This window comes from Sphaeramia orbicularis, chromosome 8, assembly GCF_902148855.1.
Source record: "Sphaeramia orbicularis chromosome 8, fSphaOr1.1, whole genome shotgun sequence".
Lineage (NCBI taxonomy): Eukaryota > Metazoa > Chordata > Actinopteri > Kurtiformes > Apogonidae > Sphaeramia > Sphaeramia orbicularis.
In genome coordinates this window covers 44,034,667-44,178,845 of record NC_043964.1, presented here as the reverse complement: position 1 = coordinate 44,178,845, position 144,179 = coordinate 44,034,667, and the positions used below count along the sequence as shown (strand labels likewise).

Sequence of the window (144,179 nt, the reverse complement as noted above, 5' to 3'; positions counted from 1 at the left end):
GATTTTATACCAGTTTGTAGTTATTATTATGTTGTAGAGTGAAATGAGAGGGAAAACGCCTGTTTAGAAAAATATCCATATGACTGTGGACATGGCATTAGTCATTTTAATATCATTATTCCTCATATGCACATATTTTACCAAAAAAACCTCGTTCCTGATAGTATTTTGCATAGTGACTGCTGGAGCTCAGAGCCATCTAAGAGTGTGATTTGTTTGAAAATTAGCCAAACAACCCTATTCCACAATGCTACTGTCAGGTGCCAGACCTATGTCCTGTGTTAGCACAATGATAATTAAATGTGTTTCTATGTAAGACCCCTTCTACATTGGCTTCACTCTCACTCTAAAACACATAAACACACATGTAAGATCTGGAGCCAATTTTTCTCTCATGCTACATCTCCTCTGTTGCGCTAAATGTCTTCTTGTGCTACAGGCTCCCTGGCTTTTTAACTTAAACTACTTCTAAATAGGGCAACATCATTAAGAGCACATTCTGCATTCATTACCATGATTGCATGTTCTCCTGCTCCACAAGCTAATGAAAAGGAATGGAAATGAAACAAAGAAGGGAAGAGCTTAACAAGGCTGAACAGAGCTGTGGGATACTGCCAAACATGCTGACCTCTGGCGCTAACATCAGTGACCCACACTTTTGACTGACTAACCGCTTTTCTATCACTTCTTTCTCCTGCAGAACATGACCCCCTGCCTGCGAATGAGGATGCACAGAGCTCCAGTCGGCTACCTGACTCACAGCTCCCACAGGCTACTTCAGGTCCAGTGAGCACGATGGACATGCGGCCCTGCCAAGGAGATCTGAGAGTCCTTGCGTAAGACACGGACACACTGTGCGTGAGATCATGAAGCTACCCAACAGGCTTTTTTTTTTTTTAAATAAGAGGGCAAGAGGTTGTGACAAGTTCCAGATAAGGCTGATGCACAGAGAGGGCATGACTCTTATTATTATTACCTCCGCCAGGAGGTATTATGATCAGTTTGCTTTTTGTGTTTGCATGTTTGTTTGTTTGTTTGTTAGCAAGATGACTCAAAAAGTTATGGACGGATTTTCATGAAATTTTCAGGAAATGTTGATACTGGCACAAGGAACAAATTATTAAATTTTGGTGGTGATCGGGGGGGATCTGTCTTGGCGGAGGTTTGCGCTCTCCCAGTGCTTTTCTTGTTGTCTTTTGTTGACTCTGGAATGATTGAAGGAGTTGGCTTTGCTGAGAATAGCTCGTCACCTTTGTGTGGATTTTATAGGTAAGATTCACAACTATGAGATATTTAGCAGAATAAAAAAAAATGAAATATGGCTGATCGATTCATCCAGTCAAACATGCTGATTTTCCCCTGCAGCGTGCTTGTACTTCACTGTTATGTACACTCCTTCATCAATACATTGCCGTAGGCATGGGTTTAGGTGCAGTCTTTTTGCCTCCAAATATCTCCTCACATGAGCAGAGATCTTTTCTTATTTTGCTTTGGCAGAATTTTATAAACAGTGTGTCTATCACTCTGATAGATTTCTGATATTAAGCCTGACTCTGTCCATGAAATCAGTCCAGCAATTTATCAAACAAGCATTGAAAATGTGTTTACGGATTTTGCATGGAATTGAAAATTAAATAAAAACCAGCCATACTGTTGGCTGATGCTGGACTTAGACATGCTTTGAGCTAAAAGCTAAAGTGAGTGTGCTAGCGTGCTCCAGAATGCAAATGTCAGCCTCATAATGACAGTGGCCAGAGGAAAAGTCAAGGGGTCACCAAGGCAAGTAGGCTATCCAATAAAATTTCAGATGTTTCAGTTTGGATGATTGAAGATTTTGAACTTTTCTCTCCCTAGAGACAAACTGTTAGCTAGTGCAGCTAAAAATACATCTTAATAAATATGCTCATAACCCAAGTAAAAATGCAATCTTTGTATGTACTTACAAAATACTTCCCATCAGGGAAATAAGCCTTGGAACTGCAAGGGAAATTTAGATTCAGTTTGCAAGTACTGATGTGTATCATTATCCTATGTATGGGGTTTTTCCCAGTTTTGATGATGTTGAGAATATGTTTTAAAACATATTAAATGCGGGTTTAGTTCCTGATTACTCAGCTGTAAATGTCACAGGTGTCTGGGTACACAAACTGCATTTTAATCTGATATTACTGTATCAGTTTAACCTTAAATTAATTCATAGTAATCTAAGATTTTGTCAAATTTGAAAGTTGGATGATCAGAGCCACTTGGTTTGGTTTTGATGCTATGGTACATAGTAATATTTATTGAGTACAGTATTAGTGTTTTGAAGAATGTATAATCACAATATAACCAGTCACTTTGCGACACCTACAAGTAGTAATTAGTATAGGCTGTTTCAGTTTTATACCTTCTTTTCAATACAATAAGAACAGTAAACTATGGTTGTATGCATCTCATATGATGACTTTACAGTTAGTAATGCTTGCTGATGAACTTACAAGCACACTTTTTAACTTAAAACCACTTTACTAACCATAAATTTGATACAATTCATATTGAATACAGTGATGTACAGGTCACTACTTTTTTTTTTTTTTTTAAATTCTTTATTGAAATTTTCAAAGGAATACAGGCACAGACATATGTCCCTATACTTAACACAGTTGATTAGCCACCCATATGATGCCAACTGTTGCTTAAAACTAGAAAATTTTCCTTCAACCACAATACTTTTAAGCCCCTCTCTATTTCCCATCTGGAAATGATGCCATGACTGCACTTGTTCAATTGTACATGATAGAAAACTTGTGTTATGCTGCCAGTTTATTACAGACTTGAATAGGTCAACATTTCAATACTTTTCCATCTAAACAAAAACTAAACTGTATCTTCATCACTCCAAAAAGTTGGGTGCTTTCATTGCTGCAATTGTTTGCAATTCTGTGATGAAAACTGGCTGAAGCCGTGCCTGTATAGGTGGTTTGAAACTGATGAATATGTGCAACGGCATCTCATTTTTGTTCAGAGCTCTCCAACTAGAATGAACAAAACCTGGACATTGGGATATGTCTACAAACACAAATTCAAAAACATAATGCTAGCAGGATACTCATATTCCACTTAAAGCACAAATCAATGTTATATTTATGCTGTCATGCCATTTAAGATGCAGTGATGCAGGACAGGCTTGAACTCAGCCAAGCATCCCAGATGGGAAAATCTGTGAACTTTAGCATTCAGATGAGTGGTACATAAAGCTTTCAGTGACATTGGCAGACTTAGTGTTACTAGATAGACTACTGTTTGGGAGTAATCAAGGGGAGCACCATCAGGTCATCATGTGATGTTGACGAGGATGATGATGATGATGATGATGATGATGATGGATCACTCTATTAATAGACTCAGCAGTAAAGTGACCACAGTCACAAAGCAGAACAGCAACTCCATGGATGAGAGGCCCCATTATGTCCAAATGAAGAAGTCAGCCGCACTGTCAAGAGGGCACTTCACAAACAAACCTCATCTGACTGAGCCTGTCTTTCTCGTTCCCTTTGCCCACCCGCTCCCTCTGCTCTATAACCCCAACTCTTTTCTGCTGAGTGGGTGTTTGATGAGTTGTGAAGGTCAGAGGAAAGACTCTGAAGTGAGAAGGGCAGCAGAGCTCCTCAGCTTGGGGCTTTGACCCCTGATCGGCCTTGGCTGCCCAAACTGCTCTGACTCACAGTGATGGAGCCATCTCAGCAACCAAAGGACCCTGCATACGTTATGGAGTTAGCAGACGACAAGTGGGCTGCAGCCTGGCTCTAACAAAAGGAGAGTTGTGCAGAGGTGGTGAGGCACAATGGGATGGTTTGAGAAGAAGAGGTGAGGAGAGTCCAATCCCCAGCATAAGCACCTCATTGTGAAAGACTTCTCTATTACAAAACAGAATCTATATGGTGAAGAATTAAGGGGATTTTCCTCAGTGTAGGATTTGGTGTGTGTTGTGTGAATGAAGAGCAAAATGCAGTGCTCCATATCATTTTTCTAATACAAAAAAATACTCCTTCCCACACACAAGTAATAAACTCATTTGGTTATTGAATATGATGTATACTAACAGATGTAGACATGGATATCCAGTACAAAATGTATTTTTGCACTGTAACATTTAAAGGTTCAGTATGTCAAATTCACATACACTTGTGACCTTACATGAAGTTTGTTGTAAAGTCTTTGGGTGGATTGTGGCCAAAATGCACAAATTTTAACTGCATTTTTCAGAGGATTGGTACAAGACAACTAATGAATAAATGAATTATTATGAAATTATGTGTATAACCATCCACTAGAGTTTCATTATAAGTTGATTCATCACCATAGTTTGACTTTGCCAGTGCTAAATACAAAAACTTCACATTATTTAGACAATTCAGCTGTCCTTTAGCTGAAAGAAAATAATATACAAATAAAAACATCATGTCAAAACATTTGTCAAGTCTCCAGTCTATGTGCCATGGACTTAAGTGTTGTATAGTCTGATGGCAGTGGGGATGAGGGATCTGTAATGTTCATTCTTGTGGCAAAGTGAGGTGAGTTGTTGTCATTGGTTAGAATGTGGTGAAGAGGATGATCTCAATAATCCATGATGTCTTCAGTATTATTCACCCTCAGTACCCAGTGACTCCAGATTCCTTCCGATTACTGAGCCAGGGGCTCGTTTCTGGGTTAACTAGTGGATGCAGCCGTTTGCGCACCCTTGAATGCAAATAGTGAGTGAACGATGGGTCAGTGAACGCAGAGGCTTAATGAACACAAAGTCCGTTTCTGTGCTCGTTGCGTTCACTAAGCCATCGTTCGCTCACTATTTGCGTACAAGGGTGCGCTAATGGGTGGGTTCACTATTTAACGAACGATTCTGCCTCTGCTCTCGTTGTTTCCGTTTCAAGGCTAGAAAACTGTGACAGTCAATATTCATCAGCCATCCAAGTGAAAGCATCAGCAATATCCAACATCAGTAATGACACTTGTGTGGAACTATTTGTCAATATTCTTCCCTATTTATTTCTCAGTTCGTTAACCATTGACAACATTTGGACCTAACGATATCACCCAATTTTATTTGCCATAGATTTGCATTGTCAACTGTCACTAAAGTGTGTATGTGTGTGGGGGGCTTATTTCAGGAAAATTTTCAGATTCAGCTTTAGCCCAGATTTTGTAATGCCCCCATGTCTTGGGAATACAAAAATGTGAAAAAAAATTCAAATCGAGCCCAACCCCCTCCCCCCTGAAAATTACTTTTTCAACCCTGAAAACATGGGGTTTTGGCAGCTTTCAAACCTTCTTCACTTTTGATAAAGTACAATGTAGCAATATGCTCATGCTGGGCCCTTAAAAGTTTTTTAGTGAGACATGTCGTGTCTTAAGAGTGCTTTGCACCAAAAAAGGTGTAGTGTCAAGGTCAAATTATAGGTCAAAGGTCACCCAAATGGTCAAAAATGCATATTTCATGGAATTAAGCTGTTAATGTGGGTTCTTCAAAATGCTGGGCTCAGGCTCTCTCCTCATAACACATCTATTGACCATAAACAACTTCCATTCAATAAGACACATTAAACAGAACTATTTACTCAATGTATTATCCATACAGACATGTCAAAAATAACAAACGGTAGTTTCTCATGATTTTGGAATTTACATGTATACATCCCTTTGCAGGTGATGCAGTGGATAGCACTTGTGCCTCGCAGCAAGAAGGTCCTGGGTATGATTCCAACACCAGTTGATGGGGGTGTGTTACATGGATGCATTTTACGTTGTGCTGGGCTTATCGATCTAACGAGCTAGTGCAGAAAAATGAGCCCCAGCTTTTTCCACTGTTTCACCCAGCTGCCTTGCATCTTTGTGTTTGATGGAGCACACTCACCACCACCAACTGGTAAAAAAAAATGCAGCATCTTACTGCAGATGTTAAAAGGCCTAAACCACCTTAGAAGAGGTAGTCAAGTGTGTTCCTTTCAGTAGAGTGTATTTGTCTTCAGGAACCAATCCATCTTGGGGTCCAATGCACACATAGCTTATTTAAGGTAAAAAAACAAACAAACAAAAAAAAACCCACCACCACCAACAACAATGTAATTTTCAATCAAATTATGTTGGATATGTAATCTTCCATTTTGAGATCAAGGCAGGGCGAGAAGGAAAAATAAACTAATTGCTGCACTTGACTTGTAGCTTGCACAGTAACAAGAATCTGTGGGCTCTGTCATGAGGCTGGAGTACAGACAGCCTCACCGAGTGCCTTTTTTATGCGGTTTTATGTTTGATCTGCTAGACTGATCATTTTATACATTATCAAGATTATGGAAAGTCAGATCATGTAATCAAAGTTTTTGAAACCATTTTATTGGTGATATACGAGTACAGAGAGACAGCAACACACTCTAATTGCATGGGATGCCAGCACAGTTTGTGAGGAATTACAGGGGTTTGACAAAATAATGGAAACACCTTAAAAAATCAACAAAATATAATTTAATATGGTGTAGGTCCGCCTTTTGCGGCAATTACAACCTCAGTTCTCTGAGGTATTGATTCATACAACTTGTGAATTGTTTCCAAAGGAATTTTAAGCCATTCTTCAGTTAGAATACCCTCCAACTCTTTTAGAGACGATGGCGGTGGAAATCGACGTCTTACTTGAATCTCTAAAACTGACCATAAATGCTCAATAATGTTGAGGTCTGGGGACTGTGCCGGCCATATGAGATGCTCAACTTCATTAGAATGTTCCTCATGCCATTCTTTAACAATTCTAGCTGTATGGATTGGGGCATTATCATCTTGAGGTGAAGGTGTTTCCATTATTTTCTCCAACCCCTGTACATAGTCCATGGTGAGGCTCAGTTTGCTGCTGCACTGCACGTCTCTTCCCTATATTTGAATGGGAAATGCGGAAATCCTGCAATTTTGAATTGAAAAATAATCAAAATTATTGGAATCACATGGAAAATAAGTTTATAGTACAGATCAGTGGACAGATATCAAGATTTATTTCATTTTATCTTTTTTTTTTTCTTTCATGATGATAGCATGATATATCATTGGCTATTACAAGAAATAATGGTGAATGAACATTTAAGTAATTTTTCTATTGTTGTTTTGTGTATAGTGATATATTTTTGTTTATATGTTGTCTGTAATTTTTGTTGATTTTTTGTTGTTGTTGCTATGAAGTTCAATCTAATGCTCCTGGTCATTTCTTTTTGTAATATTTCCTCGTCTTCTTCTTTCACACAATATGGCAGTTGAATTATTCATGAATATCCTTTCTGTGTCTGTAAGTACATATAGTACACCAGTTCACACTCCTCCACTGATAGTAATGAGGTCATAAAAGGTCATGCTAATGACAAGAAATGCTTTAGCAGTGAAGACAATGTGAAACATGAGAGAAAAAAATTCCACTGAAAAATGTTTTTGTCATCTCCTCCCTTCATGCAGATGTTCACACTGTGGTCAAGTTTTAGTCTGATGAATACTCCACCCTAAGTGATGTACATGTGTGATTGCACACTCACACAGAAACACACATAGTTTTGCTTAATCTTACAGTAAACAGCTTCCTTTCACCCTCAGGCCTTGCCTTTCCCAAACTCACCCAGGAACAAGAGCAGGTAACACTCAGTTGGTTTTGGCTCTCATCCATGTGATCCTGACTGTTTAAAACTGAGTCTGTTGCCAAGAAACTCGTCCTGCCCTAGACCTCTTTGAAAGTTTGCCCACAGAAATATGCATTTAAAAAAAAAAACCAAAACATCAACACAATAAATAAAGAAACAGCTCCTGATAAACTTCTGCAGAAAAAAAGCAGAACTCTGAGGAAGGACTTGCTGTACTTGAGTATACAAAACAACTCTAAATGTAAACAGACTAAACAGAGATGTGACTAACCAAAATGTGACTAAGACTGTCGGACACTTTTTTTGTTTTAGAAAAAGCTGAAACCCTGATAACCGAGGTGTTCAAACTAATCACCACGTCATTATTTAGGGTGGAATTCACCCAAAACTGAAAGCACTATGGGTTATAATAGTTAGATGATTAACAGAGATTGTTCAGGACAAAAACAATGTCAGAGATTAATCTAAAACACACTTTACATCTGTCTCAACGTTCACACTTTTGTCTCTCCCACTGCTGACTGTTTTTGACTAACATTTGGCATAATGGCAAGGTGCCACCTCACGAGTGTTCCCGTAAACACTCACCACTCTGGACCCTATGCTGTTGTGTTTGCCAAAAAGTAACTGGGACTGTGGTCAACCTCTACCGCAACGCTGAATAAAAGCTAAACCCAAGCAGAGCAGCAGCAGAACAGCAGCAGCAGAAACGGGCAGCTGCACAGAGAATAGAATTTATAAGGGAGGTGGCAAAGTGGAAGCATAACACTGCCAGGAACTGTTGTTTCCCTTTGTTTATCCATAGTCCCATGGATACTGACAAAAAGGCATAGAATTAAAATAGTCGCTTCGAATACCAGAGAATTACCTCGGATGAGGTAATTATGATCAGGCATGGAGACCCTCAAAAAGTAATTTTAGATGTTTGCCAACTTTCCAAGTCATGTCAAGATAATGGTAAACAATATATTGTCTCTCTTGTGACAATTTTAAGAGATGTTGAGTAACCACTGACCTAACAGGAGAATTACCTTTAGGCCTAAACATTGCCGGGTTTGTATGAACATATGCTATGATGATGTAAATACGTAAACAACATTTAATTCAGATTCTTTAATTAAATAAATACCACATTTCTTATTTTTTCTCTTTATATTTTTATTTTCATTTGTTTGTGGTTTTTCTACTTGTCTTTTTCTCTGCAATTGCTTGTTGTATGTTACTGCTGTTAACTGTGAAATCTCCCCACAGTGGGATAGATAAAGTCTTATCTTATCTTATCTTATCTTATCTTATCTTATCTTATCTTATCTTATCTTATCTTATCTTATCTTATCTGCCTTTACAAAATTAACTTGTAACACAGTAGAGAGGGAAAAACATCCATTATGCAAAGAATTTCATAGATGCTTGATTGTATACATGAAGTTTGTCCTGAAGATACTTCAACATAGAAATCAGTTGACAAGTAGTTACGTCTTTCCTTAAGAAATGCAACTAGTTAATGCCAACAAGCTAAAAACAGACTTCAAAACAAACTTAATGTAACTACTGTAACGGCCTTCTCACTGGACTCTCTAAACGAGCTGTAAGACAGCTGTAGTACATCCAGAACGCTGCTGCTTGAGTCCTGACTAGAACCAGGAAGTACAACCATATCAGTCCTGTGCTCAGATCTCTACACTGGCTTCCTATCGCTCAGAGAATAGACTTTAAAACAGCTCTGCTCGTTTATAAGTCTCTCCATGGTCTAGCACCAAAGTACATCTGTGACATGTTGATCCCATATGAACCATCTCGGACCCTGAGAACCTCAGGAACTGGTCTTTTGCTGGTGCCCAGAGTCAAGTCTAAACACGGTGAAGCTGCGTTTCAGTTCTATGCAGCTAAACTCTGGAACAGTCTTCCTGATGATGTGAGACTCTACTGTGACAATGTTTAAGTCCAGGCTGAAAACAGCTCTGTTCAACTGTGCATATAACAACTGAAAGGGTTCTATCTGCACTCTTCTCTTTGACTTTGTTTTAATTGATTATTATTTATGTTTTATTGATTATGTTTTAATTATAATTGTGTTTTTCATCTGTCTCTTTTCCATTTTTGTAAAGCACTGTGAATTGCCCTGTGTATGAATTGTGCTATACAAATAAATCTGCCTTGCCTTGCCTTGCCTAATGTAACCGTGTAAGCATGTGTGAATCAATAGGTATCAATCTGTAAAGTTTGTCTTGAGTCCTGTTTTAGATGTAGGCAATGGAGACAGTACCCTACATCTTATTGAGGGAGTTAGCAAACAGATGATTCCCAGTAAAAAACAGACTCCAATATCAACTTCTGGCATGTTGCATGAGACCAGACTTTGGAAAAAAATATCCACAGAGGTCAATGGCAAGAAATAACAATTTTTTTTTATCTTGTTTGAATTATGCCACCATTTAAAAATATGATGACTGTCAATTTCAAACATAAATTTATATGTATATAAGTTGCAGGTTGTGGTAAATAAGTAAAGTTACATCTAGTTTTATGTGAAATGGCTCAGTAGCCTGAATCTCTCATCACATGTGATGCACATTATCAACACTACCTGCAATGTCACCACATTTCACCTCGTTTTTTGAGAAGAATGTGAAAAGAAGCAAAAATCACTATAACTCTTGTCATTTTGAAGCTGCAGAGACATTTTCAGTGACTCTGAACAGACTGCGGAGCGAGACATGTTACAGTGACATAACTTTCACAACTTTCAGGTGTGTAGTTGTTCTACAACCAGCTACAACTTTCTTGACCTGTAAAGTTATCTTTTAAAGTTAAGTACATCATATGTTGAAATGATGACATAAGTCAAACAGAATTTTAAAAAAATTACTTTCCCTCACCATTGACTGTAATACAATAAAAAAAAAATGAAATCAGGTCCCACAGGACACCACCAGAAGGGCCGGACTTCAGCTCTCTGTATACATTATAACAGCCATAATACAATGACTTCTGTATAAAGACTTGGGTGTCCAATCAAAATCACTGGACTCATTCCTGAATTCTGCAACACCCCAATGGAATTAGGTAATCATGATCAGACGTGGAGACCCTGAAAAAAATGAAGGTTTAAGACTTCAGCCAACTTTCCAAATCATGTCAAGACGATAGTAAACAATATATTGTCTCTGATGTGACAGTTTTAAGAGATGTTGAGTAACTTCTGTCCTGATGGGAGTATCAGCTTCAGGCCTAAACATAACAGGGTCCGTGTGAGCATATGTGCCTTTTACAACATGTACTTGTTGTTACAGGGTAGTGTTGACTGTTCTGTGCCAGAGGGAAAAAAAACTGCCTCCCCTCCCCATTCCGCCAGCAGTGCAGGTTGGAGAGACATTTTTTGGATCAGATTGGCAACTGTTAAATAATCAAAAGTGGGGCGGCTCATTTGGGAACATTTAACTGCAGCCCTGTAATGCAGTTTCTTGTAGTTGTTCTAGTCGAGCCTGTCCCCTGTTTACATCAGAAGAAGATGACAGCATCTAAATGTAGCATTGTCTCATTATAATGTGCTCTGTCTATTTTGCACTTGTCTAAGCTGTACATCTGCAAACAAGAGATTTAGTTACTGATGTGTTACTTGATATATACTCATAAATTAATTTCCCAGATGCAGCCAGAGAATTTAGTGCCTACTAAAGCAAAGTATCCTACCTGACTTGTTTTGACTCTGCAGAGACACAGGATCCACTGGTGGAGGCATTTGTCTGTTTGTGTGGGCGTTGAAAGAATTACAAACAGAAGACAAAGGTGCCCTTCTCAACAACTAAAACAGGTGCGCTATTGAGGAATCATGTTTCCTTTCTCCATGTGCTGTGTGTACTCTTAGGTAGAAACCACCTACTTGTAGGGCACAGACAGATTAAACAGACATTTGTGAGAAAATGTCGAAATATAATTACTGAAAATGAAACGACTGACTGGGTTATGTTGGACAGAGCTTCCTCTCTTTCTCATTCATGATCAAAGCAGGGCAAAGTTCAAACAGTGTGTCCAACATCAGCAGTTCCTCGCAAACCTGTCAGGATACCGCAGGTCTAAGTGACTGATCACAGACACAGTTTTTAGCTTCACCAGTGTGTGTCAGCCAAGTGTTATGAGGACATGTTTCCAAAACCTTTTTTTCCCCTGGGAAAACATTTTTTTGTAATGATGAACTATCAGAACCCAAGTCGCAAATCAGACTTAGGCTACCCTTAATTAATAAGAGCAGCAAATTTGTAAGAATCAAATTCTGTGAAAGGCAAACCATTTTGAAGAGATATGTCTGATAAATTAGAATTGTTGTTTCATGCTTGTAATTGAAAACATACAGCTATAAAAACTTGAATAATCACCCATGCCCTACACACTAATGAGGGTGTTGTTACAATGGATATTCTTCCCTATGTTTGGGCCTTTTATTCACATGTAGAGGATGTTTTAGGTGGCAAAATCACAGATGTTAAAAAAAAAAAAACTTACCCAAGTGGAGGTTTTTGTGTATCCATGTGGACTAAGAAAACAAAGAAATTAGAGGATACCATCACATGACAGTGTGCTCATATCTATTGTTGCTTTGTGTATGGAATATACACCTGAAACATCAAATATAGGTCACATCAGTGTATGACATACAGCGGATCAGTATCAGCATGGGTATGGGAAACTAATCCAGACAAGACACATACTGGTACTAAAACATCCACCTCAACAGTCCAAACTAAGACACCTCTGAAATACATGTCATTAGAGGTGATGGCCATAATAAAAAGCTTGAGTTTTCACGTGAAATTCAGTATTGATGTTGAATTAACAGCTGGTAGTCAAAGGCATCGCATGAAAGGCGTGATATGAATCAAGGAAGAACACAGACTGACTTATAAAACCCATTACAGATTTGGTTGAACCACTTTACAACACAGCCCTGAAGTTTCTGAACTAAAACAGTGTAAGGGTTAGATGTCAAGTCCAGCCTCAGTACAACATTCAGAGCATCAAAAACATGTCTCTCTCTCCCTGTATATATATGTATATATATATATATATATATGTGTGTGTGTGTGTGTGTGTGTGTGTGTGTGTGTGTGTGTGTGTGTGTGTGTGTGTATACATATATGTATGTATGTTACCAATCTTTGGGTTATGATCCAATTACATAAATGCTGAATTTAATCATTTTAATGTTAATGTCAATAATAGAGAATAGAGAATGTATAAGAGTTTACTTGAAATATGTATTATATCTGCTTCCACCTGCCACTGGTCTGTTTTACAGTGAGTGTCCTGATCACTGAACACAGATGGATGTAACTGAGACATATAGCCTGACCTCTCCTTCCTGCTGAGACAGAAAGTCCCGGACTAACACAGGGGCACATGGAGAACGTTTACACAGGAGCAGGAATGCTGCTGGAATGAGGCCCGATGGGGCGTGGTTTCCCGGTTCTCCCAGAGAGGAACTGAAACGTCATGGTACCCATATAAGGCATTAGGACTTCCTCCACAGGATGGATAACAATAAACAACACAGAAGACCGGCGTTTTGGATACAAGTCACACATCTATGTAATAAACCAGACATCGGTTGACAGATGGAATTAAGTATATTTAATGTAGCCGGTAAGAATGGTTACATTAAATAAGCTCCGAGACATGAGTGGATATTACAGAATAAGAACACATGTATGAATTAACAGCAGAGGTGAAGTAGCACAGTGATCTCACCTCTTCCCTTATCTAACATCCACATAATCAGCCCATAAATGCCCAAAACCCGCATAAATGAAGTGGGCTCTTCTATTTCTGGCACCGGTCTCCGCTGCGATCCCTCCTCGGTGCTGCGCTCTCTTGCCTACAGGCTTGTTTACAGTCGCCTCTTCCCGGCATTAGCGTCACTTGACGTAGCGCCGACAAGGGGGCGTGGAGCGGCAGCGGCTCGGCCAATCAGGAGGCTCGGCTCTCCTTGGCAGGGAGCGTGTGCGGAGCCTGTATAAAAGCGATGACAGCGACCCGCCAGAACACACCTTCAACAAGCACGAAGAGTAACACACTAGCCGGAAGGGGATTCTGAGTTGTAACTTTTTCCTTCACAGAACTGAGAAAGAATACAGTGATCTGACACTGGAGCAGAGTTGTTTTACGTGCTGAAAACAGAAACAGTTGGACCTTGGACTTTCACTCTCGATTTTTTGGAGTGATCTTGAAACGGTTTTGATCTTGGGACAGTGTTGAGAGCGACGACGGGAGCCTGAATACATGCTCTCTGCTGACACTAACATTTGTTGACTATCCTGAGACTGTGTTTCTAAAAGCAGCTGGTAAGCTCACTTTTTCTACGACTTTATGTCTACAAAGATGGAACAGCCTTTTATCATGACGACTCTTTTCTGTCGGCTTACGGCCACTCAGATGCAGCCATGCACGACTACAAACTGCTAAAGCAGAATATGAATTTGAACTTGACAGAGCCTTATCGCAACCTGAAATCCCAGCTGAGAGCCGAGACAGATCCGTACCAAGGGGGGCAGCAAGACGTGGGGTCCCTGAAGCTCGCATCCCCTGAACTTGAGAGGCTCATCATCCAAAACAGTAACGGTGTGATCACCACTCCCACCCCGGGCCAGTACTTCTACAACCGGGGCATTACCGACGAGCAGGAGGGCTTCGCCGAGGGGTTTGTGAAAGCTCTGGATGAGCTGCACAAGATGAACCAAATGCCTCCTCCAAACGTGTCCATTGGAGCCGGCGGAGTTACGACGTGTACGGCGGCGGCGGCGGCCTCTAGCGTCTTCGGTTCCGCCTTGCAGCCCGAGCCTCCAATCTACACAACACTGAACGCCTACTGCCCGAATACGAACCTCTCTTCCGCATCCAGCTACCCCACAGCCACCATCAGCTACCTGCCGCCGCACCAGCAGAGCCACGCGCAGACCTCGACGCACGGTGCGCACCCGTTCCAGCACACTCTCCCCAGCTCCGGGCTCCATCCGCAGCGGCTGGTCGCTCTGAAAGAGGAGCCCCAGACCGTCCCTGACCTCCTCAGCAGCGACGGCTCGCCTCCGATGTCCCCCATCGATTTGGAGACACAGGAGAGGATCAAGGCAGAGCGCAAGAGGCTGAGGAACCGACTCGCGGCCACCAAATGCCGGAGGCGCAAGCTGGAGCGCATCGCGCGGCTGGAAGAGAAGGTGAAAGTTTTGAAGAGCGACAACGCGGGGCTCTCCAACACGGCGTCGGTGCTGCGGGATCAGGTGGCCCAGCTCAAACAGAAGGTCCTGACACATGTAAGCAGCGGCTGTCAGCTGATGCTCACGAGCAAGATGGAGTCATTTTAGATATGAGAGACTAATAATAAGAGACTGAAAAGTAATAACACTGGAGTCATGTTCTGCATGCAGCACTGGAATACCGGCTGATGTGTTGCCAGCACTGACTGCAACACAGGTCCGAGGGCTATGTGTAGACAATTTAGGGTGAAAAGACTAACTGAAATGGTACTTCCGGATGCTGGACACCGCTTAAAGGACCATTCAACCTTAAATAAAACAAATAAACAAGGGCAGCATCCAGACTGAGCAATGGGCACAGACAGACCCATACGTTTACTAATGGTATAAAATGGGAATTGTATTTCTATTCTTTTGCAAATGATGTTGTCTTGCAATGCTGCATTTAGTCATTGTGTAAATTATTTTGTTTGTCCGGTTGATCCAGACAAACTGATGATGTCCAATGTTTACAGTGTCTTTTTTTTTATTTGTGATGTGTATTTAAGTAAAGTGTCTTAAAAATGAAACCTTACATGATGATCTTGGGTCTTCTTTTAATCCACATATTCACATATCACCTAAGATACAAAACAGAAGTAAACACACAGCATGAATGAACAGTGAGGGCTCAGAGGGAGGTTGTTTTTAATATATAGTTAGAACAAGCCACAGTGAAAACCCTTCGCATAAGCACATTCTGGTTTTCCGTGTTTTTACGCACGTAGCGTAGCTGCGTACACAGGCCTTTCCTATTTACGCACGGGCTTGTCCATATATGGGCATGTTGGTGAATACTTCGTCACAGAGGAGGATTGCTGGGAACCCCCGCCCAGGTATACAAACTGGTTTCATTGCAATCCCTTCTTCTCTCGCTCACTTTATTGTGTCGATAAGAACAACAATCATGAGGGTGGTGGAATTTCCTTTTGTTATTGTGCAACTTCGAATAAACTTGTTACACATGAGTGGAGTAAAGTGTAAGCTTGCTATCGAGAAGTTGGATAATAACTGAAGTACTTATAAAAAAGAGGAAGATGAAAGAGACATAATGAGGCTTTTACGATCCATTATGTTGAACGTGAAATACAGATTATAATAAGAAGGTCGTATAAGTGAATCACAGTTTATGTTGTGTGCGTTTGGAGCAACCTGTCAATGCCACTCAGCCGTCAAAACCGTCACGACATATTTGAGGTGTCAGTATAATTTAAGGATCGCACACGAGGGGAAGTGACAGTGGCTTTTAGGAATGCCGGGGGCGTCTAAAGATGCCACGCCGCTTGGCAGAGAAGTTCAGTAGGCGAGAGTGGGCGTCCGGCGGAGCGCACGGGAGCGTCTGTTGCGCGGCGGAGTCCTGCCAAATGCAACATTCTGGTGGGATGCATCAGAGAACAAAAATGTGCGGCACCAGTGGCCCAAAAGATGCATAAAGAGGGGAAAAGTCCCGCACTAAGTAGATGTGAATGAGTCATTACGGATCTGCTCTATCAGTCAGGGGTCAGCAAACGTTTAGATGGGCCCCAGATCCATAAAACAAGGCCAATGGGTATTCTAATGAGTGTAGAAGTGACAGCAACACCGCAGCTAAGTCAGCTATTGATACTCTGATTTAACTTTATACTGATACTCCAATACATATTATACTTTCTATCCTTGCATTTGTCTGACAGCCTTAAATACTTTTAAGGTGAAGATTTTACCCAGTGTTTTTGATAAGAAACTTTATACAACACACCATTAATGACTAAAACAATGGTTTCCAACACATTTACAATAAGCAGCCCTCATTTCAGATGTCTGAGTTGGTGACAGCTCAACAAAACAATGATTCTTCCCCCTACACATTATATGAAATTCTCAATTCATACTTAATTATTTAATCAGTAAAAGTGGAGGAAAATCCAAAAACTGAAAACAGGACTTCATATTTTCCATCTTCTTCATTTACCGTCAAGGACCCAAAGAGCCACTGGCAACCAAAACTATCTACTAATATAAAATATTTAATAACTGTTGAACCACTAATCCTATCAATACATGTAAATAATTGAGGTAACATACAGTTTGTTGTCTTTTCATGGTCTTCAGATATGACCCATTTGCAAGTTCAGAGACTCAGTAGTGAACATGGAAACACCATCATCTTCTACAACATTGTTTCACCAGTAAAACCCATAGAGTTTGATAAAGGACAGCGGATGGATTGGACTGGTATTTTTTCTTGAAAAAGGTTGCTTTTCCTTCAGTTTTCCCTGTTTTGATATAATAACCTTTTATTCTACTCTGAAGTTTTATGAACATCTACATGATCATTAAATTAAATTTAGGAAAATACATGATTTACACTAAAAATGCAAAATACAGAGGGTAATATTTTCACAAATGGTAATAAATCACTTAAGAAAGGTTAAATAGAGAGAAAAAGTCTTTGGGAACTGCTCCAAAAGTAGCACTGGCTCTTTATGGGTTAACCATATGATGAGGCCTCACATTTATCTGGTGTTCCTGTGTATAAAATTGGATCTAAAGTAGTACAGAACAGGACTGTGCTGACAACAATGATGGTAACGAGGCAAAAGAAACCACTACTTCACTATTTTACTACTTCAGTACTGATTAGGAGATTATATGGCACAATCTCAAGGTCACAAAGTTCAAGATGAATAAAAGGCAGCAGTGGTTTGACCGTTGGCCTAGAGAGAAGGTGTGTATGAACTGGTCTCAGGAAAACCAGTGGGGGATTTCAGTCCGGTAAAAACACTCTGTGTGACGTACAAGTAGACAAGAGGGCTAAAAAAAATAGCTCTTTCTGTCAGCATACACATGAAAACCACTTCAAAAGAGTCGAGGAGTGAAGGCTGTGGTTTTGTGCGCACTCTCACCTCAACCTGTTTTGGAGAGGAAAGGCTTAACCTCCTTTCATGTGCCATGTATCGAAATAGCCCCATTTCCATCAATAACAACTCCCCTATTATTTGTTTTTTGCCGTGGACGTGGAAACAGAACCAGGCACTCCCACACAAGTTTTTCATTTGTGTGACTTTTTATCAAGAAACCTAAATTTTAGGGGATGTACACAGTTCTTGAGCTCAGTGCCTGTTTGTGTTAAGCAGCATTAAATAATACAGCCTGCATATTCATGACAATCAACTGGATATGTACGTGTAAAGACATCTCATCATTCTGAACCTGTCCTTGAGCACAACTGATTTTTTTTGTCTAATTTGTGTAAAATATTCATGAATGTGTGTCAAGTTCAAAACATCACTTGGTTGCACTCGCAAGCAATAACACAGATATTTTCTGTACTGGTAACTGGAATTGGGCTCCTACTCAAAAGAATACTTAAATATCTCAGCAGTCTCCATTTACGCACACAACGGGCCTACATATTATAATGGGCACACATACACACACACACACACACACACACACACACACACACACACACACACACACACACACACACACACACACACAACACACACACACTCAAAAAAAAAAAAAAAAAGCCAATTGAAGCCATACTGGCTCTCCACACGCCTCAGCCCACAACCCACACTGAGTGTCTGTGGGAACATCTGTGATGTGAACAGTGACGTATGAAGAGTTCTGGGTGGGTTTGATTTTTCCTCTCTGAGCCCCCTTCCCCTCCCACAGACACACAACACACTGGCTCTCCAACTCATTCTCTCTCGCTCTGCTTTCTGTTATCTTCTCAAGAAACATGAATATTCCTCCCACCTTACAGCAGCCATCTGAGGTTCTACAGAAGTTGGATCACAAATTGTGACATTAGTTTATTATAAAACTGTTGTGAAAAGGGACTGGTTTGTTTTTGATGAGACCATAGTTTGAGGAAAGTTTGCAGGAGTCTCAAAAACCCATGTGGCTCATGTGAAGGTGAGACTATCCTATCCACAGTATATTGAAGAATGTATCCTGGCTTTTTAAAGACCCATGCAAGTCTTTTTACCAAACAAAATCCAAAGTTCTGGAATATTCCAAGGTTTTTTTAGTGTAACATTGATTAAGTTTGACCAAGAATTACAATTCATTCTTTATTCTTTCATCTTTTCAATCCACCAGCTATTCCCATCATAACATGTTTAAGGCCCAGTGAGTAATTTTTGTTGACATCCTATGGAAAAGCACCTAAATGCCCTCACCTCACCCTAACCTACGGTGACTATACATTACTAAATACATGGAAGTCCTCCATTAGAACCAGTTTTTGTTTTATCACATGAGATGATAGTGATGCACCTTAACCCTGGTTGTCAGCTGTCATAAAATGGAAAAAAAAGAAGTAGAAGTCTGTTCTGAGCTACTGTAAACACATAGTACTGCATTGTCCTGACACTATCCATGCCAGGATGTTATCCTATGTGCAAAAGTACTACTTTCTCCCACTAGTATTTTGAAAAAATATGTTCTTGATGTATAAATGTCTTTCATACTTGCTAAGAAGGTTATTAAATTAAAATAAAACTGTAGTGCCAGACTTAAATGTTGTCTCAAAAGCCTTGAGAATGAATGATTCTTCATCATTTATTTTCTGACTGAAGTGCCAAACTGGAGGCTGGTCTATAGGAGACACAGTACCACCGCCCCACTTACTTACATGTAAAAGAAGAGCTGCCTAAACATATAAATGTCAGCAAGTGTTTCTGAAATTGTGCCTCAATACTTGTCCTATGTCCTGTGTAGTTTATGTCAACATTTACTGAAGTTAATTTTTAACTATATTCATTTGATTTTTAAGTGAACATGTTTACGTTCTGGTACTATTAATGTTTATGTTGCCACAAAAACTTAGATAACTGGTGATCTAAAGTTCTGCTCTTATTGGAGGACTAAAGATTCATTCCAGGGCACCATTTTTGGCATCATATAGTCAGAATAGAATTGTTTTTGTTTCCCTATTCTCATGAGTTTGGATCATTTTCACTGGGTTTCTAGTTGGTCTTGAGTGAAATATGACAGTTTCAGACTTCAGTATGATCATAAAGCAGACAGTAAACCTTCTCCAGGCCAGACCTCCATTTAGTCTCCTCCTCCTCTGGATTTTACTCAGGGACCAGAGTTTAATGGATGAGGCCAAACAGTACTTGGTGATGTGGCTTCATAGATCATACTGGACCATTCAATGGCGGTTAACTGTTGGTCACAGGTGTGCATTTTTCATATGGGGTACAAGAGTTCAAGTCCTGCAAGTAATAAGGCTTTATTTCTCCAAGAACACTAAAATGTAGGCAGACCATAGCCAAATATTATTGTCAAAGGCTTATGATAAACATTGTGATCTGACTGAAACATTAAAACTGTGACTCTGCACAGAAGTCTGTTTGTGTTGGGTTCACAGTCGCTTGCTGCTCTCAGTCTTGTTTAGCACTAGCAAAAGGCAAATAAATCTAGTATTTTGTGACTTGTAAAACCAGAGGTAACATTTACATTCATTGTATACCACAAGTAGAAAGTAAACTTAGTATTTTCACACAATAGATAACAATGGCCCTGTCTGAACTCATTGAAAAACAATGATTTTGAAGTTTTTATACACTAATGAAACTATAATTATGAATTTTACATTCAGTTTCTTTGATGAGATAAACCTTAAATCCCGATACATCTTGTACACAAGTGATTTAACCCATGAAGACCCAGTGCTACTTTTTTAGCACTTCCCAAAATATTTTTTCTCTATTATTTACATTTCTTAAGTGATTTACTACCATTTATTGTAATATTATGCAGCTATCTGTATTTTGCATTTTAAGTAAAAATCACCTATTTCCCTACATTTAATTTACTGATCATGTACATATACTGTATATAATATCTCAGATTAATGTTTAGGGTTATTATATCAGAAACAGGGAAAACTGAAGAAAAAGTTACTTTTTCAGTAAAATATATCATTAACTGAACATAAACAAAGTGTCTCCATCCAGTATCATTTATCAAATGCCATGGGTTTTACTGGTGAACCAATGTTGTAGAAGATGATGATGTTTCCACATCCACTATGGAGCCTCTGAACATTCAAATGGGTCATATCTGATGGCCACCAAAAGGCGACAAACTCCATTTTACACCAATTATTTACATGTATTGATAGGATTAGTGGATCAACAGGTATTAAGCAGTTCAGATCAGTAGATTCTTTTGGTCGGTGATGTATGTTTGGGTCTTTATGTGTTAACTTTTACAGTGGCTTGTTTCTGGAAAAAAAAACAAAAAAAAAACCATAACAGAGTCATGGTCTCCATTTTGACTGAATTAAAAGGATATGCAGACTAGCATTTAGAAAGTATTAGTAGAGACATGATCACTTTCCAGTGTGTGCTGCTGAATTTATACTGCAGTAGGGCCTAGACAGCAGGTTTTATGCTGAAGAAGACAAGGTAATTTAAAGGGTGTTGTTTAGGTACACGCTGCCATCTAGTGGTGAAACCAAGTGTAAATATTTAATTTAAAGTTACAGTGAAAACGCTTTATTTGTATTTTTCGGTTGCATGAAAGCAGACATGATCAAAGCAGCTTAAGAGCATGGCACAAGTTTTATTTATTTATTTATTTATTAACAATAAACTTTACTCTAAACAACTGAAAATTGTGGTAAGTTGGAGGAAAAATGTGAAATTAAAAAAATAGCAAAAAAAAAAAAAAAAAAGAAAAGAAAGAAAGAAAGAAAATAATAATAATAATTAAGATTCTTTTTAAGAGCCAATGAAAACATCTGATATATTGTGCTAAAATTTTTTGTACTAAAAGAGGGTCTGAGCATAAAATTATACTAATTGCTGTTACACATACTTCATATACAATATTTATTGGCTGCACTTTACATTTGTTATAGTGTAATTTGTGAGCTGAGTTGTCTCTTAAATATACCAGATCCATTAGATAAACCTTATCACATAATGCTCTTTACCATGTTTTAGCATGTTATGTGTTCACGTCGTTCATGCCAGCGAAGTGAGTATAGTTGTTCAACAAGACTCACAGTAAATCAGAAGCAGGGTCTAGTATACTGTTATAGAAGTAACGGCACTGAATCAATGGGCCGGAGTCAAACAGGAACATTTTCATATTTGTATCAGAAAAAACTTCTCTTATCTTTCAATACGACAGGCTCATGAGTTGCTAACCGATGTAAACATGATGAAGGCCTCCTGTGCAAACAGAATGCTGGAAAAACAAACAAACAAACAAACAAACAAACAAACAAAAAACCCCAGAAACATGATGTAAATGTTATGTGGAATTTAAGAATAAATTTGCTAGTATGTGTGATTTTTGCATGAGGTTGATCTCTCTGCTGGATAAAAGTGATTGTTTCTAACATCCTTGTCTGTAAATAAGGACTAAAATGCATTTTTGTTTATTTATTTATTTATTTTTTACAGTATTGTATTTTGGTATTTACTGCCAAATCTGTGACCAGTATTAAGTTGTAAAATTACAACATCTGGTAAAGAAATGCACATATATTTCTTGTAATACAATATAATTATAAAAAAATCACTTCATCCACATGTAAAAACGCTGACAAAGTGGTCAGTAGGGATTTCTAAATTTATAATTATAAACTTGCTTTTCTGTACAGCTTTGGTATGTTCGGTATGTGGTATCTATTCAGTTCCACTGTGTGGTACTTGTTGCTGTAGTGCTGTACTTAGTGAACTGTCCCATTGCTCAGTTATTTGAATATGTTTTCTTTGATATGAGGTTTAATCCATACAAAAGAAATTGTCAGAAGCACAGAAATACATTATGTTCTGGTGTTTGAAGGTCAGATTGTAGCCCTGCTGATACAAATTCAATAGACAGCCTTACATCATTTGTGTTGCAGTGTGATCCAGATGGGGGCCTGGTGAAAAGCCTTGAGTGATTCTGAAAATAATTTAAATGATAACCTCTTTTCATCTTTTCATGCTACTGTCTGATCACTGAACACCCTAGTCATCAGTGTAAATGTATGTGAGTGCCACTGACTGCCCTGCTCTATCATTTGCAGTGATGATGACTTTCACAGAGGACACAGTATTAGCTAACATCATCAAGAAGTAGCACCAGTCCACTACAGAAATAGCACCCATTAGCTTCCTCATTGTCACTGTCTTTTTAAGAGAAAAAAATGTCACAATGTGTGTGTGTGTGGCCTTAACAACATGACAACCAGTTTGTGTTCAGTTGCCTTTTCACCTGCAGAGGGCACACAATGCCCTGCTGAGAAACTCACTCCACATGATTTACATGTCAAACCCGCATTATTAGTCATTTTTAATCAAATTCCTGCCGTATTGGGATGATAACCTGTTTACTGTAGGTTAATTTAAACAGTATTTCATGAATCCTCATAACACCAGCTCCTGGGATTTACAGGGATGATGTATGTATTGGATTCAGATTATGCAATCTCACTGTCAGTTCAATTACTGCAGAGGTGAATCATTGGTAGCACCTAATATCCTCCCCAGCCCGTGAGGAATTCATTTAAAATGTAACCAGTGTAATAAAGTTAAACTCTGACAGTGTTAAAATGAATTGTCTGAACACTTGTTGTGATAGAAGAGCATATGAATGTAGTGGCGAGGAAAGGGTGAGACTGATTGACAACCGTAAACATACATGTCACCATGTATCAGTAAATTACAGCCTGACAGCGGTGAGAAAACATGGTGTATATGCTGTCTTCTGCCACCACCAGAGGTAGAGGCCATGTTTTTGAGATGCTGTTAACACTGTGGTCAAATGTTTCTCAGCATGCCAACATACAATGCATGGCTTAAGGATATTTAATGTACAGTGTTCATGAGACTAATTTAATTAGTTTTAAGCAGGAAAAGAATTAAATTGATTTGACCTTTTGCATAAAATTATTTAGAATCTTAAAACAAGCAAGTTTAAAATGTCAGTGTATGTTTATCATTTATCTTCTTTTTTATTTATTTATTTTTTTAAAATTCTGTTGCAGCCATCAGTGCTATACAAAGCATAGAAACCAAAGAAAAGCATGTGTTGTGTCTATTTCCATGGTTGCTTTGAGTTGTCTGATGTCTGGTGCTAAGAAACTCTGTAAGTAGCTCTGCTCAGTAGGGGTTTGGTATTTCAAGAAAACTGTACAGCAGCACTCCAAAACAAGGATGCGCCTTTCAAAATCTGCCTCTTCTTGATAAGAAAAAAAAAAAAGCTTTGTAAAAGTTTGCATGAATTTCCAAACTTTCCCACGTATAACGTTAAATAATATACCTTTCTCCTACATCTGCTGGACCAGAATACTAGAATGAACATGAGGATGAGTCTTATGTAAAGTTAACTTTATGTCCTTGTAAGGAAATTCAACCTTAGCATTTCTCTTATCCTAGTACAAGGAGCAGGGTTGAGCCATTGAAGGCACCTGGGACCACTGTCTGACCTGACCAACTTCCTCAGTTTAAGGCTTTAATAGGAAAATCAACCTAGCATATATGTTTTTATACTACATAATTTTTCATTGTTTTATGGGTCAGTCCTTATTATTCCTCTTTTCTCTAGAAAGGCTAAGGGTTGGGCCATATTTTTAACAAACAATTAGATTTTAATTAATCTAATTTTAAAAATGACCTTAAATATACAATTTTACTATTTGCACTGTTTTGTTCTTGTCCTTACTGCATGTTGTCCAACTTCCACAAGAATTATGTTACCATAAAACAATAAAAACCTAGATTTAATTAAACTGGACTATAGACTAGGTTAAACTGCATCTAATCAGGTGAAACTATAGTCTTTGTTGTTCTGTTTCTTTACCGTGTCCTTGAACTCATCACCCTCCACCCTCTTATTCTGTAAAATCTCCAAGTCCAACAAAGACAACAACTCAACTGAGACAGAGACATGCATCTTTTTTTTTTTTTTTTAACAGAATTCAACTCCAAACTGAACTAAACTTCAACTGCCGCTGCCATCAGGTTTCCGAATCATCATCTTTTTTGTCATGCTGTTAAAGGTTCAACCCTTTTATGAGACTTTATTCAAAATGTTTGACAAGAAAAACATTTTTTAAATGAATGTGACATTTAAGTTCTGCTTTTTTTTGTAAATAAAAGGTTAAATCTCTAAATATCAATTACTCCAACATCTACGGCTCACTTTGCTCAAGTTCTACAAGAATTTAATGGAATATTAGTAACAGGGTGGAACATAAGATTTTTTTGCAATCTTTTGTGTATAAGTCTACATAAATAGTATTTTAAATAGTTGTTTGTGAATTTGTAATTATAAAACTTGTCCTAATATTCTAATACACTGATCGATAATAACAAGACAAAACATAATTTCTACATGTAATTATGTGGCACAACTTACAGGTAAAGGAAAAAAAAGGACCTGAAGAACTCTGACTTCATGATGACGTTTAAAAATGTTTCTTTATTGAGAACATAAAGACAAGCACAGAAATACCCTTTTCAACAAGCTTACCACAAATCAGACATTTCCTTTTTTATTTTTTATTTTTTATTTTTTAATTTATTTATTTATTTTACAAAACACTTAAATCTAACAGTGCCTCAATCTAGAAACACAATTATAAAAGAAACATCCACAGACAAGTACATTGGTGACAAAACTGCCAGAACAACCTTATCTGGTGGAATTTCACTCCCTGGTGAGCAGATTTTTTTGTCTCTGAATATTAAAACCTTCCTGCAGATACAAATCATATCTCTGCCTCATATTATCATACCAGATCACCTTACGCTCAGGCCAGCAGTCTCTGTAAGAAAGCCTAAGTTACATTCATTATTATTAGCATTTCTCCACTATTGTACAAACCTCATGACGAGTAGACTGCACGGTACGGCATCACAACAGTAAGTTCTGCATTTAACAGTCTGACTAATGCACAGAATAAAGTAGTTGACTGAAAACAGTATCAAGGTAGTGTAGTATGTAATGTTTACAATATGTGCTTGTTGTCATGAATTGCCCTATGGCTTGATTCATGCAGAAGTCCTGTTGCTGTAGGATGTTACATTTCTTCTACACAGACTTCTTTACACACTTTATGTCCTAATGTAATATATCCTTACATCCATACATGGAGTTTTTTTTAATGAAAAGCCATAAAAAGCAAGTAGCATATCCTGTGTGTAACTACTATCATCATCGTATTGTAATCAGAGCCCTTTCACAATTAAAGGAGAATTTCGTTCTTTTCAGTTGGTGCACCCTAAAAAATAATTGTTTTTAATTGCTGGTTCACAGTTTGGGAGACTGTGCACGCCACTCCACTGCAGAGTCAAAGGCATATAAACAAACAATGCATCTGACTACATGAGGGACACGATCAAGAGCTTTTTGGCTTCGTAAAGGTTTTTAACTCATCTGCTCCAGTCCAGTCAGTTATAGTAATGCATTTGTGTCAAAATCTGTTGAATAGGAATGTTGTTCATATTTCATGTAATGGCTCAACCATGGCTGAACACCAGGCCTTTTGGTACAATAATCACAGACACTGTATGCCAACTCAGAATAAATAAATAAAGCCCCCCTTTCATCTATAACATCATATCAATATGACAAGTGGAAAGAAAAACACCTAAAACACTTTAATTCTCAGTGTATGATCAAATGTACTCAGGTAGGACTTATTTTTAGTTATTGTTGCAAACCCTCCCCTTTCCACAGGCATTTCATTGCTGCAAAGTAAACACCAGAACAAATGTGCCTGTATGTATTTGTTTTTTGTTTATGTGCCTTGACCTCTGACCTTCATTCTCTGAACTGTGAACTGGCTTATAAGGAGGCAAGTCTCATCTTTTCCAGTAGCCCCATGAAACCGTAGTTTTGGCAGTCAGATCCAATGAATATGAGTCACTCAATGCATAATTAGAATATTTATGCAGCCAAAAGTCACTTTATCACAAGCTGCTGGAGGTCTGCTCTGCAGGTCTCAGCAGTATGTTGTAGTGATTTTCATCTTTTAATACTTTTCCACTTGTTCTGACGGTGTTGACCTTTTCAGGGTTGGTACTATGTGAGACTAAAGATACAGTCCATTGAGTCTTTTCACATTAAAGTAAATAAATATTTTACTATCTTTACCACAAAGTGTATCTTGACTGGTAACATTCTCTTTGAAATTGACAAACATTATATGCATATTATATCATAATTAAAATTAGATTTAAAAAATTATTGGTGTCTTGCCATTGACTGCTGTAGTTTTTTCTGAAGTAGGGTCCCATGGTAACAGCCTCCCAGCCTACTAGGTCATTATTTGAAGTACAATTGGCTTGCCACATACCTTACATGGAATATGTGAAATCATAGTGATATTATGTGAAATGTGATGCTGAGAGCTTAGTTTCATAAGATAAGGTTAGTAACAGGAGCAAACTTTTAACTCCAATAAAAGAGAGATATTAAGATGTAGAATTACCTCTAAATATATTCATCTATCACTGTTTACAGGCCACTACCACTTCCCTCGACGTCGTCCACGATGACCGAGCGCTTACGCAGCACAGAGTTCCCCTTCCTGCCACTCCTGGCCTGCAGGGGCAGCTTGGTCTGGCAGGGGGCCCGGTACTGGGGCAGGCCAGTCTTGGTGGTGTCCAGCTCCTCAGGGTCATCCTGCTGGGCCCTGAGGGCGGCGATCACGTCCTTGTCAGAGGGGCTGAGGGTCAGACAGCCGCAGGGGTGAGCGCCGTCGCCCTCGGCCCCAGCCTCTCCCACTTCAGCGACCTCCTCCGGCTCATCCTCCACCGTCATGAAGGCGTCGCCCCAGAGGCTCTCACAAAGATCACGGCCATGTTGGTACATCTGTGGCAACACAAACAACACAGCAACACAAAATTCAACTTCAAGAATCAGAAGTGAAAGTGCTTTGTTTGGAAGCAGAAGTTATATTACATGTATTCATTCATCTACAGTAATGTATTATTTGTCTGACCTCAACTCTGCTCCTCCTCCTCCTCTCTGCTTTTTCTCCTCTATTCACACCCCTGAAAATGTTACTGACTTGACTTCTTCCCTGAAGTCTTTTTGCTTTATGTCTTCAAATGTTTTCCCTGGATAATCTCTGGACCTGCTGCTGTGGTCCTGGTTCTATCCTGCCTTCATCAGCATTATTCATATATCCATATAGTTGTGATGGTGTTTATTATACAGTTACACAGATGGTAGAAGTTTCTATTATTGGTAGTAATAGCTGCAGTAGTAGTATATCCACTTTTAGTACTTGGGTAGTAGTATTAATAGTTATGGGTATTTGTACTAGTTATTGGTAGTTATACTGGCAACAGCAGTTATAGTTTTTAGTCCAATGACCCAAAAGGTTCAATGGACTACTGGTGCAAGTTGTCATCCGCCAAAGCCCTCCGACACAGTTTAAAAAAATCCTGGAGCAAACCCTGACAGAGATAGGTAAAGTACAGTACATCCTGTTACTTATGGAGAACTCCTGCCACCCCAATCTTACAAACTATTCCCCCCCCCACCCCCTCCGTGCTCTTCGTGTGTACTTCACAATTTCACTCTGCAGGCACGCCTGGGTATTAATCAGAGGCGATTTCTCATAGACTGCAAGGGAAGCTCGGCTTCCCCTAAAACTGATAAAATTAAATGGTTAAATATGTACGGTTATGTTGACAATTCATTGACTACAAATGTGTCAGAACACGTTCATCTCAAAGACAAGTTTGTTAAGAATCAGCTTTATCACAAATCAACGGACTCGATGTTGTTCACTTCTCATACATTCCCGTTGCGCTGTTTTCTCATACGATCTATGGACACTGCATTTGCCCGTAGACGCGAGGTGTCCATGCACTTCAATGGGACTTCATGGAACAGTTTTTTTCATTGCCTCAAAACTGGACGGTAATTGGATAAATGCCACAATGTTGTCCCGCCCCCGGACGCCCGGCGTCTCTGGGGGTGAATGGAGCTGTGGGCGGAGCTTGGTCGGGCTGGACGCCAGGCTTCCACGTGCTGACTAGAGGATCAGTCAAAAGGCTGAATCCCATTTGATTGACAGCTATTTTGAGATGTACTCCTTCACTTGACAGAATTCAGTTCAATACCGTCGCACATTCTGCTGTGAAATCGAGAGAGAAACCACTACGAAATTACTTGTTCATTTCTTGCACTGTAAATAAAACACACTCATTGTACTTCCTTGTTCCAATTTAACATAATTTCAACGTTTTCTTGTTTACTTGGTATGATAAGGTCACTGACCATTTTCTTAAAAAGGAATGGAGGGCCGAATTTATGTTTAAATAACTTGACTTTTTTTATGCAAGCCGACAATGAGCTTCCCCTCTCTGAAAGACGAGCAGCTGCCACTGGTATTAATACTGTATATTAATTGCCGTTTACATTTTAAAGAATGACTAACCAAACTATTTTTATGTCACTATTTATAAAATACAGACTAACATCTTTTCCCAATAGCCAACTCTCCCCGGCATAAAAACTATCACATCTAGAACCTGTGGTTCCCCACAGGTGACATACTAATTCATGAATACGATATTTTGAATATCATATTCCATGTTTTCCTCCAATGACATCCTCCACAATCATATACAGGGCATCTTTAAATGACAAACTGAAGTGAAGTATTTTCCTTGAGAAAGTTTTCAAGACTACCATAGCTACTGTAAATTAATGTTGTTTTTCATCAACTCATTAATTTAATGATAAGCATTGAGGTTCCACAGCAGAGTAAGTAGAGACTGAAGCTGATCTTGTGTGTATCATTGAACTGAACATGCACACCTCTAACAGTATTATGAAGGTATAAACATTCATTTTTGTGACATGAACCAAAATGAATCAAAGGCACCTTGACTTAGACATTTGAGATGTTCTGCTTTTTTTCAGTATTTGGAAAAATTAGCTTTAAGTTTACTGTTCCTCTGAAGAGCTCACTGATGCATATTAAAATAGCAACATAAATTGTCAGGAAATCTGGGGAGCACAAACTGCAATATTTGCAAAAAGTAGGACAAAATCAAGCCAAATTTGGACAGCACTTGTGCATATATACAGTATATATGGTATATTATTTTTGCATCACTGGTTCAGAGACCCCCAAACAAACATTTATTCAGTGCTACAGCTGTTTTTTGACAAACGCACAATATCTCCATTGCTATATTTGCAGCATCTGTAAAGAACAGGCTTTTCTTTCTTGTAAACATAATAATTGATTTTGCGCTCTTAGAGCAGCACCAGCCTTGAAAACAAACACCCAGTGCCAGGTGTTCCTGGGGTCCGCAGACACCTGGCAGCTGCTCTCTCAATTGGCTTTTGTCAGCCTGGTTCCATCGCCCACCTCTCCTCACCTGCAGCAGCCTCGAGAGCAAATTGTAAGGCACGACCTTGAAACTCCCTCGCTGGAGCCTCAATTCTGCACTGTCTTTATGGCAGAGAGACAATTCTGTCAAGCCTCAGAGATGGACGGCCCCAAACTTATCAGAAAGGTCACACTTCCCAGCACCTGTGTTTTGTGCTGCTATCTGACAAGAAATTCATTACAGCGTCGAGTGTGTGTAAAGTTTTACTCTGAAGTAAAACTCCAATTACTGCTGACATTAGTCTTGTGCTTTCTGGAGCATGAAAAATTGTACCCCTCTCTAATAAGACATGTATGCGGATTAAAAGGATACTGCATAACTGGCGGTATGAAAAACAAATCACAATTCAACATTTAAGCTGTTTAAAACCTTGCTGGGCTGCTGTAAATGGCCTAGGCCTGTATACTCTTGGTTTTAGGAGCTAATTAGTGAAGTTTCAGTGACACATATGCTGTGCTTTTGGTGTGTTTAAGTCCCTATTTCATCTCTAGCGACAGACTCAGAACCAGTTGTGAAGAAGATCTGCCAAGTCATCGTCTCTGTCTCGTATAGCTCATTTTGTCCCCTACCTTGTGTTCATACCACTTCCACTGTATCCCTCCATTGTACTATGTTTTTTTCCCCATCTTACTTATAGCTGCTCTCACTGTTTATATATCTCGCTCATTCCTCGTCTCTCTGTTCTCAACCCAACGTCTGCTTCCTTTCATCCTCCTGTCTGTTGGGGGATTAGGACTGTCTCACACAGGGTGCTCACACAAGAAAGAACCTCTAATACATTTACCATGTAAGAAGGACAAAGAGGATGATGGCCATTTTTCTCCAGTATATACACTCTCCATCTGACATGCAGTTCTTATCGCAGTGACCCTGTAATACACTGATGCACACGCTCATGCACACGTCCCTGTCCTTCCCCAGGCAGACAGGGTTGGCTGCCAAAGCTAATTCAGTACAAGCCCAAGTAGCTTTAGACGACATGGTGTGATCGAATAAGTGAGATACGGAAATTTCCCGGGGCTCTATCCTGTCCTCCCAACCCTTATCTTATTCAATTTTGCCCTTTATTGCACGCAGTCTACAACATTACACCTTGGAGAGAGAAAAGAGAAGGCTTAAATCTGCAAATTGGGATGCAGTGAAAAAAGGTTATGATAGATTGTCAAGAACAGAATCAGACAAAGGTTAATTTAGTTATTTTTTTGTTTTTGTTTTTTTTATCCCCTTAAGACCTGAATAATGACTCAAAATACTTAAAATCTGTGGGTTTTATGAACTGAACATTTACATAAAATCATAAATACTCAACACTGCTTTCAGTCCTGAAGGTAAAAACATGCAAACGTATTCAGCTTTGACGGTAAAAACATAATGTCACATCTGGTCTTAGAAGTAAAAACACATAAACAGATCATATTTCAAAGGTATAAACATGCAAATGTAGTTAGTGTAAAACACATAAAAATATAAAAACATACAAATTTCACATTCAATCTTTAAGGTAAAAACACACACAAATGCATAAGGTTTTGATTATTTAAAAAAAAAACTCACACAAATGTGGCATCTGGTATTAAAAGTAAGAGCATGTAAACCTCAAAAAAAAAAAAAAAAAAAAAAAACCGGCAAAAACACATAATGCATTTGGTCCTGCAGTTAAAACACAAATATTTTACCTGGTATTGAAAGCAAAAACATAGCTACATCTGGTCTTTATTGCACAGAAATGAAGCACTATTTTAGACTGAATGAATAATGTTTGAATCTACAAAGTTAAAATAAAAAAGGTAAAACATTTTACTGTACATTTTACTGATATCTGTAAAATAAAATTAACACTCTTTAGAAGCTATTAAATTGCATTAATCTTCACTAATTCCACACATGATCTGTAAAATTACATCATTCCTCCTATGATAACTTGACCCTTCCTCACACCATTAAATCACTCCATCTGACCCACACATGCTGCATCCAGCTGGCCAAGTCCTGCACAGATATGGCCACTCTTTGTAGATGTAACCTCATTCCCACCAAATCAGGAGCGGCAAAAAAAAAAAAAAGTGGCTAATGCTGAGATAAATCAGACCTTGGCTGGCAAATAATGTAACCAGTGAATACAAAGACAGAGTGAGAGAAACAGAGAATGCCAGAGGGATTTTTGCATGCAGTGGATGCGAGGAGTGTCTGTGCACAGATGTATAAGCTTGTTTCTATGCAAATTGACATCGACTGAAGTTAACATTTACAAATGCTTTCTGCGTATACATATATGATGGAGTATTTGTGTTTCATATATTCATGATATTTCTGCCTGAAGCAGAACAAAGCCAAGATACACTCTGAATGTATCGACACTTGCTGAAGAGATGATGGGCAGTAATTATTTGGAAACACAAAATCACTGTGATGTTTTGTCTGGCAAAAAGGATAGAGACTTGATTTCTTTCTCGATTTTTTTTATTTAAGTGGAAAGTGGTAAACAAAGATGAAAATAAAACAGTGAACAGTTCCATACCAGAACTTTTTCTTTTTCTTGTAACTAAATCCCCTTCAAATAAAAATGGCAGCAGTAAAGTCAGTTTTTACCTTCTCTATTTGCATGAAACTCTGTGAAAACCATAGAGCATAATTAATAATAACTGAGTCAAATATGCCCTTTGTATGTTCCTCCACTCATGCTGCATGCATAACACAGAAATGTCCATCCCTATACATTTTGTTTACTTTTTTCACAGAACTTGAACCAAATGGAAAAGGAATGAAGTATGCTGACAGTAGTATATTTCACTGTCATTCATGGTTGTGTTAAAGTGCAGTTCACATTCCTCCACTGCTGTTTAACTATTGCCAGTATATGGTTAGTATTACTTATTATATATTGTTATTATTACTTATTACATGTTATTCTGTAATTGTGTGTGTATGTATGTATGTGTGTGCATACTCTAGTATAAATGTATAATGTCGTTAGCCTCAAAGCATAATTCCCTAACTCATATACAAATGGGCAAAAGTATAGGGACACACTGAATTCAGGTGTTTCTTTTCTAGCAGGGGTCTGGGCTACAAAACAATAATGACAAATATCATAATGTAGTTTTATATCATAATAAATATCATATTGATTGCTAATATTGATGTTTACATCTCAAATCAGCATAAACAGGACATCTTACAGCTGTAGCCATGATGTGTCTTTGGTTCTTCTCACTCCTTTTTGAATATGTATTATATGTCTTATGTTTAAGTGTTTTGTTTATTTATTTTCATCTGTTTGACATTCATGTTCAAAATAAATATATCAATCAATCAATCAATCAATCAATCAATCTAGTTATAAACATCAATATTTCTTTAAAGTTTAAAGGGAGATTTTTCTTCCTTCGTGAGATGTGAAGAAAGTATAGTTAGTTGTGTTAGAAAATTATTATTTACAGCCAGAGCATGAAAGATATCTTCAAAATTTAGAGGTAGAACATTTAAAATCATAGTCATGGATAAAAAAAATCAGTGTTGAGAGAAATTAAGTAAAACTATTGTACTATTTTATATAAGCTATGTTGTTTTATCTAGTGAAAAAAGATGGAACTTAGCCTTGGCTATAATCTTGCATATTGGCACATATTGTGTTTATTAATATGTACTGTCCATTATACTTCTCTTTTTTCTTTTGTTCAGATGAGGTATAGCTTTTTTTAGATGTTACCTGCTTAACAGTTTTGACTGTGACTCCAGTCTTCCTCAGGATGCTTCTGAGGAAGACTGGAGTCAGTCGAAACTGTTAAGCAGGTAACATCTAAAAAAAGCTATACCTCATCTGAACAAAAGAAAAAAGAGAAGTATAATTACATAAACAGAAGACAAAATGAACGTCTTTAGCCTTAATATGTACTGTCCCCTTGAAAAAAACAAAAACAAAAAAAAACTTCAACTTCGATTTAAAGCAAACAAAAATGCAGAGGAGTACTTCAGGACACCAAGCTGTCTTCATCCATGAGCACATTTGTTTCACTTTTTTCCTGCTAATGTCTGAGCTACTGTGAAAATCTACAACTATCAATCACAAAATCTCCAAAACTCACCCAACCCCACCCCACAAACCTAAAGAAAACTGCATGACCTGCATGATAGTGAACATATGTTTATAGTCAGGGAATGGTGGTAAATGAAGTCAGATAAATCACTGTAGAAATTACTGGCCTTGACTTCAGACTAGATTTTAAGAAGAGTCTTAAATCTTACTATTATTCTAAATACAGCTAAATTCATCATGAGTTTTATGAACCAAACATTTTGTGTTTTTGTCAGATTTTTGCCTCAAATTTGCTGACCTGATGGCTATATAAGTCACATTTATGGGACTTTTTTTTTTTTTTTTTTTTTTTACTTTTCACTACTTTATCAGTTTCTTCAGTCTTATATAGTTGTATTAAATGTAGAAAAACCTGGTGTGAGTAGACCTGTCACAACTGTTATATATTGTGGTTTAACTGCAATGATAGATAGATAGATAGATAGATAGATAGATAGATAGATAGATAGATAGATAGATAGATAGATAGATAGATAGATAGATAGATAGATAGATAGATAGATAGATAGATAGATAGATAGATAGATAGATAGATAATCACAATCACAACATTCATTCACCTATTAGATAAAATATACATAAATACTTTTTTAAATCATGTCATTATTTTTAACAGGCACTCTTAATGCCATGTTATATCTCATTCTTTCTCAGTTACATGTCTGTTATGGAGAGTGAGCACCAGAGATTAAATTTGATGCCATGGTCAGAAATTTCAGTAATGGTTTGTTTGTATATATAATATAAGTTACATATAATTCATGTCTTATTTTCCATATTTGTTTTTTTATTCACAAGAGTAAAAAAGAAATGTGATTCATGTCATATATTGCTAAATTTTCTCTAATAAATGCCTCTTATGAGACTATTATTAGATTTATACAACATTGGTGGCTTAAAATTAATGCAGTAGGACAATGACATTGCTAATTGCAAGTATTTGTATTGCCGTTAACTGTTGACTCAACTTTAAGTATTTTGACAATCCTAGATGACAGTTCTCTTGTGGTTCATGACACTACCTCCATCAAAAGAGCACAACGGCTCATTGACTGTTCTGATGATAATGTTGTGAATCTCCTCTGATGGCCTTCACAGTCAACAACATCTCAACCCAGCTGAATGGCTTTGCTAGGTTTTGGACCAACATGACGGACAACACTCTCCACCATCATCATCAAAACACCAAATGAAGGAATATCTTTCAGTCCAATAGTGTTCATCTCTCCAGTTGAGCTCAGACAGTTGTAGAATCAATACCAAGACACACTGAACAACACTTTGTTTCTGTTGGTTAAAAGCTGTCAGACACTGGAAACTGAGATATTTGTTTACCACTGACAAACACAGGATTTAAAAGATTTCAAGGATTTTTGTAACTCATACTGGATCTGTTTCAACATCTCTCTGCCTTGAGGTGGACTGAAGCGCTGTGGGTTCAGTCTGTGAGGTGGCCCACTGTGAAATCATTAAAGCAAACATGAAAGAAAAGAACACACAGCTTTAAGATTGTGACCACGAAACACAGTAGGGGAAGCTGCCTTACTCTGAAGGGTGATTTGTTCAATTTGCTGAACGCAGGGACACATTTCTTTGTATTCATAAAATGCTCTGTTTTTGAGAGCTACATAATTTTATTGGAGTCTGTTTTGTGCTATTAGTAGTGTCCTATATGAAAATGGGCCAATGCGTGCATGTGCACACACACACACGGACACACGATACACAAACACATACACTGAAACATCCAGATATTATTCTGTTTGTGTATTGTCTCTCTCACTTTATATCTGTCATTTCCGGTAATCATCTCATACCCACCAGGGAGCTGTAATAAGGAAAGTGTTTGGGAAAGAGAGAAAATCGATAGATAGATAGATAGATAGATAGATAGATAGATAGATAGATAGATAGATAGATAGATAGATAGATAGATAGATAGATAGATAGATAGATAGATAGATAGATAGATAGATAGATAGATAGATAGATAGATAGATAGATAGATAGATAGATGAGTGTGTTTGTTTGCTCTTGGCCCCAGCTGCTCACCAGCCCCTCGGTCACTCAGTCTCTTTTTAAATCACCCAGCTGGCCTCTGTCCACTGAAGCGGGACTGAACCTTTTCATGCTTCAGCCCACAGCCACAGTGTCGCCCTGCGCCATTAACCCTTTGCTCACTGCATTCTCTCTCTATCTCAAGGCTGATGCCATTGTATTAGACCTTCTACCTGTCACATCCTGCTCAAACAACTCGCTCTGAAGTAGTTATCTGAGGGATGCTTCCTATATGATCAACAATAAACAATTCAATACAGACAAGCAGCACAGGGTCAGAAGGAAGTCACAGATGCTATTGGGTCACAGCTTACCTGCTGATACTGAATGCAGGTCCCAGTGCAGTTCTGTCCCCTGGGGTCTCTGGCCCAGTTACGAGCACATGTCAAGTCCATCCTGCAGGCATCAAACCTGGAAGAATAAATGCAAATATGACAGATAAAATATTCAAACTTGCAAAACATTGTGTTTTAATCCAGCATTTTTAATATTATATTCTAAAATTCAGCAACAAACACTGCAAGGCATGTCTGAGAGAGATGAAGCTGCCCTGGCTGGATGCATACATACTTTACTAGAGAGATCCTGCCTGTGTTATTATCATTAGACATTGTGCTGTGGTATCTGGAGCTCAGTGTGCTTCTATTGCTGTTGTACTGGCTGGCAATTTTTCTTGACAGCCTTATGGGTGAAGAGGGACAAATACAGACTTTGATTAAGGTTTGCTTGGTAATGTTTCTGGCAGCCTCACCAATCACGGCAGAAGCTGTGGCAGAGCGGCACAGCCTGGATGTATGAGCGGCGGTGGGGATGGGGCCAGCGTGCGGCATCGGGGGAGCAGCGGTAAAAACAGGATACGCGCTTCAGGAAACCTTCACACCTGAGGAGACAGAAGGGAGCATTTGGACATCACATGAGTTACAGTGTCATAGCTGTACTCTACAGACTCATATCAAATGTTCAAGCATTATATTTGATTTGAATCACATAGTCAGACACATTGTACACTGGGGGAAAAAGTACAGTCAATTGAAGCTGTGGTGATTTAACTTTGGCCAAATGGGGGTGACAATAAACTGTAAGAACAACTACAGTAACAAATTGTTTGTTGTTTCAGATTAGCTTTTTCTTCTAATCATTTTGTTTCAACTCTTCTGCACTATCAAACAACTTTTACTTATAAATGGAAGCTAATTTCATGTTTTGTGGTAACATCAGTACATCAGTGACATGTGGTGAGGATCATGGCTAGTGAGGCACATGAACCCAAGAATATCTTGTTCACCGTTTGATTCGCAACAGTTAACAGTTTGTGTTTCATATCTCATATCAGCATTCTTTATACATAGATACGTGACTCATATCTTTTTTTTTTTTAGGTCAAACTATAATGTTGGATATGTACTCTTCCATTTTGAGATTAAGGCGGGGCGAGAAGGAAAAATAAACGAATTGCTGCACTTGACTTGGCAGTAGCAAGAAGAACCTGTGGGCTCACGAGCGCCCTCTGCCATAAGGCTGGAGTACAAACTGCCTCATAAGTGCCTTTTTTGGTGCGGTTTTATTTTTGATCTGCTAGACTGAACAAGTTACACACGTACATTTTATACACTATCCAGATTACGAAAAGTCAGGGCATATAATCAAAGCGTTTTAAACCATTTTATTGGCAATATACAGAGAAACACCTACACTCTCTGATTGCATGGGATGCTAGCACAGTTTGTAAGAGAATACGGGATCCAAGGTGAGGCTCAGCTCACTGCTGCCATCTCTTCCCTGTATTTGAATGGGAAATGTGGAAATTCCGTAAGTTTGAATTGAAAAATAATGAAAATGATTGGAATCACACGGAAAATAAGTATCTAATACAGTTCAACAGACAAATATCAATTTTTTATTTTTATTTACATTAGCATTATCTAAATTACATTTTCTGGTGTATTTTAACCGGTGTTAACTAAATGCTACATTTACTTTATCATTGTGCTGTTTGGTGTTAGCTTACAACAGTGCATTTCAGCTGCTGATATTACTGTTTTTCAGCCTTATCAAATAATGAGCTGAGAGACACTGTTGAACTTAGTAAGGCTGGGGAATTTCAGTGTGTTGAGTGTGAGACTTACGCTTGGCTCAGGGGCCCACACTTGTCCCAGGGCTCATTCTTGTTGATAACTGAGGGAATATGGGAGATATCCTGGATGTGTTCCTCTGTGCAGCAGCTATCTGTCAGCATCCACGACAGGAAAACAATTCAATCAGCAGTCTGGGGTTCATTTTTAACATCTCTCATCAGGACGCCATTAAACAGAATGTTTTGTACTGGATAAATAAACACTCACTGTCTGCGTACAGCCCACACTCCCTCAGGTGTGGCTCGGGGCTGGGCACGTCCTTGTGCTTGCCGTCTTGAAGACACACCCCCTCGGAGTGGGCTACACCAATCAGCGCCGCCACCAAATATAAGCCGACCAATAGAAGAAAGCGAGAGGTGACGCCCATCTTTACAACCGGACTGGTCTGGAGAGTTCAGGACATTGGACAGCGTCAGACAAGCACAACATGTGAACAGGTAACTGCAAAAATAACACAACCGCCTACACACAAAACTCGAATCACTTGTGTTAAGATCACGGTCAAACTCAATAAGCCTGACATAAAATGTTATTTAACATATGGAACATATTGTATTATATTGTTGTGTTATATGTAGGACTCAAACAAGACTCAACATGACAACAAAGCTGAAAGAATCAAGGAGTTTAAGGATCTTTGAATTTAAGCATTAAAAAAATAATAGTAACCTACTGTTAAAGACTGAAAATTGGTTTCGTTTTATTGGATTTGATCTAGTTCTTTCTGCAGTGTCGAATGAAACTTCTTGACACGTCTTTTTTTTTTTTTTTTTTTTTTTTTTTTTTTTTTTTTTTTTTTTTTTACGTCAGTTCTTAGGCTTAGACAGGGGTGATCAGTGTCTGAATGTCCATGTGTGGATGTGAGACAGGAGTAGTTCAGGTACTGTACATATGTAAACCAGAGAATCACAGAACTTCTATGCAGAATCATGATTATCAAGTTTTTTGGACTGGTTTTACCATGTAAATATGGGAAACTAAAGCTAATGCTTATTGAGTTCTGTTGTCTGTGTGACTTATGATTTATTGTATCCAAGAGATCTGACTATCATATCCAATACGATGGTCAGATATAACACCATTAGAAGATATGATTAGATCATTAAAATTATGGCCAAGAGGTGAATATACATTAAAACATCTCCACAAAACAAACAGTTTAACAGCTTGTTGATACAAAGCCTGTTAAATCATCGTGATGCATCCTAAAGCTGTAATCAGCGTTGTTAGATTGTGAGCTTCAATCATAGTCAAGTAAGTGCGTGAGGGCGCTGAGATCCGTGTGCACTCTGCGTGTGGTGACCCAGTAGACAGGGTGAGCCTAATTAGGTGAGACTGAGGCACCATGCTGAGATGGATGACATGCGTAGTTGTTTAATCTGCGCCTGGCCGATGCGTAGCCTACATAATGCGAATTAAATAAATCTGTCCCCTGACACTGTCGCACAAAGATGTAGCCGATAGAACTTTGGCACTGTGTACAGTATACATTCTTACTGTTTGGTTCCCATCAAAGCAGTGGTTCAATAGTCTGATACACTCCAAGGACACAGTGAAGTAGACTATTAAACCTGAAAACTAACCTTGATGGAAAAAAAAATATTGTGTTTGATACTTCATGCCTGCATAAAAATTAAAAACGAACCGCAGAATCAACCAGTACACACTGGAAAATAAATGAAAAGATGAAGTTTAAAGAAAAAAAAAAAGTCACATGAAAATCCAAATGTGGCCCTAGTTACTGAGTTTACACGGACCTCAATGCACTTAATATGTTCCCTTTTTAATCTGACACGATCTTCTTTATGCAATGATTTTGCAGTTTTGCTGTTATAATATTAGATTTAGTTTAATATTACAACGACCTGTCGAATCTGGTTTTGCTTGATCTCGCTGATACAATTGATTACAGATTATCGTCTGTTTCGTATTGTTGTTTATTTGCTTATTGTTTAGTTTTGTTTTGTTTTTTACCTGTCGGTGGGGTATAAAGATGCTCCGTCCGGATTAGTTTCCTATTGTTTTTTTTTTTTTTTTTTTTTTTTTTTTTTTTTTTTTAAATTTACCAAAGAGTGGTGTTTTTCTTCGCTGGTGCTGAGTGTTTCCTCTCAGTGTCTGTGTTGTGCTGCTGTGGCTCCAGCGCGGTGCTCTGTGATCCGGTCTCCTCTTCCTCCTCTTCCTCTGTTCTCTCTGTGGTCTCTGTGCGCTGTGATCTCCGCTGCCCGGGGCCGCTGCTCGCCACTTTGTCACCGGTTTAAATGAAGGGCATTTCAGTCCTTTCCAGCAGGCAGCTCACCCCCTCCCCCTGCCCCATGCTGGGAAGCCCTGTCTCTCTCTGCCTCTCTCTCTCTCTGTCTGTCTCTCTCTTTCTCGCTCTCTGTCTTCCCCCTCCCTCCCCTGTGCACGCACGCACACATACGCAAAGAAAAGGACGGGCTCCCTCCTTGTTAATCTCCAAATAAGATGTTTACCAAATCCCTCCTTGTTGACAGCCTTACTTCAATCTCAGTTTGTCCAAGTAGCTGTGGTAAACGCAAACACTAAAATCTAAAATTAAATTCCCCGCAATTGATTTAAAAGCACATGCCACCCTACGAGGGATGTGTTGTCCTTGATTTTGAGAGGATCATTCACAGGTGGTGCTGAGTCACACCGCCCCCCACCCACACACACACACCACACACACACACACACACACACACACACACACACACCCACCCACAACACACACACACACACACACACACACACACACACACACACACTGTCCTCCCCTTTTCACCACACTCACACTGAGGTCAGGGCTTTTTCCAGATGACAGGGTTAGAAGAGGGTATAGCTGAGATTTAATACTGCATGATATGCTGAGGACAGGGAACACAAATCTCTGTGGATCAAAACACCACGAAGTCAACAGGAAGCTGCAAAGCTCGCAACCCCCGTTATATCATTATAAAGAGAGCATTATTTAAAACTGGTGACTTTCTGTCACTATGCAGAAACCAGAGTTATAGTTTTTACTGTTTAATGAGTTTTCTCCCCCCCCCCCCCCCACATTCTTTTTTTTTTATTAACTTCAGTGAATTTTCAGTTTTGCAAGTACTTACATATTTTCTGTTTCTGTTTGAGAAATTAACCATTATTTATAATTTTAGTGTTATTGATTGAGCTATTATGAAGAAACTCTTTATTTCCAGAGGCTGAATTAGCTTGGATAAAGGTTTATTAAAGTTCTATACATTATTTGAACAAAATAAAGTAGGTCTGGGCAAGACATTTAACATATTCAATTAGTCAAGTTTAAGGACTAAAATCTTGAAAGATGCCTGAATAAAAAATAAAAAAAATAAAAATAAAAAAAAATCATAAAATTAAATATTGTTCAAAATTAAATCAGATGCAACTTGTTTTTCAGTCATATTCATGAATATTTGAATATATTTCTCCAGTCATGGGCTGTTAGTGGTAGTGTTTCTTTCTTTCTTTCTTTCTTTCTTTCTTTTTTTTTTTTTTTAAATTTCACATCAAGGAGGCTTTTGCTTTTGTTTCTGTTCATATTGTATAGATATTATAATTCATTTTACTAAAGAAAACTATTTTGAAATTACACTTTAGTGCACAAAAATCAGTTAAAACCATGAATAATCCACAGGACTGAGAAAATAGAGATTATTTTTTTTGACCATTGAAAGATTAACACTCCATGGAAAATAAAAACAGTTGCATTTACCCGTAACTCTAGTTAATTTAAGTTTCTTGCATTGTTTATGTATTATGGTTGTTTTACCACAATGAAAACTCACATTTCATTTTTCCTTCATTGCTGTTTGAGTTATTTTCAGCTCAGTTTTCATTATCTATAATAACCCAGGTAGGTGTATTTGTATGTACACATTTGGGTCAACGGTATGCAGACACACCAAAAAACATTTAATCCCAAAGAGTGACCAGAGAGTTTCCTAGTATTTGAAACATTCATGTTTGTTCAATGACAGCCCCAGAGCACCTGATTTGGATAGGGATGTTTGGAACAGGCAGTGTGTTTTTTTCCACCCTGTGTGTATTATTGCTCCTGGCTTTTAATCTCACCTCCCCTTGGACCTGGTGTGCCAGCCTAATCCCTGACCGGGTGCATCTCTCTCCCTCTCCCTCTCCCTCTCCCCCTCCCTCTCCCTCTCCCTCTCCCTCTCCCTCTCCCTCTCCCTCTTCCCTCTCCCTTCCCTCTCCCTCTCCCTCTCCCTCTCCCTCTCCCTCTCCCTCTCCCTCTCCTCTTCCAAGGCTTTTGGCCATAGCAGAGCAGATGGAGAGTGTCTTGTGGCCTAGATACGTCCGCCTAAAACCAAGACTGTGAAATCGGTGACATCCCTTCGACATGATTGGTTTTGGCAACAAAAACCGTGCATGGACGATCAGAGAGCAGACAGATTGGCCATCAAATAAACACACAGATTGAGTGCAGATGAAACCGTCCTGGTGGAGAAGTGCTCACTCAGACACATAGTGTATTTGAGCTGGGTAAAAAAAGAAAAGGAAAAAGGAAATGAGGGCTCAGCTACAGGCTCTGTTGGCCACCAGAACATTTCATAATCGTGGAGGGTCATCACCGCTGAGCACTTTATTTCTGGGGGTGAGAGCAGAGGAGTGGGAGGCAGACAAACCAGCCTCCATCTGGTAATTAGAGGAGAAATAACGATATCCTTTGTACAAGAGCTATTCAGGGAACAGAGGGAGAGGGGACAAAACAGGCCATCAGTGCTCTCTGTGTACCCTTGTTGTCGTTCTCATTTAACAGGGTTGGGTCAGTGCCAGTGCTTCAGCCTTACAGGCCGGCCTTCAGCTGGCAAACAGTGCTGCACATCCTCGTCTGTCCACTCACTCAACAGACAGACATTCATTTCCGCCATTTAGAGTTTCCTTTGATTTGTTCCACTGACCTATTTCACGGCAGGCCCTTTAACCCAAGATGCATCTACTGGATGTCTGAAAATAAAGGTGAGAAGAGGAGAATTTGTCTGGAGAGAGTTAGAGCTGAAATGATGAGCAGGAGGTTGAACATTTTCTCTATGGGAGAGTCAGCTGAGGAACATAAAAAAGGACATTTAGTCCAATATGCTCTTTAAGTACACATTGGATGGATTTTATTGAAATATTGTAATTCTCTGCTTCAATATACTAATATTCCTGGGACCCCTTTGAGAATTAAGTGGCTTGAAAAATGACTGAATTATACTAATCCTCAATTACATCTCAGAGGCAAATGTGGTACATTTTATGGATCTAATAACATAATTTTATAGAACTGATACCGATACTGATTATTACTTATCATCATGACCAATATTAGGAACATTTGAAGTCAAAAATCGAAACTTGGCTTAACATCAACTTGATATCAACTTTCAGAATAAGAACAACCCAAACATTTCAGAAAATGATAATAATGGATTAGATTTCTATAGCACTTTTCAAGGCATCCAAAGCACTTTACATTATTGATTCATTATTTATTCGCCCTCACATTCACACTCTGGTGGTGGTAAACTACATTTGTAGCCACAGCTGCCCTGGGGCAGGTTGACGGAAGTGTGGCTGGTGGGTCAAGTGTCTTGCCCAGGACACAACGGCACATGACTGGGATAGAACGGGATTTGAGCCACCAACCCTTTGGTTACTGGACAACCCACTCTACTTTCTGAGTAATGGTCTCCCCTTGCACATCAAAATCATCAATATACTGTCAAATCAAATAAAGAAAAATACAAATGTTAACAATATGTATTTTCAGTTTTCACACTGAACTGAAGAGATAATAAAAACAAGAGCCATCAAATAAAAATCAGATATACACACCATCTTTGCCTCATAATCATTCATGCGGTTCTCTCAGCTAATTGCACCCTACAATCAGTGACAATGTTCGTATATTGACCTATAGTAATTATAATTAGCAACCTTGACCTTTGACCTTGGGCCACCTAAATGTATTCAGTTCATCTTTGAGTGCTAGCACATATTTGTGCCAGATTTGAAGAAATTTTGTCTACCAGTTATCCACAGTATGTAACATTTCCAGATGAAAAACCTAAAGATGGTTGGGCCTGTGTTATACATATTTTCTTAACTTTTGTACATACACTGTATCAAACATTTTAGTGAAGTTCAAATATAGACAAATCTATAATTTATTCACTGTTATTGCCTGTTTTGTTTGGCCACCCGTCGATGGTGTTATATCTCCTATATTAAGATGATATTTGAATAGAACTGCTACCTGAAAATACACAGAATAAACAAGTTCACTCATGCTCTTAACATATTCAGGGTTTTTATTGTGAAAGGGTACAACATAATTCATGGATCTGCCATTATTCTGATTCAGAGATGCCTGCTGTCAGAAAATGTACACTGCACTTCATGTAATGAAAACTATCTAAATTTTTTGTGATAATTTAACATAAAATAAATAAATCTAACAGTAGATGAAAATACATAAGCCCAATCCACCATTTTATGTTTGCATATGATCTTGCATTTCATCTGCTCTGCTTAATCCACAAAGAAGAAGACCGGCTTGTTGCATTGTTTATGAGCAAAATGTTGTACAGCTTGTTCTGTCTCAAATTTGTGGAATTTGCCACTGTTTGGGAAGTTTTAATCATGCTGCAACAAAAAATAAATAAAAGAAACAAAATTATGTCTTTAACTTCACTTTGGAACACAAATCCGGCTTTAAACCTGGAGAAAATAACCATTTGACATTTATTGTCATGATAATAATAGAGCATTTTTTATCTTGGTAAGAGTTTTCTCACCCAGCCAAACATGTAATACAGAGGTTATCTGAGATCATCAAATATATGTGAACGTGCAGGAAAACCCTCCAATTCACTCACTGCTGTTTGGTCATTTGGAAAATAACATCTTATCTCAGCCTGCCCTGCTTTGAGTTATAATTTGTAACATTTAAGGGTAAAGAAAGCAACTACTTTAGAAGCTACTGTCAAAGAAAGGGCAAATTCAGTGACCTTTCCATTGGCATAAATGTCACTGGTCAAATATTTTGGAGTTACTAATTGAGGTTTTTGCTAAGAGGAAATATTCCAAATGTCACTTGGAGTCGGAGGGATTCATGTGGATAAATATAACAAAATGAGAGAAACACCTTCATGTTAAGATGTTTTTTAAATTTAAAAAAATCATTCATTACATTAAAGCCAAAGTTACTTGCTGTATGTCTACATAGACTGGACTTGTCTTCATCTTTAAACCCATATTTTGCTGCGTGTAAAAACCTGTCACCGTGACCTTTTTCTCTAAGCGCTTTTGCTCAGTCATTGCAGGTGTTATCTGACAATAAATCAATTCAAATCAGAATGCACCCGGGCATATTTCACATCACTTTTTCTGTCCTGCATTGGATTTATTTGGGAGACATTTTCTTTCTGAGTTGATAAAAAATGTAGTTAGTATACATAACACGAGTGTGAAATCAGTATGTACAGTGTGACAATAAAATATCTCCTATCTGCCATTACACAGATTTTAATTAAAAGGCAATTTCATGACAAAGACAAAATATTGAAAAAAAAAAAAAAAAATCAAACCAAGCAATTTAATATATTGAAGAGGATGTGATTTTCAAAGTCTCTTTCCATATTTGGCATATTCAGTCTAATCACCAGTGAGGATGTGGTTTGTCCAAAACACAGTGAAGTGGTCCTCGTTCTCCTCCCTGTGGTCACATGGCGGTACTGCAGGCAAAGTGCTCATGTCCATTTACCGCTGTCTCAAGCCAAATCAACCTGTCTGCTTGAGAAAATGTTTTTTTGCGATCGCTTCTTTTGCAGTAAAGTCTTTATTTTCATTTCAGTCCTTTTTCCGTTGATAACCTCTGCAGAGATGAGTTGAGATGAGTCCAGATTTTCAGTGAGACCATTGTTGTTGCTAGTTGCCATTTGGTCTTTGTCTTCGTTCCTGGATGTTTTTCCCCAAGTTCATGGTTAGGGTAGTGACGGCGTAGGTGGATAGGATCATGATGGTGCTCCCCACAAAGTGCGACGAGGCTCCACGCTTCGTCACAAACCTCCAGCCACGCCTTTGCATCTGAGCCTCAGCTGCTCTCACCGTCTGGGCAATGGGCTCCATATCTTCAATTTCAGCAACCTCAGACAGCACCTTTATCTCCCAAAAGCAAAATCTCAGTGGTCCTGCCTGTATCTCAGAGTGGATTGTGTCCTTCTTCTTCTTTGATTGTCAGAACACCTGGTTGCCTCTTCTAAACATGCTCTTTATGTACCTGGCCTTCTGTGCGTCTGTCCAATCCTTGACTCAGCTGGATGCCAAAATACGTCAACAACACCTGCGGGAGACTAACAGAAAGAACAAGGTCCCCTGCCAACCCTGTAGAGCAGTGCTCAGAACAGAAAGAACAAATGTCAGTCAGATGGACAGTCTTTCCATTTCAGCACCAAGGTCAGCACCTAAACAGCAACAGTTACATTTACAGTAGAATGCTGATGTCAGGCATGATGAATTACTAAGGCGGCGAACAGGGAATGATTTACATTCTAATCAAATCTTTTCTTCAAAAGCAACATTTTCCTGCCTTCCTGGGGTATTATGGCTGCTTAGGTTTTGTGCAATTTTCACCAGTTCTCTTATGTTTGTGAAAACCATGGGTGCCTGATAGATGGGCAAGAAAACTGATTTTTTTCTGGGAAAAAAAAATCTATTATTTTGGACTGTTTTTGCTATATATGTCAACAAGAATTTCAAAATGCTTGAGAAGATGAAAATACACACCAGCAAAAAAAATTTAACTGTTAAAGGAATCCACTGGTAAGCAACAATTATTTTGGTTTAGGTGCTGCCTAAAATGGCACAGGTGGAGCACCTAAGACTTATAATAGTAGGCAGTGTTAAAAAACCAAAACACTTGAGATAATATTTTCAGTGCATGTTCACTCACAGGCAACCCAAAATCAAGAGATGTTTCACAGATTTAATTAGGAAATTGGGAAAAAAGAAAAAACCCAGAGAGAAAAATTTGCCACAGGAGCTGGAACTTAAATAAATCTGTTGGAATTGGTTTTGCATTTCCAGCGTATGTAGCTAAAAAGCAAGAAGAATGACACTGACATGACATTGCCAAGGTTGAAACTTCCCTCAATTTTATTTTTAACCAAAGAAAACTGAAGAAAACATGACTTTTCAGCAAAATATACCAACTGAATTGAACATAAAAATAGATGTTTACAATCACTGTCATTCATCAAACTACATGGATTTTACTGGTGAATCAGTTTTGCAGAAGATCAAGGTGTTTCCATATTCACTACAGAGCCTCTGAACTTCCACATGGATCATATGTGATGACAAGGAAATCTGAGCATTTTAACTGAATTATTTACATGTATTGAAAGGATTAGTGGTAGAAGTTATTAAGTAGAATGCCCTTTTTTATCATTATACTGAATGTACAATGAAATTGGAGAGCTTCTTCTTTTTCAGTGCAAACAGGTAATTATATATAAAATTTAAGGAGCAAAATATGTACAAAATAAAGTCCTACAAGACAATGCAGTTAGCTCTATATACAAATATGAAAATAAAAGGAAAAAAAATTGAGAACAGAAAAAATGTAAAAGTGTATTGCACAGGATGGTTGAAATATGTACAGAATAATTATAGTACACAGGGTGATTAATACTCAGAGATGAATGTATACTACATGTGAGAATGATTGTATTACAGGGGATGAATGGATGTTGAGGTAGTATGTATGAGGTAGCACCAGCAGCAGCAGTGACGGTGATAGATCCATGGCACATTGTTCATTATAATGATGACTGTGGTCGTTACTTGTGAGAGTTCAGGGTGGTGATGGCTCTCGGATAAATATGATTAATTAAAGTTAACATTTTAGATCAGTAGATGTTTTTGGTTGCAAGTGGCTGTTTAGGTCTGACAGGGTTAAAAGACCAGATAACATATCTATATACCCATGATAAAAGCAGTGGCCCACTGTGAAGTACAACAAAGGCCCAACCATAACTGCTTACTGCTTTAATTGTTATGTGCAATGCATATGTTGTTGTCCTCTTCTATCATATCCACATTATTGCTTTCTGGTGAGGGCCTGGTGTTTGTCTTATGTGCATTATTTCCCCAGCTCATATAAGAAAGAAATCACTATATCGCTACTAGAGAAGTAAAGATCACCACAGGACAAAGGTCCAGAACATTCTGACATTAAGGAGGGAATAAATAGATAAAGCACATATGACGGCTGATTCTTAGCGCCTAAGCTGTGTGGGTGCACCTTCCAGAAGATTTATTACTTAACCAGGCACCCAGACAGATTCATGTTTGTATTACAAGCTTCAGCTGGGCGGCTCATCGGCAGCAGACAGATGGCAAAAGAATGTCCTGACATACAGCTGTGTCTTCCCCATAAGTCTGCATCTGAAACGACACCTCGGTGGCAGCCGATCAATAGGCAACACAAACCACGCTGTCTCTGCTGCTGTCAGTTCCTTCACACTGGTTCCTTCAGTCATTTATTTATGAAACCTGGACTCAGAGACAAATACTTGTAACTAAGTTGAGTTTTCTGGTACCTGTATGTTGCTTCAGTATTTATTTTTATTCATCCTTTTACTCTCTACATTTCAACACAAATGTCTGAATCTGTTATCTGTTACTTTAGCACTTAGTGGAATTATCAGTTATTTTCATTTTGTATCATTGCAGACCTCAATGGATAGGACAACAACACAAAAGATGTGTGCATAACACACACAAGAAAAGACATGAATATAACAAAAAATGATGGAATAGATGAAATAAGACAATAATATCATAAAAAATCAAATGAGATGAAAAGGACTGAATGAGACAAAAACAACATAAAAAAGATATAAAAGACGCAATAAAAACACCTGTGAAGTAGAGCTTATTGATTTTGTGTTTTAGTGTTGTCTGAGGTCTTGTTCAACAAGATTAAAGTGGCGTAAGAGACAAAAACAACACAAAAAAGGCACAGTTAGACAAACTGAGACACTATGATAAAAACAAGATGTAACAAGACAAGTATGTTGTAAGAGATGAAACAAGGAAAACAGCATAAAGGATAAAATGACAACCCAGACATAAAACATAATGCAAGATGTGGTAACAAAAATGGCATATAAGATATAATGAGATAAAAACACTGTAATAAATGGCATGAGACAATAACAACAATAAAGACATAATCGACAAAAAGAGACACAGCCAAAAACAAAAAGACACAGAAAAAGTGTAAAAGGCAATACCAAAACAAAAATCACTTTTCCACCTTTAATGCAATAAAAAAACAAAACAAACAAACAAAAAAACCCAATAAAACTTCAAACTTCGACTTTTACCTGAACATATTCTGTATCTACAGGAATTATAACTGATTCATGAACTGCTGTTTTGAAGAAGAAGAAGAAGAAGAAGAAGAAGAAGAAGAAGAAGAAGAAGAAGAAGAAGAACTACAAAATGTTACTGTACTAACTCAACATTATCAAGCACTGTGAAACAAAGACATCTTACAGTCTTGCAACCTACAGTCAAGCTGTTTGTCAGAAAAAATGCATTTTAATAAATAAACCAAAACTCCAAAAGTCCAACTCTGCAGGCGAGCGAGCTGTCTTACAGACCTCAAAGCTTTGCCTTCCCCGAAGATTTAACAACTAATAACAAAGAAACTTTACTCTAATAACAAAGAAATAATTTAAAGATGAACCACATAACTCATTAAAGTGTCTATTTAAAATAGATGAAACTGGGATGAGACATGGAAAATAAATTATTAACCTTGTATGCACAGAAAAAGTAATGTAAATAGAAGACACTCATATAATTCCTGTTTTACTCTTAAATGTTTTGCCTGTGCACTTTGCACTTTGTTTTTTGTATATTCATTATCTTATCTTATCTTATCTTATCTTATCTTATCTTATCTTATCTTATCTTATCTTATCTTATCTTATCTTATCTTCATATTGGAGATGAAGTCATTACCCCTTGGCCAGGACTTATCTGTACTTTCACTGGAATAAACAAAATGTGTTCTGTTGTCACCTTTGTCTGTACCAAGTGTTTGTTGTTGGTAGTATTTTAATACTCAAACTTCAGCGTTTTTTTGACCACACTTAAGAGGCTGGTCACCGTTGCATCAGTTTGTGCTCTTAGCCGCAGCTGTGTGCCACTTTTTCAATGCTGTTTACTCTTGCAAGACTCTGCGTCATCATAATAGGCTTAGCTGTGTGTGTAGGTAGGTCTTTTTTTATCTGTCTGAGGGACTTAAACCACTGTTTGGATCTTGCCAATGCTGCTTTGAAGCACAACTCTATTCCCGTTCCAGTCAAACACTAAAACACACAAATGTGAAAGAAAAGCCTTGACTTTAATCAACCCGTCGACTTGCTCACTAAAAGCACTTCGCTTTGATAACATCGGCCTTTGTTCCTCCCCATCTCTTTGCTGACTCTTCTGGTCTCCCTCTTGCATTAGCTAAGTAATGATGAATAATACAACAAAGTTCCTGTCATTTCTTCTGTCTCCTGTCTTTTGTGCCTGGTTTATCTTTCTCTTCCTGTGCAGATCAGCTGATACTGAAAGCAGACAGTGAAAGTGCCTGGTGTTGATGTTGTTTACCTCACCCTAAACTGCGAAGACACACTTCAAAATGGGAGACTGTTAAACTTATAGTCATTTGCAACAGACTAAGACATAATTCAAATAAGATTCAAGTGTATTTTTGTACAGATATTTGCATAGAGCTTGCGTTTTTCATTGATTTCTTCATTTGGGTGTTTTGGACTGAGTGAATGAACCAATCCTCTTACGGTGTCCCTCAGGAGCAGCAGTGTGTGATGCGGTACTGTGGAGGGTTTAGTGGCATCCTACTGGGCAGAGGCCTTCGGGCTGCCAGCAGGACAGACGCCTCCTGAATCAGGCTCAGAGACACGTTGGCCATGAGGATTACTCACTCTGCCCACCGCCACCGTCTAGCCTTTTAATTGGTGATGTCAGTCCCAGTGTAAATTAAGGCACAAAGACAGGAAGGAAGGATGGAAATAGTGATGTGGAAAAGAGAAAACAAGATTATCCACCTGCTGCTCCTCACTTGTATTAAGAAAACAAAATGCAGTCAGAAGAAAAATGTTCTCTTTCCTTCTCATCTCCTTCATTTAGATCATCCTTTCCTAAAACCTCTTTCATGGGAGATTTTGTCAGGGTTGCCAAATAAATTAGCATTTCATACATTTTTAAAACCTTTCAGAAGTAGAAGAGGATAGAAATTGAGAGCCAACTCCTCCATCTGAATCCACATAGTATTAAATGTAGTATTTCGTGTGTATATTTTCAATTACAAATAGATAAACAGGAGTTAGCAAATGTATATATTTTAAAATAGATGGATTACCAGTTCAAGATAACATTTCAATATTACTTTGTTCATTCAGATCCACATTAACTTTTGCAGCTTTTTTGTTTTTTAAGTACATAACATGGTGGCAATACAAAATACATATGAATAATGACTATAAGGTGCTTGAAAAAAAACAATAATTATACCAACATAAATACAAAAGGCAGTAGACAGATTCTGACTGATTCCACCATAATCAAACAGATAAATATCATAAGAAATATTATGCTCATAGTCAGTCTTTGAGAATTTTTGACAAATGTGAATTATTTTGTTATGTTATATTATCTGCCTCATATTGCTCTGTTTATGTGAGGCAGGAATGGTGGTATAATGTTAAATAGTGTTTTATTTATGCAGAAAAAAGTCTGGAAAACGAAAAAAAAAAAAACCTTGTCTGACTATGAATTGAGACTATCCCTACTTTGACTTTGCACTAGTAATGTTTGTGATGGCTTACTAGGTTATTTAAAAATAAATAAACAAAACAAAAAAAAAATTAAATGGTGCTGCCACTGGTAACTGTAATATGCTGCATGCATACTGTATGTGTGAAAATACACCAAGGCAGTCTTCAACATTCATGTTAAATGTACTTTCAAATATTGCAGAGGGATTAGTCTTATTTTTTTCAACTGAAAGCAAACAAGATCCCTGCAATTTCCTGCTTAGTGAGTATATGATTGGCACGTTTGACAAAAACATAATGGCAATGTTAAAACACAACATGTAGTATTTTGCAATGTGTTGCAATCTGCCGTTTTTAACCACTAGAGGTCAGAGTGGTGATTTGTTGTGCAGTGACAGGGCAGCATCACATTACTGATCGCAAAACCACGTTTGACAGTTTTAATTAATGCCAAAATATGATTTTTGTTTAGTTTTTAGAAAACAAACAAACAAACAAGCAAACAAGCAAACAAACAAACAAACCAGGACAAACACAGCAAACAGACTCAGGGTTAAAATCCCACCCACGAAGTGCAGATAAAAGTAATTTGATTGAATCCACTGTTAATGAGCCACCTGCTCTTTGTTTGAGCTCATTTGCAAAGATGAAACTTCCTTGTAAGACATGAGGCATCCTTTGTCTCCTACGAACAGTATCTGTTACATGTAATAGAGATCCTCTAGATGTCTCTCTTAACTCAGGCATTGTGTGTGTGTGTGTGTGTGTGTGTGTGTGTGTGTGTGTGTGTGTGTGTGTGTGTGTAGGTGTGTGTGTGTGTGTGTGTGTGTGTGTCCACATGCTTCTACTACACACATGATAGAACATGGCTTGCAGACAGTGTTAAGAAAATACAGGGGTGTGTTTGTGTCATGTGTTTGTCATGGATGTGATGAGTCAGTTGTGATGTAAAGTAGCTGGAGTTTGAGCTTTAAATAGCTGCAGTAAATGCAAAGAGGTCTGGAAAGGCAAATCGATGACGGTGAACTCATTTCATGACTCATTATGTTTGAGGATCCTATCGGCCTTTATATTGCATGTTAGCCTGCTCAGTATTACATCTTTAATGTTAGTAATAGGGCATTTTATTGTTACATTAATGCAAGAAAAAATCCTTTGGGATAAAATTAACGATGGTTTGTTTTAATCACATGTGGATAGAGAGGGAACTTAAAGACCTCCTTCTGTCACATAATTAGATATAAACAAACTTTGCATTGAATAATAATCACTCTGGTCCCTGTGAGGGTATTGGAATCAAGTCTGTCTGTCTGTGTCTGCATACCTGTAACTCAAAAATATCATTTCAACATGAAAATAATTGAGGTTTGTGCTGTACCACTGGTCTCCCAGAATCTTAACCAGTGGACAGCATTTTTGTGATTTTCACTGAAACATGCAAAATTACACATATGCTAGATGACAATATTCATCGAGATGATCAATTTTTTGCTGATCTGTAAGACAATCTTTACTGACCACATTGTTGAACGTGATAACTACAGTCATTTTTCATTCAGTCCCCTTCCATATCAGACCTGGTTATTCCCGGATCTATTTCCACTCCTTGTTAGCTCTGTGCCAGTGATCATTCTGGAACAGGGATAAAAAAATTTCTGGTTTGTTATTCTAGTTCTTGGGTGGATGTAGGATGCTGCCTCAGTGCATTTGCAAAATAGTGTCAGGAGACAGAGATGTTGTTTTGGTTTAACATCTAACATTTCCTAAGTGATGATTCGCTATTTACTACTTTATCCTCTGAATTCCTGTGTTTCCAGTACTTAGTTTACAGACCAGAACAGAGAAAATTGAAATAAAAGTGTCCTGTTCAACAACATATATCATCAACTGACGATAAGTGTCTACTGTCTACTGCCATTTGTCAAACTACATGGGTTTCATTGATGAATCAATGTTTCTACGTTCACTACAGAGCCTTTAAATGTCCAGATGGGTCATATCTGATTCCAGTGAAAATCTGAGAAACTACACTACCGGTCAAAAGTTTTAGAACATCCTAATTTTTCCAGAATTTCATTGAAAATGATGGAGTTTAATGTCTCAGTGTACTCTGAAATTAAAGCATAGAACAAATAAACAATTGAAGTTAAAAAAGAAATCATGGAATCAATTTAGAAACCAAAACGTATTCTAAACTTTTGACTCATCAAAGTAGCCACCTTTGGCAGATTTAACAGTTGAACACACTCGTGGCATTCTTTCTACAATGGAAATCAAATATTCTTCAGAGAGTTCTTCCCAACTCTGTTGCAGAAGTTCCCATAAATGTGTAGCACTTGCAGGTTGCTTTGCTTTCAGTCTTCTGTCCAGTTCATCCCAAACCAACTCGATGGGGTTTAAGTCTGTAGACTGTGCTGGCCACTCCATGTTTTCAAGTGTACCATCTTGTTCTTTTTTCTTAAGGTAGTCCTCACATAGCTTGGACTTATGTTTTGGGTCATTATCTTGCTGTAGGATGAACCCCTGACCAACTAGGCGCATCCCAGAGAGTACTGCACAGCGCTGCAGAGTGCTGTAGTAGCCATTTTGGTTCAGGGTGCCTTTCACTCTGTACAAGTCACCGACCCTGGATCCAGCAAAACAGCCCCAGACCATCACACTTCCTCCTCCATGTTTGACAGTTGATGTCACACACTGAGGAACCATCCTTTCACCTACTCGATGGCGTACATAAGTCCTGCGGGATAAACCAAAGATTTCAAATTTTGATTCATCAGTCCACCTTCTTCCAGTCTTCAGTAGTCCACTGGCGGTGTTTCATGGCCCAGGCAAGCCTCTTTTTCTTATTCTGAAGTCTCAGCAATGGCTTTCTTGCTGCAACTCAACCCATCAAACCTGCCACTGGAAGTATTCACAGTTGAAACTGAGACTTGCTTACTACGACCACTATTGAGCTGTGCTTGAAGCTGTTGTCCTATCACACAAGCTGTTGACTCTCAGAAACTTGTCTTCTGATTCTGTTGTGGCTTTGGGTCTGCCAGACCTCTTCCTGTCAGCATTTCCCCAGTTTCTGAGTGCCTTTTGATGGTGAAGTAAACTGGACTTACTGACACCTTGACTTTCTTGGTAACTTCTCTGTAGGAAAGACTTACATTTTTAAGTGTTATGATGGTCTGTCTCTCTTCTATCGTTAATTGCCTCTTCTTCTTTTCCATTTTTATAGTAACACACTACTTTCTGCAGTACAATACTGTTCATATAATGCTCACAATGGTATGGTACCAAAGTGTGTTCCAACACTACTTTTATGCAGACAGAGGGGGTTGGAAGGAACTAAGAAATGTTGGGACACCTGTAGGAATTGGTAGCACCAACTTTCAAGGCTCCATTGCTGCAGAACTGCTTTAAGTTGTTAACCCATTTCTTGTTTGCTGAAAAAGGCCTTTTTGTATAATTCTGAAATGTACATTATTTTTCAGTTTTGTTTAACCCTATCTTTCTTTTTTTTTTTTAACCTCTGGCAGTTCACCGCTTACCTTTGAACCATTTCAAGCTGTTCATTGGACTTGAATTGCTTGAATTTCAATACAAAACTGGAAAAATTGGGGTGTTCTAAAACTTTTGACTGGTAGTGTACATTTTACCTTAAGTATATAAATGTATTGATTGTATTATGGTTCAAAAGTTATTAAACATTTTAGATTAGTAAATGGTCATCAGTGGCAGTCTTTGGGGGTAAAAAAATAACTAAACCCCTACAGAACAAATCAACACTTAAAAAAATTTCCATTCTCTCAGGATATTTGTCATTTTCATGCCATTTTCAGCTTGGAGGTTGTAGTTGAGCAGCACTTTCAAAACATAATGCACAGGAAGCTGAAGGAAGGAGAATGATAAAATCCTGCTCCTGCTGCCACTGTGTGATGGAAATATTCACCATTGTTCCAGTAGAGAACGTCCAGAGCACCAGGCTAAGACCTCAGTTTGATAATAGACCTGAGAACATTGATACTGAACTCACTGGGCAATAAATGTAATTGGGCGAAGAATGTGATTTTTATGTTTCTTTTAGTGTATCTACCCCATAGTGGATGATTTGATCTAAGAGGTGGGGGTGCTGAAAGATAGGGGTGCTCTTATCTTTTCCACAGAAAAACCCACTGAACTTGTTCAACCGGACAATGACATAACATAACATAATCGAGTTGATAGATAATTGTCATGCAGTGATGCAGAGCTGCCTTCTGAGAAAATGACACAAAAAAATCTGTTGGACACTATTTGTTTCTTTCTTCCCAAATGTCCACTTGTAATGTTTGTGAACTGGTGGCCACAGGTTTCCATATATCTACACATACACGCACGCACACACGTAGTTACATGCTAGTTTTAAGAATTCTAGACAAGCAAATTTTGCTTACTCCATTGTCAGATTTTTTGGGTCAAAACTATGATCACGCTTAGCATGATCCTTTCTAAGTGTAATCACAGCCTCCCCAAAATCTTCATTAAATCATTAACATATGATTTGTGCCTAAATACACAAGCTACGTATCAGCACACATCTTAGATTCTCCATACTTTGGCTGTTTGTGACACAAGCACACGGAGAACCCAAACGCAGCACCCCAGGATCAAGTCTTTTAACAGATTTATTAACAAACGAACAAGATTCAGACAAAGGGCAGACGGTGGGATGGTCAGGGCAGGCGAGGGTCGAGAACCGGGGAATCCAGACAGATCCAGTGGGGACAGACAGAGCCGTGGTCAGTGGTCGGAAGGAGGTTCGGTGTCCGGTTTTGAGACAAACAGGCTTGGTCATACGAAGGCGGGTCGGTTCCGAGGGCTGAGGACAGGTAGGCGTAGTCGGACGAGCGGGGTTCAGGGATTCCGGACAGGCGGGTCAGGTCGAGGTAAACAGGTTCAGGAACGGAGATTCAGACAGGTAACGCTGGATAGTAACACTAGGTTGACAATCTGGCGACAGACACATGCAGAGGCAGAGGTTAAATAGGCCCAGGCCTAATGACGGCAGCTGGAAACAACAGGTGAACGGAGTTGAGTTCTGGTCAATGTGTATACGGTATTTTGCAAGTAAAGTATGAAAAAAAGGAGAAAAATTAAAAAGAAAAAAAAAGTAATTAGGGGAAAGGTCAGAGAGATGAGGAGACGTGAGAGAGAGAGAGAGAGAGAGAGAGAGAGAGAGAGAGAGAGAGAGAGAGAGAGAGAGAGATGTGACAGTTTGGGTGTTTTTATGGAAATCGTGAGCAAGTCAATATAAAGGCAAGACATTATGTTGAGGATTATTCAAGTTCCTTTAGTCCAGGGGTGATCAGATCCAGATAGAGAACATTTCCTCGTGTACAGGTCCACATCATAATTTTTAAGTTGAATTATAATAATAATATAATAATTTACTTATACATTAAATCATTCATATACATTGAAGTAGCATTGTCATTGTATCAACACATACACTGTGTGAAGTCAATGACTCAACTCAAGTGAAGACAGTTATTTAATTCAATGCCATTTCAGCAATATTTACTTTTAGTACAACTCTGGACTCTGGAGGCTTAAAAATATTTTCCTTATTTCTAGTCAGGCTGTTTTTGTAGTGTATCAATGGTTTGTTAACTACAGCAAAGTACAGCCTACGATATATGAGAATAAGTTGTAATTATCCATCTTCAGTCTGTCTGGTGTGTAATAAATGCTGAAAGTAATAAAAATACAGTAGGTCTGTGGTTTGTATGTGATGAACTGAGGATCGCCAGCTGTGTGCTTGTTTATTCAGTGATACTGTGGCTGGATGAGAGGGGAAGCCATGATCCGGAAAACATCATTTCCCCATCTGCACTTCAGTGCCCCTGCTCACAGTCCCTGCATATGTGTGTGTGTGTGTGTGTGTGTGTGTGTGTGTATGTGTATGTGCCATGTGTGCTGTTTCCTCTTTAAGACCACAGGACTGGAATAGTCTGTCATCACCTGACAACTGATACAGGTCCCACAACGTATCATCGTTGTAAAGTAAAATGCCGGATATATCTTAAACGTCACCCTTTTCAGAAGCCATGGCATTTGCTTTCAAGTTGGCAATGATGAACTTTTTTTGTTAATCCGTAGGGGTTTAAAAGAGTTTCATCATCATTTAATCCCTCAAAGACCCCAAAACATTTGGAAATAGTAAGACTCAAGTCTGATCTTGTGCCTTGATACAAGTGTAAGTTTGTGTTGTTTCATGTGTGGGTGTTGTGTAATGAGAAATGGATGTCCATGTGTGACTGAGCATGAAAACTTCTATTTAAGGAACATTCTGTTATTGAAAATAAGCAAGAGGAAGTGTACATCTGTTCCTCTGTAACTTTTCAACAATGCTACAATGCAAAAAAAAAAAAAAAAGCATGTGTGTTGCAAAATCATCTGGTCAAGTATGTTTTTCATTTATACTATACAACACTATATCAGGAAGTGTTGCACTGAAGTGAAAATGTGAAGATAATTGACAACTACATGTGTTTCTACATATTCACACAGCAGCTTTTTTCATTTAGAAGGATTTTTATGTTTTCATTGCATAAATGAGCATTACCACTCAGTAGGTGTAGCTGTAGTAACATTATGTACATACCCTTTATCCTTGTCCTTCAGTCTTGTACTAATAACAAAATAGCATCATCAGCTCATATTCCAAGCAAAGATGAGCAGCTGTTAGTCTACAAACTTGGATTACAAAATCATTATGTAAGAGGATACAAAAGCAGGTTGGTTTATGTGTTTAAGCGGCTGCTCAGTACAGCACTTCTACAGTCTACAGCGGTTATAATGACGACATTATGAAACCCAATGAAGTGTGTCACCTCTAGTCAGACTTCCACCTGTGCTTGGCATTTTCTGCTCAGTTCAACCATTGCTGGAGAGGGAAATCAATAGCCTCTCCTTCCTGTTATGTGTGCAACGACTTGCACTGCGGCACGAGATATACATTCAAGATTTAGACCAAACTGCGGGAGGAGAAAGAAAAAAAAAAAGAAAAAGCAATACTGTATGCTCTGAAAAGGAGTTAACAGAGCTGTGAGAGGTTGTTTTTTGTTGTTGTGGCAGGGTCTACACAGCATACAGACTATGGAATAAAGTACTGCCATCAGCACTGAGACAATCTGGCTCTGACTGCCAGCCAGACAACCCTGACAGCTCCATTTAATCTAACAAATAACAGCCTGCTTACTGGAGCTTTTTCTCAGCAGATTTGTGCATTTCTGAACGCGTTCTGCCACAGTGGTAAAAGATTTTTAGATGTACCCTTTGGACATATCAACCTTTTATCTAGGCTTTTCCCCTTACATTTGCAGCTAGTTTACCCATTGAACCAAATGGTTTTATTCCTTTGCAGTCAGATTTTTATTTACCTTAAAACATTTTTGTGATCACAGACCAGCAGCCTTCCCTGCCACTTCCCTCCGGATGGGTCAGCGTGGGCGACTTTGGAAACTGTGTTGCTGATCTCTTGCAGCTTCTGGCAGTGATGAGGTCATGGCTGTGTGGGCAGCTTGGACCATATGTTACATAAAAAAATACTGTGTGAAAGTCCTAATCCCCAACAGGCATTTGCAATGATTTTACCAAAGCACCACATGCTTGTCAATCATGAAAATAACATCATGAGAAACATTGTTGTGGCCAACCTGTTTGCCAATCAGGCAAAAAATCAGGCAGTCTCTTTTAGTAATGATTTACTGTTGACTTGCCTTTCCCAAACTTAGAGTCAGGGCCCAAACTGGGTCACAGAGCTGTTTTTTATTGGGTCACCAACTGCTTCCCTCAGTTTATGTCACTTTGCCTGTCAAGCACTTGGTATATCCTTCTACGTTGTTTTCAGAGTTTTTATATTCCTGAGGAAACAAGTGGAAATTTCACTGATGACAGTTATGAAATAACTGAGTGAGGTACACAGCTATGATTGCAATACAGTGTTAATTTGAACAAAAACCCTAATGTGAAATGCTAACTAACATTAGCTCATACAGTTGTTGCCAAAATGGTTATGATATATCATAATATCTTTATGTTCGGTGGTATGTATGTGTGTATGTGTGTATGTATGTATGTATGTATGTATGTATGTATGTATGTATGTATGTATGTATCATTAAATCTGACTATTTACCACAGAAAAGAAATAACAGTATGACCTGTATGTACTGATTCAAGATACTGAAAGAATCTCTAATATGTTGGGGTGTTTCTAGACTTTCTATTTATGTCCCTGTGATATTTCAGAGCTATTGTTACAAAAATATGATATTATAATTTCCTTTAGAATATTTGATATTATAGCTGATGCAAACCTGCCTAGTATTACACAAGGCATCTAAAACTGACTCTATACTGACACACTTTAAACACACTGAGCATTAAAACAATCCCGTATATATTTGTTATCAATAAAATCAATCATGTAATAATCGTAGAACAATATAAGAATTTAAAAGAGCCATTATGCAGAATAAGTACATAATAATAGTAAAATACTTCTGTACTTTTACTTAAATCAAAGTAAAAAAAAAAATTAAAAATTAAAATAAAAAATTCTCTAACAGCAAAAGTTCAGAATCTAAAAATTGGCTCAAGTAAAAGATGAGTATTCTTGTCTTTTGGATTTTTCATTTTACCTGTTTGGTAATTCAGCCTTAGTAAAACAATGAGCAGATAAAGAGGAAGTGTGCATGTTGATATGGAGACAGGGAGCATCAGCAAAGGCTCTATCTATATCAATTTCCCATTATGTTTATTTTAGGATCATTGATCAGATGGCATTGAATATCATACCAGACATTTACAAATGTGTAAACTAACTCCTTAAAAAGGCTAAGTAGCTGACTTTGTCCGCTGAGCAAATGAATCAATCTCACGATATTTTTGTGCTTTTTCCTAATTATTTTGACTCAGAACAAATGGGAATATTTTAAAAACTGTATGTACATTTTTCAAAACGTTTCTCGTCGTAACTCAATGAAATAATTGGATTCATTCTTCAAAACAAAGTTGCTGTCTCATACAAAGCATCACAATTTGCATAATGCCAGGGTTTTTTTTTTTAAACATTATGCAGATTGTGATCTTAAAATGTTTAGATGTTGTCGAGTGGGCCTTGGAAATGTCTTGTCCTATATTTCATTGACACTCAATGTTTACTGTAAAATACATTTTCCTGTTGCTAATAGAACACTATTGTGTATTGAACTGATTCTGATTTTGACTTCAGCAGCAGAAGGTTTACATTACACATTGGATTCACATTATCATTGAAACCTGCAACTGGACTTTTATTGAAAAGTCTCCCACTACAGCAACAGAAAACCTACATAATGATTTACAATACAAAGATACACACAAAATCAACTAGAAGCACTCGGAGAGCGCAGACCTCCGCCAAGGCAGGTCAGTGCCCCCGGATTTGGATGAAAATTTCAGGAAAAGTTGATACTGGCAGAAGGAACAAATGATTAAATTTTGGTGGTGCCGGGGGTGGGGGGGCACTGATCTGCCTTGGCGGAGGTCTGTGCTGTCTTTTCTAGAAAAGCACTCGTAGAGCGCAGACCTCCGCCAAGGCAGATCAGTGCCCCCCCCAAGCACCACCAAAGTTTAATCATTTGTTCCTTGTGCCAGTATCAACATTTCCTGAAATTTTCATCCAAATCCGTCCATAACTTTTGAGTTATCTTGCACACAAACAGACAGACAAACAGACAGACAAACTAACTAACGTGGACAAAACATAACCTCCTTTGGCAGAGGTAAAAAAAATTCCCCATTCATTGCGCAAGTTTCACCATGACACTTTTGGAAAAAAATTTGTTTTACTGCACCTTACAATCTTGACAACTGAATGGACCATTATGCATATAATGACTTACACAGTGAGAAAGATCATTATACTGCACATAAATAACTGATGTAGTTATTTTAACTGATGACATCTTATATTTTTGAAAAAAATGTGTACCACCATTTGGATGAGAGGGAGAAGCAAGGGGTGAAATTCACCAAGCTAACACTAACTTGGAGGTCACATTGACTAATACTGTGATTAGGAATACTGTAAGGCATTGCCAGTGCAGTTGTGTGTGTGTGTGTGTGTGTGTGTGTGTGTATATTTTTGCTAGAGGCTGTCCTGGACTAAGCGGTCAGAAAATGAATGAAAAACTGATTTGGACCTAGAGGAGAGAGCTGTAGAAGGATGGTATGTACTTCCAAATAATGGAACAGGGTGGTGATGATGGTAATGGTGATTTTTCCTCATTTTGACTCCTGCAGCTTCAAATATTATTATATAGTCCTCTGGTGATATTGTTAGTATCAGTTATTAAACCAAAGTCAGGAAAAATGTTTTATCAATTAAACAGGGGCTCTAAATGGCTGATTCGGCTGAGCTCAATGTCAGTCAAAACTGTGGCATGTTTAACAGATAAAGGAAACAATCAAATGTCACAAAACATCCACATATTTAACTATGCATTACTTTAACCTGTAAAACCCTGAGACATTTGTTTCTAGTTGGAATAATTTTAATGTAACACAAAACTATGGATTAGCCGGTAGCAGAAGCTACATACATTATATATGTGTTTGTGCAAAGCTATACAAACTATATAGGTATACAAAAATGAATCCCTTGTACACTTGACATGAGCTCAGAAAATAGTTATTTTATGTACCAGACTGTAAACATGTTTATTTCTGTTGTCAAGTTGGCCATTTTAGCTTGTTGTTTCTCATCTAATTTGTGCACATTTTTGTCTGTTTACCATACAAAGTTCTAAAGCTTATAACTGAAGAACCACAAGGCTAAAATTAATCAGTGACACATCATTTCAAAGATAACAACCTCTAGTTTCAGAAATTTGCTTCTTTAGTGTATGGCGAAAATTCAGCCTGAACCACATACACCATCCCATTAGCTTTGATCGCTATCCAGGGAATTCTGGCACTATTTATGTTTCAATACTGTAAAAACAAACTTAGTGACTCAATAGCAGTGAATCTAAGCTTTGTAACTGCCTGTATTGACAAAAGTTTTATTTTAGAAACTGTAATGTATTTGATACAAAAGCTCCAGTGGCCACTCAAGGAACTGCAGCTTTTGACACTGACCTTGGCCTCAATTTCAGCCCTGAAGGTTGGAATCATTTTCACTCATCAGCATTATTTATTTATTTATTGAACATCTAACTCTTGAATTCAGAAGACCACATTCAGCTTTATTTGTATTTATTAAAATAGTCATTTGCACCATGTTAAAAACAGAATCCACTGTGTTGTGAACAGTAGTTTGGAGGCCTGTGCGTGAGTCATTTATTATTATTATTATTATTATTATTATTACAGGATTATGTCAAAGCAACTGAGAAAAACAGAAAATGTTTGTTCACTGTAAAATATGTGGCGCTGTCCGTGGTGCTGATTTTTTTTCCTCTTATCGCCCATAATCATGTAAACTGAGAAGCTTTTATCATGCAATCCACGTCCTGGATCTAAAAGCAATAACCGTATTAGGGCTGAAAAAACCTAATCCTGAAACAGGAGCAGGCCTGTGTTATTTGAACAGAGTGTATTTTGTGGACACGGCTGGTTGTTCGTTTCATTCATCCGTGGAGAGCTACTCTGTTGTGTGTGGATGAGGGGGAGGGAGGAGGAGGGGCGAGAGGAAGAGGGAATCCCAGGAAGGGGTTACAAATATCGCGTTGTTGCTGTCGCCCCGTCCAGTCTCCAGTTTCATAGGAAGTGACGGCGGAGGAGCAACGAGGTGATGAATGAATGAAAGGGAGAGGATTTGAAAGTTTAGTGTTTTTTTGGGGGGGAAGAGGCGGGAGGAGAGAGGTGTTCCGGTGCACACTTCGTTGTGATGTTTACAGGACCGGACAGGCTCCTCCGCGACAAATCCATGGCCATGTCAGTTCGACCGAGGAGCTCAAGGATGAAGCGCGTCTCGGAGCTGCGCTGTGGTGTATGAAATCACCCGGTTCTGTGTGAATGTGTGTGTGTGCTTTTGCCTTTGCCCGAGCTGATCTTCTGAACACGTTGTCCTTTTCCTGACCAAATGTACAGAGGAGATCACGTTTCCCCGTGGGGGTTGTTGTGAAGAACTTGGCTTCATCCAGCTGATCCTACGTGGACGTTGTGTTTTTGGGGCCTCCAGTGCATCGGTTGGAGCCTCAGAGCGCACAGACCCCTGGTACAATGTCATGGATGGAAGAACCGCAGAGACACTCAGCAGCATGACTGACACACTGGCACGACCCCAGTGGCTCTGAGACAACTAGTGTGTTTTTTTACGCTGTCTTTGTCATTGACACGGGATGGGTCGTCTCGACTTGATTTGTGCATTTCCGTGGGTTTCTTCGACGTGACACCGGACTCCGTCTGTGCGTGCGCTCCGTGTGCGCCAGGACGTTGCTGCTGCTGCTGCTGTGCGGTTCGGGTGTGAACCGGAGCTGGACTGGTGAGGAAGCCGCCGCAGCAGCCCCAAAACACACTTAAGCGAAGGGGCGACAGATTGTTTTAGTGAGGAGGAAATCCCCGCGAGGACCCCCGACGCTCTTCGTTACGCCATGGATGACTCGGGGATAATACGGCGCCGGAGGCTGCAGGTGAGCTGGTTCAGCCACTGTGTCATTATGTTTTCTATTAAAACCCCTCAGTTCGAGACCATAGTCAAACATTACAACAGGCCAGTTTAGTCATTTTGATGTAGAATGTTTGGAGTCAATATGGGACATCTTATTGTGGTACAAAGTGGAAGCTGTAGTGCAGTATCATTGTGACTATACAGACTAGAGCTGCAGCTATTATATTTGTAATCGATTATCTATTGGATTATTTTCTTTGATTCGATTCATTGAACGATTATTGGAATGGGCAGAAAAAATAGTAAAAATGTGACAAAAAAGCATGTATGAAAATGACAAACAAGATGTCCTTTTGTTGAAACAACCACAAAAGGATAAAAGTAAAAGGATATACAGACATCTATAAAGAAACAAAGCAACAATAACAACAGTATAACAGTATAGACCGAACTATCTAGAAATAACAATATCTATCTATCTATCTAGCTATCTATCTAATCTATCTATCTATCTATCTATCTATCTATCTATCTATCTATCTATCTATCTATCTATCTATCTATCTATCTAGCTATAACAAACAGTCAGAATACATAGCAAACAATATGTGCACTGCAGTCTTCAACTAATTCATATACAACTTACTAAACAACTTAAGATGGAACTACATACAACTTTGCATTGATCCTGGCATCATGTGTGTCACATTAAGTGTCTGTGTGAAACACAACAGTGGAAACCAATGTTTAGCGGCAGCAAAATGAAGGAAACAAAGCATCGATTCAGGAAAATTGTAGTAAAATTTTTTTAAAATCTAGTCTAGCCAGTTAATCAATCATTTAAGCTCTATACTTACAGGCCAGCCAAAGCAACCCAGGTCCAAGGATGACAATTCAGCCAACACTACTATTGTGCAAGTAGCAGGTAAAGGCCTGTAATAACGATATTTTGAGGCAGGAAAAATAATAGGCATTAATCAGCTGATAACACCAGATTGAAAAAAAAGAAAAAAAAAAAAAGCATTGGACAGGCATTTGCATGTCTCAAACATAACCTATCACCTATACTAACCATCTACATTAGTTCATTTGTAACTTTTTCTGTCTTCTATTTGTTTTTCCTCTTTTGTCTTTTGTTGCCAATAGCCTTGCATTACCTCCTTGCTCAAAAACCATCCAATACATGTTTCCACACTAAACAGAACCATGGCTCAGTTATTTCCAACCCAAGATCATCACTTTTGAAGGAGTCGTTTATTGTGCAACATGGTTCAAGAGAGGTTTGACACCTGTAAATGTGGAATGGATTGAATTGGATTAAGCTGAAAAACTCAACCATTCAGACTTGGTGAGGTAAAGCTATTATTATGTACTGAACTATTATAATCAGTTTAGAAGCCTAACATTAGCCATCAGGCACTAGTAGTAATAATAGTTTGTCAAATGTCCTGTTGTGCATAATATCTCTAACAGCAAGATTACTGCAGTACAATATTCAATCTGTTCTCCAAATGTGGTGCTTTCACTGACAGAACCACCCACGAAAGGGATTCTTGTTGTGTATGTTCCCTAATGTGGTGGTGAGTGTTGTGCAACAAAGTGACCTCATCCCATAAAACAGTATTTAGATGTTATACAGTCAGGTTCCATTATCATTCCTATAAAGCTCCTTTTAGGGTCATTAGTCTTCACTAGGAACTTCATACAGACTATACATCCACTCTTTTGTGATTTCTTTGCTGGACAGTAATGAATCGTCTCTCATGCACACTGATATGACGTGTTTAAAGAGTACTGTGTTCATCCATTATAAAGCAGCCTGCTTAACCACAGGTCATACCACCCCCCACCCTGCTCCATCTTTGTGTGATTCAGTCAAGTGAACTGAGCAGAGATGAGCAGCCTGCAGGCCGGCGGAGCGCAGCCTCCTGTGGGGTTGTGCGTGCATGTGTGTGGAGCCTACTGTGCGTGGTATTTAATTTCCTCATTCCTGTTTTTTTTTTTTTCCAGTGGGTCATAATTGCTCAAAAGACTTGTTTTTTTTCCGGCCACGTGTGATGGAAATTGACACCCATTACTCTGAAAAAAAAAGAAAGGAAAGGAGCGGGAATAGGGGGATCATAGGAGGATTAGTGGTGAGGTGTGGTGATGGTTTCATGTCTCATCATCCCTGCTGCTCAGCTCAACCGCTGCTGTGATGTATGACAGGAGCTGCAAGGGAATTAATCATCACAGAGTCAGACTCACAAAGACACAGACACTTTATTGGTGTAACCGAACGATTTATTTAGTCTGTATCTGTGTGTGTGTGTGTGTTACAGAGTGTGTAGACTTGTATTTGAAGAGAAATATTCTATGGACATTTACATTTGTTATCATCTTATGTGTATGTGTGTGTGTGTGTGTGTGTGTGTGTGTGTGTGCGTGTGTGTGTGCGTGCGTGCATGTGTATAAAATTGTGTGTTGACATGTGATTGGCTCTTCTTGTCCCATTCAATGGCCTCATGAGTCCCGTGGGTCTCATCAACCCAACTGCCACTCTCTCTGTCTTTCCACACACACAATCATTTGCTCGGCACCATATGGTGACACACCCCTCTTTCCTGCAGTTGGAGGGGTCAGGGGTCACACCCATGATGCATTGCTTCAGCATGACTAAGATAAAATGAGCATTTTGTGCCTGCTGCTCTCTGTGACTCTGTATTTTGCTCAATGGTACGTTTATGTAACAGCATACACATCAACTACTTAAACAATAATTGGACAAAGTGTTGTGTCATCTGTGTGTGCTAGTACATTTGGAGATGTGAAGGATTGCTTTGACCTGCAAGGGTTGGGTCACGTGACTACAAGCAGCCACAGAAGATGGCAGGCTAGTTTTCAGTAGCCCAGCTGACAAGGTTTTCATATATAGAGGAGTGTTTCAATGGTCAGTAACTTTATTTTTACAACAGAAAATAAATTGTTAGTTTTTGTTGACATAATGTTTTTGAAATACACAATACAATGCATCTCCCAATATTTCTGCGATGGATGGTGATTAATATTAGCTTTGAGATCAAATAGAGGCGAGCATACCCCATCTTCTCATTATAATTAAATTACATTTAAAATATCCAAATATACAGATGGTGGAGTGAAACAATTTCATATTATGGTGAAGTAACTAACTCCCTCCAGAGTATTATCCTTTCACTAAAAAGGGCTCTTTTAAGCTGTCTATATAATAATGTTTTGTGACATGTAACATGTTAAATGTAGAAGTTATTTAAGACGTGAAGGATTGCTTTGACCTGCAAGTGCTTGGTCACAGGCTAGTTTTTTTTTTTAGCTTAGCCTACCCGACTATGTTTTAAGTACAGAGCAGAATTTTTTAATGAACATTAACTCTATTTTCAATCTAATAAGTTCTGTTTTTTGGACTTACCTTATTGAATTGCGCAATAAGGGTTTTATTTGTGCAATAGGTTTTATTTATTCCTCTGTAAAGTGCTGTTTGTTTTGTTTTTGTACAGTTGTTCCATGTCTTTAATGTATTCCTTGTATTTTATTCTTCTATTTTGATTTTGATTTATTCTTCTGTACAGCACTTTGGTCCTCTGTGGTTGTTTTAAAGTGCTTTACAAATAAAGTTGGATTGGATTGGAATAAAATAGACTAAAACTAGTAATAATAAATAAAACCAATGTAGAGTTTTTCAAACTCAACATTAATATCTAATTTTTATGGATTAGAATTAAATGAATAACTTCCAAAAGTACAATGCTGAATAATGTATTTCAGTCCAAATTGTGTCCATTCAACTGTGGCTAAGTATCTCGCTAACCCCCCCCCCCCCCCCCCCCCCCCCCCCAAAATGTTACAGTCATTGTTATGTGTACTGTACTGTTTGTAATGTGTTTACGATACATGACACATTACATATTGAGAACACATCAAATTGAGGCAGATGTATGAACTATACTATTTCACAGCGATCAGAGAGAGTACATGTAGAACTAGTTTACATGCGCTAGTGCTAACTGGACTGAAGATTGAAGCACTCCTCTGCTTCCCTTCATAAGTCAATGTTATTACAGTCAGGCTACTCATATACTCAAAATGAAGTATATATTTACATAAAAATGAATCCCACCAGACTGTCTGGTTTATGGGACAGCCTCATCCCTACCCCTCAACCCCTCCACCTTCCCCAGCTGTCAGACCCATGTCAGTTAGTCAGTCACTGCTGCAGATGATGACTGGTCCAGGCTCCGTCTCCTGGCAGCATGACACCACTTGATTGATCCTCCTGTTGTTACTCTCCAGGGTCCTCCTCAACACCACCATTCTTCTTTTCAGTGTGTTCACAAAACGACTAGCCTGGCAGTCTCCTCATCCCGACAGAGCGGCAGTGTGCTTTATGCGCGTACAGCTCAGCAGCTATTGCCATTTTACTATCACAAGGGCATTTTTATACAAAGATGACATGAAGGACACAGCAGCATGGGAGCTTTAATAGTGAAAAAGTTTGTCATATGTTAAGAAAAGGAGTTCCAGGAGACAGAGCTCATCTCAGTTGGCTTTAGTGTCAGCATAAAAATGTTGAATGGCCCTATAGCAGCATCCCACAGAAGTTATTGTAATTGTCTAAATTAAATTGTGCCTATTAGTTCAGGTCCAATGCAGTGGGTTTTAGATCTGTGTATGAAATTAAAACATAACATGCTCTGCCTCTGTGCACATATTTGCCTAAGGTTTATTTGATTTTGCAAATGATGCATTGGGAATGACAGTGATTCAAAACATGAGGCAACATGGGGAAACAGTTCCCTGGAGTGTGTGTCACATATATTACACATTAATTGTATGAATGTAACCATAGGTAAGGTTGTCAGAGTGAACATGCATTGACAGAAATAGGCCATCTGCAGGTTAGATATTAAAGAACCTAGCATTAATTCATAACTAAGCAATCTCAAGGCAAAATGACCTTACATAAACATTAGATATTACAAGTAACCCTTCAGGAAGTAAATCTGAATAATCATAGATGTTTGTACAGCCTTGCTCTTATTCTCTGTCTGTTTTTTGCCTTCTTTTACACAAACACATACTCTTATACACTCCTGTCACTGTGATAACCTGAGACTAAAGAGGATCAGACAATCATTTATAAGCTAAAATCTCAGCCCCCCCCAAGAGGATGTGGCTAAACCTGGATAAAAAAAAAGAGAGAGCAGCCAAACCTGTCACAGAACGGCAACAAATATAGTATGGGGAATTGTGTTGCTTTCTAACCTTTGATTTGTGGGCATGTCATGTATGTGACAGAGCCTCCCATCTGCTGTCAGTCAAGCCTTTGCCACCACCAGACTTCATTAGTGGGACCCGCAGAGCATTCAGCTCAGAAACCGCAGCTACACACCCGCCTGAGACCATTTATTTTTTTTATTTTTACATGCTGTGACGTTGGAAATGTAATCATGCAATGAGTAATAAGTGACTCTTGGATTCTGACTCTCTAATTATACCCACCGGAAAACCAAGTAAAGATATCAGAATATGGTGCATTCACAGGTACAGCATATATACAGATAGATAGAGAGACAGAGAGAGTCACAATATTAGATTTTGAGCACATTAAAACTAGCAAAGTCTAAATTGAAATTGGGAAATTAGTTGTCTCCTGGTGCCCTTTTCACAAATTAAAGTGGAGGAACAGCTGGGGAGGAGAGGATTATAATGGAAATTCAGGCTGAAATGATGTGGCAGTGATTAATAGGAAACATAATATATAAGTGAGGGTGACCGAGGATTGCTTTAATGGAATTTCCATTGGGTTAATAAAGGTTGCATCACTTGAGGATTTAATAATGAGCTGGGGATATCATCAGTAGTGTGGATTCACTGCTGATCTGTCTTTGCTGGTTCGGTATTTTCAAGCTATGTTTATTCTGTGGAACTATAAACCAAGAGAAACTGACACATGAGGAAATGTTTATGGTGCCTGTTTAATTCTTTCAGGCTAAAATAGTGATCCACGCTTTGTTTATGTGCCCACAGTTTCTTTTATTGTCTTGACATGCCTGAACATTAAAGAGCTCTGCAGAGGCACATCAAGTAGACAGCGAGCAGGTGTTCACAGAGGTGGATTTATAGGCAAAACAGGGAGACTCTGCTATGAGATTTTTTCCAAATGTCTTCCAAATGTGTATTTCGGCAGGTTGTAACATTTTTATTTCTGGTACTTTGGGGTGTCTGTTGCTTTATAGTTAAGAATTAAAGAATCTTGAACTACTTGGTATATCTTTATGATGGTACATTTTACTGACATCAAAATTATTTGCCATAGCTCAGTACAAGGTCTTCATGAAAAGTCTCAAACTTGACGCATGCAAGTGCTGCATGACTTCTACTCATTTAACTAATGTAATCTCGATTCTGACCGTTTCTATGTCTCCTTCCACTCTGATTTCCTGCCTTATCTCAACTGTCAATTAAAATCAAACTTTAAAGCAGAACTTTAAAGATTTAGGGCTGGAGATCCTAAAGCTTTGCATGTATAAAAATGTGTGCAAACTCATTGCACACCCAAAAAAATGTACCAACTGATTTACTAACAGTGCGAACTATGGGTTGCGTCTTTCAAAGGTGCAAAATAGCGCGTCTGCATCCAGTTAGTACGTTTGTCACAATGATTATGTAACATGGGGTGTTTACACGCAAGTGTGTGTGAGCTGGGAGAAGAAAATGTAAATATATTAATATAGCACACGCAAAGTGATTTATCAAACCTGAAAGCAATTTTGCTCATAGAAACTGCATCTATATTTAACAAGTCTCAGAGGGAGGTGCAAACGGTTTGTATGCGTAATTGCTCACACATGGCTGTGGTTGAAACGATGAAACAAGATGCAGAGAACGCATTTTTCACCCTTGTGTGAACATTTTTGCATTGATAGAAAAAAAAATAAAACATTTGCCCCCCACACACACACTTTACACACACTGTATGGATTGTGATTAAAAATATGCACCAAAATGGGGCTACAGTGTGACAGTCATTCAATCCAACAACCCCTTGGCCCCCCACCTCTAAAATGAAAAATACATGAATGAATGAGTCATGCAATACCTTCTATGACAAAACTCCTCCAACGTTACATTTCCTTGCATCTGGATCATTCAGCGCACTGCTACCATTAGTGCTGGTGTATCCCAAAGCAGTTTTTCCAGAGTGTTGTCTCAGGTAGCACATGTAAAATCCTCATTTAAATAAGGCAGTCTCCAAGACTTTGGACCTGTTGACATTTGCACAAGCAGTCTTAGTAAATCACCCGCAAACTGCGGTTCAACCCCACACACAAAATTCTAGATTGCGCACACAAATTAGTACACGCAAATTGGGACCTTAGTAGATCCAGCCCTTAGTTTATAAAATTTGGAGGGATAAGGAGAATCTATTTGCAGAAATTGAATAAAATAATGACTATTAGTTTTTGTTGCCTTAAAATGTGTTTTTTATACACTGGTTCCCATATTCAGATATATTCTTCTTTTATTCTTATTCATACACATCAGTAATCACCTTTTATCAAGTGCAATATTTAAACACTGAATTCCAGTGGCACTTTATTCATCAACAATAAATCACATTGTTACAATCATTTCACCAGAAAAGGTACCAATATTTTATTACAACTTAATGGGCAACAGTTTCTCTACTAAGGGAACAGCCTGCCTCCATGGACTCCATCATGTTATTGTAGTAGCTCCAACCGCCCTTCCTCTTCTTCTTTCGCTGAATAGATGATGACTACCAGGATTAAGGTGATCCACTCTCACCAGCTTCAATACTATCCGTATATGTGTGGACCAGAGTTAATATCCTGTAAACCAAAAAAACCCAAAACAGACAAAGAAACACTGGATCTAATGAGACTTCTGGTTTTTTTTAGCATCTGCAGTAGGGTAGGGAAGGGTATCATTAAACATTTAAGGATGGTACTAGTCTTTCTGCTGGTTCGACAACCAGTATCAGTAGGTCAGGCTAGTCGTTACGGTTCACATTGAGAAAAGAACTGACTGGTTTATTTTGTCATACTATATGTAGCGTACAATAGAGACAAATGGGACATTATATTAGACTTTTTTTTTTTTTATTTCAGCCAGGGGTTAGGGTTAGGGTAAGAGACAAAGTTTAAAAGTGCAAAGGAGGTAAGTGATGTTTCCAATGAAGAAAAGTGAACAAACAGACATTTTCTGCCTTTTTATCCTCTTTTCTTCTGAGCTTTGCTCCATGTTGTTTGTGTTGACCCTGGCATCATGTGTGTCACAATAAGCATTCATGTGAATCAAAACAGTGGAACCAGTGAAATTAAGAAAACAAAGTTTTGATTCAGGAAAAGTGTAACTGAATAATTTTTTAAACTGATTTGAGTCGATTAATCAGTTAATTGTTTCAGCTGTAGTTTTCTTAACACCTCATCAAAACTAGCGCTGTGAGCTCTGTACTCTCAAGGACATATTTTTTTCTGGTTGATGTTATATAACCATTTCTTTTTTAAAAATCATGTATTCTCTTCTGGCTGTAACAGATGCTCTGTAATCATCGTCCTCTTGGCTTTGTACAGTTAACCCTTCTCATCACTTAATGCCTCTTGCTCTTGTAAGTCATCTCCCCCTCTACTCAGACAGCTCAGGGTCAATTAGCCCGATCAGTGAAGGACAAAGTGAAGGGATCAATGGGTTGAATATTCAGTTGTCCTTGTAATGCCGGATTTGTTTCTGTTAACAGGGAATCCCCTGGGACATGTAGGCATCATCCAATACACACGGTAGTTTAAGATCATTGTATTTTTTAATGTGGCGTCATTTCCAGTCTGGTTGGTTTTTCCTTAAGAGGTAGACTTAACCTTATGGAAGATGTGGATGGTGACTGACAATCTAGAAAACCTCTGTGCTGTGTTGGGGCTTTGTCCTTGTAATCCACAGCTCTCAGGCAGCCACAGCATGATTCATACTTGCTGCTTCAGAGGAGATCAGTAGCAGCGCGCACACACATATAGGCTCACTCACAAACACACCGATGCAGAATCCTTATGTGAAGGTTAACCTAATAACTGAATTGACTGTGGTTACCAGGCGGTCAATGCGATGCTAACAGCATCTTAACAATGTTACCCAGCGTGTGACAGGAGAGGGTGTGAAGCGGTTAATTGTATCGGGTACTATACACTACGCAACAACACACACATCAGACACTGTTTGTCCTTAGTGTGAACAGAACAGACATAAATGGAGCTGAACACCCTGAATACTCTAGGATAACGCTCCAGGCCTCTCCATCTCCCCCCCTGCTCCACCCTTGTTTACCCCCCTCTTCCTCTCTCTCTCCCCTCTATATCTCAGTGTGCAGGGTTTTATAAAGAGCCGGTTTATGCTGGCATGAGATATCTGGCTCTGCTTATGCTGTTTTCATTGGGTGCAGTGGGTGTCTGCTGCTGTTTCAGCCCAATGTTCCCTGTCCATCTGGACTCTGGAGATGGGAGGAGAAAGAGACAGACACAGGCCGGATTCACACAGTGGGAGAAATTAATAGACCAGCTGCTTTACAAACAAACATATTCAAATCAATAATTTACTTAGATGTGAATAACACAATGCACCAATGTGGTACTGGGTTCTAAGTGGTAAATCTGTATTTTAATGAGTGTGTATTTATCACTGTGGCAAAACACTCGCCATGTAGTAATACTGTATATTGCTGCATATTAATATGGGGGTGGGGGTTATTCAATCTAAAGCTTATGCAGCCATGAATCTTTAATGTCACATTTAATCCTAATCCTAGTATCAGAATTTGTACTTTTAAAAATATATTTTTGATGCTTATGGTAGTTTTCATTATGCAGAACTACACTACCCAAACACCATTAAAAGCTGTACCAACAAGAAATACAAATCTTCATTTAAGAGACACTAAAAGCCATGCATCTAGTGATTTAATCCATTTCCCCCCACTTTTTAAAGAAATCTTTCAGCTATGTGCATATTTTCAATTTTTTCCTTTTCTATTGCCCTACTACAGGTATTTTTGCATGATGGACATTTTTCTCTTTATTAAGGCCTCATATCCACTCATGAACAGCACACACTAGGTCACTACAATGGAAAATGAAAATTTTGGAAAACTGATTTGAGTTTATCTGTGTGAAAAACAAAGTGATTAATGGTATCACACCCCAATTTGTAGATAATGAATAATGTAATAAACCACACCTAAAACTAGAGTTGGGTGATATGGGTAAAGAATTAAATGTCTTTTTTTCTTTCTCTTTTCCAATGTTTTAGATTATTTATGATTTTAAATCGATTGCTTTCTGGCTACATGAACTGAAGACAAAGCTCAGCTCAGAAATGCTCTGCACTATATGCCTTAAAAGAGAAACACATTCACAGTTAATACATTACCAGAATTTTTGTTGAACAAGAAAGGTCTGCAGAGTAATAATGGAGATTTTGCGATGTGGATATTTTTTCATAATTTTCGGAAAATAAAACAATGAATTAATTGAAATATTGCTCAGCTCTACCTGAAACACCAAATATACTGTAAGTCATGTAATAATAACCATTTCTTGCATCATCGTCATCATCAGCATCATAATAATAATAATAATGATGATGATGATGATGATGATGATGATGATAATAATAATAATAATAATAATAATAATAATAATAATAATAATAAACATACACACAATAGGCTATATAGGATTATAACTAGTGCTGGGCAGCAATTAAATTTTTTAATCGTGATTAATCGTGTGGATTTCTGTGATTAATCATGATTAATCGCATAGTTATTGGGGGGGGGGGGGGGGATTTGCCGGCATCAACAGCGTGTATTTCCTTTCAGTGATATTTCAGACTTGAAGTACCCTAGTGATAAAAATAATTCCACATTGCAGTGCTTCTGAACAACTTTGTCCTTCTCAACCCCACCATCTGAAGAAATTTAAAATGAAAATGTCCATGGAAAAGACCGGTACTTTTCTCCATGTTTATGTCCACACCAGTTTATTTCCACTTGTGAGTGACTGACAGGAGTCTTAAGCCCACTAATAAGTACTAATACTAATAAGCCCAATAATATGTGATGTTCAGTTGTTAAAAGCAACCAAAGGGGGCCCTCTAGTGGTCAGAACAATTTGTACTAACGTATGTTTTGTCCTTGCGGTGTTCCCATAGTCAGTTCGGACATAAGAAGAAACTAACAGACATGTTTCGTTCACTCTGTTTGGCCCGAGAAACGTTTGCCTGTGAGTGTTTTATGTTCAGATGTTGTAAGAATGAATAGTATTGAATATCTCGGATGTGAACCTTAGTTGCTGGATAAAAAGACGTTGTAAATCTTACATTAATCTGTAATTGCTAATCGTTAGCGTGTCTATGGATTTTCCCATTCAAGTTAGTATCGAGCTACCAATCTTTTTCCCCATTCATTTAAATGTATAATGTCATGTAAATGCATGTGAAATTATTTAGCAAACAACAGATTGATTGATACATACAGGCGTTGCTTCTGCAGGAGTTGAACAAAGTTTGATTTAGCATTACTCAGAAAGTTCGCTCTTTTCTCCTCTCAGCCACACCGGCACCGGCGCTTGGTGCGTGTGGAGCGCCAAAATAAAAGCATGAGTTCAAAGTAAGAGTCCGTATGTATAAATGAACTAAGACTTGGTTGAAAAGCAGAACGGCATTAACGGGAGATTAAAAAAAAAAAAAAAAATTGTCGGCGTTATTTAATGAATGCGTTAACGTGGTAATAACGCGTTAACTTGCCCAGCCCTAATTATAACCAAACAAGAGAATAGAAAGTAAATGTAATAAATTAGATAAAAGCAGGAGTTATGGTACTGAGTATACATATAGGTGTACAAGTCAGTGAATTACCTGCTGCATCAACACATTTGGAGAAAGAAAACAGATGTGTAGTGATGTTGTGGTGACATGTTTTCAAGTAAAATAACTCAGTGACAGACACAAGCCTCCGCCTCTGCTACATCCAATTTTATCCACAGTCCACTGTGTCCTCAGTTTGAAGTAACAAAAACAATGGTTTTTCTGAGTGTTTGAAGAGGGTTATTGTCATTTTTGTGTTGCAGTGTGGAGAGAGATATCTAGTAAAATAAAGGTCATGTGGACAAATTTATTTAGGTAAACTGAGTATCTTTGGCTTGTGGATCAAACAAGATATTGTATTTGAGGATGTCAGCGTGGGTTTTTCCATATTTTCTGACATTCTTTAAATCAACAAATTAATCTACAAATGAAGTAATCCTTAGCTGAAGCCCTAAAGGCAAGTACATAAAATATTAACAGAAAGCAAAACAAATGGCACTGTGGGAGAGTGCAAGTGATGAAAAGTGGGTAAAGAGGTGGTTTACTGCAGAATAAAATCAACAACATAGCATTGTATTTCATTGTCATATGATATATTCACATACTGCTGTATGCTGACATATATGTATATATATATATATATATATATATGTATATATATATATATATATATATATATATATATGTATATATATATATATATGTATGTATGTATATATATATATATATATATATATATATATATATATATATATATATATATATCTTCAATTTTTTTCTCTTCCTGATCTCTTTTTTTCTTCTTTCTTTGTGTTTTCCTCCAGAAGGATTTGCCACTGCCTCGCAAGAACAGCAGGTGAGTGTTACCTTCGTTCATCCCCCTCCCCTTGCCTCTTGTCCCCCTGCCATTTCTCTCCTCTTTGGGGAGGGACTGCATGCTTCCTCCTTGTAGAAAAACAATCACAACACCAACAATAAGCCTACTGCTGCTGTCAATAAGGTCTGTCCCCTCCTGAGCTTGCAGTAGACCGGCAGGCTTCCTCAGATGGTTCTCGTGGCGTGGAGTGTTAGTCCTTGTATGAATAAGGAGGAGGATGCTGGTTGTCTGTTGGAGTCTGATTAAGGCCAGCCGGGAGTGCTGGATGCTGTCCATGGTGCTGAAAGCCATTCTGCCTTTTCCCGTCGCTCAGCCTTTCACTGCCCCCCACCCCCCACTTCTTTCCCCACTGTTTAGCTTGCAATCGCTTTGTGTTCCCCTCTTGTTTTCCATCCATGTGCCTCTATTACCTATCCCTTGGCTTCTATCTCCCTCTTCCACATGTGTCTGGATGTCTTAGTCACATGGCTTATCCCACCTGAGGGTACCAGAAGAATGGGAATGGATTCAACTCAACAAATGTATGAGCTCACTCAATTACCCTGGACAAAAATAAAATAAGTACAGAATACAGGGTTCAATTTGTGGATATATGTTAAAAATAACAGTGAATAAAATCATAAAGTACATGAAGAATTTCCAAACAAAAGGACTTAGTTTTCATTGGGTTTCTGATTAAAAGTGGAAAAAATATAGATACAATATGATATGTGAATTAAATTTCTTAATTAAGACAGAAGAGTATCCTCTGAAAAGTTATAAAAGACAAAACCAGATTAAAACAATGTAAAGAGGCAACAAGACAGACATGATGTGAAAGATGTAGGCAATAACATATACAATGTAAACAGATTCAAATTACGTGAACGGATAATGCCAAATACTGTCACCAAATACTTTGCAGAATACAATTTTACATAAAAACTTATAAAACAAAATTTACTGTAATTTATTTTACAATGAATAAAAAGAAAATAACAACAAAGCTTTTGCATCACATAAACTTCAATAGACGTGAGGAGAAAGAGTAGTAATACTAGTCCACTTTATTGCTGATATTTACCTCCGCCAAGCAGGTTATGTTTTTGCCGGTGTTGGTTTGTCTGTCTGTCCGTGTGCAAGATAACTCAAAAAGTTATGGACGGACTTGGATGAAAATTTCAGGAAATGTTGATACTGGCATAAGGAACAAATGATTAAATATTGGTGGTGATCGGGGGGGGGGGGCACTGATCTGCCTTGGCGGAGGTCTGCACTCTCAGTGCTTTTGTAGTTATATATATTTTCTGGTAAATCCAAAATTTCTAAATTTCCTTTTCTTACTGACATTTCCTATCTGTGCACTGACAACAGAACAGAAAAACAAAAAAAAACTAGAAAAGCACTCGGAGAGCGTAGACCTCCGCCAAGGCAGATCAGCCCCCCCCCTCCCAATCACCACCAAAATTTAATCATTTGTTCCTTGTGCCAGTATCAACGTTTCCTGAAATTTTCATCCAAATCTGTCCATAACTTTTTGAGTTATCTTGCACACAGACAGACAGACAAACCAACAGACAAACCAACACCAGCAAAAACATAACCTCCATGGCAGAGATAACAAAATAGATACATAGCAAAAGTAGGACTATTGTTAATATTTTAAAAACCATCCTGAAATTTCACAAGTCATGTTTTCAGATGAGCTCATGTCTTATTCAGTGGAACCAGGCCACACATCCTCCCCTGTTCTTCACAGTTTTCTTCACCTGAACCTCAGACTCCACTATAAAAACTCAGCCCTTTTGTTTTCAGATAATCCTTCAAACTAATCTGAGCATAAAATATATACAGGATTATACTATACATAGTAGAGTAGATCACAAATACAACTGAGGGAGGGCAACAAGATCATGAAGGAATCAAAATATGTATGGTTACTCAACTTTATCTTTTTCTTTTCTATAACACTTTCACATTAAAATATCTTAAAACCACTTGATCAATGTTTATATATATATATATATATATATATATATATATATATATATATATATATATATATATATATATATATATATATATGTATATATATATACACAGTACAGGCCAAAAGTTTGGACACACCTTCTCATTCTTTGCATTTTCTTTATTTTCATGACTATTTACATTGTAGATTCTCACTGAAGGCATCAAAACTACGAATGAACACATGTGGAATTATGTACTTAACAAAAAAGTGTGAAATAACTGAAAACATCTCTTATATTCTAGTTTCTTCAAAGTAGCCACCCTTAGCTCTGATGACTGTTTTGCACACTCTTGGCATTCTCTTGATGAGCTTCAAGAGGTAGTCACCTGAAATGGTTTCCTAACAGTCTTGAAGAAGTTCCCAGAGATGCTTAGCACTTGTTGGCCCTTTTGCCTTCACTCTGCGGTCCAGCTCACCCCAAACCATCTCGATTGGGTTCAGGTCCGGTGACTGTGGAGGCCAGGTCATCTGGCGCAGCACTCCATCACTCTCCTTCTTGGTCAAATATCCCTCACACAGCCTGGAGGTGTGTTTGGGGTCATTGTCCTGTTGAAACATAAATGATGGTCCAACTAAACGCAAACGGGATGGAATGGCATGTCACTTCAGGATGCTGTGGTAGCCATGCTGATTCAGGTTGCCTTCAATCTTGAATAAATCCCCAACAGCGTCACCAGCAAAGCACCCCCACACCATCACACCTCCCCCTCCATGCTTCACGGTGGGAACCAGGCATGTAGCATCCATCCGTTCACCTTTTCTGCGTCGCACAAAGACACGGCGGTTGGATCCAAAGATCTCAAATTTGGACTCATCAGACCAAAGCACAGATTTCCACTGGTCTAATGTCCATTCCTTGGGTTTCTTGGCCCAAATAAATCTCTTCTGTTTGTTGCCTCTCCTGAGCAGTGGTTTCCTAGCAGCTATTTGACCATGAAGGCCTGATTCATGCAGTCTCCTCTTAACAGTTGTTGTAGAGATGTGTCTGCTGCTAGAGCTCTGTGTGGTATTCATCTGGTCTCTAATCTGAGCTGCTGTTAATTTGCGATTTCTGAGGCTGGTGACTCAGATGAACTTATCTTCAGCATCAGAGGTGACTCTTGGTCTTCCTTTCCTGGGGCGGTCCTCATGTGAGCCAGTTTCGTTGGAGCGCTTGATGGTTTTTGCGACTGCGCTTGGGGACACATTCAAAGTTTTTGAAATTTTCTAGACTGACTGACCTTCATTTCTTAAAGTAATGATGGCCACTCGTTGTCTTTACTTAGCTGATTGGTTCTCACCATAATATGCATTCTAACAGTTGTCCAATAGGGCTGTCAACTGTGCATCAACCTGACTTCTGCACAACACAACTGATGGTCCCAACCCCATCAATAAGGCAAGAAATTCCACTAAGTAACCCTGACAAGGCACAGCTATGAAGTGAAAACCATTTCAGGTGACTACCTCCTGATGCTCATCAAGAGAATGCCAAGGGTGTGCAAGGCAGTCATCAGAGCTAAGGGTGGCTACTTTGAAGAAACTAGAATATAAGAGATGTTTTCAGTTATTTCACACTTTTTTGTTAAGTACATAATTCCACATGTGTTCATTCATAGTTTTGATGCCTTCAGTGAGAATGTACAATGTAAATAGTCATGAAAATAAAGAAAATGCGAAGAATGAGAAGGTGTGTCCAAACTTTTGGCCTGTACTGTATATATATATATATATATATATATATATATATATATATATATATATATATATATATATATATATATTATATATATATGTATATGTATGTGTGTGTGTGCGCGCACACACACACACACACACTTCCTATATATTTATTCTTATAATGCAATATCTCAACAAAGCCCTGAGGGCATGTCATCAATGCCACAAACTCAAACTTGGACTCAAAGTTGAACTGATTAGATTGGTCAAAGTCAATGTGACCAGAGGAACACAAAAGAGCACAACAAGATAGCAACTATAGTGGACGCAGATTTACCAGTCGCTAATTCTGCTGGAACCTTTTTTGATACACCAGTTACCACCAACTAGAAATAAACTAACAATTATTTTCTCTACTGATTGTATTTTTGAGAAACCACAAAATGTGTAATGAGAAGAATCTGAGTAATCAGAAAATGTGTTTGCCAAAGCCCAGAGTGACGTCCTGTAATGTATTGTTTGGTTGCAAAACAAAGGGATTCAGTTTACTGTCACAGACAACCAAAGAAAAGAGAAAATATTCACATTAAAAGCATCAGGAGCCCAAAGGGAAAAAAACAGACTCTGCAGCTCTCTTCTCCTGATCCAGAACAAAAGACTAAATGTAAATATGACTATAATATAGATGAAACGGATGCCCTTTCATACTATGAAAAAATGGAAGCCAGTTTTCCAAGCTCCAACGTCAAGACACAATAAAGAACAACAGAGTCAGATCCAGTTCATGATCAGTTAGTAAAGGTGTCAATTACATATTCTACCTCCCTACCTGTCTGAAAAATCTGCAACATGGGGTAGATTTTCAAACTGAAAACAAAGACATGGAGTAGAAGCAGAAGTCTCATATGCCTTCAGACCACTAGAATTATGATTTTTAAAGTGTTGTTTTTTTTTGTTTTGTTTTGTTTTTTTTGCCCAGTCACGCAAAGATGAGAATGAAAGAATGAGATAGAATGCAATAATTTAGACTTTTTTTTTTCTTTAAACACAACTCAAGTTGATTATGACTTTATCAAAATAGTGGCCTCAGTAGTAATTTACTTGTGAATAATTGATTGATTAGCCAGCTCTACCAACTATCTATGCACATGGTACTGTAGTAGCTGTGTTACCAGATAAGTTAACTCATCTAAGTTAACTGTCAGCCTTGACAAGAAGTGATGTTAGTGAATGAATACACATCACTGAATGTAATTGGAGGGAAACTGTCCCTGTCATCAGCCATAGCTCTAAATACAACTCCAATGATCCCATGCTACTTCATGACATCATCAAAGTACACATTTTGTTCTAGTTTTGACTGAGAAAACCCTATTTTACTATTAAACCTGATGGTTTTCTCATTTCTCTTCTCCACTACATTCCAGACCTGTGTGTGTGTACATTTGTGTATTTAAGTGGGCAGTCACAGCCCACTGCCTCTGTCCCCACCCTCATCTGTCGCCCGTATTCCCATCGCCCTGCCCTATCCATCTTCTCCCACACTAGCCCCCTTCGGCCCCGAGTCATCATGGGTAATCAAACATGAAATGAAGCTGCACACCAACTCTGTTTGTGTCCTGCTATCCATCTCACTTTTGTCCTTCTCTTCCCACCAACTGCTTCCCATTTTACCCATCATGCCCTTGTCTCCTGAGACGTGTCCATCTCCCTCACATCACATCCCATCCCATCCTGTCTCACGTCTATGGGACGCCATTGGCCTCAGCATCCATTATAGATGAATCTAGTGGATTTGGCTTCACGTTCAATCTGCTTTCTGCATCCATTCATGGGTAAACACCATACACCCATTCAGACTTGACAGCAAACACAGGCACCACACTCTTATGGATCTATGTTTTCATTCAACATCTGCTTCTCAGTTACGTAACAGCCCATGTGACCTTGTCCCTGAGTCATGTCTTCACTCTCTGCCGGTATAAATTTTACCCCTCTTTACTGTCTCTTTCATCCATTCATGGGATCGTAGCCTCCAGTAAAGGCTCTTAACTCTACATCAGGTTCTTTCATCGCTCAGACAGTGAGAGCACAGAAAAGAGAAGGAAAAAACTCACAAAATTACTCTGTGTTCTGCTGCACCTTAGCCTTGAGAAAATGACCCACAATCCCCTGCCGCCCTTTGTTGCTCTCTAAAAGACAGACTCACCCTCCCTCTTCCCTTCATCTCTCTCTCTCTCTCTCTCTCTCTCTCTCTCTCTCTCTCTCTCTCTCTTTTCCTTTCGTTCTCGGGCTTGCTTGCCCAGACAACACATACACCAGCTCACTTGTAAAGGTTGTGGCAGCTACGCGTGCATTGCGATGACATTTCCCAATACCTGCTGCTCTCTGCCTTCTTTTTACCATCAAAGCTCAGCCACTGCTGCCTCTCCTATTGCTCTGAGCGCCACCCTGGTACTCACCATGTTCCGACGGACTAAAAGGTACAGATTAGAGTAGGATTTGGTCTGTAATGTGGGTTCTATAGTGGGGCTGGCTTTCATTTCTACATGTAATCCTGTGTTTTCATTGAGTTTCTCTGTTGCTCAGCCTTGACTCTGTGCAGTATTGGTTACATCGAGGCTCACGCTGACGGTGTGAATAGTGTCTTAGGTCACTGTTTGTGCGTGTGTCTGAACTGGTTTTAGATTTCTACTGTGTTCTGCTGGGGTTTTTTGCTGGAAGTCTTGGCAACTGTCACTAACGGTCTGGTAGCTTGTGTTTAAAGCGGCTCATGAGTGCAGACAATAGATGAAACAAGTGAAGTGCACTGATTTAAAAGCTCTGACAAGCAAATATTGAAGAATAATTCTCCATTATTTTAGTATCCAACTCTGATACTTTTATGGAATTGCTTTAAATGAGACAATATTTTCCAGTGATATCATTTTTTATCATCATTGAGTTTGGGTCTTTAGGGTATATTTTGTTTACACTCTCAGCCAAGACACTTGTTTTACTGAATTTTATTCATGCATAATTTGATGTTGAACAAATATTTTTATTATCATATGTTTTACCTCTATTGCTTGGCAAGTTTGTTATGTTTTGACCACAAAGAAAATTATTTAGCATTGTTCTCATCTTGTTATATTGCATGTTCATTTGCATGAATAAGAACACAGACTATACTTCATCTTTTTTATTTTGACTTCAGGTTTTGTCTTGTTTCATCTTGTTTTCATTTTGTTTTTATCTTGTTGCAGCTTTTAGGTTGTTTTTTGTCTTGTTTTGTCTTGTTTGAAACCATTCTGTATCTTTTATGTCACTTTTGCATCTATTCAATTCAATTTTATTTGTAGAGCTCTATATCACAACAAGGTTTCCTCACAGGGCTTTACAGAATTAACATTGTTTTCATCAAATGCATATTTTATCTGGCTCCTTGCAGTTTTACAAAATACCAAACATCAGACTTTCAAATTGAAAGAAAAAAATATTTGACATTTATCATGATAACTGTCAAACATTTTTATCATGATAATATTTTTGATCATGTGGCCAAGCCCTCTCTTGTCATTTAAAACCTAATTTCAATGCGAGTGAGTAAATCTAATCAGGGCTACATGCATGTCTTTTATACAATGTTATTTATGATATTATATGAACAGACAATTTTATTATGCTGTAAAACTAGTTTGAACTAAACAAACCATAGTACTGAAGCAGAAAAATGAAGTCAAACCAGACTGTGACAAATAGGTCCATTTTTTGGGAGGGGCTTGAAACTATTTTGAACATATTAAAAGGCTGAGGATATGTAAAATAAAACTGAAGATTTGGGCTCTAACTGATTGATCCAGAATTGAAAACTGAAAACCTTGAGATTGACTCCATCCTGATCTAAATATAACATGAACTAGCTGAAAAGCTGTGACTGTGAGTCATGATTTTGATGTTTTCCACAGATTGACAGGTAGAGTGATTCACTGTCTGAAATGGTCAGAGCATGATTACATCGACCAAATATGAGTCAGATGGAATCTTAAGTATTTAATGGAATTTTCTGGAGTGTGATTCATTGAAGATGGTAGATGTTTTTCTGAATTTGAAGTTTGTTTTTGCCATGTTTGTGCAAGACAATACTAAACTGTATTTATAGCTTTAGTTTGATCAATAATCCAACACTTTATCACATTTTTGAGGCAATTGTACCAGCGTTACTTTCCTTTGTGCTTGCAGTTGATACTTCTAATAATTCTGATGCAAGCAGCCTGAAAATTTGAGCTGACATTTAAGCGTCAGGGGTTTCCTCTTCAGCAGCAGCGGTAGTGAATGTCACACCGAGTCTCTCATAGTGACTTCATTCACCCCTGCTGATGTGGGATTAAACCAGTTTATATTACAGCCCAGACTTGCTGTCTATGGAACACCTGAGCCCAGACACACAGGCGTTTTTTTTGTTTTTTTTTTATGCCTGCTATACTTCCACTCAAGTCCAAGAGGAAAAGTGGAGAAAATCTTGGATGTGATCTGCATATGGTATGAGATCTGAGGGTAATTTTACATTCTCACTAGTTGCTTGAAAGTTTAGTTACTAAGGCAGCGAGACAAGGATACAAAGTCACAGCGAGCACCGATAAGAACAAGAGAATGGGTGATTAAGGCGATGAAAGCGAAGGAGGCTGAAAAAGCGGGAGGTTGCGCAATAGGTGAAGTAAGAAGAGAGTGCGTTAGTGTTGGGCCCTGGGGTGATCTGTGTCTGCTCTTCCATTAGGGACCAGCTCACTAAGGTTACGTGAGAATACATGGCATGCACACATGCTCTGACTGACTCTATTATTATTATTATTATTATTATTATTATTATTATTATTATTATTATTATTATTATTATTTCACTTTTTTTCCCGTCGGTTATTCCTCCTGATTCATTCATTCATTCTGCATATCATGATCAAATGAGAAGATGATAGTATTCTTTTAATTATATAGTTATGTCGTCATGGTGAAAATGTCTGTATCAGTTTTCATAATTAGCACAACAAATGTCAAATCATTGTTTCTTCCTCTTTTCACACTTACATACCCAAACATTCACCGCTGACCAAAAGCATCTACTGTTCTAAAATGTTAATTAACTGTTGATCCACTAATCCCATCAATACTAAATTTTTATGGTCATCATTTGGATGTTCAGAGGCTCCGTAGTGAACATGGAAACACTGTCATCTTCTATGACATTGATTCACCAATAAAACCCATGGAGTTGGATAAATGACAGTGGTGTGAGACACTTGTTTTTATGTTCAGTTAATGATATTTTTGTCGGAAAAGTCACTTTTTCCTAATTTTTTTCTGATTTGATCTAACTACCTATGAATTCACTCTGAGCTTTTATGGACATCCACATCAGTAAATGAAATATATTTCACTGAAAAATCTAAAATACAGAGGATGATATTTTAATAAACTGTGATCAATCACAAAAAAAAAAGAAAAAATGGAAGTTGTAACAAAAATAGCTGTGGGTTTTTAAAGGTTAGTCTGATTTTAGCCTGTTTGTGAATCTGTATCCATTATATTCTTTATTTTGATTCAGTGTTGTGAAAGCCAGTGTAACTGTCAAAACATTAAATCAAGATAAAAAAAACATCAGGCGGATGGGAGTTTTGCTTACAGAAAAATGTTCCGAGGGCAGAAACTGTTGTAATTTGTCCAGTCAACCAACCAATCAAATCAGAGGAGAGGCAGGGGAAGTAAGCACTAAGCAGCTAACGGCTCTTGCCAGGATTATTATGGATTTATTAGGGATTATTATTGTGGATTGTAGGCCCTGTGTTCTTCATTGCAGGAAGGTAAGTGTATTATCCAGTGAAGAACAATTAACCAATTAGCACTTACTTCTCCTGCCCCTCCTCTGTTTTGATTGGTTGCTTGATTGGACAAATCACTTCCATGTCTTCCCTCAGAACATCATTCGGTAAGCAAAACTCTCATTTGCAAAAATCAGTGCAATGTGAGTCACGAAAACCACGTAACAAGAAATTTGTTTTTGTTTTTAAATTATTCATTAAAGACACAAGAAAAAAAATTGACAAAATATGTGACAAGATTTAAAGGGCAGAAAAGATTTAAAATACATAACTAGCTGAAAACACCCCAGAAACGATTTAAAAGCCATAATATGGGAAAAATGACATGATTATCACAACAAAACAAAAACACCATGAAAGAAGAAAATGGCAAGAAAGACATAAGTATAACAAGGTTTAAAACACATAGTCTCTGACTTTATGATTGAGTTCTTATTTTGTTCATTGTCTTCATAAAAGAAAGTGGAAATGTTAACAAAATAAACATGCTTAAAAATATATCTCACAATAATGATTCTTAACATGTTATGAAATCATTTTGCCATCAAAGGGTAAGGACCTCAGCTCCAAAATGAAACCAGTGTAAATAGATGCAGATAGTTGTTATACCATTGATGACCACTAGGTCCTGGCTCCAAAAAACATTGGTCCACAGCGAACTTCTCTATTAAATAGAATTTTTTTTTTACACCACTCACTCTGGTCTCATTGTTCTCATTTGGACCCTCTTATACAGGGGTGTCAGACATGCAGCCCACAGGCCAAAACCAGCCCACAGAAGGATCCAAACCAAGATATTAACAATCAAAGGTGTCAAAATCATTTTTGTTCAGGGGCCACATACAGACCAATTTGATCTCAAGTGGGTCGAATCAGTAAAATGCTATCGAAATAACCTGTAAATAATGACAACTCCAATTTTTTCCTTTTTGTCTTAGTGCAAAAAACTAAAATTATATGAAAATATTTACATTTACAACCTATCCTTTCACAAAAAAATTGAATATCCTGAACAAATATGAACAAACGGAAATGTCTTAAGAGAAGTAAGTGCAATTTTAAAAATATTCTGCCTGTTACTACATTTTTGTTATTTGTAGATCCATTGTGATGTATAAGTTGTAATGCACATGAGCTGAGGTGTAATATTTTTAAAACTCCTCAAATTTTTCTTAATCATTTTCAGGTTGTTCATGGTTTCTTAGAGGATAGTTTGTAGATATAAATACTTTCATCATGTAATTTTACATTATTGGGCTGAATGTTGCCCCTGAACTAAAATGAGTTTGACATCCCTGCTCTAACAAGTAATCTGGTGGTTCATTTATTTATTTACATTTTTTCTTTTATCTCAGGCCATATAGAAAATGTCTGTCATGTCATCTAGAATCTAGCCCCCCCCCCCCCCCCCGATAACCCAGATCTGACCCTTTTTGTCCAAATATGGTCTCTTCTGCTACAAACATCCAACATGATGTTTGGCCAAGTTGAAAATTACTTGTTATGGCAGTTCAGAGACTTCACAGTTCCACCATCCACGGATTATGTACAGTCTATAATTATGATAATTGTCAGTCATCATTGTATTATTGCCTAGCCTTTTAAAAGTGCTGTGATTTTTTTTTTTTTTGGGGGGGGGGGGTGTCCCTTGGGTGCTCTGTCTCAGGTGTAGCTGCAGATATTATACACACACACACACACACACACACACACACACACACACACACACACACACACAAACACCCACACTTAATCACACTTAGTTTTGTGCTAGGGTGTCTGTGCACATTGTCACGCAGCTTTTACGCACACATGCACACAATAGCTTCCACATCCCCCACTTAAATGCCTCCTCTGTAACTAAATCTGCCATCACACTTCACTTCACCAATTATGTGCAAACTGAAGGAGGCCAGTGTGAAGCCGAGGCACCTGAGCCGACGGTGGAGACTCTCCTTGTAAGTGCTGTAGCTTTCCCTAGAGGAGCCCGGAGTTCAATAACAGGTCGAGCAGAGTCCAGTAGAGTGGGTGCTACAACTCCCATTAGCACCTGATTTCAGTGAAGGACCCTGTATTTTCCCCTCAACTCAGAGTAATGGGACTCCTATTTTGTTTGATCTTTCTCCACTCCCTCTCAGGGCTTCTCTTACCGAAAACACTTCTAAAGACTCAGGCTTCTCAACAGCACTAAATTTACCCATACTTGATAGATATTGCTACTGTCGGCGGCTGTGTAGCCCCCCAGACTAAGACACTAGCATATTACAGGAAAAAATAACCAGAAAATAGTGTTACACACAGACAAGAGGAGCTGTCAGGGATGGTTGGAGCTCTAGAGGTGAATAACATAGAAAGAAGGAAGGAGTTTTTTTTTTTTTTAACAAAAAGGGGGTCATCATGTCTGTTCAACTCTTCTCGTGGTTGTTGTCTATTAGGCAAGGCGACGATTTTGACATTTAACACAATGCTCAGTGCAGCTGAGTGGAGATCTGATGGAGCTGAGTGAAGACAAGGTTCTGCCCCAGGCCCTGAATGGGACCATTTTAGCTTCTGTCCTTGCCTTTTCACTGCTGCTCATGTGACCCAGTAGTGTTAGATTTACTTTAAGAGAATTGCAGGGGCCAACCAATACATCCAGGGGGTCAACAGGAAATAATGCATTCTGTTGATTTACTGTACAGACACAATTAGGAATACCTTACTGCCACTTAAAACTATGTACCACATTACATTTAGCCTTGATATCATAGTCTAGCGCTGTAGCTAAACTGATCATTTAATAGTTATTTACAAAAATATAAAATGAGTCATCAGTAATTTAAAAAATTATATAAGTAATGCTTTGCCATCCTGGCAATGTGGCTTACCACTCTGAATTGATCGGCTACTTTAGCACACTAAAATTTTATCATGGAACTAGATAAATATTTATCAACTCCTCAAGTTAATGACTTTCTTTCCTCATCTCCCAGTCACAATTTTCAAGTTACCCTTTAATTAAATGAAATATCAGAAATACTCATTTTGGGTTAGTACTAATCATCAAATAGCATGCTGAAAAGCTAAACTACAATGCTATCCCTAGTAAATTAACGAGCTAACCCTTGTAAATTGAATTACTCCTTGAAATTGTAGCATACTAATTTACTAGCTAACCTTAGTAATTTAGTTTATACTGTAACTTATGCTGCCTTCATGCGCTATAAAAAATTATAGTAAATACTACTTATCAACTTGAAAAAAGACACCCCCTCATGTCATGTTTTCCACCCTGGAACTGGGAAAAAATTTAGATACATGAGATGCTGGGGTGAAAATAACCTTTGAACTTTTCAACATGGTGGAGAGCAACAAGGGATTCATCGCAAATGATAAACACTGCTTTTTATTAATGTTCTGCTGCTTTTAGCTGATGATTTTGCTCATTTATAGTATGCACAATTTGCTAAAAAACAATTTTACAAAAAGTGTTTTAAAAAGTGAAGATTGCATGTTCTCCTCATGTGCATGGGTTCTCTCTGGGTACTCCAGGTTCCAAAGACATGCATTAAAAGGTTAATTGGTTAAGCTAAATTGCCCATATGTGTGAATGTGAGAGTGATTGGTTATTTGTCTCTAGAAATGTCAGTGTATGTCCCTGCAACCCTCTCGAGGATAAAGTTCAGAAAATGAATGAATGAATGAATGAATGAAAAAAAAAATGCTGTAGCAGATGAATTAACACGTCCAAATCTGTTTTACCCAAGTGGCCGGTCATGATAAATTTCGTGTAGGTCATTTTTCATTTTGCTATGACAACAAAAGCACTTGAAATCAACACACAATTAAGAATTAACAAGTGGAAAGGATTATCTTCTCAATAGCACATCGAAGGCAGCATTAGCTTAAAGCACTGCTGTACTTTTTACATATGCTAGCTTGCACTTTTTTAATTGGTCAGCCTATATTCTGCATCGGAAATGTAGCTGAATTCTTTTTTTTTTTTTTTTTTTTTTTTTTTTTAAACAAAACAAGAAAAAAAAGTCTTTTGTTATATTGTATATTATGTTTTTAAATAGATGAACAGTGACATTTTAGTTACAGGCAGCCAAAATAACATAACCCAATGTCTATATTTCAGGTAGAGGTGGGCTATAGGTCTATATGATACAGGAAACATTTTTTGGAACAAGCTGGTGAGAACAGAGCTTGCTCAATATAGGAGATTGTGAATATGTATAAATATTATAACTCACTGACTGACTTGCCCAAATACACCTATTACCTAGCTATCTGTGAAATGTAGTCAATGATGCACACATGGACATTCCTAAAGAAGACTGAAGTCAGTAATATAGGCACAATACATCTAAAAACCTTTGGCTGTAGACCTGTTGTCTGCAGATCCACACAGAGGACAGAGTGTAAGGTAAAGTGTGTGGACAGCTGGACATATCGACCTTTTCAGGGAACAGGTCAATGTATTATAAAACAGTGAATCCTCTGGGTATCCAGCTGGAAATGTTAGAAATAGCTGCACCATACTTGATCACATGTGATTATTTTCTTTTTTAATTTGGGACCTGTCAGCCCTGCAATGAACTGGTGACTCATCAAGGTTACACCCCACCTTCGCCTTTAAGTAGCTGGGATAGGCTCCAGTGACCCCCATGACCCTAGTGAGGGTAAAGCGGGTCCAGATGATGAATGAATGAATGAATTTAGGACCTTCATTAAAGAATTCCTATTCAGAATTACCTCATTACAGTACACACAAATATGTCACGAAATACACATTATGTATTAAAGGTAATATGATAGGCATTCTTTGAGGCAGAAAAACGCTGCTCAACTTAATAGTTCAACTTAATAGTTCAGATCCATCCTTTGGATAATTACAATAATAATAATTAATATGTTTCATATGCAGCAAGTTAACATATCTTAGATGTTACAGTATTGACATGTGTGTTTATTCTTCACATTAATGCAGCTGCAAATGTAAGCTATGTTGTTGAACCCATTATGTGTTTGAGTTATTTGCACTGCATTTTTGTTGGTTTTCTTGCTTGTTTTCTTTCTTGTGTTTGTGATGAGTTTATGGCCCTGAGCTTCATCATCCACATTTCTCTGCTTCTGCTGCAGCTAAATCCACTCTTGAAAAAGCACTTATTGATCTCTGTCTGATATTGTATTGTTGGTTTCTCAGCAGTCACTCAGTGACAGTGACAAAGTGATTATACTGGTATAAGCTTTATGATAAAGATATTACCTACTTTGTCTTTCCTTGTTCCCTTTGGTTATGATTGTCGTCAGATCATCTTCATTTGCTCTTTTTGTTTCAGTTGCATCAGTTAAGAGGATCAGAGGTAAAAAAACAAACAAAAAAAATGAATGAGAAACAAGATGAGGGATGTTACGTTGCCATTAGACGGGACCATGGGAATTGTCATTTTAGTCATTTTTTTGGTGCAGGACAAGGGCAGATAGTGGTTGTTGCTGTGCTGAAACCTGTGACATTTTGATAACTGAATGTCACCCTGCCAGCCGGCCATATGCATCATTTGCTTTAGTCTGACATTTCACATGGGATCACTGTTAAAAATTCTACACTCTTTCTCCATCTCTGTCTCCTCTGTCTCATCTTCAGTCTCCCTCCCCCACAGTGAACTTGAGTGACTTCTGTAACAAGCAGTATTTCTCCATCCGTCTCCCCTCCTCCTTTGCCGTGGTCCCCGGTTGCCGTTATCAGAGCCTCCCTGCTGCACGCTGCGTAGCAACAAGCCGTCACATGACCAGTGTCTCCCTCCTTCCCCTCTTTGCCTCCTGGGTTCTAGACACAAACAAAATTTCTGTGGGTTTTATGTCCCCATTCTTTTCATGTTGTTATTAAACTTGCCCCTACTGGTACTAGTGAAAGAGGCTGTGAAGTGAAAACACATTGAATAGTTTCTCCTTATTCTGTGAAAGGTGTTTTTTGTGTTCACTCCTATAGCACCGCTACTTTTCCCTTTTTGTAAGTTTCCTACCTGGTCTTTCCTCTAAAGCTGCAACTCTCAATTATTTTTGTGATCAGTTAATTTATTTGTTATGTAGGTGAAAAATATAGTAAAAATGTGAAAAAGACAACAACAACTTGGCCTTTATTCCAGAATCAGCTGAAATAACAACCACAAAAAGTATAAAAGTAAAAAGATATATTAAAAATATCTATATCGAAATGACAGCAACAATAACAACAGTATAAAAGTATATATAAAAACATCTACATATATAAACAACAGCAAAAAATTCAAATGACATCTACAAACAATATGTGCACTGCAGTGGTGGCTGCTCGTCTTTCAGACAGGAGAAGCTCATTGTCGGCTTACATCAAAAAAAAAAAAAAAAATTGTCAAGTTATTTAAACATACATTCGGCCCTCCGTTCCTTTTTAAGAAAATGGTCAGTGACCTTATCGTACCAAGTAGGCGTCTTTTCCAGGGACTGGACCAGTATCCTCTCAATGTTCGGCAGAGCTAGGCTGCTTAGATTGCCTTGACCCATTGTGTTGTGGGTGTAAGACTTCAGCCTTTTTAAACTAGAGATGCTCTTTTCACTCCGACCTAGCCGACAGTATGATTGATTTAACTATCTACAAAATGATATTAAACTGGAACAAGAAATTATTAAATTATGTAACTGAAACAAGAAAACGCTGAAATTATGTTAAATTAAAACAAGGAAGTACAATGAGTGGGTTTTATTTACAGTGCAAGAAATGAACAGGTAATTTCGTAGTGGTTTCTCTCTTGATTTCACAGCAGAATGCGTAACGGTATTAAACTGAACTGTGTCAGTGAAGGAGGAGATCTGAAAACAGCTGTCAATCAAACGGGATTCAGCCTTTCGACTGATCCTCCAATCAGCACGTGGGATTTTGGCGTCCAGCATGGCCGAGCTCCACCCACAGCTCCATTTACCCCCAGAGACGCCCGGCGTCCTGGGGCGGGACAACATTGTGGCATTTATCCAATTACCGCCCAGTTTTGAGGCAATGACAAAAACTGTTCCACTCAGTCCCATTGAAGCCCAGAGACGCCCGGAGTCTACGGGCAAATGCACTGAGCAGAGATCGCATGAGAAAACAGCGCAACGGGAATGGAGGAGAAGTGAACAACATTGCGTCTGTTGATTTGTGATAAAGCTGATTCTGAACGAACTAATCTTTAAGATGAACGTGTTCTAACACATTTGTAGTCAATAAAATGTCAACACAACTGCACATATTCAACCATTTAATTTTCGTAATTTTAGGGGAAGCCGGGCTTCCCTTGCAGTCTATGAGAAATCGCCACTGGTGCACTGCAGTCTTAAACAAGTCTGTATCCAACTTACTAACAAATTCAGATGGAACAATCATACAGCGAACAATAAAGACAAATATTTTATATGTATGTATGAAAACTTTAAAGTTTAAAGGAGTAAGTGATGGTTACAATGAGGACAACTGAACAATAAACATTTTTTGCCTTTTTGTACTCGTCTCTTCTGAGCTACGCTCAATGTTGTTTACGTTGATCCTGTCACAAGAAGCCTCCATGTGAAACACAACTGTGGAACCAATGTTTTTTTTTTATTATTAAATTAAAAATAAACAAACAAACAAACCAATAAATAAATAAATAAAGTGGAACCAATGTTAAGCGGCAGCGAAATTAAGGAAACAAAGCTTCAATTCGGAAAAATTGTAATCAAACATTTTTTTAATCAGTTCCAGTTGATTAATCAATTAATCTTTCCTATTCTTGTCCATCATCACCTCTTCCTTGAATTTTCCACCAACTTACATAAAATACTGCTAGCGCATTGACCCGTGGGAAACCACGGGTTCTAGATCCTCTGATACAGTTCATTCCTTTACTTTCTTGGTAAATTCCACTGGCATTTTCAGTTGAATAACCTCTCAGCTGACATGTCTAATTCTGTACATGAAATTTGACACCATGGCAGTGTGGGCCTATTGTTCATCTGTTGCTAAGTAACCCACTTCAATGATGATTCTGATTTTAGACATAGCAACATGATTGTAAGGCTATTTTATTCTAAAATAACTGATATCTCTCAAAATATTGGTCCTATCAACTTGTCGTTTTTGCTAATCTCTTCCTTGACCAAAAATACATAAGTATGCCAAACTGCAGCACTCGGCTCTTTCTGGATTTCCTGTGATGCCCAAGACACACACACAAACAGAGTCCATTTCCCTTTTATAATATAGATTATCAGTTTTCCGTACAAACAAATTTGTCTTCTTCAGCCTCTTTTATCCCATTGCATCTTTATTATCTCAGCCTTTTAATCCAGTCTCTCTGTTCTGCATCCAATCTATTCCGCACCTAACTGTTTACCTTTGTATATTGCAGTGACATTTGTATAGTCTCACGTGAACCTGTGGTTTGTTTTGATCAATATTAATGGTTCATATCCTGCTGCAGTTAAGTAGAGGGAGTATGAACATGCAGAGGATGAAGGCTCCTATTTGTCTGGGTTTTGTAAGAGCGCAGGCAGCTACGCTTTTTTCCCCACTCACACATCCATATTACATTTATTCCCTCATGCTCTGTTTAGGCAGTGTGTCATATTTGTGCAGAGAGAATGCACATATGTGTGTGTATAATGGTGGAAATCTGGGTCATGTTTACCTTGTGCCTGTATGGGTGATGAGTGCCACTGGGAATGCTTTCAACCTTGCATCTGTAATTCCTTTTCCCCTCCTCATTTTTGTTTCCTTCTACTTCTTTTCTGAATTTGTAATCAGGATGTTTCACTTAGCATTTGGCTTTCATGTCATGACTGTACTGGCAAACACCCCTACCGTCACTGTGCATCCTCCATCCCTCTATCCTCAGCCTTTGGCAACAACTGCTGCAACCCAGATTTATAGAGTGTTATGGAATGCATCTCTGCATCCTGAATGACCAACGAGCAAGAAACTAGCCCTGGGCATCTCTTTAAACTTTGAGGTCTGCATCAGCATCAGTATTAGGAGTAGACTTGTTAGATGTGTAAAGTAAATATGGCCCACTTAGTGTCGACATGTTTACACATAGTACCGAATACTGACACTGACTGAATACTGACTTTTTTTTTTTTCTTCATGGAGAAATTCAAGGCCAAGTGTTGTGTGTTTTGCTGTGTTTACAGCCAGCATCCATTGATTTCCTGCAGCAACTGAGAATCCATTAACCAAGAATAGTCCTGCTGCTGCACGGGTTTGTCTTTGTTTAATTCTCCTCTCTGACTTTCTTTATACTCTGAAGAAGCAATTACTGAAGTAAGCTAGTGCAACTCACACATGCTGAGCCACACAGGTGCTTATTGAGACAACTGGGATCAGCAGGAGCTGGTTTGTGTTTCAGTGAGATTTTTACAGCTTCACAATTTAAAATAATCCCAAAACAGATAAAACACATGAGGTTGCAGTGTCAGGATATAATCGATCTCATGCATAAAAGTGTGAAATGACACAACAGCCGTTATTGGACTTACACTTTAAATGAAATCTTGCGGCTCATGTAATCAATATCCATAAGGCTTCGTATAGATCTGATTGATCAGGACATCCGGTGTGCAGTTAAAGTAATGAAAACACAGATGGGATGATGCCCACTCAGTTTTGTGACCTTTTTGTCATATTTTAGACAGGAATCACTTGAAATCTTCCATTGTATACCAGCAGAATCTCAATGGATGCCATTAGCTTGGGTAGGTAGGAGGGCAGCTGGAAAAGACTGGTTGGATTGGCTGCTGGCAAAACTCCAAACCGTCAAGTATCAAGATCCGAGTCCTGAGTTTTTCCATTTCTCTGCTTAAAAGGGACATATACAAGGCTTTCTGTTGTCATCATATATACTTTATGTTATCTACATCTTTTAACATTTGTTGATGAATATGTTTTGAAATGATTACATTTATTTGTTGTAATCCAATCTGATTTATTTTTACATAAAAACAATAAAACACAAAAATACATTAAAACTGTAAAATATCTAGAAAAATAAAAGAGATAAAACACATAAAACACAATGAAGAAGAACAAGACACAATGATCACTAGATGATGATTTACGCCAATTGATAATGAAAGAAATAAGTGTTAAACCCACTCCATGATGCCTGAGAGCTTATTGTGCCAACGTCTCAGCTCTATAAATTCAGTAAAATCTCATCATGCTATCTGTAAAGTCATGAAAAGTGTGTTTAAAACTCTTTGGAGGTGATGCAACAACTGCTCTTAAAGTTCTGTTAAGACTCATCGAACTCTATCACAATATCACAGCCAGCTCACGTCTCTACATTGCAAGTGTCGAGGAAGGCGTGAGTGTGGAGATGGTGCTCACATGTGAACCCATGTGACGGGGCTGGATGGGATGGAAGGGGAATCCATTGTCTCTACCTGTCAGCAAAGATGAGATAGTGCTGCTTGCATTTTGTTTGCTCTCTCCTCTTTGATCCTTGCTGTTTTCATTTGCATTCATTTACCACTGCCTATGATCTACCAGTGCAGTGCATGTAGAGCACTTTTAAAGAGCTTTTTCATTAAATTACAATGCTGTGGTGTGAGTATTCAAACAAAATTCAGGGAACTCTTAAATATGAAATGGTATTATCATTTAGTTACCTAATGGTGTGTAAATCAGATGCAGTAACATCATGCATAATATGAATATGGGTAGAGTAGGCAGATGTGAAGAGACTATTAAGAGCCCTAACCATAATCAAGTTGGAGTCATAAAAAAAAGAGATAGACAAAAGCTTTGTCTTTCAGTTTAGATTCCTATCTCGTTCTCTGTTCTATGCTGCACTCTTCCACCTTCAGCCCCCAATGCTTATCTATGCTGAGAGAAGGCAGGCAGGGATGGATGATTGAGGAAATTGTGTTTTCTTTATCTGTGTGGTGCATCTGCAGTGAGCCATGCATTTGCACATCTGCATCTCCTGCACATGTAACATTAATGCATATAATGAGCACAGCTACCCAGATTCTCAACTCTGAAGGAGTAACTTTGACATAGTAGTTATATATTCTTCTCATTTTTACTCTTCTTTCTCATTTTTTTCCTCTATAGTTGTCGCACAAGCAACAGGAAGAGTCTGATCCTGACCACGACGTCACCCACGCTGCCTCGGCCACACTCTCCACTTCCCCTCCCTGGACACCTGGGTATGCACAGTGACACATCACAACCTGGCTAAAAGCGCCAGGACATCTGTCGTTTGTTGAAGTTAGCAAACTCCATGTTTAAGCTAACAACTTTGATGCTCTTATACATCTATGATAGCATTTACATTGATTTCTAATTGTATTTTTTTTTTCACTGTTTTGCCTCTACTCGCTTCTCCCAAGACAACAGTTTGCAATAACTTTAGCTTTAAAGGGAGTCGCTAATAAAAAACAGCCAACTCCAAGCACAAACTCCAACACAAGCACACAGTAATGTTAAATACTTAACCTTTCACTGATTAAAGCTTTAATATTATGTGATATTCATACTTTTTAATGTTCTATGTTTTACATCTGTGGCGGAAGTTTGTTAGCCACAAAACATAGCATTTTCAGCTACTGTTGCACATTGTTCCCACAAGAAGCAAGTGTAAAGTCACCATAAAAATATGACATTTGTTTTTTTGAAACATAATTCTACAAGTCAAGAAAGACACTCTTAGGTTTTAAATCTGTGGTCTTTTCTTTCATTGTGTGTCATGTCTTATTGTTTTATGCCCTTTTATAGTATTTGATTAAACTGTTGTTGTCTTATAATTTTGACCATGTTTTTAGATGGAAAGCACTTTGGTCTTTGTGTTATTGTAAAGTGCTATGTATATAAACTTTGATTGATTGATTGAAGAAAGCCGTGGTTTATAGTAAAGATTGGAAACATCCTGTTTTGTGTGAAATGGCTCAGTGGACTGCATCTCTACACCAGACCAGTTGTTACCTCAGTGTGTTTCACCCAACTGTTAAAGAGTTTGGAGAAAAAGTATTAAAAACAATGATAATCACTACAAGTCTGGTTATAGGGAAGCAGGAGAGATGTCTTCTCTGACTGTGAACAAGTTGTGGAGAAAAAGAGTTATGAGGATCTGGCTACTTATGCCACTTTTTTGTGTGTCTTTATATTTATGTATTTTCACAGTCCAATAGATCAGCAGTTTTCGAGTAAACTGTGACTTTCTTGACTTGTAGAATATCAGTTCAAACCAACCAAGATCAAATGTGTAAATGATGGCATAATTCAAATAGGATCCAAAAAAACCCCAAAACTTACTTGTCTGAGTCCTTTTATTAATAAGCAGTAGGCTAATAGGCTGTCAGAGAGGATGCTCATTATTTAATCAAAACTTTGGTCATGTCTTAGAAATAAAATATAATCCATACATGTACAGTACTGTGCAATTTTGATCCACCAGTTCCAATGACTACACAATTATTTTTTTTTCCCCTCAGTCCTTATATCAATACATGCACAACTTGAAAATACAGGAATTAGCTATAAATATATAATAGCATTAAAGACAAAGAAATGTCAGAAAAATATGAATATTATAGAAGCTATAAGGAATCATCTGTACAGAGAGGAGAATAAAAGTCAAATTAAATGTTTAGAAAAACTCTGGGGCGATCTGTATGAATCTTAGAGTAATATACCACAAGAAAACCACCAGACAGCAAAAAGGAGAGTTCAAGAGGTATTAAATCCAAATACAGGTCACACCAATATACTGGTTTTTACCAGTACAAGCCATTCAGGTGTAATTTATTTTGTGTTTTAATACTGGGCACATGTTTCTTGACTGAAAATCAGAAATGACTTCTCTTTAGAACCCTTTTATATCCTATGTCCTATGTCCTATGCACAGTGTTGTAAATTTCTTCACATAAGCTACACATCACACCTTTAAAATTGTGAGAACCAGCTACAGGTAACCAAGACATTTGCTTAGAAATGGATTTAGCTAGGCACACAATCATGTGCAAATATTACATATTGAACTTTTAACCCTTCTTTTGAACCTGAAGTATGAAAATCATAAAAGAAGGCTGTGTTGGCAAGCAATGTGTTTTCTTGGGTATGTTGCTCAAATTTGATGATTTGAGTCCTCCATCTATGAAAAAGGCCCCTTCAGGTAATTAATCAAAGCACCTACAGTACAGTAATATCCACAGAAAAGGGCAGAATAAATCAAAAGCTTTGTGACCTAAAAATCAATAATAGTCTGTTTCTTTTTAGAATAAAAAACTCAGAATCAATTTCCCATCTATTTTGCCCGTAAGGCCCACAGTATTTATGAAGAGTCAAATCTCATCCATTTCTCATGTCTTGTTGTTTTAACAGGAAGCAGCCCCCTGGACAGCCCACGAAACTTCTCCCCCAGTAACCCGGCACACTTCTCCTTTGCCTCGTCCAGAAGGTTACTGCTCTGTTGTGTGATGACATGTGTTTACTGTTGCCTGCATTTGTGCTAGAGATGGTAGAGGGTATAGAGGAGAGGGGAGAGACCGAGACAGAAGTCAAGTCAGCATGAGACGGGGGGGCAAAGTGAACAGCTGAGAACAAGAAGTGTTGGACCTGTTGGTGTGTGAGGTCTCACACATTCTGCCGAGTGGGGAGCCTCGCTCTACACACATGCTCTCACAGAGTAACAGGGTGACTCATGGATGACGGGCCAAGCCATTATATTCACAGTGCCTCTGTATTTATTCATGCTGCTTCACTGAAGAGGCAAGAGGCTTTTATAGGATGATGTGTGTGGTCAAGATGAAAAGCTAAGAAAATGGCTGAGCTGCTGAAATAATGATACTCCTATGCTTTCTGCAGGCAGGGATGTATGTGAAAAGAGACAATTATACTGTTATTTCCTTCTTTCTCTCCACGGTCAGACAGCATTCTGTGTAATCCCCTGTCCTCATTTATCAAATCCATCCAGCCTGTCTGTCACTGTGTGATCAAAGCGTTCAGAGGCAAAGAGAATGAGCCTCTATGAGAAACTATAAGAACTGACTGGTCTACAGAGATAAGCATATATGCATCAGAAAGTGTCTTTTACAAATTATAGATACTAATCCCTAAAGTGTGCAAAATAAAATACAAAATATTGGTGATTGAAAATTTTGTAAATTAAAGTAAAACACTGATTAATCTGCACCAATGGGATGTAGATTATTGGTATCAGCAAATGTTGGTAAATATTTATATTAATATAAGGCTTTTTCACTGGAATTACTTACAGCACTTGGAAGAAAAATAATCTCCAGAAGCTCAAACTAAAATTGCTCAGTTTTTTTTTCCTCCCTTTATTCACTCATTACCGTGAGCTAAATGCTCAGTTCAACATTTACCCAGTTCTTTATAAAATCAGAGATGGTTCATTTGGGGAAGGACAGAATGGGGTTATCCGCCTTTTCCTGCCTATACTGGTATTACATTGACCTTAAAAAGTCCATTTATTGGTCAACCTCCAATTTTGACTCTGAAATGACAAAAAAACACATTGCAAGTGACCCCACCCACCCGTCTCACAGCTTCTTCAGTCTGCTGCCATCAGGGAGGAGACTGCGGAGTCTCCGGGCCAGGACCAGCAGACTGAAGGACAGTTTCATCCACCAGGCTGTCAGGAAGCTGAACTCCTCTCCTTCTCTGCCCCCCCTTCTACTCCTCACACACTCAAACCCTGGACTCTGACTCCCCCGCCCCTCCCCTCCCCTCCCCTCTATTGTCTACTTATTGTCTCTTCAACCTCCTGCTGCTTATTGTTACATTCTATGTCTGTAGTTACATTTTTTAGTGTTTATAGGTTATAGTTATATTCTTTTTTTATTTTTTGATACTTTTTTTTTTACATTTTTTTTTCTACTATGTTCACTTTGCACCATGGGGCCTTAGAGTCTTGTAATTTCAGTTTTCTGTATGTGATGTACATATGGCAAAAACTGACAACAAAGCTGACTTTGACTTGAAATACATAAAAACGTAAAAAAAAAAAAAAAAAAAAAAAAAAACCCGATTCATGGCGACACTGACAAACACTGAACAGGGAATTAGCTGAGCTATATTCGCTCACATGACTAATGCACTATAAAGTACAGGGTGTCCATAAAGTCTCTACTACAATTTAACAAATGTATTACAAAAGTAATAGACAAATACACCTCTATATGGGCACCATTAGTTGCACAAAACACATCAAGACAGTACTGGATTTCTTGCCATGCTGGCTGTAGTATAGCCTCATCAATGGTGTCAATGGCATCAGTGATCTTTTGCTTCAGGTTGTTGATGTCCTGTATCTTTTTCAATACATGATATCTATCTAACCCTAACCCCATAGCAAGAAATCCAGGGGAGTGATATCTGGTGAATCAACATCTATACACAATTAACTCTGAAAAGTTCAAGAGCAGCAGTTAGAAGAAGATAGTGTTGTGGAAATGTTCACTAAATTGATGAAGAAACCAGTAAAACATGGAGGTAGAGTTCAGTTAACTGATTAGAAATCACTTTAATTTGACTCAGGCAGGGGTGCTGGACCTAACAGTACATGGAGTTAATTTACTTGGGTTGCCATTTTATGGGTTTTTATTAAGCTTAAACCTGGGGGATGAAAGATGTCTCATCTGAAATGACTTATTAAACACTATACTTTAAGTATTATAAATATAGACAGATCTATGTGAATACACCGTTTAAGGTTTCAATTCTGTGAGATGACATAATATTGTTTAACATGCATCAAATATTAGAATTAACATGATCTGAATTGTGTTTCCTACAGAGCGGACGGACGACGATGGTCATTAGCGTCTTTACCCTCCTCTGGATATGGCACCAACACTCCCAGCTCCACGGTAAACAACTTCACCGCTTTTAAACTTTTTGCGTCTCCAGGATGAAGTCACTTCTTTATCTTTCCCTCGTGTCTTGCTCTGTAAGTGTTGTTGCGTAACGGTAACGTCACAGGCCTGGATCCTACTCCCTAGCCAGCTGTGGATGGAGATGGATGGGAGCAGGAGGAGGAGAAGGGAGGGGGGTGTGATGAGGGCCAGGTCAGTAGGAAGGGAGTGACGTGAAGAGAGTGGAGAAGCTGGCATAAGATGGAACGCACATTTTTCCCAGTAATTTTGGGGATAAATATAACTTAGGATACCATCAGTAGAAATAGAATTATATTTAAATGAAACTGTTTTTTATGAATCACTGAAGAGAACAAGAAGAAATTGCTATTGGATTATTTTACTCTGGGTTTTGCCTCTCAGGATCCATAAAGACTTCCTTCCCAATTCATTCATGGAGCTTATTTTTGGAAATGTTCTGACAATAAGTGTTCCTGACTGGGATATTTAGACTTTCACATTTACTGTAAATTATGTGATTTGTTCAATTAATTTTATCCCATTGCGTGGTCATCTGAGGTTAGATAGAACCTTACACTGAGTTCCAACACAAATACTATCAGAAAAAAGTATTCTGTCCCTGTGCATAGTTTGGATGTCCTACTGCATCCAATTACCTTTTGAATTGTGCAAGTGAACATGTTTTTCTCACTACCTACCCACAATCCTCTGCATGTGAAGCTGTAGGCTTGTTTGGGATCAGCCAGATCTGTGCAGACATGGTCGCCCTACAGATTCCAATGTTTTCTGATGTCATGAGGATGTAGGTTATGATAACATTGACAGATCAAGACAGCAGCTGTTTTCAGAACCAGATACTGCAAGAGGTCAGTGCATAATAAGAAACATCAGAAATTATATCTGTGTGAAGTAGAGGCTGTTTATATATAATTATTTGTAGTTTTGTAGTCTTTTTGACTGACTAGACAGTAGGTAATTATTGGACAGATGAATCCTGATGTCACCCATTGGGTTCTGAACAGCTGTTTATGTGCCAGTAGTTTGGCTGTTGACTGTTGCCATGTTGGCTTTTTGGACCTTGAAGTTACCATATTTGGACAAAAGGGGCAGAACTATGTGAGGCTGGGGTGTCATGGATGGGCTACTCTTAAGAGCGAGCTTACTGACTTGGTAAAAGGTAAGCTTCATCAATAGTCTTATTGATGGTATCTATTAATCACAAATACAGTTGAGCTATGTGTCAGGAAAAAGAACACCTAGAAAAAAAAAAGATTGGCGTTGTTAGTATTTTTCATATTTTTGTGTGTCTATGGGAACTTGGACTTTTCGGAACCAACCCCAGCAACCATCACACTAGTATTACAATTTAAGATTTGTCTGCACCGGCTTCATTTTTGGAACCAAAGTCCTTGCCCGTTGTTGTGGATGAATGCAGAAAAATGATGTCTCTTTGATGCTAATAATTTTTATTGACATCCCCTTTACTATGGAGGACCAACCTTGTTGTATTTAATAATATATACAGATATATATATAAAAATGGCTCAGTAAATTAATTCATGTGCCAATACATGATACAAAAAAAAATTAAAAGGCATTTTCTATGGAGTTGTCTGTAAAATGTGACAAAATGGTTATTTGTATTGTCATTTCTAACCATTTTAATTTAATTTTGTGTTAAAAACCCTTTTTATTTACTTTAACATTTCATTTTCCGTACCATTTATTTATTTATTTTGTCCTTATTTATATTTTTCCTTCTTTAATTTTTATCCCTGTGTTTATTTTTGTATTGTTTCTATTTACATTTTCTTCATCTCTTTATGGACTCAAAATTATTTACGTCTATATTTTATTTTCATCTGACATTTTATTAATTTATTGTCACTTTTTAAAAAATTCATACTCATATTTACCTCCCCAGTATTCCCCCTCTTGCATTTTCCTCCTCTATTTATTTCTCCGAGCCTATTTATTCCAGCATCTCCATTTTGCATTTCTGCGTGTCCTTTTTACATTTCTATATGCATTTGTGTGTTATTAGGTAAATAAGGGGGGCAGTCTTTAAAGGTGTGTCCTGGGGTCAGTTCTTCGCCTATTGGTCAATTTGTATTATATTTGTATTGGCTTCACACGTGTCCATGTGTGAAGCCAACTGAAACACTCTCTCAGTTACTATATCCACACGAAACAGTAAATAGTCATCAGTGACTGTTTGATTTTCAGCTAAGACTACAATGTGCCTAAGCTCCTCTGTGATATCCTCAGCAATTCTAACAGCTTGTTTTGAAATAACACAGCTTCATCTCTCTACTGAGACCACTAGCACCAGGCATGCCTAGTCGATTCTGCACTGATAGCACAGCAGCCCAATACAAATTGACCAAAAGATGAAGAGCTGACCTCAGGCCACACCTTTAAAGACCACCCTCCTCATTTACCTAATGAACCAAAAATGCTATGCTAAAGATATGTAAAAAAAAAAAAAAAAAAAAAAAAAAAAAAAAAAGGGACTGGCAGAAATATAAAACAGAGACACAGTAATAAATAGGCTTGGAGAAGTAAACAAAGGAAGAAAATGCAAGAGGGGGAATACTGGGGAGGTAAATATGATGATGAACAAAAAAAAAATTTCAATAAATTAGCACAATGTCTACTACGGAGCCCGGGAAGGGACATGAAGAAAAAAAAATTTATTGCGTTATAATGCAATAGTTTTTGCATTATAACGCAAAAGTATTGTGTTTAAAACGCAAAAGTATTGTGTTATAACGCAATAGTTTTTGCATTGGCATCTGCATTCTGGATCTGACCGTGCAGGTCAGACACACCCTGCAGTCCTGTGCCCTATGCATGTGTAGTTCAGATGACCGTAACTCTTTCATTATTTGTCTGATCGGAAAAATTCCAACAGTTTCTGAAACCTGAGACACTGTGCTTTATGGACATCCTCGGGTAAATGCGAAAATTTCACAGGCACCCGTCCTAGAAGCCACAAAATAAGCCATTCTGTGACTGGGGACGCACACAGCAGACCGGATTCACGGGGTGCAGAACCGGAGCGCATAACGGAGTGGATAACAGATTAGATCTAGTGTTGGAAAATGTAGGCAAGATGGACATCCCAAGTTCCAAGACCACCCTGGAAGTTTAGGATGGATTTGTGACCGAAGGAGCGACTGATGGAGCAACATGTGAAGAAGAAAGGTAAAGTTCACCCAGTTCCATTTCCTAGTGGACTATCTACATGACTGAAGCACTGTCTGCTTTTTTCTATAGAGTTTTTACTTGTTTTACTTTATTGTATGTGTAAATTGACACTTATACTTAATGGTGGTTTTATAGAATAAAGTACAAACCATGTAGAATATGTGTTAGTTTGTTGTATGTTGTACTTTCTGCGCGTAAAAGTGCGCATGACGCTCTACAAAATAAGAGTGCATACACTGATGTTCGGTGACTTTTTTCTTCAGTAGTACAATTTTACCTTGTCTTGTTTGTGTAATACATTGTTCTATGTGTGTTATTTTTCCATGTGTCCACCAGAAGTCACATTCAAGGATGAAGAGGGAGAAGCCACGGTGATGCGCAAAGGCTCTGGTGATGCAAGCAGATACTGAAGACTGTCCACACACAGATGCAGGACGGAGGCAGAGCCTGATGATGATCAGTGCAAATACCACAGGCATTCAGCACATCCACAGGATGACAGGCTTTTGGTGTGAAGAGACTATTTTCCATGTGCATACTCTGCCATAGGAGCATTGGCTGGATGTGTGAGACCTGTGAACTGACAGAACTGTTTCTGACAGAACCATGGACATGAAGGCACTCTGCAGACACAGAACGGACAAATGCCCTGTGTGTGGGTAAAACACCTGTAGAATTTGTATTTTTACCCTGTTTTTGCACAATAAAAGGAAAATACTCACACAGTTTGTTGTAAATACTTTTTATACTTTTCAAAATTCATATTTAACTTTCAAATCTTGTATCCATGTGTAATTTCAGTGTTTGTTCTCTGCTAAAACTAAAAAAAAAAAAAAGAAAAAAAAATTCTGTTTTTGTGTTTTTCATCATTTTAAACTATTACAGTATTAAAACAAACAGTGACTGCTATATTGAACGTTCAAAGTGTTTTGCAAAAATTGACAAAAGGACTCAAAGCATATTTTCTGACCTTTTTATGGTCAAAATAAGAAAACAAGTCCAGGTGGACCATTTTAGGCTCAGGAGTATAAAGGATTTTAATACAATGCGCACATCCTCCTGTCTCATGCGCAGACCATTCGCACTTGGCGCACATCCACCCACAAACGTGAAGCTAGACAAATATGAATTTCATTCAGAAACCATTGGAATTTTTCCGATCGGACGAATAATGAAAGAGTTATGGTCATACCACACAAGACGGGGGCGTGTCAGACCTGGCACGGTTGGACCTGAACTGGACCACAACATATTATGTACGGACCTCAAGCAAGAGAGAGCATATATGATTGCGTTATAATGCAAAACTATTGCGTTATAACGTAATACTTTTGTGTTATATCGCAATAGGGCTCCGTAGTCTACGGAGCCCGGGAAGGGACATGCAAAAAATAAAAAGTATTGCGTTATAACTATTGCGTTTTTAACTATTGCGTTATAACGCAATACTTTTGCGTTATATCGCACTAGTTTTTGCGTTATAACGCAATCATATATGCTCTCCCTTGCTTGAGGTTCGTACATAATACGTTGTGGTCCAGTTCAGGTCTGACCGTGCCAGGTGTGACACGCCCCCCTGTTATAACGCAATAGTTTTGCATTATAATTGTATAGTTTTGCATTATAACGCAAAAACTATTGCATTATAATGCAATACTTTTGAACTATTGCGTTATAACGCAATACTTTTTTTTTTTCTTCATGTCCCTTCCCGGGCTCCGTACAATGTCAGATGAAAATAATAAATAAAATATTGAAATAAATCATTTTGGGGCCATAAAAGATAAAGAAAATGTAAATAGAAAAAATTAAGAAATGAATGCAGGGATAAAATTAAAGAAGGAAAAATATATAAAAAAGGACTGAAAATGAAATGCTAAAGTAAATAATTAGGGTTTTTAACACAAAATTAGATTAAAACAGTTAAAAATGACAATGCAAATAACCATTTATGGCATATTTTACAGATAACTTTATAGAAAAGGCCTTTAAAAATTTTTTTCGTATCGTGTATTGACACATGAATTAATTTATTGAGCCATTTTTATATTTCTATTATTAAATACGACAAGGTCGGCCGTCCATACTTTACTCACTCAGCTTGAAAATGTGGAGTTTGAAACTGCTATAACTCCATTGTCCTCAGGTACAATTTACCTTGAACAAACCCTATTTTATTCCAATGGATGGGGGCAAAATGGTCAAAGTTCAAGGTCCAATCATATGGTGAAGTGTGTCTTAATGTAGATTTATGTACTAAGTACAGCTGAAATACATACATATATATAAAAAGTATGTGATTTAGAGCATAGTCTTCTTTACTGATTATCCTGCCAGCAAATGCAACAATTTTTAGCAAAATATGTTATTTATAACTAGCCAGCACCAAAGACATAGGCAAAAACCAGCAAAACTGACCTGGAAAGAGAATGGAAAAACTGTTAGGTAGAGCATTAATACATCTCCATCAGTACACAGCTTTAATTGGATGAATCAGACAAAGAAAGATGCAGTCTCTACCCCACATTTATCCACCCATTTAAGTCTGTTTTCAATTAGTCTGTCACCTGTGATTGATCAGTGATTGATTCTTCACTTAGGATGTAAGTGGAGGATGGCCAGGTCTCTTTACTTTGATGAAGGCAAATGAGGCAGTGACATGGTTTGTCTGTTAGACAGATTCATGGCTCTGAACCTTAAGGCATTCTGGGAGTTTAATATTTCAGTTTTTGTTTGTCATGTGATTAGTTTGCAGCTTTGCGTATCCTTCAGCGTATCCTTCCTCATGAGGGTGCGCTTACCTTGTTGCTATGAATTTTCACTTAAACTTTCACTGCACTTTTGTTATTTTTCCTTTTTTGTCCTACTCTTGCTGATCATATATTCTTTTTCCCCTCCATCATCTGCCAATGTTTCCCTTCACCTCCCCTCTTAATTTTCCCCTTCGGCCCCTGCCTTTTTTGTCACTTCCCCTCCTCCTCCTCTTCCTCTTCTGTTCACCAGTCCTCCAGTTCCTCTCAGGAGCGCTTGCACCAGCTGCCTTTCCAGCCCACAATGGATGAGCTCCATTTCTTATCCAAGCATTTTGGCAGCACTGAGAGCATCACAGATGACGATGGCGGCCGCTGCTCCCCCCATATGCGCCCACGGTCCCGTAGTCTCAGGTCAGCATAAGCAGCACCCATGAGATTAAAGAGCAACTTCAGCCGCCCAAAAGCACTAGCCGCCTTTTAAAAGGACTTTTAAAATCTGATTCACTGGGATTACCTCCAGTTCATCTTGTAATTGCTTTTATAAAGCCTCCTCTTAGCTCTCTACCTTTCCTGTTTTGATGATGGTTTGTGTTTTAACATACATATGTAAAAGTTTTGACTGTTTTGTGTTTTTGTTTTTCCTTCCAGCCCAGGACGATCCTCCTCCTGCTACGATAATGAGATAGTCATGATGAACCATGTGTACAAAGAGCGCTTTCCAAAGGTGAGATTTCACATTAAGGATCAAATTCTATAAATGCATAAAAATGAGCAAATCCATAAATCTGCGGAGCAAAAACTAATCTTTTCATCCACAAACCATGTCTAATCCCATAAAGTCGGAAACGGGAACATAAAAATTAAAAAAGAATATAAATTCTGATTGAAAATGCTCAGAGATTTGTGTATCAAGGTTTGATATCATGCATCCAAAATGAAGAAAAAGGAGCTTTAGGGGCTGCCAAAGCATAGAAAATGAGATTATATGACACTGCTGAGCTTTGGCCCGTTCACTCTGTCAGAGAGGATATTAAGTTCATTCAGTCTTGTAAAAAGTGCCACAGCTATATGAACAGTTAAAGGAAATTTCCTCTTTTTCTGTTTTTTCAGCCCATTAGCTGGTGTCAAATATGGACTAAAAACTTCCACAGTGATTAAAATCAGGCATTAAAGTTCCTCTGAAGGAAAGAAGGGTTTCTTTGGTCTCATTCTGACACAACCCGTTTGAAATTGTGCTTTTTTGTTGAGTAAATTCGTAGAAATGGCTGTTCTACACCGTATATCTCTCTATCACGTCCACTTCCTTTCTCTAATCTCACTACTTTGTTCTCACATTCTCTCTGTCATATTTCTCCCATTCTGTCATGGACTCCACCCACGCTCTGTTCTCCACCAGGCCACAACGCAGATGGAGGGGCGGCTGGCAGAGTTCATCCAGGCTTACTCTCCTGAAAACGTTCTTCCACTGGCTGACGGAGTTCTCAGCTTCATCCACCACCAGATAATTGAGCTGTCCCGAGACTGCCTGGCCAAAGCCCGAGAAGGGCTCATAACCTCAGTCTATTTCTTTGAGCTGCAGGAGAATCTAGAAAAATTGATTCAGGATGTAAGTTCAAAAAGATAGAATGTCAACTCTCTCTAGATCTGTAACTGCCCAAGTAACTACATGTAAATTAATTTGCATTATGAAACCAACTGAAAAGTAACATAGAAGGAGAAAAGATTATCCCTGACATGTCTGTATTAAAATATCTAAAGCTGACAAGATCTAGGTTACAGATGTTGTTGATATCCAAACATAGAAAATATCAACAAATTTAGAAAAATGTCTAATTTATTTCAAAGTAATAACTCATTTCGTTCATTCACCTCTACCTAGTGTCACATGACCTGTAAGGGAAATGTTACATTGTTTTATGTTAGCTGGAAATAATTCCAGCTGTTATCAGAATAAAACACATAACTATACACCATTATAATATACAACATACATCACAAAATATAATGCGAATAAAGCTGTTGCTGTTTTATTGAGTGACCCTCCCAGTGAAGTAGCATGTTTATGGCTTTTAAAGGAAGAATGAAACTATTATTTTGACTAAGAGACTACTCACAGCAGAAATGAATTAGCCTGTGTTTAAATTCACGTTCCATTGAATTCCAGGACAAAAACACAATTTGGATGTCAACAGTGAAACCCTTGTGCATTTGCAACGAACAAACTTTTTTTTCCATCACTTTCTATGAAGCTGAATATTACATGATTTTACTCTCAAACCTCTGAGTCCATGTTTGGCTAAAAAGTTACCTTTGGCAGAGCATATAGTGGCTAATATGTCATTTATTTTCTTTGGCAAGACCATAAGTCAAGCTAAAAAATAAATCAGTTGTCCAGTGATAAACTATATCAAATATACTTGTAGCTAACACGTTAGCCATATCTTATCCTGTTTAGTTTGTTTTGTTGTTTTTTTTGTCTCCACCAACTCCTGAGATTAATATAAATCCTTTATTTCCTTCTCAAAACAATGCTATTATAGCAAATGTTTGGTGGTTAAAAATGTTCTAAAATTAGTCGTAAGTTTTGCAAATCCAAGGCTAATAAACAGCATGAATTTCAGTGTTGCTACATGCAGAATGTGTATACTTTGCTATTATGTATGCAATATTTGCTAACAGTAAACCTTTACAACTATTTTCGTTTTGCTTTTTATCGCAAAATAAATCTCATTTAATGAATCAAAGCAACAACTGTCATTTAGAATGTATTGCTAATGTGTAAATATTTTTATAGTTCACAAAGCAGTTATAATCATATTAGTAACTGACATTAGCATTAAACATCAAATAATAAAGTATTACTTCAAAAACAAAGTAGCTATAAGTGATTTAATTGGTTATAATTTAATTCAGCTTAAAAGTGAAATGACTTTTGTGTCATAAGTAACAGACACAGAAACTAAATCGTCTGCTCCTGTAGTTGGGATGATGTGATGATGTGATACTGTGGAAGGTTTTTGATCGTGGATAGTTTTAGATTCAGCTCTGCTTGTCTAATTTCAATTACCCACATAATGTCTTTAGTGAAAGATTCAGTTGAAATGGCTGCAGTAAATGGAGGCTAATTGTGCTCATGATTTGCCAGAGCAGATAACACATATCAATGAATTTCATCACCAGCCTCATTGTGACAGCTTGATTAGATTGCTGTGATTATTGTGGGATGCCTGCCTTTGGCTTGATTGTATCTGCAATGTTTTTCATCATCAGATATTTTTATATCTCACACCTTTGGAGTATTTATTCTATCGTTATTCTGTGTCTTCTTCTGATGTGAATCCCTGTCATCATGTGTTTTATGACACATTTGGGTCTGTTTGCCTCTCTGTCTGCCAGGCTTTTGAGCGTTCTGAGAGCTCTGAGGTGGCCTTCGTCACAGAATTGGTGAAGAAGCTGCTCATCCTCATCTCCCGACCAGCTCGGCTTTTGGAGTGTCTGGTAGGATAACACAAGAACACGTTCTTCAGCCTTTACCTGTCATTGTCCAAGGCCCATCCTGCATGACAGAACATTTCACAGTTCATACCCCTCTTGAGACTTATGACAAATTGATTTTCTTTATATAAATATAAGCATAGATACTCATTTGTTAGCCCATTATGAGCATTTAAGTGCTGTGATGTATTGCATAGCAGGGGTGAATGAAAGTCAAAACAAGCAAACATGAAAGTAAAAGACCTGGTCCAGTCTGTCTGGATGGTGAAGACATTTGCATTTAGATTAAAATTTGCCCCGCCACAGTACGACTAATACCAGACAGTGGTTCCCTGCTGCTCAGCTGCTTTCCTGTCTGACTCAGCCTGACTGTGACCATAGTGTCATTTAAGGTTGGAAGACGCCTGCATTTATACAGTATGTTCATAAAACTGTCCAGGTAATCCAATGTGTCTGTTTCATAACATATTATCCATCTTGTGTCACCCTCCATAAGTCATTCCACACTCCTACAGAAATTAGATAGATAGATACATAGAGAGACAGACAGACAGACAGACAGACAGACAGACAGACAGACAGACAGACAGACAGACAGACAGACAGACAGACAGACAGACAGATAGATAGATAGATAGATAGATAGATAGATAGATAGATAGATAGATAGATAGATAGATAGATAGATAGATAGATAGATAGATAGATAGATAGATAGATAGACAGACTTTATTTTTCCCAAACTGCTACTTTAAAGTGTAGCAGCATGACACACATACAATAACAATAGAGTACCACAGCAACCATAGATAGATAGATAGATAAATTATGTATTATCTATATCTATAAACTGGGAAACTACAGTGCAGCAGCATGGCACTAGAGCCCAACTGCTTAATCGGTCCGCCGATTAATCGGGCAGATTATAGCTTCTATAAACCAAAGTGGTCATATTTAGTGTGACCTTCCTTACAATCTGAAATTTTTGGGATTCACTTTCTGATTTTTTTATTCCAGGTTTCATTCAACACATGCCAGATGTTTCTAACGGTTTTTGCTGCTTCTTGTCATGGGGTCAGAGGTCACACTAAATACTAACTTTAACCTTTAGAACCCATTTAGTTCCATTTTTGACTGTGCACATATTCCCTGTATGTTCTTGTTGAATATGAAGAAAAGAGACAGAGAAATAAAGATGCATGTTCATTTCAATGCTGTAAAAACAACAAACCTAATGGCCGCCTATATATACATACATACATACATACATACATACACACACACACACACACACACACACACACACACACACTTTTAAGTGTGTGTGTGTGTGTGACATATATATATATATATATATATATATATATATATATATATATATATATATATATATATATATATATATATACACACACACACACACACACACACACACACACACACCTTCTTATTTACATGTGGTCCAAGCTAAACTTTGTGTGATATCAAATTGTTGTGCAGCTTTCATGCTGTGGGTTATTTTAAGAGCACAAAAATGTAATCTGATCTAATCTAATCTAAACTAAAGGACAAACATAAAAATACTTGAATACTATATATTTATTATGACTGGACTTTTAAGAAGAGAATGGATTTTGTTTTGCTTTTTGAAAATAAGAAATTAGAAATCCACTGCAACCTGTACAAGAAAATGTCCAAAAGAGGAAAATTAGGTGTAAAGGCATCAACATAATCAGAACATGCAAGTTGAAGACCACAGTATCACAGTATTGTTCTCTGTTCATACTGGCAACATCACTAAAGTCTTATTAGTCCCATTTCAATGGGGTACGAAGCAGATCTCAACTTGCATTCATTATCGGCTCATAAAGGTCTTAAAAACCTTAATCTACAGAAATTCTGTTTTAAAGTTTATTGTAACCTCCTGAGACCCAGGAAAGTAAAGGTTTTGGCTTTTTTACATTAAATAATTGTCTTGATTGGAAACACTATAATGCATATTTAGTTAAACTGTGATATATGAGGTCCCACATTTTCCATATGGTGATATCTTTGGTTTACTGCCCTGATTTTGCAGGAGTTTAACCCTGAGGAATTCTACCATCTGCTCGAGGCAGCAGAGGATCATGCCAAGGAGGGGCATTTGATGAAAACAGACATTCCTCGGTACATCATCAACCAGCTGGGACTGACCCGAGACCCCATCGAAGGTGAGGGTCAAACAGTTTGTAAGGCATACAAATGGATCTTATTAGAGCATAAAGGAACTGGTGGCTGATGCAAACTCTACCATAACACTCTCACATTTATCAACAGAGATGGTTAATTTGGACAGTTACGACAGCGAGGGCCCGCTGACACCTGAAACAGATGACTCCACCGAGGTGAGGTTTAACCCATAAACATTCAAACTTCCACCACCGACCAAAACCATCTACTGATCTAAAATGTTTAATAAGTGTTGATCCACTAATCCTATTAATACATGTAAATAATGGGGGTAAAATGCAGTTTTCCATCATTTCATGGTCATCAGATATGACCCATTTGGACGCTCAGAGGCTCTGAAGTGAACATGGAAACACTGTAATTTTCTACAATATTGATTCACCAGAAAAACCCATGGAGTTTGATAAATGACAGTGGATTTAGACACTTGGTTTATGTTCCGTTAATGCTATGTTTTGTTGAAAAAGTCACTTCGTCCAACTTTTTTCTGATCTGATCTGATAACTTTTGAATTTACTCTGAGCTTTTATGAACATCTACATGATCAGTAAATTAATATAGGAAAATACCTGATTTTCACTGAAAAATCCAAAATGCAGAGGATAATGTTATAATAAAGGGTGATAAATCACTTGGGAAAGACAAAAAAATCATTTAGAAGGGTAGGATTACAAGCTTTTTCCATTTGGTCATTTTAAACCCAGGACCACAAGATCCATCCCTTTCTACTTTTATGCATTTGCCCATAAAACTGCCAACATTTTGTTTCTCTTACGTAAAATGGCTGAGCTGTCTTCTGATAACTTGGCATACATGCTTGTATCTATCTCATTTAGCTAATTTATGCTGAAGCTTAAAAAACAGGACTTCCCTCCCCTTGAGTCTCGGGGCCATCCTTCAAGCATTAGGCACGCCTCCAACTTCCAAAATTAAGCTAAGTAGATAAAGAAAATGAAAGCGAGAGGGGAATTGAATTAAAAACAGCCCTTTAGCGGTTTTATAGTAAGATCCTTCCTGCTTAAATGTGTAGACACCCTTAAAAAATAGTGAGACACTATTAAAAATGTATTATTATTCACAGTATGAAACATTTATTATTTTTCAATGGCTGTTTGTTATTTTGCATTGTGCTTTTTGATCAATAGGGAAAAATTAAAGCGATGAAAACCCCTGGAGAAGCAGATTTCCAGACCATCAAGCTGATCAGTAATGGAGCATACGGGTGAGTAGATTATTACAAGGCCCTGTTCACTGTAGCAATCAGAAAAAAAAAGAAAATACAGTGTTAAAACATCTGTCTGTGTTTGTACCAGGGCTGTGTATCTGGTGCGTCATCTGGAGACACGACAGCGCTTCGCCATGAAGAAGATTAACAAGCAAAACCTGATCCTGAGGAACCAAATCCAGCAAGCTTTTGTGGAAAGAGACATCCTTACCTTTGCTGAGAATCCCTTTGTTGTCTCCATGTTCTGCTCCTTTGAGACACGTCGACACCTGTGCATGGTCATGGAGTACGTAGAAGGTAAAAATATCTGCATTTTATAATATATGTAGTAAATCAGATTCATTAAATGTGAGATAACCCGTAATATAGTTTGACAAAAATATCAAATTTGCTGTGCAGTTTATCAGCCTAAATTGGGTTCCACTTTGTAATAAGAGAACCTTTTTATAGGATTTGTTAAAGGCTTATAATTCTGTTGGTATTTTGTTTGTGTTGTCGCATATTTTTATTGTAACACTAAAAAACATATTAACAAACACTAAACTTTTACAATATTAACAAAAAAGTTCAGGTGGCATCAGAATTACCGTGCAACAGTCATCGGTTTAAAGCATTAATCCAGGATGCATATTAGTTGAAACTGTAAAGAATATCAATTCTTAGAAATATTCATGAATCCATTAATCTTTTCTTAGCAGTTGTCATGACAGAGGTCCCATGTTTAGCTTAGCACAAGTTAGCAGAATATAATGTTATAAAATTGGTCATGTTGTTTTATTGTACAAAAGACTCTTAGCTCATAATCTTAGGTGTATTTATTATCATCACAAGCAATTTAAACAGCTTCGTCTATGTCGTCAATATAGCTAATGTATTACACAACCAGGATGCTAATTGAGAGCCGAGTATTTTGTCACATTAGATATGCAAAACAAAGCTTTGTAAATATCAATATAGGCAAGTGGTGCTTAAATGGTAATAATTTACGATATAATGATCATTTGTATCAGCTAACGTGTATAAAACCTGATAAAACCAAAAGAAACTCAGTATCCAGTGAGGTCTGGCTAAGGCGCAAAGACTTTGGCTCCAAAATGAAGCCAGTGCAGAAGTTCCTTAAAGCTGTAATACAGCTAACGGCTCCTGGCTTCCATAGACTTACACTGAACTTTTTTACGACTCATTCTGGTTCATCTATAAATTATTTCCCAGTTGATATGCACTCAGGTCTAAGAGAAGGTTTGGATGTCGATGTGAAGTCAAGGTTTGGAGTTTCTGTTTATTTAATAAAACACTTTTTTTTTGCTCCACAGTCAAAATTGTACTTTACAGGTTCCACCAAGAAGACTGTAAAATAACTTTCTTGATGTTCCAGATGACCTATACAGTTTTTCTAAGTCAGTAAGCTAGCTCACCCATGACTCTTGTTCTCCAGTGGTGCCGCCCTTTTTGCCCAAATGTGGTAATTTCTTTCTCCATAATGCCGATATGGCAACAAAAACAGCAGTTCAGAAATCAGTGACTATATACAGTCTATAGTTCTGAGTAAATTTAATGTGAGTTCACAATTTGACATGTAATAGATGATTTATACAGCTTATTATTGATTATTAAAGTGTTTACAGCTTGATTCGTAACCTAATTATAAACCACTCATAAATCCTGGTACCCTAAATATGTACCAAGAGACATCATGTGAATTGCTACTGTCAGCTGCAAGACTAATGAAATAATAAAATGGTGGTGGCAGGTGGGGACTGTGCCACTCTGTTGAAGAACATCGGAGCTCTGCCCGTGGAGATGGCACGTATGTACTTCGCAGAGACCGTCCTGGCATTGGAGTACCTTCACAACTACGGCATTGTACACCGCGACCTCAAACCTGACAAGTAAGACGGAATTTGAATTTTATCTGTTGCTGCAAGGACGTGTTGCAAATTGTGACATTGCTTGACACTTTATTCAGATTACTCATGCTTGATTACACCAAACAGCAGTTGTACATTTAGTCAAATAAAACTGCAAATTTAAGATATGTGTACTTTCTTCAAAGTCTTTCCATTTTATACCTCCACTCCACTACATTCGCATTTGTATCATTTTAACTGATTTGTCTGACAGATTTAATTACTTTTTTACATGATTGATTACGATTATAATCATAATCGATCATAATATAATTGTTGTTATAGTTCAAGAAAAATGTTCAAATTCTTATTTTGTCATGTGAAAATGAACGGAAAAGTTTGGAAATGTGGCTGTTAACTGGAGAAACTTCATCTTAATTTCATCCTTCAAAGATTTGGTGTAAATATTGTCACGGCTGATAAGGACCCACAAGCAGACTCAAAGTTGAAACAGAAAAGGCTTTTTATTGACCTCCAGAGAAAAATACACAAAAAATTTTAATGCATGTTGGACATTAAGTCCAACAATATAATAAAAGCAATAGTAGGGGTTGTTGACCATTACAACAAAGGGAGCGTGGTGTGATACACAAATTACAAATAAAGAAATACCAATGGTAGGGTTAAGCTGATGAGTACCTGGTCAGCTGGAATCAGGCGAGGAAAGGCACAAACGCAACATGCTGCCAGAGACATGAAAACAAACCGACACGGAGTGCAGGGAGGAGTGAGCTTAAATAGTGAGCGATGATTAAGGACAGGTGTGTGATGCTGATGAAAAACAGGTGAATAGAGTGGGGAGTGATTAGTGAGATAAATGACGTGACAAATATTCCCACAAACTAGAAAATATACAATAGTTATCCCACAGTAGTATGAGCCTACATTTCACAGGCCGATATTCTACTTTTTTACTACATTAGATTTACTTACTTTTGACTTTTTTATTTGTCTCACAGGGTATAATTCCTCATAATTTGAATCAAATACAATGTGTTGATTCTGAATGTTTTGACAAACTGAAAGCATCAAGTCTTCCAGTATGAGTTAAGTTAAAAAATTCTCTTTATAAAGCAAAAAAAAAACCTTAAAAACCTTGAAAATGCATTACTTTGAAGCTTGAAACAGGACTGGTTTTTTGAACTCATAATAAGCTTGAGAGACATGGTTCTCACAGGACAGCAATGCTACAAAGACACAATCTTGTTGAATGCATTGCTTTAGAAACTACTTTATTTTTTGGATGTATGACATTTTCTTGTATTTGAAGTAGGAATACTAGTACTTATGCATAGGAGCTGAATAATGAAGTCTGCTGTAAAAGTTGAATTGAACTTGGTCTTTGATTTTCTCAGCCTCCTGATCACCTCGATGGGCCACATCAAGCTGACAGATTTTGGTCTGTCAAAGATGGGTCTGATGAGTTTGACCACCAACTTATATGAAGGACACATAGAGAAAGACACCCGGGAGTTTTTGGATAAACAGGTATGACGCACACAACAAACAGTACATTATGAACACAAATCCTGATCCATATGTGAGGTCACTCTTACAAGAAATCAAAGCCACATAAACATTTTTAACATTTCAGATAATTTATTGATGTTTAATTTTTACCTTTGAAATTAAGTATGTTTAAAATTTTTCATGCTATTAAAGGGATTCTATGTAGTATTGATATTCCAAACTCTCAACAGCAGGGGGGAGTCACATACCAGACCAGATTTAGGACTACCAAAACCACCAACAAATCAACACTATGTATCTACACACTGTATCAGTTACTGAATAAAGTATGAAGCTCATTGTTTACACACATTTGTATTATGGTATCATCAAGTTTTCTCCTTCAAACTAAAATTCACGTGCTTATTTTGACAGTTCTGTGCCTTATTATCTTCATGTGCTGCATCAGTTGATAGTTTACTTTATAGCTCTGTTAGCTTGGCTCTGTTTTTAGACCGAAAACAGCCACAGTAGAACCACAAATCACCTCCGTTTTCTGTACAGTTTGTGTTGTCAATAGCTGCACTAAAAATTCATTTGGAATTGTCCAAATAAGGTCAAAACTGTCCCAGTTTAATCTGAACTGTGAATTAATAAATGGCGACTTCGCAAAGATAATAACATCGGATAATAACTTTAAACCTCCATAAGCCTCATAATCAAACTCATCCATGTATTAAAAACACTGTGATTTCATTATCAAACTCCATTCTTCTCATTTAGAGTTGCGTCCAGTCGTGAAAACAACAGGGCTTCTAGTTTTTATCACTGAGTCACTTTCTTGGACTCAAAAGGTTGTTTCTTAATGGTTCTCATCCCATCTGGTCACTTTCTGATGCTGTGGGAGACCGGCAGAATGACTCATTACTCCCTCTAGTGGTCACATAAATCGATCGGCCCATCACTGTAAATAAATTCAGCCCATATTTCTACAAGCCATCATATTGATATCTTTGGCAGAACTTCAGAGCTCTTTATTCTGAACTCAAATCACAATTTTAGGTCATTTTCTAAAGCAGAAATACTACATATCGCCCCTGTAAAATAATCACAAATACAACTGGAAAGGTTCTCCAAGAGTACATATAAATGCCAGTGAAAACATCAGCTCCTTGGTCGAGGTAATAAACCTGTAAAGTGTGTGTGTGCGGCAGTTTAATAGTGTAGACCACTCACCTACCATCCAAGCAGCATTTAGGTATAAATTACCCTTTGATGTCTTCATTTCTATGCAAACATATTCCCTGTCATTGTTTGCCAGGCATATGCGAAGCTTATGAAAAAAATGAAACAGTTGGCAGAACAATAGGCCAGTATTCCTCACTCATTAGGGTCCTCCCTCTTTTTGGTAAGTTTTTTTTCATTTGGTGCTCATGCTTTGAATCTGGGGCTCATTATTCCTCATACATTATGGCAGCCAGAAATCTGTTAGCATGCACAGTGTACCCATCTGCACATGAAAACACTCACCGGGCCTTTCATCTCGTCTTGGCATCTCTGAAGTGATGGACTTGGCCAGACAGGAATACACATACTCCTACATGTTATTCACTGTCAGTGTCAGCTGTGTTCACTTTAGCAGAGGTTTCACTGTAAATATAGTTTAAAAGTAAGTCCAAAATCTTTGACATTGTCTGGATCAGATTCATTTTAGCATGAATTAACTTCTGCGTTGTATTGTTAGCACTAGAGATGGAACTTCGAATTACACAGGCTACTTCATTCATCTAATCCACTACAGTTAAGGAAAAATGTCACTATTTTCACCATATTTTACACCACATTCATAGTTAATGACTGCTGAAATAGAAAAGCAGAAATACCCATTTTTTTTCAAATGGTAAGAAGTATGCTTGGAATTGTGTTTTAACTGAAATAAAAAATAAAACATTTTCAAATACTAAATGAAAACTAGTTCAAGATAAAATGAAACAAAAGTGCAGTTCAAGTCAGCCTAGTTTTTGTTTTCCCCTTATAGTTCAGATAGAACACTATCTGAACAAAAATGTAACTGGTTCATGAATGAGAATAAAAAATACAACTACTATGGACTTGTAAAATTCATCTTGTAAAATTCCTCAAGCCTGATGAAAATCAGTGGAATTTTTAACTCCACAACTTAGTGCTACAGAGTTCATAGGCATTCATCAGTGATATTCTAACATATAAATCTCAGACTGTGAATAATCTGAATAATTGCACTTTCATCACTTCTTAATCAACTCCAAACTGAAGTGTTTCTGTGGTCTATTTGTCAGGTTTGTGGAACTCCAGAGTACATCGCCCCAGAGGTGATTCTTCGTCAGGGTTATGGAAAGCCAGTGGACTGGTGGGCGATGGGCATCATCCTGTACGAGTTCCTGGTGGGCTGTGTTCCGTTCTTTGGAGATACTCCGGAGGAACTGTTTGGACAGGTCATCACAGGTGAGGGGGCAAAGGTCAAACTGTTTTAGATATGGGACTAGTGGGCGATAGAGTCAAAATCTTCTGTCATGGTAACTGTGAGCTTTTATCAGGGTATATATCAGAACCTCTATTTAATGAACAAATTGTTTTAATTAACTATACCATATTTAAATTACCATATTTAACCCTCAAAGACCCAAACAGCCACTGGTAACTAAAAGTAACTGCTGATCTAAAATATTTAATATCTGTTGAGCCACTAATCCTATCAATACAGGTAAATAACTGATCATCAGATATGTCCCATTTGGACGTTCAGAGGCTCCATAGTGAACATGTAAACACTAGCATCTTCTACAGCATTGACTTACCAATACAACCCATGGAGTCTGATAAATGACAGTGCATAGAGACACTTGTTTTATGTTCAGTTATTGACATCTTTGCTTAAAATGTCACTTTTTCTTCAGTTTACTCTGTTTTGATATAATAACCTTTGAATTTACTCTACACTTTTATGAACATCTACATAATCAGTGAATTAAATATAGGAAAATGCATGACTTACACTGACAAATGGAAAATACAGAGGATAATATGTAACAAATGGTGATAAGTCACTTAAGAAAGGCTAAATAGAGAGAAAAATTCATTTGGGAACTGCTTCAAAAGTAGCACGGGGTCTTTATGGTTTAATAACGCTTGATACTTCCATCATATTATTTGTAACTGCCATACAAGCAGACTGTCAGGTTTATGTTACCTTCATGCATCCACCTTCACACTGTAAGGGGTCATCTTATTCTGTCCTTCCCCTGTCCTGTCCTTTTTTTTTGTATCTCATAGATGACATCGTGTGGCCAGAAGGTGATGAAGCTCTCCCTGTTGATGCCCAGCACCTGATCTCCTCACTCCTGCAGACCAACCCACTGGTTCGACTGGGCACAGGTCAGTCACATCCTGCATGTACAACTCCACCACATCCAGTGTTAACAAAGAAGTCAGCCTCTATCAGGGACAGGGTGTTTCAGATGAGTTTTTGTTTAGTTTCAGTGTTTTTTATTATGAGGAAAGCCTTGACTTACTCATTATGAAACATTATCACTGGGGAAATCAAAGCTTTTAAAAATAGTATGTATAAATCCAAAATCTTTGAGACTATCTGGATCAAATCATTTTAGTGTGAATTAACTTCTGTGTTGTATTGTCACTACTACAGATGGAACTTAAAATTACACAGGCTACTTCATCCATCTAATCCACTGCAATTAAAGAAAATTATCATTGTTTTCACCATGTTTCATACCACATTCACAGTTATTGGCTGCTGAAACAGAAAGCAGAAATGCCCAATTTTTTTTTCTTATGGTAAAAAGTGTGCTTGGAATTGTGTTTTTGTCCTTTGTTTTTGTAAAGTGGATTGCTTGATGGGTGAGCTCAAAGGCTGTAAACAGTTGGAGAAGGAAAAAGAAAACACATATTATATCGTACTCTAGTGATAAACCTTTAAATTTTAAAGACCCAAACAACCACCAGCAACCAAAAGCATCTACGGATCTAAAATGTTTAATAACTGTTGAAGTATTAATCCTATCAATACATGTAAATAATTGAGGTAAAATACAGTTTATCATCATTTCATCATGTGTAAACTGAAAAAAATCACTTTTTTTTAGTTTTCTCTGTTTCCATATAATAACTTTTGAATTCATGCTGAGCTACATGATAATGACATGTTAATTTAATATAAAAAAAATATATCTGATTTTCACCATGAAACATAACCACTGGGGGAACAAAGCTGACTCCACCTGCCATTTTATTTCATTTTATCATGTTTACATTTTTCTTTCTTTCATTAACTCTGAGTTTCTGTGTCTGCTTTAAGGCTGTCCTCTAGCTGTTTGTGACTTCTGTCTCCTCCTCCTTTAATATCTCCCTCTCTTCTCTGCTTCGACCCTCCAGGCGGTGCTTTTGAAGTGAAGCAGCACTCATTCTTCACAGAGGTGGACTGGAACAGCCTGCTACGACAGAAGGCAGAGTTCGTCCCTCACCTCGAGTCAGAGGAAGACACCAGTTACTTTGACAGTAGGTCTACAGAGGATGCTGCAGGACATTTAGGGAAAAAGCCACCAACTACAAATGTCTTAACCCATAAAGACCCAGTGCTACTTTTGAGGCACTTCCAAAATGTGATTTAACATCATTTTTTAAAAATAATATCATCCTCTGTATTTTCCATTTTTCATTGTAAATCTTTTTTGCCCTTTATGTAGTTCACTGATCATGTAGATGTTCAGAAAAGTACAGAGTAAATTCAAAGGTTATTAGATCAAAACAGAAAACGGAAGAAAAAGTGACTTTTTTCAGCAAAGATATCATTAACTGAACATAAAATAAGTGTCTCCAATTACTGTCATTTATCACTCCATGGGTTTTACTGGTGAATCAATGTTGTAGAAGATGATGACGTTTCCATGTTCACTACGGAGCCTCTGAACGTCCAAATGCGTCATATCTGATGACCATGAAAAGATGACAAACTGTATTTTACCAGAATTATTTACATATATTGATAGGATTAGTGGATCAACAGGTATTAAACATTTTAGATCAGTAGAACCTTTTGGTCGGCGGTGGACGCTTGGATCTTTATGGGTTAAAGTTTAAGAGCAATTTCAGTGAATTGTCTCTTGATGGTAGCATTTCATATCGTGAAAATGTAAAATGTTTAGTTTGCATTTTGTATTTGAGTGAATGTTGTCAGTGGAAATTTGGGTAATGTGAGTGTGAGACAAGAAATCATCATGCAGGAGGTAGCACAGAGTGAACAATAATACAATGTTCACTGACTTTGAACCCTTGTGCCTTTTTCTCCCAGCCCGCTCTGAGCGCTACCATCACGTGCATTCATACGACGAAGATGATACCAATGACGATGAGCCTGTGGAGATACATCGCTTTTCTTCCTGCTCCCCTCGCTTCAGCAAGGTAAAACATATCAACCATCACATATGATGACCAAGTGTTATTATAGTCCTGAACTTTTCTTTTGTTTTTAGGTTGTCATTGACTTTGGTTTTTAATTCTTCTTTAGTTTTAGGCATTAATGCAGAGGTATTTTCATATTTAATTGCTATTTTGAACGGCTGACTGGTTTTAATTAATTGTAGTCTTTTTTGCTAGTATTATGATGACAGTTTTGGTTTAAAAAAGCTAAAAAATGATGAATGAAGGAATGCATCACATAAGAATAGAGGAGATTTTTTTTGTCGCTTTTACAGGAATAATGAAGTTCTATTCTGTTTAGCAGCAGATTCGTAAAGTGCAAAAAGAGACTATATAAAAATGTCATAAGAAAGTTATACTGAAAATATATACTGAAAAATACTGACAACATACAAAAATACAAAGAAATACTGAAAATATACAAAAGGCCAACTTCATACCATAGATAGAAAGAAATGCATGCATCATATAATGGATATATACAAGGTAATAAAGGATATATACGAGGTCAAATTAAAAACAAGATGCATGAGTCATGAGTATTGCACTGGGGGGGGTATTGCATTGTCTCATTGACTCAGGGTTGTAGTTATTCAGTGTATTGGGGGGGTGGGGCACATTTTACAGCTTGTATGTAGAAGGTATTCATCAAACATATTTTTCAATATTATATATATTCACCATTCACTATTATATACTGTATGAATTTTATTTTTTTATTATCAGTTATTACATTTAGTTCATACAATTAATTTATTTACTTTTCATTACAATTTTACTTCCATTTTGGTCATTTTTTCATGCTACTTTTAGTGTCATTTTACACTAACTATAATAACCCAGTTACAGACCTGATACAGTATGTAAAGTAGAGCAAATTTTAACACAGTGGGCCGGATCTACTAAAGGTTTGCGTGTATAAAAACGTGTGCAAACTCATTGCACACACAAAAAAATTTATAAACTGACTGGGTTGCGTCTTTCAAAGGTGCAAAATAGCACGTCTGCATCATGTTAGTACGTTTGCCACAATGAATATGCAATATGGGGTGTTTACACGCAATTTTGCATGTGCTGGGAGGAGAAAATGTAAATATATTAATTTAGCAAATGCAAAGTGATTTGTCAAACCCGAAAGCAATTTTGCTCATAGAAACTGCGTCTATATTTAACACGTCTCAAAAGGAGGCACAAATGGTTTGTATGTGTAATTGCACTCACATGGCTGTGGTTAAGGAGACATCGAAATGATGACACGAAATGCAGAGAACGCAGTTTTCACCTTCGTGTGAACATTTTTGGAATGACGGAAGAAAAAATAATTGAGATGTATGCCCCCCCCCCCCCCCCCCCCCCCCACACACACACACACACACACACACACATACACACTTTACAGGACTCTTTTCCACTTGATCTGAAGATTGTGATTAAAAGTACGCATCGACATTAGGCTACAGTGTGACAAAATTATGTACGCCTGACACTCAGTCCAACAATCCCCACGGCCCCCCCACCTCTAAAATGAAAAATAAATGAATGAATGAGTCATGCAATACCTCCTATGACAAAACTCCTCCAACGTTACATTTCTGTGTGTCTGGATCATTTCAGCGTACTGTTACCATGAGTGCTGGTGTGTCCCAGAGCAGTTTTTCCAGTGTATTGTCTCCAGTAGCGCACACAAAATCGTCATTTAAATAGGGTGGTCTCCAAAACTTTTTACCTGTTGACATTTGCGCAAGAAGTCTTTGTAAATCACCCGCAAACCACGGTTCAACCCCACATGCAGAATTCTAGATTGCGCACGCAAATTAGTACATGCAAATTGGGATCTTAGTAGATCTGGCCCAGTGTAAGTAGAACAAAGTGCTGTACAGAGGGCATTGGCAGTAAATAAATACATATAATGTCAGAGAATAACACTGAGAAGCAAAATGCCAGCAGACATGACAAAAGAACACAATGACTGCAGGTTTACAGCAGCATGGAGCATCTGTCCCAGCTGGAGCATAAACCCCATGGTGTGACCCTGAGAGAGCACAAGGTCCCCAGAGAGGATCGAATAGCCAAGAGAGAGAGCCTGGGCAGCCTGACTCTCCGGGACAAGAGCTGGAGGACCGGATCACCTGAGCTGTGAGTGACGCCTGCAGAAAATAAAACAGGTGCACCCTTTCTTCAATGACACACACACACACCAACTTTCTTTTCTCTATTTTTTAAGGAAGCGCTTGTCCTGCTCCGAGTCCTCCTTCACTGAGAGCGAGTCCAGCCCACCATCAGGGGCCCGCAGACGCTTCTCAGCCCTGATGGACACGCACCGCTTGGCTTCCCCTCTGGAGGTGGACTCTGAGCTGGCTGTCACCGGCAGACAACCTGCGGTGAAGGTCAGAGGGACGTCTCTGGAAGGAGCAATGGGTGCCATATCCACTCAAGGCGATCTGAGATCATTCCTCAAAGACAGCAGTGGCTTCACAGCTGGAGGTAAACATGGATGTTGCAGGATGATTGGTGACTCAAAGCCTTTCTAATCAGAGCAGTGTGGCTAGTGCTCAAGGGTAAACACCATATCATCCATTGTCTATATTTCTCATACACCACATACTTTAAATTATGTTTATATACTGTATTTATTTCAAGTATATAAAGTAATTAAGTGGATTTTGTCACTATTTAATGCATTTTGTTTTGTTTTTTTTGTTTGTTTTTTTTTTGCCACAAGCTTCAAGGAGACTCTACTAAATTGAGATTTTCTTTCTCCTGCAATGATCTCCTGTTGCAATATACCATATTTTCTGTATCATTAGCCTCATAGCATAATTACCGAAGTCAAAATGTTCATGGAAAAAGGACAATTATGATGTTTATTTTTCAATATTTGCTCTATCTAGGTCAATCCACTTCTGCAAGCATTAATACCAGCCTTTAAATTCATCTGTGTAAAAGTGAGGGTAATGTGATTTAAACCATGTCAAAGCTATGTTCTCTTTCCACAAACTTTTTGAAGCCCCCTCGTATGTTTAGCCAAGTTGTGATATCTGCATATCTTACTCTCTTAACACTGCTGCTTCGTTTTGCATTATTGGCTATGATCTGAAAAATACATGACATAGGCAATTATGCTATGAGGCTAACATTATGTCGTCATGCGTGAAAAGACCCAAACACTCCATATACTCTACATTGAATAATGATTTATGTTTTTATAAGTTAAAGTAAATAAATAATAAATTGGCATTTACTTTTTCACCCTCAGTAAAATTTGTAATTTCTAAATGTACAAATGTTTTATTTTCTGAACTTTATCTGCTTGCATCCAAATGTTTCTTTGTTCCATAAAACTTTTCATCAGTGCATCAGTGTACTAATGCTTCAGGCTTCCACATCACACTTGTAAAAGTGGCCAATATGTATCATTAATACCACCAAAGTTTTTGTGATTTCATAAAACCTGCTGAAATTCAGATGTTATGCTTAAAACGTGTGGTACAATAAAGTACCTTCTATTTATGTGCCCATTTCCTGCCTCTGCATTTTCACAGAGAAGCTTCTGAGACCTGCTGATGCCTCGTTGCCTCTACCAGCCAGTGCCACTGTACTCGGTCTTCCGGACCCACAGGGACCCCGCGGGGCCACCACTGACCTGGTTCTGCGGAGAGTTCGCCACCAGCAGCTGTCTGCTGAGGGAGAGAAACGTAATTCACGACCAGGATCCAAAGTTATCAAATCAGCCTCTGCCACCGCTCTGTCTGTCATCATTCCTGCGGGTAAATGCGCCAGTTATATTGCATTGGTGAAAAAATAGATTCAGACTTTAGTCCTGGAATTTAACTCATTGTTTCTTTGTCCAGTGGAGCAACATGGAGCATCACCTCTTGCCAGCCCCATGTCTCCTCGCTCCCTCTCGTCTAACCCATCCTCTCGAGACTCCTCCCCCAGTCGAGACTATTCTCCCATGGTCAACATCCTGCATTCTCCAATTACCATCTATCGCTCCGGGAAGAAGTATGGCTTCACTTTGAGGGCGATCCGAGTTTATATGGGAGACAGTGATGTCTACAGTGTACATCACATGGTCTGGGTGAGAGAGCAGAGCTTACATTACAGCAGCTTTAACATGTAGAGCAAGGGTTGACCACGTATCTGATTCCATATTCAACATTTTTGCTGATAATAGAGTATGTTTTTTTTTTGTCCTACTGGACATTACTTGGACTTGGTGTCTGTACTTTCTAGTCTCTAACTGATATATTACAAGACACAGCATGACTGACTGAATGAAGAACTTTGTTTCTATTTTAATCTGATTTTCCACTGATTTTAACAATAGGATCTTCACCTTTTAAAATAATTTCAGTTCTCTTATCAGTAATAGCTCTAAAATATAATGTAATGTTTGACCCCTAATGGAGATGAACAGTGTTTCTGCTGAGGTGGTTTAAGTCTATTGTCTGGCTGTATTTGTCCTATAGCATGTGGAGGATGGAGGCCCCGCCCAGGACGCTGGACTTAGTGCAGGTGACCTCATCACTCATGTGAATGGCGAGTCGGTCCACGGGCTGGTCCACACAGAAGTGGTGGAGCTCATCCTGAAGGTGAGAGTGATCAGTCACTCTGTTAGTGTGTCTGTCAAATATATAAATATAAGAATACAGGTCAAATAAATGTATGCCAGTATGACTTAAAACAATATGTACATATTCATTTTTCAGAGTGGAAACAAGGTGACAGTTACAACGACTCCCTTTGAGAACACCTCTATAAAAGTGGGTCCGGCCCGCAAGTCAAGCTATAAATCCAAGATGGCTCGACGTAGCAAGAGGACTGGAGCCAAGGAGGGACAAGAGTAGGCCTATGTTGCTGCATAATACCTGCATTTCATCACAATAATGCCTTTATCTCCTGCACTATGTAACTTTTATTTGTCTTTCAGTAAAAAACGCAGCTCCTTATTCAGAAAAATCACTAAGCAGTCCAACCTGCTCCACACCAGCCGGAGTCTCTCCTCTTTAAATCGCTCTTTATCATCTGGGGACAGTCTCCCAGGATCCCCCACCCACAGCCTGACGGCCCGCTCGCCTACTCAGAGTTACCGCTCCACCATTGAATCACCTTACCTCGGTTAGCAGGAGCCTAACACCAACTGCTCTGTCCTGTCCCTCTTTTATCAGATGTATATTCAGTCTAATGTGTTTGGAATAAATTAGTAATAGGTTTTATAAATCAATAGTATTTTTTGACACTGTATTTTGATTGTCATCCCAAACTTCAAAAATGAAACATTTATAAATTCTATTTATTATTATTATTATTATTATTATTATTATTATTATTATTATTATTATTAAATTCACCTCCTGACTGCATAGTAAAATATAGTGTTCACACTTTCTGAATGAATAACAGCCTATACTATTCAGTCTCAGATCTGAACCACTTCTTGGTCATGGATTAGAGCTAATTTAGTTGCTAACTCTATTAGCTAACTAGATTGTTAGCTAACTTTAGATGATTGTCATTAGCTCTTAATGTTAGCATTGCCTTAGATTTATTTTAAATTGGTTTTTGCTTCTTGATGTTTGGTTTACTCTAATAATAGCATGACATTAAATAAAAACAAACAATAGCTTTTCCGGTTGTGCCAGGTACCGGCATTAAACATGTCATTTGGTCAGTATCACCTAGACATAAAAGAGAATGTTAGGAACATAAAGAAGGATTTAAGGATAAGGATTTTATTTGGTTATTAATAGAGTTATTATGTGTTTATCTGGTAATTTCATGGTTTTGCCACATTATGCATTTATTACCAAATTGTCACCACACTATTTCCATTTTTTCTTAGCTATTCAGTATTTCTAAAGTGCAACCAAACTGAAGTGAATTGTTTCCTCTCTTCTTCTCAGGTACCTCTTCCCAGAGTAGTTCCCCAGCCTCCAGTACCCCAAACTCCCCAGCAGCTTCTCACCACATGAGGCCCAGCTCCCTGCATGGTCTGTCTCCTAAACTTCACCGTCAGTATCGCTCTGCGCGCTGCAAATCTGCCGGCAACATCCCTTTGTCCCCTTTAGCTCACACCCCCTCCCCGACCACCTCTTCCCCTCCCCCTCTGACGGGACACACAGTTGGGAGCTCCAACACCACACAGATGTTCCCTGTCAAGCTGCACTCTTCACCTCCCGTCGCCCGCCCTCGTCCCAAGAGCGCTGAGCCACCCAGGTCCCCCCTGCTGCAACGGGTTCAATCTGCGGAGAAGCTAGGAGCACCGATTCTGCCGTCGTCTTCCTCATCGTCATCTTCGCCTTCTCCTCTGACCGGTGGGGTGTCATTACGCAAACATAGTCTGGAGGTCACACTTGGAGACTACAGGAGAGAGTCTTTCCACTGTGAGCACAGCTTGCAGAGTCTTCTGGAGATGGAGGGTGAGAATGGACCAGCTCCACCCTCCCCTTCATCCTCCTCCTCCCCTTCTCCACCCATGGGAGGAGAGATTGCAGGCCTAAAGCCAGCAAGGAGGCTAGGAAGGCAGGAGTCCCCGCTCAGCCGTGACACACTGCTTACATCAAGAGAGAAAGATACTCAAACTACAGCGGCTGAGCTCAGTGGGTCACCACCAGGAAGCACAGCTACTAAAGCTGAGTCCAAGTCAGACACAAGTAAAACAACATCCACTGTGGAGGGGCAGAAAGGAAGCATAAGTGCAGCTGCAATGGAAACCAAATCCAGTCCAATACCCCCTTCTGTTGCTGCGGAGACCAAGCTGAGTGCTGGGAATAAAGCCCCAGTTGTGAGTACTTCAGGTTCTGAGGCAGCGCTCTCCAAGACTAAAGAGAAAAGCTCAACTCCAGGTGCATCAAAGGTACCACAAGAGAGTAAGCAGCAGAGTACGCAGACAGAAAGTGCCCCAGTAGCTAAAGCTCCAGACAAAACTGAGGAGAAAATCAAAGGAGCAGACAAAGGTACCACACAGAAAACATCCTCCACAGAAACATCCAAGCCACGTAAAGGCACAGAGGCAGCAGAGAAAGCAAGCAGCAGTGATAAGGCAACTGAGATGACCAAGACGAAAGGGCCAGCACCCCCAGTGCCAACCCAAGTTCAAGCCACAACTCATGCGCCCGCTGCTACCAGATCCAAAGCAGAGAAGGTGCCAGGCCAGTTGAACAGCGGCCGCACCACTAAGGACAACAAGGCTCACCTCGAGGTACTGGAAGAAAATCCTGCATCACCTTCCCACCCCCTTCCACTCACGTCTAACGCAGCCTCTCCTTGCTCAAGCAAGTCACGCCCTATGTCTCCAGGGGACAAGGCTAGCTTCGTCACACAGCTCACAAGTGTGGCCAAAACAGTGCTTGGGCCCATGAAAGGGGGGTCACAGGAGGGGGTCAAAGTAAAAGACATGGGCAAGACGAGTGACGAGAAGAGGGGGAACACAATGGGAAAATCTGAGACTTCATCAGGGGGCGGGCGCCGAGGGAATCAGATGGCAACCTCAGCCAGCGGGACAGTCCAATCTGATAAGACAAACAGTCGAAGCTCCAAACATCACTAGTGATAAAGACGTTCCAGAAAAGATCTCCCATGTAATGCCTTTTACTGTAGCATCATACCAACATATCATGATCTAACATGACTGTACACCTTTGAATGAAGGGGAGACATAAATGCCTGAAACACCAAATAGATGACATGTGACATGTAAACAAATAAGATGTGAACAAGATGCATTAGCTAATGTGTGCACATGGTATCATAATGTAGGCCCGTGTATGTACTGATCATCACAATGTGTTTTATATCATACAAAAAAGCGTATGTCTTAATGCATGTTTGACACTGTACATGGAAACTGAAAGAATATGTAAAGAGAAGATAAAAAAAAAAAAAAATCTGGAAGACCTTAAGGTAGTGAACACTGTGAACAACTTTTCAACTGACCACAACAGTAAACAGACTCTATTACAAATGGGCATTATACAGTCAAGTCAGTCACTGTTTTGGATCCAGTGCCATGCTTTACGTGAGTTTGAACTAAAAAGTACATTACATGCATCTTCTCAAAGTTCAGTTACCAAAAGACATCAGGCACAGAGAGATTTGTCATGTGTCGTGCAGTAAAGAATAAGACAACCTACTAAAAACCTACTGGACCAGGATACCAAAACATTTGCTGTGATGGAGATAGAGGTTTGTTTCAGATGTGTTTAAGGGCTGAATTTCAGAAGAGTTGATGTAAGATGAGATGAACTTGCACAGGGGCACTATGCAATGTGCTAATGAGGCCACTTTTGGTGTCCCCAGTTTCTAAGTTTACATTGTGCTCCAGACGAAAAGAGAAAACGAGGAAAAGGTTGCAATAAACCACGCAAACACGGTTTTAATGTATCAGCTGATCATGATGAAATGTGCAATTTTATCTTTATTTAGTCTATTAGGTAAATACACTGGTGTGGGTGACATGATGAACAGGCTTTTTTTTTGTTTATCTTCAGTCTGGGACGTGCACAAAGAACCATAAAGAAACTAGCACTTATAGGAGAGTAGGCTAGAAATGCTCTGTCACTCATTTTTTCTATTTATGCAGATCTTTATTGTATAATGCTACATGTAAAGGAAAGTGCCAGTGTTTTTATTTAGGGATATTGTGTTTTTTTGGTTACACTTAACTGTATAATAATATGCAATCCAACAGTGCCCAGTTCCATAAAGCTGAGCACCCTTGTCAGTGATCGAGTAGTAGACTATACACAACGTCTGGGTTAGACTTGTTGAGAGCGTTTTAGTGGTGAGGTTGGTGTTTGTTCTTGTGTAATACAGTAAAATTAAACTTGATAGTTTCAGGACAGCAGGCTCAGATCTGTCTTAGACTGCCACCTTGTGGATGATATCATGTGAGACCAAAAGAAAGAAAGACAGATTACATGAAGTGAGAAGTCTAGGGTCTTCTGCCTGTGGATCTTTCAGTTTCATAACTTGTACTTCTGATGCATTTGTCTTTTTTTGATGAACACATTTAAGTCACTGTTAGCATTCAGATGAGTCTGAGCCTCTTTATTATTCATTGTGTATCCAATGTAGTGGTTTAAAGAGATTTTAACCCAACATTTGGACACCATTTTTTTTTGTTATGTGAGAAAATTGCACTTTATTTTGTGTCAAACATTACTATTAATTGTCTTAAATGGTTATTATTTTTTATTTGCTCTATTTATTAAGCTTTTTTTTATTTATTTATTTGCACTGGTCATAACTTTGAGAGTTGTTTACTTTTTAATTTCATAGTTTAAAATGTATGAATTTTACATCTAGAAAAAGAAATCTACCAAATTTGTGTGGCTAACCCATTTTGTGCAGTTTTGACTTTATCATTCCATCAGTCTGAGGTTGTAATATTTCTGTCACGTCCATCTTTGTCCAGGTGTTTGACTTTTGTACATCAACAACCATCTCTGACTGTTGTCATCCATTATACTGACAAACAGTTGGGTGACAGATTAAAGAAAAAAGTAATGTAAAGTGTCTAATTGGTCTTTCTAACACATTGGTCCAAAATTTCCTCAAGGCCTTCAACTGGATTGAGATCTGTTGACTGTGACATCCATACCAAATGAGTGATATTGTTTCCATACTCATCATCAGTGAACTCACGTGTCCTATATGACCACTCTTGGGTTTTCCTTTAATGTGTCACCCATCTGTATTTACTAGCCACTATTGTGAAAAACCAATGCAAAAAAGCCTATAGTGCAGAGATGTAATAAAATGCAGAAAAGAAACTTGCCTTGTTTGATTTTTTTTATGTTAAAATCAGTATTGGAATGTAGCACAAGTACAAGTACCCAGTAATAGAGCACAAATTTGAGGCAGTTGTACTATTGTGTTTTATACTTCAGAAGCAAAGGTTTAAGTATGAAAAAAAGTGCAAACCACTAATCTCTAAATATGTTAATTCTGACTGTTTGTGGTCAACTTAAAGATTGTGTGTGGTTTATTAAGATTAGAAGATTCTCCTAAACTCTTTAAAACCTTCTTGGATTGGAAATAGGCCTCCTTTTCTGAGGCCATGAAAAGCTTTTAGAGGTGCATGGTTCTCACAGGACACCAACACCTTAAACATATGATGGTGTTATAGAATATGATGCATTATTGATTATTTTATTTACATTATTTTATTAATGATCTCAGCCTTAGAATGTATAGCAGTAAAATGATAAATACATGTGAACGCATCAGTGATTCAAATCCAGTAACTTCAAACGCCATTCAGCCATAACACTCTGACTCCTGACAGCATAAGTGTAACAATATTGATTATGTCCTTACAATGACACCTTTCACTGGGTTGGATATATTAGGCAGACAGTGAACATTTAGTTCTCAAAGTTGATGTGTTCGAAGCAGCAAAATGAGCAACATAAAGAACTGAGTGACTTCGACCAGGTCCATTTTGTAAAGGTGATGAAAGGGTCGGAGCCTCTCCACAACTGCATGTCTTGTTAGGGTGTTCCTGGTCTGCAATCTCAGTCTCAGGACAATTGATCATCTGTGGGAGCTGTTGGCTAAATAAATTCGATCCATGGAGGCCCCACCTCTCTACTTACAGGACTTCAGCGATCTGCTGCTAGCGTCTTGGTCTAGATACCACAGCACACCTCCAGAGGTCTGGTGGAGTCTCGGCCTCAGATCAGAACTGTTTTATGAAAAAAGGGGGGACCTACACAATATTAGACGGATGGCAATAATATTGTGCTCCCATAAATGCTGGATTGAGATGTGGTTGTTCTCTAGATAACTTTTGGTAGGTACTAACCACTTTAGTTTTATCTGGTTCACTACCTAATCTGACCAGTGATGACATGTTTAGTCGCATGTCTTCACTCAATCACTGGCTGTCTAGGTTATGTCCTGACAATAGCATACAATTTGTGGACAATTGGCAGACATTTTGGGCAAAACCAGTCTTACTAGGAGAGATGGCATACATTCCACTTGGAATGGTGCTGCTCTCATTAGTAAAAACCTGGCCAAGTTTATTACTGACCCAAAACCCTGGCCCAGAGTTGAGACCGGGATGTGGAGTTGCAGTCTCACGCATTTCTCTGCACTTCCAGAGCATTCCCCGAACATGTAAACTTAATATATTTGAAGTAAAGAGAAAAACAGCTGTACATCAAAACCTAATAAAAATCAACACTAATACTTCAACAGTTCCAAAGCACAAGAAAATAAAATGTGGCCTCCTGAATATTAGATCTCTATCTTCCACAGCTGTATTAGTCAGTGATATTATATCAGATTATCGTACTCGTACGTGTATCAGATTATCATATATTTATTCTGTCTGACAGAAACCTAGCTTTGTGAGGAGGAGTATGTGTCCTTAAAGGTGGGGTCTGAAATGTTTTCGGGAGCATTTTTTATTATATTCCTTAAAATCCCCTTCACACCCCGATTACAACTAATTAATTAAATGCTCTAACACAAAAATTTAAAAAAAATCAGTCACCTGTGGAACGGGCAGGACTGCAAAACACCATCCAATCATTTTGAGCGCCCACTCAAAATGATTGAACGGTGATATGTTTATCAAACTCAACTGCCATTCATCCCTCTCCCCTTCCCCCCTCTGCGTGTAACCCCTCTTCGCGTTCCCAGAGGCTGGAGCCTTGTACAGGAAGCGTAGCCAGAGCTTGGCTATATTAGTTATATTAGGATGGAAAGTTCACCTGCAAACTGTTTAGTCACCAACATAAACCACTAGGAAATGTAACATTAGTCACATAGGTCTGAACTGGGGCTGTTCTGGAAGAGTGGGTTTACTGCCCTCGCATCAAGTCTCTTCTTTTCGTATGCTAGACAGCTAGCTAACACGTGTGATGTAGGCTCCAATGATGACAAGATAGTCCTTTTCTCTTGTTTATTGTCTTTCAACATCACTTTTAGAACATGTAAAAAGACAAATGATGTCCAAGGCGACACATGTTGAGACAAAAGTACAACCCTCTGCACAAACCCGCTTCTTCATTACATTCCTGTCATGCAGTATTCCCCACACGTGCCAAACACTCTGTAAAAACTCAAAAACACTATTTATATCTTACCACAAGAGGGCACCAAACCATTATAAATGAACACAGTTATAAAACTTCAGCTAACTTAAATGTACAGGCAGAATACTCCCCGTCTGGTGCAATAATATTGTATCACTATGACATTCGAACTTAACACATTTTAAACAACACTGTGTAACCATGTTACCAACATTAATACCTATTCATCATTTGCCAAAAGCAAAACCATTTCTGTAATTGGTCTCAGATATATTTTAACAAGTCCATCTTTTATAATCTTCACTTCTGCTTTCCGAACTTTATTGTCCTTCCCATGAAACGTCTTTTCAACACGTCCCATGGGCCAGTCATTTCTGTGTGCCTGCCCATCCTTGAGCAACACAATGTCACCGACATTGATGTTTGATTTTTCATCAGTCCATTTTTTTCTGCTCTGGAGAGTCACTAGATATTCTCGTCTCCATTGTTTCCAGAAACTGTCCGCAAGAGACTGCACTGAATGGAGTTCTGGTGTGTTGAATTTTCCTGATGGTGCAGTCAAGGTGTTGGTTTTTTGTGTCAAAAGCATTGCTGGAGTTAGAATGATTGGATTGTCTGGATCTGTTGACACTGGTACGAGTGGTCTTGCATTCATTACTGCCATAACTTCTGCCATTAAGGTGCTCAGTACCTCGTGTGAGCTGCAGAGTGCTTTTAAGAAGGATTGCATCCAAAATTCATCTAGAAACTCCAATAAATCTTTCCCAAGACCCGCCCATGTGGGATGAATGTGGAGGATTGAAAAGCCATTTACAACCTTTTTCTTGCAAGTAGGTTGTTAATGCTGTATCTGTGGGATCAATGTTCAGTCGGTAAATCTGACATCTTTTGAACTTGCAACATCCTTCTGAGTTTATGACAAGTCACACACTTGTGAATAACAGAAGACACAAGACGTTTGCAGCCTATGATCCAAAACCCTGCTGCTCTAAGGGCTCCTTCTGTCAAGTGGCGACCTTGATGTGATACCTTTTCATGGTAATATCTGACCAAAAGAACTGCGATGTGATGTGAGTGGGGAATGATAATAGGGTGTTTTTCTTCTTTTGACAGGTTTGCAGATGCTAAACCTCCTCCAATTCTAAGTAAACCATCTCCATCAATGACTGGGTTCAGCTTCTTAAGGCAGCTTTGCTTTGGTAATGGCTGGTTTGTTTCAATGCATCTGAACTCATCCTTAAAAGCTTCATGTTGCACTGTTGATATTATGAGTGTTTTTGCTCGTGAAAGTTCGTCAATAGTGCATGCGTCGTGGTAACATTTCCATCCAACTTTTGTCTGTCTGAACTTGTTCTTATATGATGCTGCTACACGAATGTGTGATCCAATCGTGTGGCACAGTTTCATCCACTGGGAAAACTTTTCAAAGCGCTGTGATCCTAGATGTCCATCTGCTGCTTTAGTAATGAATGTTTGAACATCAGGCCTTATTTCTAAATCATCTTCTGGATCAATGAGTGTGAAAATGTCAGACAGTTGTGGCTCTGAATCTGGTTGTGTCAAAAATTGAAGTCCAGAGAACCAGTTTGTCAGTTTGAGTGCTTCTGCTGTAATAGGTCGAGTGGCATTGTCTGCTGGGTTGTCATTTGTTGCTATGTAATGCCACTGTGATGGAAGTGTGGATTTTCTGATGCGCGTTACCCTGTTTGCAACATATGTGTAGAACCTTTTAGTGTTGTTGTGTATGTAACCTACTAGAACAATCTTACTGTCTGTGTAAAATCTGACAGCATCTATTGCAATGTCCATCTCATCTCTATGGAGTTCATACATTTCAACAGCAAGAACAGCTGCACACAACTCTAACCTCAGGATGGTGTGTGCAGGGCGTGGCGCTATTTTGGATTTGCCCATAATGAAGCCTGTGTGGCACTGACCTTCACTGTCAATAGCTTTTAAGTATGCTACTGCTCCAATTGCCAAATTAGATGCATCTGAAAAAATGCACAGTTCTCGTTTCTGTGCGGAAGATTGTGAAAATGGTAACTAGCACCTTGGTATTTGTAGATGTTCCCAATCATTCAGGGAATTTCTCCATTTGTTCCATTCCTTTTCTCTTTCAGCAGGGAGTGGTTCATCCCAGTCACTGTGCTCTGTTGACAGTTCACGCAGAAGTGTTTTTCCTTGCATTGTGATAGGTGCTACAAAGCCAAGGGGATCATACAAACTGTTCAGTCGCTAAAACTCCTCTTAGTGTGTATGGCCTTTTCTCCGTGGACACCTGGAATGTAAAACTGTCAGTTTCAAGGTTCCAAAAGCACTCCTAAACTGCGCTGTAGGGGTAGCTTGTCTAGTTTAAGATCTTTCAAGTCCTTTGCTCTTTCAGTGGCTGGAAAGGCTTCCATGACTCTGTGGTCATTAGATGCTATTTTATGCAGCTTGAGATTGGATTGTGCTAACATCCTTTGTCCATTCGTCAAGATGTCAATGGCTTCCTTTGGTGTAGCTGTGGAAGCTAATCCGTCATCTACATAAAAATGTCTTGTTATGAATTGTTTTGCATCATGTCCATGCTCTCTCTCACCTTCAGTTGCAGCACGCCTCATGCAGAAAATAGCTACAGCTGGAGATGGACTATTTCCGAACACATGTACTTTCATTCTATAGTCTCTTATTCCTTTGCTGAGGTCATTGTCTTCATACCACAGAAACCTGAGGTAATCTCTATGGTTTTCTCTGACAACAAAACAATAAAACATTTGCTGCACATCAGCTGAAAAGGCTATCTGCTCTTTCCTGAAACGTAGTAGGACACCCAAAAGGCTGTTGTTTGAGTCGGGTCCACTTAATAGTACTTTGTTCAAAGATACTCCTTCATATTCTGCACTTGAGTCAAACACTACCCTCAGCTGGTCAGGTTTTTGAGGGTGATACACACCAAATGATGGTAAGTACCAGTGTTCCTTGTTTTCCTCTAATGAAGGAGCAGGCTCTGCATGGTCATTGTCCAGCATTTTTTGAATGAACTCAATATACTGTCTTTTCATTTCAGGTTTTCTGTCCAGTGTTTTTCTGAGAGAACTAAGGCGTTGCATTGCTTGCTCTCTGTTATTTGGGAGGTGTGGTCTAGGAGAACGAAATGGTAAAGGTGCCACCCAGCTGTTCTCAGCATTTTGATGTACTTCTTTTTCCATAATGTCAATAAAGGTTTGATCTTCTACTGATAGTGCTGGCTTATCATCATCTTTTGTCCTGTTGAAGACTGTGTTTCCTAAATAGTCTGTGTTTCCTTCACACTGTAGAGCACACGATGCTGACATGCTGTTGAGATGTGACGTGAAACAATCTGTAGACTCTTTAACAAGAATTGTGTTTGGACATGGGCTAAGAAATGATGCACGACCATTGTAGAGCACGTGCTTTTAGCACATTAACATTCAAAGGCTTGTGTGCTGTCCCCAAACATGTTTCTCCCACATTAACCCATCCCAAATCTAAGCGCTGTGCATAGGGAGTATTGTGGGGTCCATTAATTTGCTCTCTGACCTTGTGCACCTGTAGGATGTCTCTTCCCAGCAGAATGAGAACGGCAGCATGTTCATCTACAGGTGGGATCTTGTGTGCGACTTTTCTCAGATGTGGTTGTGCGAGTGCAGCCTTTGGAGATGGAATTTCGCTTCTGTCGTCAGGAATCATGTCGCACTCAATCAAGTTTGGAAGCTGTAGCTTTATTTTGCTATTAACTGACTCTATAATGAAGTTTGAAGCTCTTCTTCCCCTTGTCTTTGTCAGTCCTGAACATGTTTTCAGTGTATAAGGGTCGGAAGGTGTTGAGATGTTAAACAGCTGGAAAAACTCTGATTTAGCGAGTGATTTGTTGCTTTGATCATCCAGTACTGCATACATCTTTTGGGCTTTCTGTCTCCTACAGGATAAACTAACACAGGGCTGATTTTTGAACAGGAGTGTGGGCTTTCTGAATCACCACAAATTTCTGTACATTTAGAGGTGACTGGTGAGCATTCATTGTTGTGTGACTCCCCGCCATGATCTTTCTCAGCTTCATAAGTTTCAAAAGGAGCAGGAGGGGGGCCAGGATGTAGTGCTGCTAAATGTCTGTCACTACCACAATCCAAACACTGGACTGACAGTCTGCAGTCTTTTGCTAAATGTTGGGTGGATCCACAACACTTGTAGCAAATACGGTTCTCCTTCAGAAACAGTTTGCGTTCTTCTATTGGTTTTGCTCTAAATGTTTTACACATCTTTAATGGATGAGGTTTCTTATGGATGGGACATTGTTTATCTGGGCTTTCAATTGTTTTGTCAGTGTGATTACCTCTGATTCCAGGTGATGCAGATGAATCTGGTGGGATACCTGTTTTGTGGACGCTGTCGAGATGTTTACCAGTGAACTTGGGGGCTTTTTCGACTCTGGCATTCATGTGGGCAGGTGGAGAGAGAGTGAAACTTGGGTCATTTCTTATTTTGGCTTGTTGTCTGACATAACTGGCGAAAAAGCTAAAAGGAGGAAAAGCAACTTTGTATTTTTCTTTGTATTTGGCACCCGCTGCAAACCATTTCTCTTGTAGACTGTGGGGCAGTTTCTCCACAACAGGATTCACTCCACGTGCTGTGTCCAGGTATGAGAGCCCAGGTAGGCGTCCACCATCCTTTGCACATTCTATTTCCTGTAAAATATCACCAAGTTCTCTTAATTTGAGTGTGCCTTTATTGTTGCGGTTGGGAAACTGTTCAAGCTTTTTTAACAGTGCATTTTCCACTACATCAGGTGATCCATAACATTCTTCTAATCTTTCCCAGATTAATTTAAGGGCTGCAGTAGGGCTGAAGACATGCACAGAACGGATCCTCTTCGCCTGTTCTGCTGATTCTGCACCGAGCCATTTTGTTATTAAATCTAGTTCTTCATAGTGTGTAAGATTTAGGTCTTTTATCAAGTTTTGGAATGATGCTTTCCATGCCCAATAACTCTCAGGAAGATCATCAAACTGCAAGAGTCCTGTGCTCAACATTTCTCTGCATGTGAGGTATCTAGTCAAGTCCTGAATGCCTTGTGCTTCTGTATAAGGCATTGTAGAATTGTAATGGGGTTGTGATGGTAGGGGATTACATGTCTCCATAGCCTTATGTTCCTAAGTTTTAACTTTGGCTTTGTCTTCATGGATTACAGTCTCTGATAAGGTTAATGATCTATTATTGTCCATTTTTAATTGTTCATGTGAGTTTTTATGACAGGCTGCTGGATCACCTTTAGAGGGAATCTCCTCTAAGTGTTTCCGTACAAATTCAGATGTGCGTTGTGCCGAGCTAATCGGTAAATCCGACAATACTTGACTAAGTCCGTTCTTTACAGATTGTTCTGCTTCTTCATTGACCGCGGTTTCAGCTTCTGCAGCTGCAGCAGCCTTCTGACAGTTCAAAACATGCAGATGTGCTTCAAGATTAGCTTTCTCTTTCATAACAGCTGCTTCTTTCTCTGAAAACGCTAGCTTAGCACGTGCATCGTCAGCTTTAGCTCTTGCTTTTATGGCAGAGGAAGTAGTTGAAGAGGTCTTACTTGACTTTGAACTCAGGGAATGTGATGAGAGGTTGTGTGCCGATGTGGCACTGACTTCATGCTCCGTTTCCATGTCCTCACTTCTGGGCTGGAGAGATGTCTGGTACCGCTTTCCTGACCGGAGGCTCATTCTTGCTGTCCCGTTTTAGCTTGCCCGCTGCGCGACTTGTCTTTTTACTTTACTGCCCTCGCGTCGAGTCTCTTCTTTTCGTATGCTAGACAGCTAGCTAACACGTGTGATGTAGGCTCCAATGATGACAAGATAGTCCTTTTCTCTTGTTTATTGTCTTCCGATATCACTTTTAGAACGTGTAAAAAGACAAATGATGTCCAAGGCGACACATGTTCAGACAAAAGTACAACGCTCTGCATAAACCCGCTTCTTCATTACATTCCCGTCATGCAGTATTCACCGCACATGCGCTGAACACTCTGTGTAAAAACTCAAAAACACTATTTATGTCTTACCACAAGAGGGCACCAAACCATTACAAATGAACACAGTTATAAAAGTTCAGCTAACTTGGGGGTGTTAGAGGAAACTGAATGAGCTATGCACGGGTACGTAAGCCGGAGGCTCAGCCGGGGCCGCGGTCGGGGTAGGAGCCTCAGGCGTACGGGACCGGAGCAGGGAACGGAGCGAAGGGGTTTGGACTTTTGAGCTGAGTATTTTCAAAATGTAGCTAGCTCGAACCGTTTTTCCAAGATCTCAGACCCCACCTTTAAATGAAGCTACTCCTCCTAAATAATCAGATTCCTCAAGACTCAGGCTGAGGAGGAGGAGTTACAGCTATTTTTAATTCATGTCTACAATTGAATCCTAAACCTAAGCCAAATTTGAACTCATTTTAAAATTTTAGTCTTAGCCTATCCAACCCAGTCTATAAACCGCTCCAGCCTATGCTATTTTATTACATTGTATTGTCTTTCTGGTCCATACACTGAATTTTTATCGGACTTCACTGAGTTCCTAGTCAGTCTAGTCCTTAAAACAGATAAAGTAATTATTGTTGGAGACTTCAGTGTTCATGTAGACGATGATAACAACAGTCTCAGTAATGCATTTATGTCATTACTAGACTCAATAGGTGTCTACATAAACCCACTCACCGTTTTAACCACACCCTTGACTTAGTCCTGACTTGTGTGGAACTTGAAGACTTCATAGTCTTTCCACTAAATCCCCTCCTCTCTGACCACTGCTTAATAACTTTTGAATTTTTGTTTTTCAGTGATTCTCTTCCTGCCAAAAATGTTTAACCAGACATTTATCAGATCATGCTATATCTAAATTTATGGAGGAAATGTCAACAGCACTTCATTTAATTCTGCATCTGAATTACACAGCAGATTCTTTCCCCGACACAGTCAATTTTAGTCCATGTCAAGTTGATGAATTCGTTGATAATACAGCAGACCAGACCCTCTGCAAAAAAACATTAGATCTAATCGCTCCACTAAAAAATAAGATTATAAAAACAAGAGAAGCAAGCTCCCTGGTTTAATTCACATTCTCAATAATTAAAGCAGCATACCCGAGAACTTGA

General features: G+C 38.4%; 3 protein-coding genes across 10 annotated transcripts; 2 read left to right on the top strand and 1 right to left on the bottom strand.

Annotated features, from left to right (window-relative positions):
• The first annotated feature begins 13,675 nt into the window (after window positions 1-13,675).
• On the top strand, window positions 13,676-15,470 carry junbb (JunB proto-oncogene, AP-1 transcription factor subunit b). The gene is given in 2 exon segments (XM_030140270.1): window positions 13,676-14,039; window positions 14,042-15,470. Coding segments are annotated over 2 exon segments (990 nt in total). The 5' UTR covers window positions 13,676-14,012; the 3' UTR covers window positions 15,005-15,470.
• A 9,867-nt stretch (window positions 15,471-25,337) lies between these two features.
• On the bottom strand, window positions 25,338-40,875 carry rtbdn (retbindin). Of its 6 annotated transcripts, none has more exons than XM_030140281.1 (7): window positions 40,647-40,872; window positions 40,561-40,615; window positions 38,794-38,971; window positions 38,578-38,677; window positions 37,203-37,331; window positions 36,766-36,862; window positions 25,338-27,754 (listed from the first exon to the last, which is right to left on the bottom strand). In XM_030140281.1, the coding sequence occupies exons 3-7, from the start codon at window positions 38,951-38,953 to the stop codon at window positions 27,398-27,400; spliced, it is 843 nt and encodes a 280-aa protein (XP_029996141.1). In that variant the 5' UTR covers window positions 38,954-38,971; window positions 40,561-40,615; window positions 40,647-40,872; the 3' UTR covers window positions 25,338-27,397. The 6 variants fall into 6 exon arrangements, with proteins under 6 accessions (XP_029996141.1, XP_029996142.1, XP_029996145.1 ...); XM_030140282.1 differs by having other exon boundaries at window positions 40,561-40,612; XM_030140285.1 differs by lacking the exon at window positions 40,561-40,615 and having other exon boundaries at window positions 37,203-37,337; window positions 38,584-38,677; window positions 40,653-40,875.
• Window positions 40,876-64,734: 23,859 nt separating this feature from the next.
• mast1b (microtubule associated serine/threonine kinase 1b) lies at window positions 64,735-134,777 on the top strand. Of its 3 annotated transcripts, none has more exons than XM_030140208.1 (27): window positions 64,735-65,110; window positions 77,808-77,836; window positions 98,475-98,569; window positions 100,743-100,818; window positions 103,180-103,252; window positions 109,472-109,632; window positions 109,870-109,945; window positions 110,618-110,827; window positions 112,618-112,719; window positions 114,794-114,926; window positions 115,033-115,100; window positions 116,091-116,167; window positions 116,259-116,467; window positions 117,921-118,059; window positions 119,433-119,565; window positions 121,845-122,010; window positions 122,839-122,940; window positions 123,958-124,080; window positions 124,874-124,983; window positions 126,977-127,137; window positions 127,226-127,485; window positions 128,544-128,768; window positions 128,853-129,082; window positions 129,474-129,596; window positions 129,714-129,847; window positions 129,935-130,122; window positions 130,908-134,777. In XM_030140208.1, the coding sequence occupies exons 1-27, from the start codon at window positions 65,072-65,074 to the stop codon at window positions 132,551-132,553; spliced, it is 5,088 nt and encodes a 1,695-aa protein (XP_029996068.1). In that variant the 5' UTR covers window positions 64,735-65,071; the 3' UTR covers window positions 132,554-134,777. The 3 variants fall into 3 exon arrangements, with proteins under 3 accessions (XP_029996068.1, XP_029996067.1, XP_029996066.1); XM_030140207.1 differs by having other exon boundaries at window positions 77,805-77,836; XM_030140206.1 differs by lacking the exons at window positions 64,735-65,110; window positions 77,808-77,836 and adding an exon at window positions 83,843-84,010.
• The last annotated feature ends 9,402 nt before the right edge of the window (window positions 134,778-144,179 follow it).

Excerpts from the sequence above, each read along its gene's own strand:
- mast1b (XM_030140206.1), top strand. The coding sequence starts at position 83,889 with ATGACATTTCCCAATACCTGCTGCTCTCTGCCTTCTTTTTACCATCAA. Across the intron at positions 119,566-121,844 it reads GGGAGTTTTTGGATAAACAG|GTTTGTGGAACTCCAGAGTA; the intron begins GTATGACGCACA and ends TCTATTTGTCAG. Across the intron at positions 124,984-126,976 it reads GCTCCCCTCGCTTCAGCAAG|GTTTACAGCAGCATGGAGCA; the intron begins GTAAAACATATC and ends CAATGACTGCAG.
- rtbdn (XM_030140285.1), bottom strand. The coding sequence starts at position 38,953 with ATGGGCGTCACCTCTCGCTTTCTTCTATTGGTCGGCTTATATTTGGTG. Across the intron at positions 38,678-38,793 it reads GTGTGGGCTGTACGCAGACA|ATAGCTGCTGCACAGAGGAA; the intron begins GTGAGTGTTTAT and ends GGATGCTGACAG. Across the intron at positions 27,755-36,765 it reads CCTGCATTCAGTATCAGCAG|ATGTACCAACATGGCCGTGA; the intron begins GTAAGCTGTGAC and ends GTGTTGCCACAG.